Source organism: Ranitomeya variabilis, chromosome 3, assembly GCF_051348905.1.
Source record: "Ranitomeya variabilis isolate aRanVar5 chromosome 3, aRanVar5.hap1, whole genome shotgun sequence".
NCBI lineage: Eukaryota > Metazoa > Chordata > Amphibia > Anura > Dendrobatidae > Ranitomeya > Ranitomeya variabilis.
Window position 1 is genome coordinate 59,613,714 of NC_135234.1, and position 144,179 is coordinate 59,757,892.

General features: G+C 39.6%; 2 long non-coding RNA genes across 2 annotated transcripts; one reads left to right on the forward strand and one right to left on the reverse strand.

Moving 5' to 3' along the window:
• Positions 1–32,573: 32,573 nt before the first annotated feature.
• Positions 32,574–99,715, reverse strand: LOC143815148 (uncharacterized). Its single transcript, XR_013223691.1, has 3 exons — positions 99,641–99,715; positions 55,511–55,650; positions 32,574–32,731 (listed from the first exon to the last, which is right to left on the reverse strand). It is a non-coding gene; the product is annotated as an uncharacterized LOC143815148 (long non-coding RNA).
• Positions 99,716–113,186: 13,471 nt separating this feature from the next.
• Positions 113,187–136,566, forward strand: LOC143817941 (uncharacterized). Its single transcript, XR_013224219.1, has 3 exons — positions 113,187–113,207; positions 133,829–133,942; positions 136,502–136,566. It is a non-coding gene; the product is annotated as an uncharacterized LOC143817941 (long non-coding RNA).
• Positions 136,567–144,179: the final 7,613 nt, after the last annotated feature.

Sequence of the window (144,179 nt, forward strand, 5' to 3'; positions counted from 1 at the left end):
TACATTGTAGAGCAGAAACCATGGTGCATGATTACCAACCGTAATTGTCAGACTCTATTGACTTTCAGGTGGATTTTTCAGATTCTGTTGTGATGTCTGTTGGTTTGACAGCCAGGACAGTGTCACATATTGCTTTAGATTACTTGACGTCCAATTTGAGTCAACTGTTATGTGAATATTTTACATCAATGGTCCACTAACTGCAACTTAGGTCATTCGGACACATTTGTCCCAATTCATCAAGCAGTTTTTACCAGATTGCTTTTGTATGTTGCTAATTTTTTGGGTAGCAAAAGCTGTGAAAAAAAGTGAGACTTGACATTTTAATGCAAGTTCCTCCAATGTTTTGAAAAATGTGTGCAGCTTGGGGCAGAATAGGATATGCCCAAGTTCACCCCACAAATTCATCTTAATTTACACCACAAAAGTTGCGTAAAATACAACAGTAATGTACGCGGGCCTCTGACAGGCATACATTTCCAGCACTGACTCATGGGAATTGAAAGATGCTAGGCATGAGAACGAAGCCAGCTTACCCAAGATAAAGCTGTTATAGACATCGGCATGAAGGAAGATTCCACTTCCACTCAACCTGGCAACAGGTAGATCCAAGCAAGAAAGTCTTCTATAATTGTATTCCAGCAGAATTAAAAAGGTGATATCTTTTGAAGCATCAAAGATATAGTGGATTTTCTATGAATTTCAGACAACAACCCAGTCCTTTCTCATGGATAGAGAATGGGTCATTGTCTGAAATGCATAGGAAATTCATTATCTACATCTTGGATGTACCAGAGGATGTCACCACTTTAATTCTGTTGGAATAAAATTATTATTTTCATTGGTACCCACAGCTACAAGACTTTCTTACTTGGATCAATTGGAAGATGCACCAAATTAATTAAGGGGCACATGCCTCCTAATATTTTTAGCAAATCTTACTCTAGCACTCCCATCATAAAGACTGGTGTGCAAAACAACAGTCGTTATGAAACAGGCCAATAGAGTACAAAGACCACTCAATGGAAATTGAGCGCAATTCACTGATAGCATTTATGGTGAAAGTTCATAGGAAGCCCACCATCTTTTGCTTAATTTGACAGTATATATTAAAGGAGATTCTTATAGAGACCATTAATTTACAAGCAATGACATTGCTACTGATGCAGATTAAGACATATCTAAATAACAGAACACAACTGTTCATTTTGTAATCTGGTAAATATTTATATTTGATTATTTTTTGAAACTCATATAACTTTTTAATATTTTGTGTAAAACTTTTCCTAAAGACCATATATATATTGAACATGGGCTGTGTAAAATAAAATACAATGGATATATGTGAGGTTCTTTTCATCAATATATTATATTTCATGTTTCTCTGGGGAGCATCAGAGGGTGCACAGTTTGGACTATTGGCTCAGTCATGGCCCAAACCAGAGCGCCATGCAATACCACCAGGAAGCAAGAACTGTGACACAGCGCGGAAGGAAAAAATATGAGACAACTCCTTTAGAAGTCATGAAATTTTTCCTTACCTATCGTACAGAATATTTTCAATTTTGAGCGTTAGTTGTTATGATCTGTGTCAGAGACTTGATATTGTGGATATCCCCTCTAGAGTTGTACATAAATAGATTAGGAAAGGTTCATATCTCGAGAATTCCCAAAAGCATTGCGAGTAAAAGAAAATGTATGTCTATTTGTGTTTCTTAATCAACTTTAATATTCCCTTATCCATTGACATTTTTGTTTCATGCCTTATGTGCCGTCAGTGAGTGACAGGACGTGGATTCGCTGTAGTTTGATCTTGAATCTCAAGGTTTCTGCTGAAGCAGCGATTCTTTAAGTTTTAGGTGGAGTTTATATTATCAGCATGTGAAGCAATTTTCATCTGCAGTCCTGACATTTGTGCTAAGTAAGCTATCTGGAAAAGTTTCTGTTCCCTTCATTTTCAGAGATCATGCATTCACATTTTTAAACAGAAGGTCATGTAAAACAGTAAAAATGCTAATCATTGCTTGTTGGAGCGGGATTTACAGTGCAGTCAGTTATTCGGTAAACTAGAAGGGAATATATTGGTTTTGTGGAAAGGTTTGATGATGTTTAAAGGTCCATTAAACTTTAAAGCTATGAAGGAAGTACTGCTAATATTGCACACAACTTACATGGACTAATTGGAGAGAAAACCTATTGTTATGACAAACCTCATTTTCAAAAATATATCTTCATATACCCAGTTGACAATTTTGAGTTTCTAAAGATGATTCCTATTTTTAGGATTCAAATTTGAGAGTGGAGAGCTGTTGGAAAGAGTGGTTCTCTCCGGAGGACTTGTCCTGTCCTGCATTACTCTGATAACAAATTGATTTGAATGGACACTGAATAATGCTCGATTTCCCCTGTGGTGGTGGTGCTGCATGAAAATTGAGCTCTCCTTAGCGTCTGGTTTCTCCACAGATAACAGCTGATTACTGGACGTCTAAGCAGGAGAACACTTTCTGATCAGCTTACTGTCAAAAATCTTTTCTAACTAGTAGAAAGAGTTTAAAGCAGGGACCCACTTTTACAAATTTACTCAATTAATGTACAGCACTTTATAAGAGCTGATTTTTTTTCTTACATATGTACAATGAATGTATAATGGGACAGATCTAGAGGATATCTTGCTCCTTTTGTAAATGGCATTGCAGTCATTTGTCATAAGTAGAGATGGGCGGATTAGGCAAAGCTCAAATTTGCCTTTTCATGCAGATTATCAGAGTAAATTTGATTTAAAGTGAAGTTCTAGGACCTCTTAAGACTAGGGTTGAGCGACTTTAACTTTTTTAGGATCGAGTCAGGTTTTGCGAAACCCGACTTTTCACAAAGTCGAGTCGAGTCAAGTTGTCTGATTATCGCGCAAAGTCGGGGATCGACCGAAACCCAATGTAATTCAGTTGGGTTTAAAAAGTCTCTCTCTCTCTCTCTCTCTCTCCTCCGTGCACAGCAAAGGTTGTGTTGGACTGTGGAAATCGCTACATCCCAAACGGTAATATGACCGTTTTACGCCCTGTGACGTCGCAGAAAGCAAGCCGGAACCTGGCGCTGACCACACTCCTTCATTGGCTGAAAAATGGCTGGGAAAGCATCACATGAAACGCGACTTTGGCGCGAAGATCGCCGACTGCATGGCCGATCCCACAGTGGGATCGGGTCGGGTTTCGTGAAACCCGACTTTGCTGAAAGTCGACGATTTTTTAAAATGTCCGATCCGTTTTGCTCAACCCTACTCAAGACCCCATAGCATATGTAAAACAAAAAAACCCTCATACACAAGTTTCCACTCCTCCACATGGATTCAGTAGTCATTGATCGCAATTTTTCAGATCCATAAAGGACCATTGAAAGGTTAAAAAATAAAAAATTACTCATGCTCATCTTGCTGCTCAACTCTCTGCCCCCTCCACTTTTCCACATCCCTCATCTGGTCCTCAGTATATATTTTTATCTCTGTGATGAGTGCTGATGCCTCATAAGGTAGGACAGGACTTCCAGCTCTGATGAGGCTTGGGAGGATTCTGCACAAAAGTACGAAAGGTCATGACATGCTCCGTGACCTTGGGCGTATGTGCAGAGACAACCTGGCCCTCATCAGAGCAAAAAGTCCATGCCTAGCATAAGATGGGTGACAGTGAGGAGTGGAGTAACTGGAGAGGTGAATGGTAAGGTGAGTATAAGTATATACTTTTTTTTCACCTTCTAATAGCCTTTGTGGTTTCAGAAAAATGGTTACCATTTTGCTAAATTTATGTAAAAGCAAATTATAGAAAAATCGCCATGTTGGTAAATACTAATTTTTGTAATATTCATAGACAATCCCATTTCCCTCAAAATGTATGTGCTTCTCATGCTATACACAGCTCTACTTTCATGTTTGTTCTGACAAATGCAAGGAGCTTCTACCTACTGTCTGTTGACCCATAATGAAAGGGCTTGTGGTTCAATAGCTTAGTCACCCCATTTTTCAATCTCTTTATCAGTTATGATGGAGATGGGGCTGACCTACGTAGTGAACTGAGACTGAAATCCTGCCCCTTCTTCAAATTCTGACACAAATAAACAGAGAAGGCTTTCTGCTTGTGTCAGAATGGACATTGAGCTGCTGGTAACTCAGGAGGGGTTCTAAAATTGAATTATCAGCCTGGAAATAAAAAAGGGTTCTCAAAATTAAAGGGAAAGTGTCACCAGCAAAAACACTATTAACCTGTAGATATGTGCTTAATCTGCAAGTTAGTAGCGTTACACCTGCCCTCCACCTGCACGTCTCTGAATACCGGGAGGAAAAAATTAACTTTATTCTCCCTAGCAACATTCAGTTTCAGTCACAGGGCAGTGGCTACGCTAGTTCAGTCAACGCTCTGAGTATACAAAGCTGCACCCGTCGGCCTTGACTGACACTTGCTCTGACACTGTATTGGGTCCGGCTGTCAGTCAGGGAGCTGTTAACCTGCAGATTAAGCCCATATCTGCATGTTAATAGCATTTTTGTTGGTGACAGCTTCTGTTTAAGTTTTTAAAAGTTTGAAATACAATAAATTAGGCTTGCTTCCATCATATATCCCCCTATAGCACTCCCATCAAAGTTTTTATCCACTAATTATATTGCAATCACCATACTATATAGCACTGTGTACTTACAGTTGCTTACTTTGGCTTTCTACCCAACTAATTTTTCACTTTTCCATTAGGTCTATGACTAAAAAACAGACTAACTGAATCCTTTTATGTTCTATGTAGAAATAGGAGGTCAATTTTCCGTGCATGAGTCATCACTGCAAAAGTGGCAGGGGGAGGAGTGAGCAGCTGGGTCAGGAGGTGAAGAGGGGGATTATAAATGCAGGGAAATGAGACTTCCTGTTTCTACGTAGAGCAGAAAACGAGAATAATTTGCTGGGTAGAAAAGCAAAATTAGCAATGGTAAGCACACAGCACTATATAATGTAAAAATTGCAATTTACTAAGAGGATAACACTTTATGGGAGTGCTTCTTTAAGTTTTTAGCTAAACACAATACTCATCCACTGCAGATTAGTATTATTAATATAGCCATTGATTCATAACAGTGATGAATGTCCAACTGTTGATGTTTCAGTGTGTTCAGGGGGCCACTATGGCTTGAGGTCTAAAATACTATAGTCAAACGTTTAAACATTCTTTTAAATATTTGAAGTGTATTTGTTGACTTTTCTCTAATGATGCTTACTATGCTAACCTAAATAAAAATGTAATAAAAACAACCTTACTAACAAAATGATTCACCCTGCTATGTTTCAAGGTCTCCAATGCACATTTCTGATGTAGCATCCCTCCTCCATGTACACACAACAGATTTATTATTTATTAGACAATGATTAACTGCTGTAGCCTCCACACAAACATCCTTATTCGCGCTCCTATTAGCCTGTCAGTGATTCAAGTTATTTTGATATATTCATTTTCTAGTAAATCATCGCTGGTGACTTTTGCCTTACGAAATCCAATCAAATTCTTGGCATATATTCCCTCTTTCCAGAGTCATACATATAGAGTACAAGGTTAAATCAGTTTCTGCAACCTTACACACTGATTCACAGTAGAGGCAGTAATGTAACTGTAGTCAGGAAAATGGATTTCCTTACATGTATACTTTATTAACAGTGCTTGCCACTGTCTGATTTAAAGCTAGGGTAACCTCAAAGACATCGTTGCTGACATCCATCGGGGTAGGGTGTGAGCTTTATCAGTAGGCCAAAATACAGTTCCCCTTGTGTCCTTTTAGACTTTTCATAAATCACAAATCTTTATATTGTTGGAGCAGCCGACTCTGTGTGTCTACATTTCTAACTTTGTTCCCACTTTTATTTGAAGTCAGCGTGAAAATAATCCATTTAGACTCTAAATCCAAGTAGACTGTGAAAACTACAGAAGTACAGCAGATTTTTGTAAGATACGGGGGAATGCATGGTAATTGTAGTAGTTTCAATTCCATGATAAATCTACAGAAGGGAGAGAAAAAAAAATAAAAAATAAATATATATATATATATATATATATATATATATATATAATGATAAGTTGAAGAAAATATCCATTTTCCCATTGGCTTTTATTTTGCATAGGATATGCATTGTTCTCAAAGGGAATTGCTTAAAAAATTAGATGTCAAATAAATTCTGAATTAGTAGATAATTTAGGACTCTCATGTACTATACAAAGCAGAGTGAAGCTACAGAAAGAAACTCATGCCTGCACTAACAGCTCACAATTAGTGATGGGCAAACCCGAACAGTAAAGTTCGGGGTCCATACCGAACACCTACTGTCCGGACACAGACTTCTACAGGAAGTCTGTGTTACTGTTCGCGTTCGGCATCCCGAACATCGAGTGTTTCCCATTTTGTCATCTGCATGACAGTGCAGGAAAAACTACAGCTCTGATCGGCGGTAAGATTATTACTGCGGTCACAGCACCAGCAGCTGTCACTGGCGGTAAAAAGTTTGCCTCCGGTCACAGAGGCATCAGCTGATGTGAGTACTACTTCCATCAGGCTACGCCTGCTGTCACTGATAACAATGAGAGCAAGTTCCACTGTTAGGAGTATTCATCAGCTGGCACCTGTGCTATAAAGAAATAAAAAAATGACTTGTGGTATCTTCTATTATTGAAAATCAGCATGTCAGTTTTAACATGGCTGGTTGTCAAGAATAAAAGGGTCCCCATGCTGTTTTCTTTATTATTTAAATATATAATTTAAAAAAACAGTGTGGGTTCCCCTTCATGTTTGTCAACCAAAGCTTAAGCAGACAGCTTGGTGCTGGTACTCTCAGTGTAAGGACTGGCAGAACGCACCGAGTTAATATAGATGCTAAAATTGGTGCATTCGCAGCCTGGGGTCCACCGTACAGGAGAGAACCTGCTGCTAGTGGCGGCACTAAATGGCGGTATAAGTGTACTCAGTAACTTCACTGAGTCGCACTGCAAAGAATACGCTGTGCCCTGTTAGCATCACAGGGGAACACAACTAACTGCTGAGCTGATAGCAGTCAGTGGTCACACACACAGAGAAGCACACAAACACTCCTCTCCGGTGGAACAGGAATTCTAGTGGTTATTAGCCAGCCCTGAATACATTCATACAAACTCCTCACCGTAGGTGTCGGTATTCTAGGGTCTTATTTCAGCCAAACCCTATCCACATGCAGGCGCGACCACAAATAGCAAGCTCATAACATGAAGTGATACTAGCGCATGGCCATGCGGCCATGCAAACCTTTTATAGCTGCACTGGACCACACACCCCACAAAGATGGTTATGGGTAAGCCGCACCTCCATTTGACTTAGGATATCTTTACATGATTAAGTACCTGAGCACCTTGGTTAGTATTGTGACTCTATTGGATTTCCCATTCCTATTTGAGGGATATAGGATAGTATAGGACAACACTTTGCTGTATATTTGCCACAGTGCTCTTTTTTGTACTACATAGATGTTACTTTAATTGAGGTAGTGCAGCTTCCCATGACTCTGTTTATATCCGGGTTGTAGTTAGGTCCTCACACCTGAGCCTTTGTAGCTGTTTTGATCTTTTTTTGTATTTATGTATTTTCATGTCTGAAGTGCATCTAATCTATACTGTCTCATGTCGATTTGGATGATTTGGAGATCGGTCACATTAGTGACTGCTCTACCCACCAACAGGCACACACTGATATGAGCATAATCGCTCATGTCAGTATCTAGCACTGGGTTTCAGCATGTGTTAGCAGTAGGAAGCAATGGTGAGGACCATACTGGGAGTAAATTCAATGATTGTGTCTAAATAAAGGAAGGACAGAGTCTAATTAATTCAGCTGCCTGTATTGGAATTCCTTAGTAACCCAATTGAAAAAAATGTAAAATAAACAATACAAAGAAAGAACATGTAGCAAAGACTCACTGTTCATATGTATAGTTTTTGAAGCATCTTAATTGATTCATATTTCCAAAACAGCAAGGTGGTTAAAGAAATGACCTGCCATTCAGACAGCTTCTGCTTAAAAGCTATACACTAGTTTATACAATACAAGCAAATAAACCCACCAGTGCAAAGACGCCACAAAAAATGATCAAAAAGACACTTTGAAAGGTGCTTCAGGAAAAAAAAAAACATTGGTTGTTTGCTAAGTAAATGTAAATATAAGAACTCTGGTGCACATATCCTAATACTTTACAACTGCTGGAACAGCTTCTTTAGCGAAAGAGATCAGTAGGAGGAAGTAATTGACACAAGCAGCTGTTTAGTGCTCAGTATATCCATTTAAATCCTGGTAGCTGCATTGTCTCCTTAGTAAGAATAGTAGGGGTCACTTTCAGATGCCATTAGCTATAGAGAATAGTGGTGCAGATGGATTAGTATTAATGGTGAATGTTGACTAGAACTTCTAACAGGAGGGAAAATTAAGGTAACACAATTTACAGTATTTATATGTACAGTTGCAGATGTCATTTTGTTAAAGTATTAAAGCTAAGCTTTGTTCACACTGCACTCTTTATATACTTTGTGAAGTGCTTCTGAAATAAACGCCAGTATACAAATCATAGTATGGAGGTCTCACCTTGTGATTTGAACAATTTCAAAGAAGAGATTTTGTACTAATAGATTCAACACATACAGTATATGGCAGCTAACCATTAGGCTATTGTTTGATCACCAACCCTAATAAGCTGAATTGCATGCAATCAGCTGTATTTCTAAGAAGCTGCAATTAATTGACTGTTGTTGTCACTGGACAGTCCCTTTAACCCCTTCACGATATGCACCCCCCTTTGATGTGGGCTGTGGTGCTGAGCCCACATCTTTTCTGGCACATGTCAGCTGTTTTGAACAGCTGACATGTGCCTGGAACAGTCGCGGGTGGAATCACAATCCACCCGAAGCTGTTAACCGGTTAAATGCCGCTGTCAAACTCTGACAGCGGCAATTAACATGCACTTCTGGCAATTGCGCCAAAAATCCCACCCATCGATGACCCCTTCACATGATTGCGGGTCACCGATGGGCCGGCATAACCAGAGGTCGCCTGCAGACGGTCGCGCTCATAGCAAGTCAGCAATTCTGCTACATCCAGGCGATCTGATCATGGCCTATATGTAGCAGATCCGATCAGGTTATGGCAGCTTCTAGTCTCCCATGGAGACTATTAAAGCATGCCAAAAGTTAAAAAAAGGTTTTAAAAATATTTAAAAAATGAAAGAAATATAAAAGATCAAATCACTCCCCTTTCACCCCATTAAAAATAAGACAATAAAAAAATCAAACCTACACATATTTGGTATCACTGCATTTAGAATCACCTGATCTATCAATATAAAAAATAATTAAATCGAATGGCAAAATGAAAAAAAAAAGTAAAGACGACAGAATTACATTTTTTTGGTCGCCACTACATTGCATTAAAATGCAATAAAAGGTGATCAAAAGATCGTGTCTGCAACAAAATGGTATCTGTAAAAATGTAAGCTCAGCACGCAAAAAATAAGCCCTCACCTAACCCAAGACCATGAAAAATGGAGACACGACAGGTCTCGGAAAATGACGCAATTTTTTCGTAACAAAATTTGATTATTTTTTCACCAATTAAATAAAAAAGGACCTATACATATTTGGTGTCTATGAACTCTCAATGACCTCTAGGATCATAAGAGTGGGTCAGTTTTAGAATTTGGTGAACATGGTAAGAAAAATTCCAAAAAAGAGTTGTGGAATTTTGTGCACTTTTTTTGGAATTGCACCGCACTTGAAATTTTTTTCCTGTTTTTGAGTACACAATATGGTAAAACCAATCGTGTCATTTAAAAGTAAAAACAGGCCCTCACATGGCCTTATTGACAGAAAAATAAAAAGTTATGGCTCTGGGAAGAAGAGTACGAAAAACAGAAATGCAAAAATGAAAAAGGGCTCCATTATGAAGGGGTTAAGATGACATAATCACAGAATTACCTTCATTACATTAAAAGCAGAAATACTCTTATGGTTGGTTTTAAATATTGGAAAATTCAATGAATAATATTTATTGAACTGTATGCATTTCTTTTTGCATTGGAAATACAATTGGGAAACAATAACAGTATGTAATTGTATAAGCATTAGGGATGAGCGAATATACTCGTTACTCGAGATTTCTCGAGCATGCTCGGAGGTCCTCCGAGTATTTCTTAATGCTCAGAGATTTAGTTTTTCTTGTCGCAGTGATTCCTGCACTGGGTCTTGACACTATCCATAGTTTACAATCTTGGTGACAAGAATCGTGTAAAGTGGAGCACACAGGCTTCTAAGTTTGGCTATGATAAGAACTTCAGAGTGGTGGCACCTGGAGCTGTAGATAAGCCAGTATTGAGGAACATGCCTTTATTAATTTTGTCTTGGACCTGAATAATTTTTCTATATCTGGTCTAGGAATATGACATAGTAGAAGGCCCTTTAAACTGGCTATTGTCTAAACTGGGCAGAAAGATATCTTTATTAGTGGTGAGTGAACAGATAAAGTGTAATATGTAAATATGTTGGATTCCCTGCACCTGCAAGTCTCCTAGATGTTGGACAGGTGCAATACATGCAGTGACTCACTGATATTGAGGATAGAAAACTTGAGATGGCCACTCCTGAACCTTCACTTTGTTCTGCTGTAGATAATGACAGGTCAACTTGGCCTTGTATTTTAGATCATTGTCATGTTTAAATGTCCTAGTATGTCCCATGCGTAGCTTCCGGCCTAATGAGTGCAAATTTGCCTCCAGTATTTGCTGATAACCTGCTGCATTCATCTTTCCTTCAACTTTGACTAAGTTTTCGGTGCCTTTGCAGTTTACACATCCACAAAACATCAGCAATCCACCTCCATACTTTATAGTAGAAATGGTGTTCCTTTCATCATAGGCCTTGTTGACCTCTCTCCAAATGTAATGTTTATGATTGAGACCAAAAAGTTCAATTTTGGTCTCATCACTCCAAATTACCTTGTTCCAGAAGTTTAGAGACTTGTCTCTGTGCTGTTTTGCATATTGTAGACGAGATACTTTGTTGCATTTGCATAGTAATGGCTTTCTTCTGGTGACTCGACCATGCAGCCCATTTTTCTTCAAGTGCCTCCTCTTGAAACAGCCACACTGCTAGTTTTCAGAGCTCTGAATTTCAGCTGATGTTATTTGAGGTTTCTTTTGCATCCCAAACAATTTTCCTGGCAGTTGTGGATGACATTTTTGTTCATCTACCTGACTGTGGTTTTGTTTTTACAGAGCCCCTAATTTTCCATTTGTTAATCACAGTTTGAACACTGCTGACTGGCATTATCAATTCCTTGGATATCTTTTTGCATCCCTTTCCTGTTTCATACAGTTCAACTATCTTTTCCCATAGATCCGTTGACAATTCTTTTGCTTTCCCCATGGCTCACAATCCAGAAACGTCAGTGGCTGGATGAAAGATGCAAGAGTCTGTCTGGATCCCATAAACTCACTCAGATTTTATGCTCACACACTGATTACAAGCAAACAGGTCACAGGTGAGGATGTTACCTTTAGTAGCCATTCAAACCCATTTGTGTCAACTTCTGTGCATGTTATCAGCCAAAATCACCAGGGTATGTGAATTTTTGATCAGGGTCATTTGGATGTTTTGGGTTGTCATATGATTTAAAAAGAGAATACGTACACAGTAGTTTAACAATAAATGGCTTCACCCAGTTAAAAAGTTTTGGTGTTATCATTCATATTCTCTGAAAAAAGGCCAAGAAAGCAAAAATTCTGCTGGTGTGTGTAAACTTTTAAGCACAACTGTAGAGACCAGTTCAAGTGTATGTAATATGAAGCAGCCATCAACTCTGGTTTCCAGCTCCCTCCCTAGTAAGCTTATGTTTTTTTTTTACTGAAGATGGAATAAAGTTTTAGGAGATATGGTGAGCACTCTAATTTTTATGTAACATTTTGAAATGTGCTGTTTTTTTCAGAAAGATTAGTGCACCACTTTTTTTTTACATAGTGGCTTTGTACACAGGAATCACTTGATATAAGAGCATCCCCAGGATGCCGCAACGCTGGTATATTTTTTCTACTGTTGACTTTGAAAATATGACAGCGGAAGTTCCTGAAGAAGTAAACTTTGTCAGGCGTTATTTAGCAGTTCCAGTGATTTTCTCACTTATTATTTCATTTTCACATGCAGGATTTGGTTTTCAGAAGGAGTCGCTGCTTTACTTTCATGAATAACACTTGATATCCAAGTTTAGGAAGAATCTGCCTGTGCATGAATTGTTAAAACACCTGTTCCAAGCAATAACTGTTGGATATAAGGACAGAATAAGTAATGATAATTTACATTTTAATTAGCCTTTCAGAAGAGCTGGAAGTTCAAACACTGAAATTCATTTCATTAAAGCCTCAACTATAGTGAGCATTAATTCGAATAGCAATCATGGAGGTTACATGTAAGAAAACACCTCTGTAGTTACCGACACTGATGTTGTGTATACAGAACGGTGGTGATAATGCACCATTAACAGAAAGAACAAATAATAGAACAATTACTTACAAATCGAATTTGTTATGTACCGTTTTACTGAAAACAGAAGCCTTTTGTTTCGTGCAGTCACTCAATGCATTTTAATTTTAAGCCTGTGCAATATTACAATGCAGCCAGTGTTGAACAACCTGAGCTTCTCTAGATGTTGCTGCTCAATTCCCGTTCCCCAAAGTCTCTGCCAATCTGTCTGGCAGGCCATACTGAGTGATAAAGATTAATCTTATTGCGGCTGAAGGACCTTCCCATTTCTATGTGGGAGGTCAAGAAGCAGGGAAAGGCACAAGCTTAATCTTTGGAGCTCTTCAAAATTTTAAACAATGGCAGCTGGAATTGTGTCTAATCCCCCATAGGGAGAAAAAAAGAAGATTTATTTACAGAACGAAATATGGCTTCCACATTTTATTACGTCTTCTTTTTAATTAGTAGCTTGTGCAATTCTGATTTTAGTAGCTAATCTGTCACTACCTCTAAAATATTTGTGCTACCTACAGATCTGTACTTAGTTTTCCTCATGTGACATATGCCAAGATGTTCTCAAATAATGAACTTATAGGGGTTGTCCGCTATTCAGACAACATATTCTTAAATAATATATATTAAACATTATACTTATCAATGTAAAATAAAAATACCCTATACTCACCTCCTATATTGGCACTATTACAGCGAGTCAGAAATATCACATGAGCACTGCAGCCAATCAGAGGCCTCTGTTGGCTGGCAGTATTAAAACTCCACTGGACATCTAATGTTTGGTCAAAAAAAGTGAGAGCACAGCAGTCCAATAGCATCCGATGATTGGCTGCAGAGCTCACGTGGCATAACAATGTCATGTGAGCCTCAGGAGACCCGGTGCAAACATTGCTGGTATGGCACCAGTGCAGGACGTTAGTATTTGGGGGAATGTAGAATTTAATAAGGAGTTATCCAAGTAGTGGATAACCCGTTTAAGAAAACATAACTTTCTTAAGGTTGGTTTATGCTATATGTGTCTCTGTGGCCTGCTAATGGCTGTCATGTGCACTGTAGAATGTAGAGCATTTTGCTCGCATATACTGATATCTGCTGACCTTGTATTGTGAGAAAATGTAGTACTAAAAGGGGTTTCCCATGAACAAAGCAGATTTTAATAAATAGATCTTGGAATGCTAGTATGTTCCACTATTGGATATGTTGTAAAAATGTTCCTGTGCTGAGATAATCATATTAATGTGCCCCTGCTGTGTACTGTGTAGTAGCTGTGTATGACCTTGCAGAGCTGCTCTAGTTCATGGTCGGCACATATCACAGCTCCTCAGCAGGGGAAAGGGGGAAAGCATAAGTCAAATATGAAAAGTGATTATAGATTTATAACTGTTTGTTTTTTTCAATTATAGAGAAGCATCAGTTATTTCCAAACTGATCAGTATAACTTAAAGGAGTTAGTAGTTTAGACAGTCTTCTTTCGTTAGAAGAGGTCACTGATATTAAAGGGAATCTGAGAGCAGCATAATGTTGGAGCAGAATTTCTACTCATTTGACTTGTAAGCATATAACTGCTTGTTGGGTCATAGTCATGATGGGATGAGTAAAAAATGGGACAGTTTGAAGACAAGATTCCGAGGTCAATGTGACAGGAGAGGACTTCATTTGATGGACACATACAGACTAGGGGGCTCTATTTAGAGAATGTAGCATCAGGCGGATAGATCATTGCAAAGGAATGTATTAAGAGAAAATAGCCTATTGCTTAGATCAGGGTTTAATGCTAGATATATTTTATGAAGACATTTTTTGACAACAGTTTTGCATAATGTTTATATGTCTTTTTTTGCAATTTTTACACTGGCCACTAGGCATAATATTAGATTTTTAATTTCTGTTCTTCAAATGGACTTTAGTTAAGCATAAAAACTCAGACCCCATTTGTTTTTTTTAGATATTTTATCTGAGCATGTTCTTATATGGGCAAAGATCATTGGAAAGGAAGGAGGAGGTTATCTATGGCCATCACCTATTTTGAATGGTGGATCCTGTGATATCTATAGCATAGAGATGTATTATCAATTATCGTAAACTAGGGGAAAGAGATGAGTGACATCACCGCTTGTCCACGATGGATCCTATGTTATCTCCTTTGGTTAATATTGTTTATTTTCTTTGTTATGAGTTCTGTGATGATAATGAGAGTGATGAAAAGTCTTCTGTAGAAACAGAAAGCATAAATTTAGTATATGGTTGAGTGGCAATTGTGAAAATGTCGATATGTCTGATATTTGTAATATTAATAATATGGAAAATTGAAAAAAGTAAAAAAATAAATAAATTTAAAACACAAATGAATGAAACAGTATGTAATGTTCTGATGACATATTCCCTTTTGAGAAACAGTGATGTTATAACATTCATCTCAGATTTTTGTTGGGATAAATTCTTTAAGGATTTCTCTACTTTATAAGATCTCACAATGGACCGCTATAAATGGCAGGAGTCAGTTTACGGTTTATATAAATGAAGAGCACAGTAGATAAGAGCTTTCTTCTCATTTTCCATTCATTATAGTGCCTTGTAGGCTGTTATATTTTAATTCAATTGAAATGACAATTCTAAGTACGGCTTTTCCCATACACACAAGTCGAAATATTTATTTCCATCTTTTAAGACGGCGTGTCAAGGCTATAATATAATATGAGTCCTGTTGGTGCTGTGAGCATATTAACTTCACAAAAAGTGCTCCCAGTAGTGAGAGCTGATAAAGCGAAGTCAAAATGAATTTAATTACTAAAATGTATTTAGTTTAGCAAAACTATGACTGTGAATTGTGTCAAAAGTTTACCAGAAAGATGTAAAAAAAAAATCCACTCGGTAAATAGACCGAACATCTCTAAAGAAGCTGCTCGGGGGAACGCAGGGCCATGTATTTAAATTATATTGAGAGTTCTGCAGGGAGCAAAATAGAAAAGAAATGAGATTGCTTACAAGAGAATGCCGATGTGACTGGTGGAATGCTAGGGATTAACCTATGTGGGATCATTTACACATTTGCACCTCATTTGTTTTGTATTCTCAGCCGTTCTGATCCCATAGCAGCCATTGGAGGCTATAAACGCTCTTGAGTTCTACTAAAGGAGTAATTCCACTAAAAGGAAACAAAAGAAGCAGAATTCAGTCTTCCTTTTGGATATTTAATACATTTATTCAACAGTTCCTTAGTATCTATGTTTTTGATTATATCTGGTTGTAGAGATGAGCGGATCGTTTCACACCACCTCTTGTCCATGGTCCACATCAGTGCTCTTTGGCCACAGAGATACACTTCATGAACTTCCTGAGCCTCCAGGTTCTTTGGGGCTATGTTTAATTTCCTTGCCTGCCATGATGTCATCTGTGTGCTGTATGGTGGACAGGTGACATCTTGCCAGCCTAAAGTAAAGTGCTAGGAAACTTTAAAAAAAACTCAGGAAATTCAGCCAATGCCTATCGATGGTCAGAGAGCACTGATTGGTAGTCTCTATGTGGTAGTGTTATAGTTATAAACCAATATGTCCGTCATTACCATTCTGGTAACCTACCCACTGAAAGGGATAAAGCATTGCATAATTGATAAAAACAATTTCCTTTATGTGTCCTGGAAACTACATGAATTTTACACCTTATACTCATGACTATGTTATGTTTTATTTTTACAACCAACAAGAATTATGGTGTCATAATTAGTGTTGAGCATTCCAATACCGCAAGTATCGGGTATCGGCCGTATTTGCTGTATCGGAATTTCCGATACCGAGTTCCGATATTTTTGTGATATCGGAAATCAGAATCGGAAGTTCCCAGTGTATGGTTCCCAGGGTCTGGAGGAGAGGAGACTCTCCTTCAGGCCCTGGGATCCATATTCATGTAAAAAATAAAGAATTAAAATAAAAAATATGGATATACTCACCCGTCCGGCGGACCCTGGACCTTACCGATGTAACCGGCAGCCTCCGTTCCTAAGAATGAGGAGTTAAGGACCTGCGATGACGTCGCGGCTTGTGATTGGTCGCGTGAGCGGTCACATGAGTGGTCACGCGACCAATCACAAGCCACGATGTCATCGAAGGTCCTAAACTCCTCATTCTTAGGAACGGAGGCTGCCGGTTACATCGGTAAGGTCCTAGTCATAATATATTTCCCTGCAATTTCAGATGTCAGCACACAGATTTTTTTCAATTAAATTCTGTATGAATCCAACAGAAAGCTCTAGTGGCAAGCTCCATCAGACACAGTACTGCTCAGTTATTTTCCCTCATAAGAGGCCTACACAGAGACTTACTGGCACTGGCAATGCTCCATGGGAAAAACAGCAAATGGGAAAAATACTAATTTCTCACATCAGCCAAATCAGAGACTTCCAAAAGGATTGTTTATTCATTCTTTTTGAGGTGTTAGATGGGGTATTAGACAACACTAATAACAGATTCCTTTATGATGACTTAGGTATGCTACCACATCTAATGTGGCAGCACGGTGGCTCAGTCATTAGCACTGCAACCTTGCAGCACTGGAGTCCTGGGTTCTAATCCCACCTTGGACAACATCTGCAAGGAGTTTGTATTTTCTCCCCATGTTTGAGTGGTTTCCTCCCACATTTCAAAGACATACTGATAGGGAATTTAGATTGTGAGCCCCATCGGCGACAGTGATGATAATGTGTGCAAACTGTAAAGCGCTGCAGAATATGTTAGCGCTATATAAAAATAAAGATTATTTATTATTCTCAATATGGGGCCTGTGTGGGTTTTTTCTTTAGACGTATGCAAACAGAGATTTGGAATATACTGAGTGAATGAATCAAGCAAATATTAAAATTTGAAAAATAATTAAACAGTGAATAAACTTTAATGGGGTCATCAACTAATGGGGCCATCCACAGGGTGCCTTAGAAATAGAAAAACATGTACTCCCCCTGTTCTGATGCCCACATGCCAACAGACATGAAAGCCAGGATCCCAGCAGGGGATGCTGGCAGCAGAATCAGGTAGCTCCCAGTCTCCAATCCACCAGGAGATTATGGGGTTTTTTATATATTTTTTTGAGGCCTATTGGACCCAGTGATAACATTTTTTGGAGTAGTGGATACCATCTTTATTGTACATACAATTTTTGTCGTGAATACAGTAATTACACTAATCACTAGGGATAAGGCATATACCATTTTCAGAAATCAACTGTAAAGAGTTTCTTCAAGAAACTTTGAAATACTGTATGCCAATTTTGGTATTATCAAACTGTTTCCATTACTATGAGATTACACTCTATAAATTGACTCCACATCAGGGTACTGAGTTTTCATGAAGACACTTGAGTATGATAGTACCACTATCTGATTTCAAAAGGCTTTGTATATATCCAGTTAGCATGGTGACAATTTTAAATGTATCCTTAGGTTTCAACATTTTTAATAAAGTCTTTGAACTCACTGGAATTTCAAAAAAATACCTTTTTAGATGGAGTTTTTGGTTATTGTGCATTGCAGATGCTCTTATGAGTGTTTGGAGGGCTGAACAGGTGTTAACAATTAAAACAGTATTTCCAAATGAATCACCTCTAAGAACTTATTAGAGCTTTTTAAATCATAGGTGAATTCTTAATTGTCTCCCCTTCATTAACATTCTCATTTTCTATATTTTCAGCGAGAAAAGTAAATCATTTTTATTTATTTTTTAAATATAGTATGCAACATATTTTTCACAAGGCTGGTGACATGATTTTTTTAAAATACTCACTTGTTTCTTATATTTTAATATAATGATATCTTATTTTAATATTTACTGTAATTTCAATCTCCATTATTTTAGTTCCATTTTAATTTCAATGTAAAATCAACTTGAAGATAACCCAGACTGCATAATTACCAACATACTGTCCTGATGTTTTAATCTGGAGATTAGGGATGAGCGAACGTGCTTGGATAGCGTTTTATCCGAGCATGCTCGAGTGTTACCCAAGTATCTTGTAGCGCTCGTATATTACGTTCAAGTCCCCCTGGCTGCATAATTGGCGGATGTTAGACAGCCTCAACACTAACAGGTGGGGATTCACTAACAAACAAGCAATCCCCACATGGTTTGAGTCTGTCTGACAGCCGCAAATCATGTAGCTACAGGGAATTTAACATAATATACAAGCACTCCCAGATGCTCGGATAACACCAGAGCCTTCTCGGATAAGACGTTATCCAAGCACGTTTACCCATCACTACTGGAGATCTCTACTCATGTTTTGGTCTTGATACCATTAAAGATGCCCAATTGAGATAAGGGAATCTCGAGAAATGTATTTAAGGCAGAATCACTCAGTCTGAATTAAATGTGAAAAGACGTTTATTAATCTCTGGGTTCTTTCCAGACCCCAATGCATAATAAGCATTGGGGAGGGAAGGCATTAGAAATAATAAAATATATATCCATCTATTCAATGCCCTCGTACAGGTATGTGGGCCAAAATTTTGCTCCATTAGTGTGAATGGAATTCTGAAAATTTACTTATTTGGTAAAATTGAAGCAAATTCCATTACTTACTGATCAGTTTGCTCATTTTTAAGAGCTATTGGACGAACACTTGGGAAGTAAATGATCTCTGATGAAACAATAGGATTGAGTATTTAAATTAATATTTCAAATATTTCTTGCCTTGACATTATCTTTTGGCAGCCTGGGTAACTCCAAACAACAATCAGTTGACTTTTCACCAATCTTGATGGTGGTCATAAGAATAAAAAACAATAAAAGCTATCATTATTTGTTAGATTACCGCACATTTAGATTGCAGTGTCCTTTGACTATTACTTAGTCAGCAATCCAGTCCTGGGCACCATAACTAGTCATAGGAAAAGAAGAGTAACCAACTTATAATGGAGAACTATATTGAACACCAGAAAACTGTACTCTATCTCCTTTCACATTGCGTTTTTGCCCACATTTGTTGGTCCCATCATGGCTTAGATCCGAACTCCACTGCCAAACGGGATTCACGTGTATGCTTTGAGGGGCCATAGAGTATAATGGTGCCAACAAGTCAATGTGTGCTCTGATGTGAATAATTTTTAGGCATATACACCTACTGGAGGTGGATACTCAGATGCAGTCTGCTATGTCTGGGTGTTTGCTTCCAGTAGATATATGCGCTTTAAAATAATGCATATCAGAGCACGGTGGTGGGGGAGTTCAGAACTAAGCCCTGATTAGACGAATGAACATGGGCAAAAGCGCAATATGAAAGGAGCCTAAGGACTCATGCAGAGGACTGTAGATTCATTCCAAGTGCAATACGTCAAAACATTGGACAAAAATCGGATCATTACTATTCAAAGAGGCAGTGCACATGCACGATTTGCCTCGAATCGAATCAAAAGACACTCGCCTGTTCATTTACATGGGTCTATGGAAAACATCGTACTGCCAACGGATGACATCCGAGTTTCGTACAATTTTCATATCCAGACTGAATAGCGCAGATGGAGAAACTTTTTTTCTTCAAACTCTCCACATTCAAGAACAACAGGTCCCACTTTGATGAAACTCCGATTAGAGTCTTAATAAGAGTGTGATTCACATAACCAGACCATTTTTCTAGGATGGAGAACATAAAGTCATCAGCACCTGCCCTAATTATGGTAAAGCAGTGGACATTATCATCACTTTTTAGGAATTAAAGGTATGGGCTGAAAATAAAAAAGCAACAAAAATAAAAAATCTACATGAAACTGCCAGACCTTTGGTTCAGGCAATTTTTTTCAAACTGGACAGAAGATTTAATTATGTTCAAATAAAATTAGCTTAGAATCAAAGCTGCCACAAAAAGAAGTTTATAATGCTCTGATGTATTCCCAGACCCAAAAGCATAATAAATGGAGGTCTAGGAAGGGGTTAAACTGTTAAAAGATTTATTTCACCAGTACTAAGCTCACAGTTCACCTATCTGCCTGCAGTAGTTTGTCTCCAAGGCTTCAACTTTCTTTGGATTTTTTTTTAATTGTTCTTTTGGTCAGATCTTCTGGAAGTATCTAGCACACACATGGTTTCATGGAGTGTGAAGCCCAAAACATTATCTGCGCCCACCCCCCCCCCCCCCATACACTGACTGGTCGTCATGTTTCTAGATTTGTGCTAAGAAAATCGAGAAAAATACCAATAAATCCAAATGTTTCAATGAATGAATCTATTGCTCATCTGTACTCATAACTCTTTTACTAATATGTTTAAGATATAATAAATTTCCTACTTTACTCATCTTTTGATTGGTTACACACCTCAAACATTCATAAATGTATATTTTTTCCTTTTCTTTCTCATATTAGGAGGACAGTATATGATGATATGCACAGAATATCTTTATTGGATTACAATTGTTTGTATTTTACAGAAACAGACTTACTGTCTCTTTTTATAATGCAAATTCTTTCACATTTACCATAATTTGCCTCAGGTCATTGATTTTTTTCTGATTGAATTTGCAGTCCTGTATGTCGAAGACAATGACTCAGTATTTTATGCAAACATCTAGAGAAAAATGACATTATTTGGAACAATAATGTCTGCATTTAATGAATTATTTACCCTATTATTTCTCTTTTTCAATCAAAGAAAGGTCATCTACTGACCAAAGAGCTAAAGCTTGACTGTAAGATTCAATCTGTGTTTGGTGCCTGGGGTCCATAAGATTAACTGGGTCATTTACCAAAATATCATCATCTAGTTTCCTATCCCAGATGCCTGAAGCCATATTTAGCGTCCAACCAATTTGCTGTTAATATATAGTTCTATTGTGAAATACATTTCTTTGTTATAATAATGCAAAGGTTATACAAAACAAAGATCAGAATATTAAAGAAGTTGCATTATGTTATAATAACCTTTATTAATGCATGCCCATTTTACATAGATCTAAACATGCAGACATACAGGTGAGAGTATTTCCGAAAAATATGATAAAAAACAAGTGTCACTCACCATTCATTAAATCTTCCTTTTATTTTCATAAAATTAAAACATGAGTGGGAGGAAGTGGGTGTGTTATAGATGATGGCAATTTCGAGTGGTTGGGACCCAAAGAAGTGTTGTGATATATGAAACGATCATTGTCCATAATGCACCCCACTTTCTCCTGTTCAGGTTTTAATGTTACGAATATAAAAGGAAGATTTGATGGATGCGAGTGCCACTTGCTTTTTCTCATATTTTCCAGTTTTGATCACTCTGTCAAGTTTAGCACCACGTGTTGAAGTTATCTCAGTGTGTTTCCTATGCCTGAAAAACATAAGAATTTGTTATCCTTTCGATCAATAGGGAGAATATTTCATTGCCCTGCCACTAGTTTTCTGGCAAAATTTTTGTGCACAACATGGTAGAGAAAGTATTTTTAAAATAAACTAGTGGGACTCATGTTGACCACATCAGTATTGTATATGTGGATTTGGCTTTGCAAAAGGGCATGTCCAATTGCTGTCTTCCAAATTTATGATAATGCCCTGTTGATAATAAATTGTAGCTCATTGAAATGAATTGCTAGCTTAAACTTCATTTTCTGGCCCATGAATATGTGCGAAATGTGTTAAGAGATGCTCATTTAAGTTGCCCCTATGATTTGGATGCATGTTTCCACTTTATAGCAACATTTTTATCACATGAACAGACTCAATACATTTCCTATGCTGCGAATAGAATATTAATGCTTTAATGGAGTATTCTAGCATTGTCCATTTTTATTGGTGGTTATGACTTTGAGTGGAGTCCCAGGATGGATACTTGACCACAGTTCTATTGAAACTACTTCTAGTTACTCTAGAAATCGGTGCTGGCAACAGCAGTCAGACTCCACTGATGTAATATTTATGCCATATGGTTTTTTTAACAATAGTGTGTACCATTATTATTGAGGGTATCATGCTTTTATTGAAGAATTCAGGGGACAATCTTGAGATGTTTGTATTTTGAGGTACCCTGCTTAGGAGTCTATGGGTATAAGAAAGATCAAATGTAAATATTTTGAGGATAAGAAAATAAAATAAATTACCATTATTTGTGACATCTGTGACAATGCCTGTCTCCTGATCCAATCATTGGCCAATGCAGGGAGAAGCTTCAGTAGTATTGCTTTACTCCTGGGACTTTTAGCTCTGGCCAGTCTAGAAGCTTTGGGATTGAATGCTTGTTGTCTTTTTTCTGCTTTCAGCTCTAGTTGGGGCTGCTCACTACTTAAATACCCTAGAATCAGTTCCCACTGCCAGTTATAGCCTAACTAACTATGATGATGGGTTTATCGCATGTCTTTTGTCCTAGTGAATAGTCCTAATTTTGACTTTGGCTTGTTTTTAGACTTTTCTCCTGCCTGATGATTTTGTACCTACCCATTACTCCTGATTCTGCCCCAATTGCGTCATTATTATTCTTGTCAGCTTGTACCAACGAATAGCAGCTGGCTTGGTGGCCCCAGGCCAGTAGCAACTATGTAAGTCCAGATCCCTCTATGGGGATTAATGGGTGAAATCCAGGACAACCCCGGGGTCTGGTAAATAGAATGACAAGTGCCAAGACTGTTGACTGGTTGTCAACTTTAGAGCCATCAGGTGACAAAAAAGTGTCCGCTGACACATTGTCATCAGCTTTTTTCTGATATTGCAGCTCAACACTTTTCATTTGAAGGGAGAAGTATTACATCATTGGACATGTCCATTGGACAAAAATTGCACTATTTTAGGAAAAAATAAATATTCTTATTGTCTAATCATGGCTAGCCTCTTGAATTCAGGTAACAATTATATTTTCCATTTTACATATGGAGATTTTTACAAGACAAAGATTGAGCATTCCATATTTTTTAAATGTCATAATGGTACTATACTATATATCCTGTTAAAATGTTTCCTTTTATATTTTATAAATTATTTCACTATAGACAGATGATTTTCTTACAAGTGGCATTTTGGTTTTCAAATATTCTAGCGATAGAGAATTTATAGCTTGTGGAGAAAAGTTGAACTTGATGGACCTGTGTCTCTTTTCCATACTTTGTAACTATATGTAAATGATGTCTCCTAATTAATTATTTTAAATATTATTATTGTTATTATAATATTTGTATGAAACTTAAAATTAAGCCTTTTATATTAAGGAGTTAGACTGTCGTTTGTTTTAACACTGATTTTCATTCTGTGATTCACTAGATCTGCTGACCAAGAGCGAATGTCAAGACAATTTGTAGATGTTCGTTTTTACACCAGAGCGTGTTAAATGAAGGGTTTTTCTCCAATGTCATAATAGTTTAGATTTTACAGCTAAATGACTAACTTGGCTGGTTTGAAATAAAATCTACTACTTCAGGGAAGAAAATCGACTCTCTTCATGTCAGAGGCCTTCACTAAGTATCTCCAGTGGCAGCCATATTTTCTTGCTAATTAACAACCATTCAGTCTTAGTACATTGAAGGAGTATATGATTTAAGGGTATTGTCAATACAGACTGGGATTTATCAACTGATTTAAGCAGCTCTATTCTACATTTACCGAGGAAAGCTTAGAACTGCAACTCAATAATTCCACACTGTAGTGGCATGTAAGGCATTTCACATTTTAACTGTGACATATTGAGCGGTAAAACATCTTACAAAATAATGTTGTTTTTCTCAGTGTTATTTTCTATTTTGTTGTTTCTGAATTAAAAGGAAGCTCACATAATCAAATCTTATCACCTATTCAACGGATTGATCTGATTGTTGGAATGCCCATCTTACCATTCATATCTTCGTCCCCTCCACTCCTCACCATCACCAATCTGGCCATTGTTGCATCTTCTGATCACCACTACGAGCATTGAAATCTCCTTCACGGTAGTGCATATTTGCAAGGACAGGGCACATGTCATGATGTCACAATGTCGTGACCTTTCACACACTTGTGTATATCATTCCCGGGCCTCATCAGCATCAAAAGTCCTTTTTTTAATCTGTAAACATTTCCCAAACCTCAAGAATAATTTCATTAAATGAATCGCTTACTAGCTTGAGTCTTTTCTGTGCCACGCACTATTTAATTACTTGACTGAATATAACTATAGTCTTTGGAACTTTTATCCCAATTACCTAAACTTTTAAGTGGTCACTATTGTCCTGGAGCCATGTAGAAGGATTGATAAAAGCAGCATTAATGAGCATTTATGTGTTACCACAAATTAATGAGATGAGTGCAACATGCGTGGTGTATTTTTGGAAAAAAAAAGGAATAGGACACTCTATTTATGTAAAATATAGAAGTCAGTTGCAGAAGACTTTTCATAGTTGTAGTTGATTTCCTGCCTCCTCATCCACTCTGAATCACCATTTTTCATGAATCTGACAAATTCTGACAATTTGTTTCCCCGAGCTAATCAGATGTAGCACTTCCTTTGCTCTGTTTGCAGCCTCATACACGCATTCACCAAGGGATACTGAAGCTGCAACCCATCCCGTACTCAGGTTCCTGTCTTCTATTTTCGGGTTGCACACTAGAGTTTTTAAGAGGTTTACAAGCTTTTCCTATTACTTATTACTATTTATATCTAGTTTTTTAAGTCTCTTTTATAAGTCTGCAAGATTGAATGCATCTACAGGATGATGGGAGGTTACAAAGATGCTGTTGAAAATTTCTTAAATAATTAATACAAATATTTTTACAAATATTTATTATATATTTATAGTTTTGAATGCTTTATATATGCCAAATTACCAATATTTTAAGATCTGATTTTAATATATGAATTATCATTTTTAATAGTTTATTATTTTTTGTTTCTTTTAAATGTTAGATTTATATTAATCGCAATGTGTGTAAATATTCTGTGAAAAACAAATGTTTTGGAGTCAGGCTGTTGTGCTATATACTGGAAACTACTGGAAAAGAGGGAAGAAAAGGGAAAATCAATTTCAGTATTGGAAGGGATTTCAGTCTCATACAGAATCAAGTAATTAGTGATAAGTAGATGCATAAGTTCCTCTAAAGCTCTTTAACATTCATGAGATAGTGCTAAGTTCTTCAGTCTGAATGAAAGTTACCAAAAAACATTTGTCACCAGCCAATAAAATGTTCCTTGTGATGTGAATGACAATTAGAAAAGTTCTATGGTCACTTGGCAACGGGAATTAAAAGCATTTGCGCTATAGTGGAATTAGAGCTAATCAGTGTAAATATATTATTTGCTAAATTGACTGTTGATATAGTGGCTATGGAAATTAGGGAAGTTAACTGCTTTTGATCTTGTCACTTAGCTTTTAAAGTCTACCTCTAATGGCTTATTAATCTGCAACTTATTATGTATTGATTCTTGTGGGTATAATATCTACATTTCATTTTGGATAAACAACCTATGATTGATATTGTTTATGAGTTTTACATGAAATTAAATGATAAGAAAGCACAACCATAGGACCACAATTATTTTATACTGCAATATTACTTTTATATATTATGTCAGTCATATTCCTATTCATTTTTGGAAAGTGTAATTGTGTTTTGTAAAAAAGATTAATCACAACCATCTTGATAACCGAAGTTTTATAGTTGCATTTCCCACTTTTCACTTCTCTATTAGATAGATAATAGATAAAAAGAGATAAATAGATATGATAGATAAAAATTAAATATTAGTAAATATTAGATATAATATATTAATGTATACAGTATATATATATATATATATATTAGATGGATAGATATATACTGTAGCTAGATAAATAAATAGATATGAGAAAGCCTATTTGAAAAACAGACAAAGCATATATACTTATGTTTTTATGCAGAAGAAGCCCCTTTGGCTTATACTCTAGTGAAGGTCCCACTTACCATATTTTTCAAATGTACCTGCTGTGAGTGAGGAGGTGGGAGAGTAGCAGCGACAGAGCAGCGGGTTACAGGAGGCAGGAGCCAGCTGCTGCGGCTAACACCTGTGCCCACTGCTCTCCACATCCATGAATATTTACTTCTCTTTAATAGCGAACACACTGTTAGCCGAAGCAGTCAGCTTCCTGCAGCTGCTGGGTTATGAAGTGTATCCATTAGTTAAGGGAATGAATATTCACTGCTCTCCACTCCCATGGGTGCGGATAGTAGGGAATATCCATTCTCTTTAGTAGCGGGCACACGTGATCGCCTGGCCGCTGCAGTAAGCTAGCATCTGAGGTTACTGTGCCCACTATTAAAGATCAATGAATATTCATTGCTCCACACACCCATAGTCCCAGTGTGGTGAGCAGTTAGTTTTCCGGCAGCTGTCCTCTGCTTGTAAGCAGCACATGATGTCACTGCCATGCACTGCTTATAAGTATAAATCAGCTACTGGCATCAGAACAGGACACTGCGAGGGAGTACAGGAAAAGTAAATAAAATAGTTTATTTTTTTAATGTTTTTCTGATGGGGTGTCATGCATACCAGGATAGGGATGAGGAGGCCATGAATACCAGTGTAGGGATGAGGGGGCCATGCATACCAGGATGGGGATGAGGAGGCCATGCATACCAGGACAGGGATGAGGGGACCATGCATACCAGGATGGGGATGAGGAGACCATGCATACCAGGATAGGGATGGGGAGGCCATGAATACCAGGATAGGGATGAAGGGGCCATGCATGCCAGGATAGGGATGAGGAGGCCATGAATACCAGGATAGGGATGGGGAGGCCATGAATACCAGGATAGGGATGAGGAGGCCATGAATACCAGGATAGGGATGAAGGGGCCATGCATACCAGGATAGGGATGAAGGGGCCATGCATACCAGGATGGGGATGAGGAACCATGCATACCAGGATAGGGATGAGAGGGCCATGCATACCAGGATGGGGATGAGGAGGCCATGCATACCAGGATGGGGATGAGGAGGCCATGCATACCAGGCTTATACTCGAGTCAATAAGTTTTACCAGTTTTTGTGGTAAAATTAAGTGCTTCGGCTAATATTTGGGTCAGCTTATAATTGAGTATTTTCGGTATATGATGATATTACTTTAAAAGGAATGCACTATCAATAGCAAACATATCAACCAAGAAAATGCATAGTAACCAGTGTCTATGGCATTAGAATAAAATGATGATTTTTTAGTATTTTTTTTTAGTTTTTAAGGGCATATACAGTAGCAATGTTAGATTATAGTAATCTGACCACATAACTACCTACATAGTGTTCTGTGGTAATTATTAAATTATTTACAAATAGCAAAACCAGTATTAGTTCTAAAGTGCATACTGTGCCTTTAAATCTCAGCAGCAAGGGGTTATTATATTCCAAGGCTATACTGTATGCAGCACAAGTTTCATTAAAGCATAAAAAACTTCTAATCCCATCCTGTAAACCTCATATTAGCATAGTCTGTATAGCAAAAATAGAGGGAGCTAGCTTACCCTGTGCCTGTCCGAAAGCCCCTTGGGGTCTCCATTTATGCTATACAGACTATGCTAACTTGAGATTTACTGAATGGGATCTGAAGTTTCTTATGCTTTAATGAAATAAGTGCTGCATATAGCCTTGATATATATAATAACCCTTTGTGAATCTATTGCTGAGGTTTAAAGTCACGTGTGCCCTTTAGAACTAATACTGATTTTGCTTTTGTAAATAATTAATAATTACGCACAGAACACTATCTTGATAGTTCTGTGGTCAGATTACTATAATCTAACATTTATACCGTATGTGCCCTTAAAAACTATAAAAAATAAACTAAAAAATCATTGTTTTATTCTAATGCCATAGACACAGGCTATTATACATTTTCTTGGTTGATAGGTTTGCAATTGATAGTGCATTGCTTTAAGAGTCATATAAGTATTTTTTTCACATATGCTATGCATAAATGTTTTGACTAACTGTCTACAACAATTTTTACTTGCCACCCACTGCATGTCCCTGAGGTATTCTTGCTTTTGTATATATACTTTTTATAAATGTTGTTTCTCTGCTTTCAGGAAATCTAATAAAGGATCATTTTATTGAAATTGTGGCATAGTATTTGCACCATATTCTCCACCTCCTTGACCTTTTGCCATTGAATCGATTTTGTTATAATTATTGGAAAAATGAAATTTAGTTCTACATCTCGTTTTTGCAGCGTTTGTCACATACCGCTTTTAATCCTGACTTGGTAGCTAGGCGGTGCTGCACTAAATCCGTGAATGCTGCTGGGTGATGGCAGCATGCACCTGTTTAGATTTAAGAATGCTGGAACCAGTTTTACTTCTCATGTTCACTTATGTTTTGATGCAGTGGGCTTAAGATCTGATGTGCGCATTAGGTAGGGCTCCTCCCTATATAATTCACCAGTAGGCAGTGTCAAGCTGGTCAAGCTGCCAGTTAGTTCATTCAGCTTGCCTGGTCTACATCCGGTTTCTCGGCCCCTGTGTTGATGTTTTGATTTTTCTCTTTTCTGACAATCCACTTGCTTTCCACTTCTGACCTACTGGTAACAAGCTCATCTAATGACTTTTTTTACCGCCAGCTTTCTCCACCAACAGCAGCCTACTTCGTGGTCCAAACCTAGAGGCCCTTGTATAAGTCCAGATCCCTGTAAAAGGATTAAAGGGTGAAGAACAGGGAAACCCTTGGAAACTGGTAGACAGAGTTTTTAATGCTAACCCTGTTCATAAAAGCCATATTAAGAGCTGACAATCTACCATGAACAATGGACTTGTGACAGAGTCCTTCTCTAATTGTAAGATGCTTTATAGCTATAGGCAATTCCACCACTCAGTCAACCAGCAGGTTTTACTGCTCAAACTGCTAACACCTCTAGATAGAAGACATGTAAATTGATTAAGACATATTTTTGGGTAGGGTCTTAGCAACAGCCTTGATGAGAAGGTGACGTTTTAACCTGGCATTAACCCACTCCTATTATGTAAGAAGTCTCTAACACTGGAGTGCCATTGGCTCTACAGAAAGCACACCACAACCTCTCCTATCTATGATTCAATGAACTTAAAACAGAAGAGAGCAATTATGAAAACAGCTGAAAAACTCTCTTTAGAAAAGATAAGAACTACTACCTCCCAGCAAACATTTTGCTAATACCCCCAAATTCTTAGCCTGGGCTTCTGTAGTAGAAGCAGCTTGAACAGCTATTCTCAATCGGGTATTCAGTCCTTAGACTCCCGACAATACACTCGGTGTTTATGTCTACACCAAAGGTGGTGTCACGCTCTTGTTGAATCAGATTGCCCTATATCGTCTCCTCCAGATAATCAGACTGCAATAAATTATTCTTATTAATAACCGTTTTATATTCATTCATTGTCTGAGATGTCAATAAAAGTTGAATCAGAAAGATGGTCTGGAAAATGAAGACAAAAGTGCAAAGAGCAGACAAGAGTTCTACTATCTTTTCTGGGAAAAAGACATGACATTTTCATTTCTTTGCCATTGAGTGCTGATCCGAATGTCTGGTATTTTAAGCTACAATGCACTGCAGAGCTCATAAGAAAACATGAGACTAGCATACTAAATAATCTCCTCCACTGTAACAATCCAAAGGAATTTCAGATTGTTGGAAAGAAGAGAAGAGCGGAGTGAAAAGAGGCTCATTTTCTGAGGAGGGCTACACCACTGCCTCCTGATCTCTGTAATCCACTCCGACTCTTCTATAGTCTCTGAGGGATTAATAAAAGTGATTGTGATAATCAACTCGTATGATGAGGAGTCATGCAATAATGTAATAGTCACATAGACACATACTTTGACATACACTCATGCCCTGACACAGACACACTACAGGTATACACAATGAGATATACAGACATACACACCAAACACATACATGCCATGTACATTGTCACACAGGCACCGAAAAATGCACAATCACGCACTAATAAATGCGATGCAAGCCCTCTAATTGTTAATCTGATTGTTTCAGGGTGCAGAGAACATACTTCCATTAAAAAGGAAGAAATATCTCTATTGTGTACCACTCCTCTAATAATCACCAACCGTATGAATCAGTGTGAGCAATAAATTAGGCAGCACAAAGTGTTGTAGGTGGGTAATGTAGCAATGGGCCCCCTAAAGATGCAGATGGTGTAGATTTTGTCTGTCCCTGTGCACACTGCATATTGATTGATTGATTGATGCATATTAATAGCAGATTTATTATTTCAAATGCACCAGAATTCTGACAAAAATTGCCCAATAATTGGTGTCTATGCTGTGCATCTGATTTATTGCTTGTTTGAACTGTACAGTAACATCATTGCCCCTGTCCAATGGGAAAGTGAACTATTTTTTATATTCTAATAGTGCTAAGCTTAGAACAAAGAAAAGGTTATCTATCAATCTATCTATCTAATATCCATCTATCTTTCTCTCTATCTATCTATCTATCTATCTATCTATCTATCTATCTATCTATCTATCTATCTATCATCTATATATTATCTATCTATCTATCTATCTATCTATCTATCTATCTATCTATCTATCTATCATCTATCTTTTATCTATCTTCTATCTATCTATCTATCTATCTATCTATCTATCTATCTATTATCTATCCATCTATATATTATCTATCTATCTATTTCCTATCTATTATCTATCTTTTTTATTATCTATTTATCTCTGTATCTAATATCCATCTATCTATCTTTCTTTCTTTTTCTATCTATCTAAATAGAAAAAAATAGTGCAGCAATAGCAAAAGACAGAGGAGAGCAAAGCCTCTAAAGTATAAACCAATCCTCCAATACGATAAAAAATGGAGGCAGCACACCCGAAATACAAATTTATGAAAAATGTAATGGCTCATAGTGATGGAAATGTTTTGGTCCAATTGAAGACTTTCTCCATCCATCCATCAATCCAGTCTTCCATTAATCTATCTTTATGAGTGAGTGTCAAGTTTTTTTTTTGCATCTTACATTTATTAAGATGTACAAATAACAATAATAATAATATTATTGATAATAATAGTAATAATAATAAATATTATTATTATTATTATTATTACTATTATTATAAGGCACATTCAGTTTATTGAGAACAAGTTGTCTGTAAATTGAATTTACAAAACCTCCATGTATCATCTATCGTTTCATCTCTCTGTAATTTAGAATTAAACCTAATGACATTTTTTTAAAACATCTACAATCGTTTCCACTTCTGATGTCTAAACTTTTCTCTCTACATATTTGCTATTCGATATTATGTCCAAACGACATACATTTCTAAGTATGTGCCACAGTACATAAAATCCAGAGAAACCTATATAAAATCACTCCTTAGCAGGAGGTAGTAACCGTGATTTGCAGCACTGAGCCCTGTTATCTGCTCTATATCTACATTACAAGGCAGAGCCTGTAGCCAAAAGCTATTCATCCCACCAAAAATATTGGTATCGTAATATAAATTCTATTTTTTTTTTCATTTTTCGGTTCTTGTTCCTTGCCGTGTACAGCAGAAGACAAATGTGTATTTTGGAACCATTGTTCTGGCTTTTTTGCTCTTTTGTAAGCATCGGTCCAGGCCTAGAACATCATTTTCATTTATTATTGCCTGGTAAAGCAGCACAAGGAATAATATGTTTCCAATTACCTTGTGAGTATTGTGCTCTATTGCCGGTTGGTTCATTTTCTCAACCGCTCGTTGCCTAAAATTACTCCAGTATAATTAACATATCTGTGTTGTTTCGGTGCACGGACAAGTGAAGCATTTCTGCTTGTTGAAAACAGCACTCATAAAATCCTAAATAAACAATTAAAATGAAATATCCTACTTTCCGTCATCCCCACTTTTTTCTCCTGGGCTAATATTTTCTTGTGTAATTGCAGTGGACCTTTCTCATGTCGTTGCTCCAGCTGCAAATGTTTAACCAGCTGCCTTGATATGTGAATGGCAGTTTGGGCTGTTCATTCCCTTGTTCACAGGGATCTCTGGACGATGGCTGTCAGCACATTCTTACAGGTTGATGATGAAAGCATTTGTACCCTCGATGGTAATACCGAAGAGTGCGCACAGATGGCCGGGGGGTTGTGAAAATTTTATTTTTAGTAACAAATGTTCACGTAGCCAATTTACAAAGAAAAACTTTGGAGAAAATAGAGTTGAACTGAAACTTTCAGGTGAAGTTCAATCATTGAGTATTTTTTTCCATTTTCATTAGTCAGACTTTGTACATGCTGTAAAAAGAAAGAAAGCAATTTTGGGATAACTCATTTATGTAAAAATAGGTAAAATACACAACCAAGAAACCAGATAAAAGCATAAAGTAGCTGTATGGTTTTATAAAATATTTACAATGTACGGTATGATACAGGAAATATGTCAAAATCTTCAAAACGTTGTAGCCATTCAATGCAATCAGGTGAACAAACAAATGACAAATTTGTTGCTAGCCAAATGAATTCTTTTTAGAGTTGTATTTATTCATTTTAAGATTAAGGCAAATTAAATGGTTTGTGTCATCTCATTAAACTGGTAAAGTTTCAAAATGCTTGTAAAATCCAGCAATTTTGTATTTGACTTCTTATTAAAATTCTTATCATTTTCTTATTAAGATCCCCCTTTTCTCAAGAATGGAGGGATTTTTGATTCTATAATTCAAAGTTTGTTGCCAAACTTGCTGTACATATCATAGGTAGCCTGTTTCTTCGGCAAGGAACTTGTATATTTGCAAGTAGTTTACGCTGTGTTTAAGGTGGCCAATTGCTTGATTTTGGCCAACTTCAGTGCACCTTGTGCTCCTCCCCTACTAGAGAAACAAATCTGTCTCTGCAAGCAGCATCAGAAAGCACATGGTCCTGGCTAGACACTGCTGGTCCGAACTGTCAATCATCAGGATCGTGCCATGCTCTGGCAAGCAGAAGGCTGGGAGGCAGGAAAGTGGGGAGCTAGTGAAAAAAAATGAAAGAAAAACAACCTCTTTAAAAGGAACCTGTCACTACCAAAATCGAAGATGAGCTAAGCCCACCGTCATCAGGGGCTTATCTACAGCATTCTGTAATGCTGTAGATAAGCCCCCGATGTATCCTAAAAGATGAGAAAAAGAGGTTAAATAATTTGATAATCCCTCAATGTCTGTCCATTATTTCATCCTTCTTCTCTGCTAGATTTCTGAAACTTAACATGGACAAAACAGAATTCATCATCTTTCCCCCATCTCACGCAACCGTCCCAATGAACCTATCCATTACAGTAAATGGCTGCCCACTCTCCCCAGTCCCACAAGCTCGCTGCCTCGGGGTAATCCTTGATGCTGATCTCTCCTTCAAACCACATATCCAAGCCCTTTCCACTTCCTGCCGTCTTCAACTCAAAAATATTTCATGAATCCGTACATTCCTCAACCAAGAATCTGCAAAAACCCTAGTCCATGCCCTCATCATCTCTTGCCTTGACTACTGCAACCTCCTGCTCTGTGGCCTCCCCTCTAACACTCTTGCACCCCTCCAATCTATTCTAAACTCAGCTGCCCGACTAATCCACCTGTCCCCTCGCTATTCCCCAGCCTCTCCTCTCTGTCAATCCCTTCACTGGCTCCCCATTACCCAGAGACTCCACTACAAAACCCTAACCATGATGTACAAAGCCATCCACAACCTGTCTCCTCCATACATCTGTGACCTCGTCTCCCGGTACTTTCCTGCATGCAACCTCCGATCTTCACAAGATCTCCTTCTCTACTCCCCTCTTATCTCCTCTTCCCACAATCGTATACAAGATTTCTCTCGCGTATCACCCCTTCTCTGGAACCCTCTATCACAACACATCAGACTCTCGCCTACGATCGAAACCTTCAAAAAGAGCCTGAAGACCCACCTCTTCCGACAAGCCTACAACCTGCAGTAACCACCGATCGACCAAACCGCTGCATGACCAGCTCTATCCTCGCCTACTGTATTCTCACCCATCCCTTGTAGATTGTGAGCCTTCGTGGGCAGGATCCTCTCTCCTCCTGTACCAGTTAGGACTTGTAATGTTTAAGATTATTGTACTTGTTTTTATTATGTATACCCCTCCTCACATGTAAAGCGCCATGGAATAAATGGGGCTATAACAATTAATAATAATAATAATAATAATAATAATAATAATAATAAATAATAATAATACTCACCTGGGCGGGTGGTCAGATCCGATGGGCATCACGGTCCGGTCCGGGGCCTCCCATCTTCTTATGATGATATCCTCTTTTTGTCTTCATGCTGCAGTTCTGGTGCAGGCATACTTTGTCTGCCCTGCACACTGCAGTACTTTGCTCCGCCCTGAACATGGCAGACATAGTACGCCTGCGCCAGAGCTGCAGTGTGAATACAAGAAGAGGATGTTATTGTAAGAAGATGAAAGGTGCTGGACCAGACCGCGATGCCCATTGGACCGGACCGCAGCGGGACCGCCCCTGTGTGAGTATAATCTAACCTGTTTTTCTTATCTTTCAGGTTACATTGGGGGCTTATCTACAGCATTACAGAATGCTGTAGATAAGCCCCTGATGCCGGTGGGCTTAGCTCATCTTCGATTTTGGGGGTGACAGGTTTCCTTTAAAGTTACACTCTGATTATGGATTCTATGGTGTCAAGGCTACTGTATATACATGGTTGGTGAACTTTTGATTTACTGAAATGCATGTATTTTCTCAATAAGTTTTAATAAACTATTTTTGTTCTTTTTATTTTTTTTGCTTCCAAAGTTAACCAACATTGATTAGTTGTTTAGTGATCACTGAGAAGCTGGCAGAGACCAAGCAATTAAATTTCTGATGCTTTCGGCTGCAAACAGTCTTCTGTAAATGGCTATGTACTATGATAAATAAAAGTTGCAGAAGCTAAAAAAATAAATAATAGCAATTTTAGATAAAAATATTTTTTTATAATATCCCAAAATATGCCATGAGAAAGTGGAAATATGATTTATTGCATCATTTATATAAGTAGTAAATAAGGTCAATTTATTAATTTAAAAAAAACTGCAAACACATGTTTCTGTTCCTTTGCCAAAATATCCCAAATCATTCCAAGTGTACTACATACAATTTTGCTTTATATGATATGGTATCACTGTAACACACCAGCCAGTAAAGGACCAGGCAGGCATGGGCTCCTTGTGTTGCAGATTTTGTTAAATATATTTAACTTCAGTGCAGGATTCACAGCCACACTGCCTTATACTGCTGTGTAATGTTTCTTATGCTCATGCTTCTGTCTTTGAGGTATAGAGAACAAAGGCAGGGATGCTTGTCTTCTTACATATGTGGTATATAGAACACATCATAAAAGTTAGTCTAAACCAACCAAGACAGCTGAAAATTGGAGAAGGAACTTAGAGAAAGGACAACTGGTGAAAAATGCAGAATATAAGTAATATAAAGGGAATAAATAGTGATTTTCCTTATGTACACACATAATATCCTATTTTGAAAAGTTACCTGTAAAACACGTACATTTTAGGAACAGTGTGCCGATGTTTAAAAGCATAAACTTGGGTGCAAGTTGATTACACCTTATAATTGAAACTGATGTTACCTGTATGATCTCACTTTTAAGTTAGTCACTAAAGGGTAAAAAATAAAAAATAAATTACAAGTGTCTAACTGTGATTTTACCACAATGCGCATAATTCAGAGGCATTGTGGAAAAGGTCTGGCAGATTTCTTATCATAAATCCATCTTTCTAATTTGTCTTTGTGTTTCACTGTGCAACAACCTAGAATCACAGGGACATTGATCAGGCTTATTGACACCGATAAACACACACAATGGCATATGCTTAACACGCTCATAAAAATAAATATCTAAAAAACTGTTTACTTCTATTACAGTTATTGCCCTGATATTATCAGTGTAACATTGATTCCTAGCACACAAATCTATCAGAATGGCTGATAAAGAAAAAAATCAAGGTGTTGCAAAAGCCTAAATACCTCTGCCCAATTTAAATTCTGTGGCGAGACCCTTGAAAAGCTGTAGAGTTTGTCAATTTAGTAAATTCAACTGATCATGAATGAGTTGATGGGAAAAAAATGATGAAAAAAGGCAAAAAAACCACTGATTATAGAGTTGGGCAGACTGGTTTGTTGAACTACAGTCAACCAGAAGCCAGATATTACTAACCTGCCTGATGAACCAGGTCAGTAAAATCTGGTTGCTGCACAGGATGATTGCAAATCTCTTACCATCTGTGATCCTCAATGTGGCTTTTGATTAGCCGGGTTGGCACAACATCATCTATATGTCACGCCACAATGATGTCAATGATGAAATCAACCCCTGATAATTAAAGCCCCACTGAGGAATCCATAAGGTTACAAATTTGCAAGCCTCCAGGACAGCCACCAGAATCTACTGTGCTGGTCCCTCAAATCAATTCACCCAACTCTACAAAATTATTTATTATGTTTTGCTTACATAGCAAAGCCTATTGCACAGCACTTTACAGACATTATCATCACTGTCCCCATTGGGGTTCATAATCTAAGTTCTCTATCAATATGTCTGTAGAGTGTGGGAGACAACCCATGCAAACTCAGGGAGAACATACTAACTCCTTGCAGATGTTGTCCTTGGTTGGAATTGAACCTAGGACCCCAGTAAAGGAACAGTACTAACCACTGAGCCACTCTTCTGCCCTATTATTAAAGTACTAGTTTGATACTAGAACATTTTGAAAGATACCAATACTTTGGATTGCATTCATTTAGATGGAAAGAAAATGTCTGACATGTACTGTAAATATTGCCAGATAAGATTATGGAAGGAGACCACTAATGAGGAAGACTATAAAGAGATCTTAACTCTTGTTACTCAGATAAAAGAGACAGTTACCACATGTTCTGTTGCCTATGTTCTAAGATAGTTGAAGAGAATATCTGTTATAGAAAAATTCTCATCTAACACCTAAACTACAGTTAGGCAAAAGGAACATGTGAATGCCTGAAATCAAGTGAAAACGTGTTCTTTGATCTTATGACTTAAGTGATGTCCTGAATCAACAGTGTAAGAGGCCACGGGGCACAACAAATAGGTGAATGAACGCACGTGTTCATCTCTCTTTATGGCTGACATTTCTCTATCTCCTTACTATTTGTCAAGACCCTATCTTTTTTAAAATGAAGTTGGGAGTCACTTGAAATAACATGATAGGATATAGCTTAAATGAAAGAGTAAGACTGTGAATTGTATGTGTTCCATTTCTCACTAGTGATGTGAAGATCATTCGTTGTACTTTGATTTGTGTTTATCGCAACATTTCATATTTTCTAAATAGAAACAGCCTGCACTTTAACAAATCTACAATTAAAAAAACTACACAAAGAAGGAAAAAAAACTAAAAATATATATGTAAAACAAATTCTAGCAAAACTAAAGAACATCCATGGGTAATGTGTAATTACCCAAACCTCTTTATGTTGGTATAGTAGGGTTCCTGTAGGTACAGTATATGAGTTTTTACGTTCCACCAACTAATTAATTCTTTTTAAATTATCTATATCTTTCATGTTATTTACAATTGAGCAACCAAGGTTCCTTTCAGCGGCCATTCAACTCTGCTGATTAAAAGTTGTAGTATCAGGATTTTTCCACTTAAGGTACCTTCACACTAAGTGACTTTAGAACGATAACGATAGCGATCCGTGACGTTGCAGCATCTTGGATAGCGGTATCGTTGTGTTTGACACGCAGCAGCGATCAGGATCCCGCTGTGAGATCGCTGGTCGTTGCTGAAAGTCCAGAACTTTATTTCGTCGCTGGATCTCCCGCTGACATCGCTGAATTGGTGTGGGTGACACTGATCCAGCGATGTCTTCACTGGTAACCAGGGTAAACATTGGGTTACTAAGCGCAGGGCCGAGCTTAGTAACCTGATGTTTACCTTGGTTACCATTGTAAAAGTAAAAAAAAAAAACACATACTCACATTCCGGTGCCCGGCGTCCGCTTCCCTGCACTCCTCCTGCATCCTGTGTAAGTGCCGGCCATAAAGCAGAGCAGTGGCGTCATCGCTCTGCTCTGTGGGAGATGCCGGAGATGTTCGGCGCTGACACAGGATGCAGGAGGAGTGCAGGGAAGCGGACGCCGGGCACCAGAATGTGAGTATGTGGTTTTTTTTTTACTTTTACAATGGTAACCAGGGTAAACATCGGGTTACTAAGCGTGGCCCTGCGCTTAGTAACCCGATGTTTACCCTGGTTACCAGGGGACTTCAGCATCATTGGTCGCTGGAGAGCCGTCTGTGTGACAGCTCTCCAGCGACCACACAACGACTAAACAGCGACGCTGCAGCGATCGGCATCGTTGTCTGTATCGCTGCAGTGTCGCTTAGTGTGAAGGTACCTTTAGACACCAGTTCCAATTGTATTCACTTTAGACATGTTCATCAATGGTACTTTGTTATTGCCAAGTTGATGATTCTCTGTCTGTGTGTGGTCTTTGCTGAACATTGTGCATCAAGTCATTCTGCTATTGTGCAGTCATTCTATTCTCTTTCTTTCCCAGGTTTTGCATATCATAAATTCAAATTAGGCAATGTATCCAGGATGTTTTTCTCCAATTTCTTTTTTCAACTTGCAGTTTTGACAAACATTGGATATTTATAACTTAATTGGTGCACAAGCTCATGTGCAAATCCTATTTTAATGAGTTACTTTGCCTTCAAGAATAATGAAATTGCATTTATGGTTCAATAAGTGAGTCTGAGACATAACAAGGCTTGACAGTTTTTCATTTATTAATATTTAAATTTTGTCTTAATATCCCAAATGAAGCATCTGGTTAAAAAAAAAGTACTCATTAACCCTTGATCTGCTGTGGGGCTTGCGTCATAATTCTCAGCAATTAGTGTTAGTCCCCTACATTTGACAAGGGATTAGAAGAAAAGTGATAGGTCGCTTACTGTGTACTTTACGCTTTTTAAATACAGTACTTTAACATATGTGATGCAGCGGTAGCACCGTACGTAGTGAAATGGCAGTGACCAAGCAAGTTCAAACAAAATGTTCCTTTAATGTGTTACTTCACACAGTCCATTAGAAATACACAATACACGGCTTCTTCACCCAGGCCATTGGAAATACACAGTACACGGCTTCTTCACACAGTCCATTAGAAATATACAATACACGGCTTTAGGTTGCAGTCCCTAAACAGGCCAGACTTCCATTTGTCCAGTTTCCCTGGGCAACCACATGCCGGTACCAAGTCTCTTTACTCATGCCGTGCACCGCATGCTATCCTCTGGATTGCAGCCTGGTAAACATAAGACAGCCCGAGACGCAGGGTGTCAGTCTATTTGGTTCCTCTTGCCCCTGTGTTTCTTCACACAGAGTTCTACAGACAACGGCTCTGTCTGCTTCCAAGAACAACACAAACACATCTCCTCCTCTACTACAGGGCTTTTCATCAGTCACTGCTTCACCATTCTAATTACAGCTACATCTGTGTCTGCAGTACGCCCTCAAGGCCTCACTACACTTCCGTGCACATTCTGGAGAGCACAAACAGCGCCACCTAGCCATAACAGGGGTCACTGCCTCACACATATGACATCATTATTGTATCATCTGAAACATAGCAGAACTGTATTATTTCCCATTTGATCAATTCAACCATTAATGTTTCATTTTGCATATTTCAAGTTGCATGTACTGTACCTCTTAACCCTACGTCAGGCGCAATAGGCCTGACAGACACAGCTCACACATTTTTGACTCCCTCCCTCGTCAAAGTGGCAGGGGATCCTGCCCTTTCCAGTACCTTCCTATCTTTAGGTGATGCTTGAAACTCCCCTCCACTCAGTTCTACAGCCATCCTTGCATAGAGCAGGTGTGACCTCTGTGGCCTCCCAGGCTCATTGTGTCTGAAGGTTCTCACTTTCAAAGGTTTTTCATCACAATTGTTTATTTTGCTCGTTTCATGAATGAATAGTGCAAAGTTTGTGGATTTTTTTTATAGAAATAAGCATTTTTTTTTTACAAATAGGATGGTTTCCTTAGAAATGGCCTCTCAGGCAAATTATGCCCTAACATGTAATAACAATTTCTGATATGATAATACAATCTGCCAATCTTGCTTTTCTCACTACCATTGTGTTTCTTCTGCTAAATTTTTAATGTCTGAATCGATGTGAATATAACTCCAGTATCATCTAAGTGCCTTACAATTAAGTTTTTTCCTAACTTTAATATTTAGTAAAAGTTTTGTCCTGAAAACTGGAGGTTATTTGGCAGTAGTTGTGAAATTTGGGTACTTTTTGTTTTATTACATTTATGGCTCTTAAATGTTTGTTTTTTGCATTTGATTTTGTGTACACTCTTTTAATATATTCCTTTGAAGGTCACTGTTAGTTTCAGAGCCCAGAAATTGAGATAATTCGATATTATAGGTGGTTTTTCTAAACTGTGCTTGTCATGCACACTGCGCCTGAACTTGGGAGTGCCAGAGATGCGTCTGACCGAGGGTTAAATACTAGATCAGGGCTGTGGTGATTGAGACTATGGACATTAGTAGTTAAAAAATATTTAGTATTTGCCATTTTGCCATCAATAATAATGATAAGGTTGTGGTGTCTTGGAACAAAAAGAACCAAGAATACTTGCTATGTTATTCAGAGTAATGTTTTCCTTTGTTCATGTCCCTTATCTCCAAAACTAAGGGGGTTAATTCGTCATTTTTTTAATGAGCTATAGTTAAAAGGGTTTTGTCACAAACTACTCAGATTTTAATAAATAGATCTTTGAATAAAAACAAGTTTCACAATTGGATGTGATAAAAAATCATGTTGTGCTGAGATAATCTTACAAATGTGCCCCTGCTGTGTACTGTGTCATGGCTGTCTGACCGTGCAGGGACATGGTCTGATCACACCACAGCTCCTGGGAAGAGGGGGGAGCAAAAGAGTATACAGACATGACGGAATGGGATCTGAAATGATTCTTTTTGTGAGGTAAAACATTTCACTGCCTTTTTTAAGCAATGTTTTATCTAAGAGAAAGAATAAGTGATCATGTGGTGTCATGTCCTATATATCTCTTTGCTTCCTCCCCTGCCCAGGAGATGTGGTATGATCAGACCATGTTCCTGCACAATCAGAAACAGCCATTACACAGTACACAGCAGGGGCACATTTATAAGATTATCTCAGCACAGGAACATTTTTCTTAAGTACATCCAATTGTCTAAAAGATAACTTATTAAGTACATTAAAATCCAAAGGTAATATATAAATAAATTAAACACAAAAATGTAAAATCGGATAAGCCACCCAAGGGCTTACAAATAAACTCTGGATTATGGGAGGAAAATGCAAAAATAGTTACCCTATCATATTCCTAAGAGTAATGCCTGCCTAGAACCCAAGTATTTGATTTTAATATATTTAATAAAAGTTATATTTTAAATAGATCCTTTTTTCCTCTTTGTTTCAATTGGATGTACTGGCTACTACACTTTTTTTTAAGTTTGGCTATAGTTAAGGCAATACATTCCCTCTGTACATGTAGGTCATAGTTCTCATGTCTTTCACATGCTTGAAACTGATTCAGAATCTACGTGACATGAATCACTAGAGAGCACCAAAGATACTTTGTAACTAGTTATTTTCAGGTCATGAACCTTAAATGTGAAATGCTCCTTTACATTTTTTGCATCAAGTTTTTACGTTAGTAGTTGAATTCTGCAAAAAGCATATCTGCAAATTTAAAAGAAATAAATATATATATATATATATATATATATATATATATATATAGATCATCTGGATCAACATGTTAGGCTATAGTTTGAACTCAATGGATTTAAGCTAACCTTCAATCTTGAAAACTATGAATATACTATAGGTAATGCCGTAGCTTCTCTATAAGAAAGCAAACATAGTTCCCTTGAGTTATGCCACATATACTGTATTTTTTAAACTGTACGATACACTTTTTTCCTCAAAATTTGAAAGAAAATTGGGGGTGCATCTTGTAGTCAGAATATAGTTTATGGGGGGATCAGTGGTGGCAGTAGAGCAGGGTTGCCGCTGTAGGAAGCTAGTGGCGGTTGGAGTGGGACGTTGTTGTGGGCCCTGAGCTAGAAAGAGGGGGTGTCCCAGTGGTGAGAGGCAGGAGCGGAGTCCCCATTGTGCACATTAACCTCATGGTGGGTTTCAGGAAAATGATGCTGGTTGCCATCGAATGTGCAAATTGAGATCTTGCCCCAACTCCTGCTGTCGAATGACGTAACTATGGCCCTGCTCCACTTCCGACGACCCGACGGTAAACCGCATTTGGACTTTAAGATGCACCTGTGATCTCTGACATGCCAGCTACTGATGACAGGTTAAAATAATTTTTGTCCTGTTTACCACCTCTAAACTATTGTCCTGTGTGTCTTATAGTCTAAAAAAATATGGTACTTTTGAAATAATGTACAATTTGTGAACCTTTTCCATCTTGTGTAATGTGAGAAAGAATATCTAAATTTCTACATTGTCCATTTTGTTATCTAAAATAGTAAAATGTAATTGATTCTGTGAACAAAAGGAAACTAGTGTGAAAACTCTAATCACAAATGTAAATTACATGAGTAAAATCTAATTTAAGTTCGCAGAATCATTGATTAAAGCACAATATAGTGTGACGAACGCACCTGAGATTATAAGAAAAACAAATCATTTTCTTGAAACTGAAATGGCATTTATATACATTTACTAAATTCTGCCGTTTTATGACCTTCCACATAAACATTTCCTTTGTGCGCTTTAAACAATATCTTTATTTGTTGAAATTCTAAAAGTTGGCAGGAAGTAAAGGAGCTGATAAAAAGGAATAATGGTAAGGGAAAATAAAAGCAACAATAATTCCTAAACGTAACAATCATAATAAATCACAGCTTAGCGGGACTCTCACAATCTTTGTAAACTATAAAGCTTTGCAATTTTAGTAAAAATAAAAACTAAAAAAAATACAATAAACCGTTTCATAGTTTTCAATTGAACTTTTTTAAATTCTCTTGGAAACAAACAAATCCTAAAAGACAGATATCTATGTATAACAAGTAGAAATCTTTCATACATATGCAAAAGGTTATGTGTGGGTGATTGATATAACTGCTCAAACTAAAATATTACGCTGGATTATGTCAAAAAGATGCATTAGCCAGGTATTTACAAAACTCCTATGGAGTTCAGCTGTAGGAAGGAATAGAATAGAACTAATACGACCAAAAAAACAAGTTAAGCTCAATTATCTTTAAATAATGTATAGCTTGACTTGTCGTCTCGCTTTTGATGTGCACGGTCGTACAAATTTCTAATGGAATGAAACTGATATATAACAGTGGTGGTAATCCATCTTTACAGAGTGATCACCTGTTGTGTAAACAGAAAGTAGCCATGCATCCTTATGATGAGTGTGACTGGGGATTTTATAATACATTATCTATGGATTAATATATCACAGTGGTCCCCATCTTTTTCTAGCTTTCAAGCGGCTTTTTAAATGTGACAGGAGTCCCACTGAATGTTAAAAGGTGAAAATCTCTGAGATGTAACAACGTTATATAAATTTTACCAAAGTGATACGGCTTTGACTCTTGTATCCAGTTTCAGAAATGCCATGACATCCAATAGTAAATTAAGTTTCCACCCCTGAGGAGCCACATGCTATATCATGGGAGGAAGAAATCTAGGTTTTACAAACTACAGTACAACTACTGTACCAATTTTCATTAAAGATAAATGTATTTTTCATTTATTGCAAATGTATTCTCTTGCATGCATTTATATTTATTTATCATTTATATAGGTTTGCAATGAAAAAATGATTTTTTTCCATCTCTTAAGGTAAAAGGAAACTGATTCAATGCAAATAGAATTGGTATTAAGTTCTTAGGAATTTATTGAAGCTAGAAATTGCTTAAATTGGCCACCATCATTTTATACATTGTGGAAGATTGCTTTAGCAAGATAAAGCTCTCATTCTCAAAGGGGTGGCCTGGCAGGCTTCCACATGTTTTGCTGCTGTTACATATTACAGCACAGCCAATATTATTGCACAGCCGTATTATAGCACTGCCAATCAGGAGGGACTGAGATAGCCTGGTTAAAAACAGAAGGAGGAAATGCAGCGGCCAATTTGTGGTGAATCTGCATAGTACATGGACATCAGAACTCGCAGCCTTGCCATCGAGATAGTAAGATTAAGCCATAAGCACTGAATAAGCTCTACAGATAGTGTGTGACAGCACAGAAATGAAGAAGATTAGCGTGGTTCTAATAAAGCAGTTACTGCCAATTAACATCCATTTACCCATCGCCACATATATTGAGGTCATTTTGACATTTTATAAGCTGTGCTTGCATTAAAAAACTTGAAAGCAGTTGGATATAGTCCTAGTAGACCTGTCAGTGTTAGAAATGTTTATTCAAGCTGAGTAGAAACTTTACAATACTTTTAATTTGAGGCCAATTAATTTATTTTGAAAAAAAATTAAGGAAAACTGGAGAATTGAGGAGAATCACTCATCTCTAGCGAAGACGTATTACTAGGATATGCAATCCATTTCTGCTCACTGATTTTCACCTTAAAGACACCCCCCAGATCTTTTCCAATCCCGAGAATCAAGGGAAAGCAGCACTGATGTAGCAGTTGACATCCTTAACTGTTCTTCCTCTCCACTGTCTTTTTGGGGCTACTCCAGTCACATAATAATAATAATAGTAAAATATTAGTAATATGCTGTCATCTTATACAATTTTTTTATGCATTTAAAAATATAGGATTTTATGCATGTCAGATGGTTAACATTTTTTACACATGCATTAAACTGGAAGATCTCAAAACATTATATTTAACATTTCACTCTGACATTTTCTTTGCCCAGGTAATGCTATTATTTTTTAAATGTTAAAAGCTTTTCAAAATGTTAAAAATACATTTTAGAATTCAAGATTTTGGCAAAACATGAAATGGCATTGTCCATTTGTAATTACTGATCAATACGCGGAGAGTATATTGGGACTGCTGGGTGACTCTGCTTGTCTAACAGTAGTCATTGGTTAGGCGAGAGGCTGAATCTCTAAAAGAAGATGCAAAGCAAAATCTTTTTGATGAATGTAGTTTGTTGTGTCTCACAAGAGATGACAAGTTTTAACTCCTAAACAACCACTGATACGCCTTTTAATGGTGGCAGTTAAGAGTACTTATTCCTCAGTGTCGCTTTTTACTGGTGCTGAGAAAAAAGTGTATAGCACCCCCCAGAGCCTGAAAATCTCTGGGGTCTCAGATACCGGGGATAGCTGAGACACCAGAGAACATAATTCAGGTGAGTTTTTACCATCCCCTGTCACGTGATTGCCATTATTCACCAAATAATGTGATCACAAAAAAAGTCGTATTTTCAATTAATTTCTCTCTCCTCTGATATGATCTAGCATATCAGAGAAAAGAGAAATGGGGACCCCAGAGCCCACTCAGAGCCTCCACCATCCCTGGGCACTCCTGCTCTGCCCCTCAGCCCTCTACATCATCTTCCTGGAAGAAAATAGCGGGCGCATGCGCAGTGCGCCCGCCGAGATCTGCCGGTAGGTACTAGGCGACAATAGGTGATTTTTCCTATTTTTTTATTTTGATCACTGTGATAGACCCTATGACAGTGATCAAAATAAAATAAAATTATAAGTCAAAACCCCCTTTGTCACCCCTTAGTTAGATAAAAATAATTAAAAAAAATATTTTTTTTCCATTCTTTGCAGGGTTAGGATTAGGGTTGGGGTTAGAGCTGTGGTTAGGGTTGTGTTAGGGTTATTGTTAGGGTTGGGTTAGGGTTGTGTTGGGGTTAGGGCTGTGCTGGGGTTAGGGTTGTGGTTAGGGTTGGGGTTGAGGTTAGGGTTGTGTTGGGCTTAGAGGTTATGATTGTGTTGGGGTTAGGATTCTGTTGGGGTAGAGTTGTGTTAGGGTTTGGATTTATGATTGGGTTTAGGGTTGTGTTGGGGTTAGAGGTTAGGATTGTGTTGGGGTTAGAGTTGTGTTGGGGTTAGGGTTGTGTTAGGGTTTGGGTTTACGATTGGGTTTAGGGTTGTGTTGGGTCCAGTGTTGTGGTTAGGGTTAGGGTAGTAGTTATGGTTAGGGTTGGGATTAGGGTTAGAGGTGAGTTGGAATTAGGGTTGGAGTTAGGGCTGTGTTAGGGTTGGAGTTAAAATTGTTTTTTTTTTCAATGTATAGCCACACCAGGGGGTCAAATGCAATATCCTGTCTACCATCAATTCCAGCCAATTTTACGTTTAAAATGTCAAACGGTCGCTCCTTTCTGAGCCCTGCCATGAGCCTAAACAATGGTTTTCCTCCACATAAGAGGTATCCGTGTAACCAAGAGAAATTGCAAAACAAATTTTGGGGTCTATTTTCTCCTGTTACCCTTGTGAAAATAAATAAATAAATAAATAAATAAATAATAAAGTTTGGGTCTAAAGTACATTTTTGTGAAAAAAGTTAAATGTTAATTTTTCCTTCCACATTTCTTTATTTATCGTAAAATAATGGCATATCTTAGCAATATGCTGTCATCGTACAATTTTAATATGTATTTAAAAATATAGGATTTTATGCATGTCAAATGGCTAACATTTTTTATACATGCATTAAATTGAAAGATCTCAACACATTATATTTAACATTTCACGCTGAATGTTTCTTTGCCTAGGTAATGCTATTATTTTTCAAATGTTAAAAGCTTTTCAAAATGTTAAAAATACATTTCAGAATTCAAGATGTTGGTAAAACATGAAATGGCATTGTCCATTAGTAATTACTGATTAATACATTGAGAGTATATTGGGACTACAGGGTGACACTGCTTGTTTAACAGAAGTGATTGGTTAGGTGAGAGGCTGAATCTCTCAAAGAAGATGCAAAACAAAATATTTTTGATGAATGTTTAGGCACATCAGGGGGTCTCCAAACACTCCAAATTTTGGAGTCTATTTTCTCCTGTTACCCTTGTGCAAATAATCATGTTTGGGTCTAAAGTAATTTTTTTGTGAAAAAAGTTAAATGTTAATTTTTTCCTTCCACATATCTTTATTTCTCGTGAAGCACCTGGAGGGTTAATAAACTTCTTGAAGGGGATTTTGAGCACCTTGAGGGGTACAGTTTTTAGAATGATGTCACTTTTGGATATTTTCTTTCATATTGACCCCTCAAAGTCACTTCAAATGTTAAGTGGTCCCTAAAAAATGGTTTTGTAAATTTTGTTGGAAAAATGAGAAATCGCTGATCAACTTTTAACAGTTATAGCATCCTAACAAAAAAATATATTTCCAATATGTGCTGATGTAAATTTGACATGTGGGAAATGTGATTTATTAACTGTTTTGTGTGACATAATTCACTGATTTATGGGCACAAAAATGAAAAGTTTGAAAATCAGGGGGTTACCTGGTTGTGGTTAGTTTATAGTTTATAGTGAAATTATGCTTTTGCCTTGTTCAGATTCTGAATTTTGTCCCCAACAGTGCTCAATGGAGCCTTCAGTAATTTAGAAATTCTTTTGTAACCAATGCCATTAGTATGTTTTGCAACAATATGTTGTGAAGGTGTTGAGATAGCTCACTGGTTTTACCCATCATGGGATATATAAGACATGATTTGAACCAGATGATATTATTTTTCACTAAGTGGCAGGGTTGCTCTTTAATTATTGATAAATTTCTACTGGTATAATGATTTTCCATGGCTTTTTACACCTCTCTTCATGTGTTCAATACTATTTACCTGTGTCATTTCTCATTATTACACATAACTTAGATTATGGATATCTATGGTTTGATTTATATGCATGTGTGGATTGGATGGGTTGTTATCGACATCTCGTGAGAATTTCAAGTCTCTAGAACTATATATATATATATATATATATATATATATATATATATATATATATATATATGTATATATATATATATATATATATATACAGTACAGACCAAAAGTTTGGACACACCTTCTCATTTATTTATTATATTAACATTGAGCTATCAATGTTAATATAATCCAGGTTTCTGTGTGGATGATCTACTGCTTATTAGCTTAGGTTATATTGAGAAGCAAGCCACATAGTGCTGGATAGACATAGCTGTCTTTGACTTTGTACCTGACACTTTGCTGATATGTATTCTGAAAAAATTAATTGCTTTGCTTTGTATTGCTGTGCACTGGCCTTTTTAAAAAAGGACCATAACAGTATTTAGTGCCGTTTTTACACTGGCTGTCTTTAATTGTTCATGTAGGTAATCTCACATATTTGTATAATTGTCTTGAGTGTTATTTATCACTAATAAAGTATTATATCTAAACTTCTGATCCTGATTTTATATATTGTATATGGGAACATACATATGTTTTCCAAGTCCTATGATCTGAGGGATCAGTATAATAGGTTTTGTATTTTGCCACTTTTTATAGTGCTAAATTGGGAAGTTATTTCTTCTCTTTAGAGGTTTTATGGTTTTCTATGTTGGGGCACATATTGTATATAGGGAGGATGTGTGGGGGATCACATTGTGTATATATATATATATATATATATATATATATATATATATATATATATATATATATACAGTTCGGAGCAAAAGTTTGGACACACTTTCTCATTTATAGATTTTCCTGTATTTTCAAGACTATGAAAATTGAAAATTCACAACTGTGAATTGACGCATGTGGAATTATATACTTAACAAAAAAGTGTGAAACAAATGAAAATATGTTCTATATTCTAGTTTCTTCAAAGTAGCCACCTTTTGCTTTGATGACTGCTTTGCACACTCTTGGCATTCTCTTGATGAGCTTCAAGAGGTAGTCACCGGAAATGGTATTCCAACAATCTTGAAGGTGTTCCCAGAGATGCTTAGCATTTGTTGGCCCTTTTGCCTTCACTCTGCGGTCCAGCTCACCCCAAACCATCTCAATTGGGTTTATTGTCATGTTGAAAAATTACTGATGGTCCAACTAAATGCAAACCGGATGGAATAGCATGCCGCTGCAAGATGCTGTGGTAGCCATGCTGGTTCAGTATGCCTTCAATTTTGAATAACTCCCCAACATTGTCACCAGCAAAGCACCCCCACACCATCACACCTCCCCCTCCATGCTTCATGGTGGGAACCAGGCATGTTGAGTGCATCGTTCACCTTTTCTGCGTCGCACAAAGACACGGTGGTTGGAACCAAAGATCTCAAATTTGGACTCATCAGACCAAAGCACAGATTTCCACTGGTCTAATGTTCATTCCTTGTGTTCTTTAGCCCAAGAAAGTCTCTTCTGCTGTTTGCCTGTCCATAGCAGTGGTTTCCTAGCAGCTATTTTACCATGAAGGCCTGCTGCACAAAGTCTCCTCTTATCAGTTGTTGTAGAGATGTGTCTGCTGCTAGAACTCTGTGTGGCATTGACCTGGTCTCTAATCTGAGCTGCTGTTAACCTGCAATTTCTGAGGCTGGTGACTCGGATAAACTTATCCTCAGAAGCAGAGGTGACTCTTGATCTTCCTTTCCTGGGGCGGTCCTCATGTGAGCCAGTTTCTTTGTAGCGCTTGATGGTTTTTGCAACTGCACTTGGGGACACTTTCAAAGTTTTCCCAATTTTTCAGACTGACTGACCTTCATTTCTTAAAGTAATGATGGCCACTCATTTTTCTTTACTTATCTGCTTTTTTCTTGCCATAATACAAATTCTAACAGTCTATTCAGTAAGACTATCAGCTGTGTATCCACCAGACTTCTGCTCAACACAATTGATGATCCCAACCCCATTTATAAGGCAAGAAATCCCACTTATTAAACCTGACAGGGCACACCTGTGAAGTGAAAACAATTTCCAATGACTACCTCTTGAAGCTAATCATGAGAATGCCAAGAGTGTGCAAAGCAGTTATCAAAGCAAAAGGTGGCTACTTTGAAGAACATAGAATATAAGACATATTTTCAGTTGTTTCACACTTTTTGTTAAGTATAAAATTCCACATGTGTTAATTCATAGTTTTGATGCCTTCAGTGTGAATTTACAATTTTCATAGTCATGAAAATACAGAAGAATCTTTAAATGAGAAGTTGTGTCCAAACTTTTGGTCTATACTGTATGTATACACACATATACACAAATAATGTTTATATATATATATATATATATATATATATATATATATATATATATACAGCATATATATACACTGCTCAAAAAAGGGAACACTTAAACAACAGAATATAACTCCAAATAAATAAAACTTCTGTGAAATGAAACTGTCCACTTAGGAAGCAACATTGATTGACAATCAATTTCACATGCTGTTGTGCAAATGGAATAGACAACAGTGGGAAATTATTGGCAATTATCAAGACACCCTCAATAAAGGAGTGGTTCTGTAGGTGGGGACAACAGACCACATCTCAGTACCAATGCTTTCTGGCTGATGTTTTGGTCATTTTTGAATGTTGGTTGTTTTTTCACACTCGTGGTAGCATGAGACGAACTCCACAACCCATAGAACTGGCTCAGGTAGTGCAGCTCATCCAGGATGGCACATCGATGCAAGCTGTGGCAAGAAGGTTTGCTGTGTCTGTCAGCATAGTATCCAGAGGCTGGAGGTGCTACCAGGAGACAGGCCAGTACACTAGGAGACATGGAGGGGGCCGTAGGAGGGCAACAACCTGGCAGTATGATCGCTACCTCCGCATTTGTGCATGGAGGAACAGGAGGAGCACTGTCAGAGCCCTGCAAAATGACCTCCAGCAAGCCACAAATGTGCATGTGTCTGCACAAATGGTTAGAAACTGACTCTGTGAGGATGGTCTGAGTGCCCGATGTCCACAGATGGGGGTTGTGCTCACATCTCAACACCGTGCTGGACGCTTGGCATTTGCCACAGAACACCAGAATTGGCAAATTCGCCACTGGTGCCCTGTTCTCTTCACAGATGAAAGCAGGTTCACACTGAGCACATGTGACAGATGTAACAGAGTCTGGAGACGCCGTGGAGAGCGATCTGCTTCCGGCAACATCCTTTAGCATGATCAGTTTGGCAATGGGTCAGTAATGGTGTGAGGTGGCATTCCTTTGGAGGGCCGCACAGCCCTCCATGTGCTCGCCAGAGGTAGCCTGATTAGATACTGAGATGAGATCCTCAGAACCCTTGTGAGACCATATGCTGGTGCAGTTGGCCCTGAGTTCCTCCTGATGCAGAACAATGCCAGACCTCATGTGGCTGGAGTTTGTCAGCAGTTCCTGCAATATGAAGGCATTGAAGCTATGGACTGGCCCCCCATTCCCCAGACCAGAATCCGATTGAGCACATCTGGAACATCATGTCTCACTCCATCCACCAATTTCACATTGCACAACAGACTGTCCAGGAGTTGGTGGATGCTTTAGTCCAAGTCTGGGAGGAGATCCCTCAGGAGACTATCTGCTGCCTCATCAGGAGCATGCCCAGTTGTTGTCAGGGAGCTCATACAGGCACATGGAGGCCACACACAATACTGAGCATCTTTTCCTTGTCATGAGGCATTTCCATTGAAGTTGCATCAGCCTATAATTTGATTTTCCACTTTGATTTTGATTATCATTCCAAATCCAGACCGCCATGGGATATTTATTTTGATTTACATTGATAATTGTTATGTTTTATTGTTCTGAACACATTCCACTATGCAGTGAATAAAAATTTGCAACTGGAATATTTAATTCAGCCATATCTAGGATGTGGTATTTTAGTGTTCCCTTTATTTTTTTGAGCAGTATATATATATATATATATATATATATATATATATATATCAGAAACATAATAATTGAATACACTGCAGTACAGACATAAATAGCATAGTGCAAGAAAATAATATATGGCACTTAGTTAACATGTTTTTGATAAAAAAAATAAAAAAGCCATCCCACCAATTCACAGTGACTGGAATTGGGACAGTCTTATCTACAATATTAAAAACCTCATCCATTGTCAAGTGACAATATATATAGATATTGCAGCAAAGCCAGGTAGGACAGGTTAAATCCTTGCACTGAAGGTCTTACTTAGATGCACCTGACTGACTGTGACTAAGAACCAATAAGTGGGTTCATCTTGGGTCAGACTGCTAAATGAAGCATAGTAGAGAGAGTTGAAGCTGGTGAGTGACCTATTAAAATGTGAGCTGTAGCTGGGAAAGAGACAGGCCAGAGTTTTGCTCTAAATGTTAGGACCATACATCTTTTGTGTATATCGTTTGCTTCTGAGGAAAAAACACTGCGATCCATTCGGGTAAGCCCACACTGACATATATGTGCCTGCTGAATGAACTGTTCATTTGCTGTTATACTTTTGTGGCCATAAGAGGCTGTTTTAGTGTTGAATATATATATATATATATATATATATATATATATATATATATATATGTATATATATATATATATATATATATATACACTCACTGGCCACTTTATTAGGTACACCTGTCCAACTTCTTGTTAACACTTAATTTCTAATCAGCCAATCACATGGCGGCAACTCAGTGCATTTAGGCATGTAGACATGGTCAAGACAATCTCCTGCAGTTCAAACCGAGCATCAGTATGGGGAAGAAAGGTGATTTGAGTGCCTTTGAACGTGGCATGGTTGTTGGTGCCAGAAGGGCTGGTCTGAGTATTTCAGAAACTGCTGATCTACTGGGATTTTCACGCACAACCATCTCTAGTGTTTACAGAGAATGGTCCGAAAAAGAAAAAAAATCCAGTGAGCGGCAGTTCTGTGGGCGGAAATGCCTTGTTGATGCCAGAGGTCAGAGGAGAATGGGCAGACTGGTTCGAGCTGATAGAAAGGCAACAGTGCCTCAAATCGCCACCCGTTACAACCAAGGTAGGCCTAAGAGCATCTCTGAACGCACAGTGCGTCGAACTTTGAGGCAGATGGGCTACAGCAGCAGAAGACCACACCGGGTACCACTCCTTTCAGCTAAGAACAGGAAACTGAGGCTACAATTTGTACAAGCTCATCGAAATTGGACAGTAGAAGATTGGAAAAACGTTGCTTGGTCTGATGAGTCTCTATTTCTGCTGCGACATTCGGATGGTAGGGTCAGAATTTGGCGTAAACAACATGAAAGCATGGATCCATCCTGCCTTGTATGGAGCATCTTTGGGATGTGCAGCCGACAAATCTGCGGCAACTGTGTGATGCCATCATGTCAATATGGACCAAAATCTCTGAGGAATGCTTCCAGCACCTTGTTGAATCTACGCCACGAAGAATTGAGGCAGTTCTGAAGGCAAAAGGGGGTCCAACCCGTTACTAGCATGGTGTACCTAATAAAGTGGCCGGTGAGTGTATATATGTATATGTATATATATATATATATATATATATATATATATATATATATATATATATATGTATATATATATATATGTATATATATATATATGTATATATATATATATATATGTATATATATATATATGCATATATATATATATATATATATGTATATATATATATGTATATATATATATATATATATATATATATATATATACTGGTACATATGCATATATAGATATACACACACACACACACATATATATATATATATATATATATATATATATATATATATATATATATATATATTGCGTCTTCTTGTAATTAAAACACATTTTAATTTTTTTTAATCTTTTTCAGAAGTACATGAAGATTTGAGGTTTTTTTACATGACATTTTGTTTCTTTTTAGTGGTAGTAAGGTTTTGTTTTCCCCCATAGAAGCCAAGTGGCCAAAAACTGCATCGCAGAACCGTAACAATATTTGATAAAACGTGTGCGGTTTTGCCATGCAGTTACTGGCTACATGGCAAATGGACAGAGCCCACACGGTCAGCTCCAGAAGAAGAAACGGAAGCACCATAAATGAGCATGGCAAGAGGCAATGACGTAGAGGTGAAGCAAAACTTCAGTAAATTCATAATTTAGTTTTTTCGTTCCCAACTGAAGAATATCACCTTGAACAAAATGCATCTATGTATGATGACCAGCGCAATGATGAAATGATGCAATGCTTATAGCAGCCATGCTAAAGGAGAGCTTCTTCCCCTGCCTTAGTGTTATCCTGCTGCTGCAATTTCAATAATATGTCTATATTAGGGGTTTTGAAATGGCGAAAAGCGATCTGATAGACCAAACGCACTCCTGTGATTATGAATGTAATTCTCCTCTCTGTACAAGTCAAACCCCGCTGGTACTGGACACTTCAATTATTTGAAGAGTACTGTATATAATGCATGTCTTTTCCTTATCATAAATGGAAAGCATTATGTGTTCTTCTTATCCTTTTGTGTAATAATAGAATAGCCGCAAAGCAATCTTCTTAGGTTCTTGAACCACGGAGGGTGCTTTGTATATTCATAAAGGTACTGTTCTTATATATATTCCAACAAGTACTCTTAGTCTTATCATATACATAAAGCCCATGTCTGGCTTAGTTCCATCACGTATGTAAATAAGCACATTGATCTTATGATAGCATTTTTTCTCAACAATGACATAAAGTATAGAAATGTACAAAAAATGTAAGACATTGTATAGTTCCATTTACTGGGAAGGATGACTGTAGAATACCCCTTCGAGAGCTGTGGTGGCATTATGACACATCTTTACTTGAAAATGCTAAATACATATTTCAAGAACTGGAAAAAATGGGGCTTAACCCAAAAGTCATAATTATTAGCAATGATGAGCAAATTTATTTAAGTGTAATTAAATTCTCCTTGAACTGTTTTTTTAAATTTGTATTTTCAAAAATATTATTTTTTTGCAGTTTACTCCACTCTTTTCGCAAAGTATTGGCAATCTGGCCGCCATTTTGCTGGACCGTAGATGGCAATTTAAAAAGTAAAAAAAAGAATGCTCAACCTTTAGCTCACCTATCTTGCTATCCTTATTTTTACCTTCAACGTAAAGCATATTTTCCTCAGCCTTCTTCACTCTTTACTGCTTCTTCTTGTCTGAGTAGGTCTCTGATGACTATGGTACGCTGTGATATCATGGCGCACATTGCAAAGCCACAGAACGCATGCCAAGGAACACACTGAAAAACAATATAATTGGTATTCAGTATTCACACAATTTTACAAACATGAAAAATTGTTGTCAATTGTTGGCATTTTTAATACACAATCAATGCCGTAAAAACTAAACTCGAATTCATTAGAGGAATTGCATGTTTTTTAATATACAATATGTATAAAATTAATGCAGTTATTCAAAATTTCCACTCATTCCGCAAAAAAAAATGCAATTTCTCAATTTTTTTTTATTTTGCATGTTCAATATATGGCAACATTTATCTGTAAATATGTTTCTCTAGGTTAGTACGAAACATGCTTTTTTAATTTAAACTTTTTAAACATTTATACTGAATTTGTTAGTCCCCTTAAGGGACTTGAACCTGTGATCATCTGATTGCTTGTGCTATATAAGTCAATGCATCAGAAAAAAATTACTGACTTCTGTGAATATTAGCTAAAGGGCTCGTTCCCACTTTCGATGCACTTGCCCCAATGTTTCTCTATGGTACAGCTTACATCTGCAATTATTTTCATATGCCAATTCGGCATGCGAAAACAATCGCAGCATGCTTTGATTGAACCCGAGAATAGGATCACGCATGCATACAAGTCTATGGGTGCATGTGAAACATCGCATTGCACTTAGATTTCACAAGTGTGCAGTGTGATTCCTGCTGATGCCAGCAGAAGAGGAGTTGGAGAAATTAGTTTCTCCATCTCTTCCACAACTGTGCTCCGATCCTGTCATACGAGAGGATCTGAGCACAGAGCACTGACATTCGGCTCCAGCTCTTAGCAGAGCAGGGGCTGATTGTCATTAGCATATCGCATCAAATGTTATTCACTAGTAAGACCCTGGCCAAATGCTGGCACTCATAGTAGAACAGTGGTTTTTAGCAGATCCTTGGATGTTTTGGCTGCCCATCAACACTCTGTATTGAGCTGACTGCCGGTGCGTGATAATTGCCGCTGTCAGAGATTGACAATAGTTGCATAGAAAACTGAGGAGCAAACACAAACACAATTGGGTCTTAACTAGTGTTGAGCATTCCGATACCGCAAGTATCGGGTATCGGCCGATATTTGCTGTATCGGAAATCCGATACCGAGATCCGATACTTCTGTGGTATCGGGAATCGGTATCGGGATCGATATTAATGTGTAAAATAAAGAATAAAAATAAAAAATATTGATATACTCACCCTCTGACGCGCCCTGGTTGTAACCGCCAGCCTCCGTTCATAAGAATGAGCGCTTGAAAGTCCTTAGATGACGTCGCAGCCTGTGATTGGTCGCGGAGCGGTCACGTGACCGCAACGCGACCAATCACAAGCTGTGACGTAATCTAAGGACTTTCAAGTGCTTGAAAGACCTTAGATGACGTCACGGCTTGAGATTGGTCGCGTTGCAGTCACGTGACCTCTCCGTGACCAATCACAGGCCGCGACGTCATCTAAGGACTTTCAAGCGCTCATTCTTATGAACGGAGGCTGGCGGTTACAACCAGGGCACGTCAGAGGGTGAGTATATCAATATTTTTTATTTTTATTCTTTATTTTACACATTAATATGGATCCCAGGGCCTGAAGGGGAGTTTCCTCTCCTTCAGACCCTGGGAACCATCAGGATACCTTCCGATACTTGGTGTCCCATTGACTTGTATTGGTATCGGGTATCGGCATCGGCGATATCCGATACTTTTCGGGTATCGGCCGATACTATCCGATACCGATACTTTCAAGTATCGGACGGTATCGCTCAACACTAGTCTTAACTGGTAAAAATGGTGAGAAACCAATGGGGTGCCAACTCATCTAATGGGGTTGCAAAATAGCATCATGGACAACAACTTAAATCAGCTGCAGCTGAAAATGGGTCCATGGACAAAGGAAAGGATTCAATAAGTGGAGAAAAACTGCGGTGCTGAAAGATCCAGGATGTTGTCTTAATTCTTTAAAGGGAACCTCTCACCAGGTTTGGCTGATAGAAGTTACGGCCCCCCTTTCAGGGCTTATATACAGCATTCTATACTATTGTATATAAGCCTTGATCCAACCTGTAAGAGAAGAAAAATAACTTTCATTATACTCACCTGCGGGGTGGTCCGGTCCAATGGGTGTCGCTCTTCAGGATCCAATGCCTCCCATCTTCTTACAATCCCCATCCTCCCTCTTGCTTCATGTGGATGATGCATCCCTGCATCATCCACACAGGCTCCACTGAATCGTGCTCCTGTGCAGGCATACATATATGTCCTGTTGAGGGCAGAGCAAAGTACTGCAGTGCGTAGGCACATGCAGAGGCCAGAGAGGCCCAGTGCTTGCGTACTGCAAGATTTTGCTCTGCCCTCAACAGCATCTCCCACATGAAGCAAGCAGGAGGATGGCATCGCAAGAAGATAGGAAGTGCAGGACCAAGAAGAGTGACACCCCTTAGACAGGACCGCCCCGCAGGTGAGTATAATAAAAGTTATTTTTCTTCTCTTATAAGTCAGATCAGGGGCTTATATACAGCATTATAGAATGCTGTATATAAGCCCTGAAAGTGGGTGGCTGTAACTCATATTGAAAAACCTGTTGACTGGTTCACTTTAAAATTGTTTATTCTTAGCAGGTTTAGCAGTCAACACGTTTCAAGGTCATACAGGACCCGTTCTTCACAACAAAATCCTTATGACAATTTTAAAGAATAAAGCCAACACCCTGGATCTTTCAGCAGCACAGGTTTGACACCTATTTTCCTCCACTTGTTGAGAGATTGACAGTGGCCTTTATCATGTTTACAGCTCCGCCTTCTGCTGTTAGAAGCAGATGATGGCTGAATAATTCTGCTTTGAAAGATGTGGGCTTAGCGTGCGAGCCTACATCAAAGTCACGGACATGACATATCAAGTAATTGTATGTTATATGTTGGGAAGGGGTTAAGGGTCTAGTAGTGGTACAGCTCCTTTAAGGGTTAATAAGATGTGGAGATGTTGTTTGATTCAATTTTTAACATTATTAGGTAGGATAAGACATATGGACATTTGTAAGGCTTTTGTTTTGCCAATCTGTGAGCAGTTAGCTTTAAAATATGGCACGGTCCAACATGGCAAACTCTGTAAAGCTGACTCTTAAGCCTAATCGCTCCTCTTTTCAATGCCTTACAGAAATATTAGTAGTTATCACATAAGGTTTGGACTTTCCTTTATTAAAATGGCGCACATTATAAATTATATTATTTTTTCAGCGTACATCAGTTTTGGGTGCATGAGTCTCCTCTATGTATATAATATAAGCGTTGCTGCCGGTCGGAATAATTCTGCTTGACTGAAGCAGCATGAACTGTTTAATCTACACCTCAGATTTCACATTAATACAGAATTTGAAATGTTATCTGGAAATAATGTGATACTCTGTTTTACTCCTCTCCAAGTGAATCTGAAGAAACACTTTAGCTGATACTGTTGAGATTCATATATAATCTAATGATGTTCATTTGCACAGAAACTTCGGTGCACATTTTCATCCCCTTGGTACGCATGACTGGAAAATACTTCTGACAAGTTTAAAATGATTTGGTCAGTACTGATTAAGAGCTGCATATGTGAGGCTGTAAGAAGTCATGTTCCTACACACAGGAGTCCAGGGCCTCAAATACAATTTACCAATGTAACAAAGTTACTGATTATGTTTTTATTGGATCTTAGTTATTTAGCGCAATGTTTTGTGGTGGTGGTGTTGGGTAGTATGCCTTTTCTATTTCATCCTGATTAGATAGAGAAAATGATTTACGCTCACATGTACATGAAGGACAATAAAATGATTACTACTTATGTTCATCTACCACTACCTGCAAAAATGTAATTTATAATACAAACTGCTTATATCCGAAACTTGCATGGAACTGTCTCTGTTCTGCGTGAAATACAACTTAAAACCACCTTTTATTTAGGGTAGCTTAAAATAAAATGAGAGTGATGGCTAAATCTGCAAGAATAGAACTTTTTGTTTTGGTTGAAACTACCCTGAATAAAAAAATGTGGGTTTACGGATAGCGCCTTAGACAATTTTTTGTCTCTTTAACGTTATATCATTCTGGAGCCATCCGGTGTTCTTTAAGGAGGGGCAGCAGTCCCATACTGCTGTTGTGAATTTGGATTCTGGGCTCCCCCGGTGGCCGCTTGTGGAATTGGACTTGTCATCCGCTTTCCTGTTTCACCTGGTTCCATCAGTAGTGGGTGTCGCTATTTAAGCTCATTTCTCTGGTGGTTTCTTGCCGGTCAACAATGTTATCTGATGCCTCTCAGTGCTTGTTCCTGCTTCTAGACTACTACTAGATAAGTTGGACTTTTGTCCATGTTTTGTTTTGCCTATTTGTTCCAGTTCACAGCTGAAGTTTTGTTACTGTGTCTGGAAAGCTCTCGTTGATCAGGGATTGCTACTCTGGCGTTATGAGTTAATGCCAGAGTTTAAGGTAATCTCTGGATGGTGTTTTGTTAGTGTTTTTCTGCTGACCATGAAAGTATACTATCTGTCTTCTGCTATCTAGTAAGCGGACCTCAAATTTGCTAAGACTATTTTCCTGCTGCGTTTGTTGTTTCATCTGAACTCACCGTCATTATATGTGGGGGGCTACTGTCTTCTTTGGAATATTTCTCTAGAGGTGAGCCAGGTCTTATATTTCCCTCTGCTAGCTATTTAGGTCTTAGGCCAGAGCTGGGCATCTAGCGATAAATAGGAAATGCTACCTGGCTATTTCTAGTTGCGCGGCAGGCTTAGTTCATGGTCAGTATAGTTCCATCTTCCGAGAGCTTGTCCCTCTATAGGCTTGCTATGATCTCTGCCTGCAGAGATCCTGACAGTTTGACCGGCCGATAAAGTGTTAAAGACCCAGGTTGAGAAAGGAGAGTTATAAGAAGTCTGCTGGAATTTTTTTTTTTTTTTTTTTTTTTTTTCCTCCAGTCTGCCTTGCTGCAGTCTTTTTTCTCTCTCTCCTCCTAATCTCTGTATGGCTCTGTGTGCACCTGACAATAATGGATCTCCAGAGTGTAACTGCGGGTTTGAATAATCTCATCACGAAAGTACAAAATTTACAAGATTTTGTGGTACATGCTCCGGTATCTGAGCCGAGAATTCCTTTGCCGGAGTTCTTCACAGGGAATAGAGCTAGCTTCCAGAATTTCCGAAATAATTGTAAGCTTTATTTGTCCCTGAAGTCTCGTTCAGCTGGAGACCCTGCTCAGCAGGTTAGGATTGTGATTTCCTTGCTCAGGGGTGACCCTCAAGATTGGGCCTTCTCATTGCCAGCAGGGGATCCTGCGTTACGCGATGTGGATGCGTTTTTTCTGGCCTTGGGCTTGCTTTAGGAGGAACCTCATTTGGAACTTCAGGCAGAAAAAACTTTGATGGCACTATCTCAGGGGCAAGACGAAGCTGAAGTTTTCTGCCAAAAATTCCGTAAATGGTCTGTGCTTACTCAGTGGAATGAGTGCGCCTTGGCGGCAACTTTCAGAGAAGGTCTCTCTGATGCCGTTAAGGATGTTATGGTGGGGTTCCCTGTGCCTGCAGGTCTGAATGAGTCCATGACAATGGCTATTCAGATTGATAGGCGTCTGCGGGAGCGCAAACCGGTGCACCATCTGGCGGTGTCTATGGAAAAGACGCCAGAAAGTATGCAGTGTGATAGAATTCTGTCCAGGAGCGAGCGACAGAATTTTAGACGGAAGAATGGATTGTGTTTCTATTGTGGGGATTCTACTCATGTTATATCAGCATGCTCTAGGCGTACAAAGAAGCTTGATAAGTCTGTTTCCATTGGCACCATTCAGTCTAAGTTTATTTTGTCTGTAACCCTGATTTGCTCTTTGTCATCCATTGCCACGGACGCCTATGTTGACTCTGGCGCCGCTCTGAGTCTTATGGATTGGTCCTTTGCCAATCGTTGTGGTTTTGATTTAGAGCCTTTGGAGACTCTTATTCCTCTGAAGGGGATTGACTCCACCCCATTGGCTAATAATAAACCACAATACTGGACACAAGTAACCATGCGTATCAATCCGGATCACCAGGAGATTATTCGTTTCCTGGTGCTGTATAATTTACATGACGATTTGGTACTGGGATTGCCATGGTTGCAGTCTCACAACCCAGTCTTGGACTGGAGAGCAATGTCTGTGTTGAGCTGGGGATGTAAGGGTATTCATGGGGACTTACCTTTGGTTTCTATTTCGTCGTCCATTCCCTCTGAAGTCCCTGAGTTCCTCTCTGATTATCAAGATGTCTTTGACGAACCCAAGCTTGGGTCGTTACCTCCGCACCGTGAGTGCGATTGTGCCATAGATTTGATACCGGGTTGTAAATATCCCAAGGGTCGTTTGTTTAATCTGTCTGTGCCGGAACATGCTGCTATGCGGGAATATATAAAGGAGTCTTTGGAAAAGGGACATATTCGTCCATCTTCTTCTCCCTTGGGAGCTGGGTTTTTCTTTGTCTCAAAAAAAGACGGCTCTTTGAGACCATGTATTGATTATCGGCTTCTGAATAAGATCACTGTTAAGTATCAATACCCATTGCCATTGCTTACTGATTTGTTTGCTCGTATAGAGGGTGCTAAGTGGTTCTCTAAAATTGATCTTCGTGGGGCGTATAATTTGGTGCGGATCAGGCAGGGGGATGAGTGGAAGACCGCATTTAATACGCCCGAGGGCCACTTTGAGTATTTGGTCATGCCTTTCGGTCTTTCTAATGCCCCTTCAGTTTTCCAGTCTTTTATGCATGATATTTTCCGCGATTTTCTGGATAAATTTATGATAATATATCTGGATGATATTCTGATTTTTTCTGATGACTGGGACTCTCATGTCCAGCAGGTCAGGAGAGTTTTTCAGGTTCTGCGGTCTAATTCTTTATGTGTGAAGGGGTCTAAGTGCGTTTTTGGGGTCCAGAAAATTTCCTTTTTGGGGTATATTTTTTCTCCCTCTTCCATTGAGATGGATCCCGTCAAGGTGCAAGCTATTTGTGACTGGACTCAGCCCTCCTCTCTTAAGGGTCTTCAGAGATTTTTGGGCTTTGCCAACTTTTACCGCCGATTTATTGCTGGTTTTTCGGATGTCGTTAAACCACTGACTGATTTGACCAGACAAGGCGCTGATGTTGCTAATTGGTCCCCTCATGCTGTAGAGGCCTTTCAGGAGCTTAAGCGCCGTTTTGCCTCTGCCCCTGTGTTGCGTCAGCCTGATGTGAATCTGCCTTTTCAGGTTGAGGTTGACGCTTCGGAGATCGGAGCTGGGGCAGTGTTGTCGCAGAAAGGTTCCGACTGCTCCGTCATTAGGCCTTGTGCCTTCTTTTCTCGCAAATTTTCGCCCGCAGAGCGGAATTATGATGTTGGGAATCGGGAGCTTTTGGCCATGAAGTGGGCGTTTGAGGAGTGGCGCCATTGGCTCGAGGGGGCTAGGCATCAGGTGGTGGTATTGACTGACCACAAAAATTTGATTTATCTTGAGACTGCCAGACGCCTGAATCCTAGACAGGCGCGCTGGTCTTTGTTTTTTTCTCGCTTTAATTTTGTGGTGTCATACCTACCGGGTTCTAAGAATGTTAAGGCAGATGCCCTTTCTAGGAGTTTTGACCCGGACTCTCCTGGTAATTCTGAACCCACAGGTATCCTTAGGGAGGGAGTAATTTTGTCGGCCGTTTCTCCTGATCTGCGGCGGTCCTTGCAAGAGTTTCAGGCGGATAGACCGGATCGTTGTCCGCCTGATAGACTGTTTGTTCCGGATGATTGGACCAGCAGAGTCATCTCTGAGGTACATTCTTCTGCATTGGCAGGTCATCCCGGAATTTTTGGTACCAGGGATTTGGTGGCAAGATCCTTCTGGTGGCCTTCCCTGTCACGAGATGTGCGAGTCTTTGTGCAGTCATGTGACGTTTGTGCTCGGGCCAAGTCTTGTAGTTCTCGGGCTAGCGGACTGCTGTTGCCCTTGCCTATTCCTAAGAGGCCTTGGACACACATCTCGATGGATTTTATTTCAGATCTGCCTGTTTCCCAGAAGATGTCTGTCATCTGGGTGGTCTGTGACCGTTTCTCTAAAATGGTCCATTTGGTTCCTCTGCCCAAGTTGCCTTCTTCTTCTGAGTTGGTTCCTCTGTTTTTTCAGAATGTTGTCCGATTGCACGGTATTCCTGAGAATATTGTTTCTGACAGAGGTACCCAATTTGTGTCTAGATTTTGGCGGGCATTCTGTGCTAGGATGGGCATAGATTTGTCTTTTTCATCTGCTTTTCACCCTCAGACTAATGGCCAGACCGAGCGGACTAATCAGACCCTGGAGACATATCTGAGGTGTTTTGTCTCTGCTGACCAGGATGATTGGGTTGCTTTTTTGCCATTGGCAGAGTTCGCCCTCAATAATCGGGCCAGCTCTTCCACCTTGGTGTCCCCGTTTTTCTGTAATTCGGGGTTTCACCCTCGATTTTCCTCCGGTCAGGTGGAATCCTCGGATTGTCCTGGAGTGGATGCGGTGGTGGAGAGATTGCATCACATCTGGGGGCAGGTTATGGACAATTTGAAGTTGTCCCAGGAGAAGACTCAGCGTTTTGCCAACCGTCATCGTCGTGTTGGTTCTCGGCTTTGTGTTGGAGATTTGGTGTGGTTGTCTTCTCGTTTTGTCCCTATGAGGGTCTCTTCTCCTAAGTTTAAACCTCGGTTCATCGGCCCTTATAGAATATTGGAGATTCTTAATCCTGTTTCTTTCCGTTTGGACCTCCCTGCGTCCTTTTCCATTCATAACGTTTTTCATCGGTCGTTATTGCGCAGGTATGAGGTACCTGTGGTACCTTCAGTTGAGCCTCCTGCTCCGGTGTTGGTTGAGGGTGAGTTGGAGTACGTTGTGGAGAAAATTTTGGACTCTCGTGTTTCCAGACGGAGACTCCAGTATCTGGTCAACTGGAAGGGTTACGGCCAGGAGGATAATTCTTGGGTCAATGCATCTGATGTTCATGCTTCTGATCTTGTTCGTGCCTTCCATAGGGCTCATCCTGGTCGCCCTGGTGGATCTGGTGAGGGTTCGGTGCCCCCTCCTTGAGGGGGGGGTACTGTTGTGAATTTGGATTCTGGGCTCCCCCGGTGGCCGCTTGTGGAATTGGACTTGTCATCCGCTTTCCTGTTTCACCTGGTTCCATCAGTAGTGGGTGTCGCTATTTAAGCTCATTTCTCTGGTGGTTTCTTGCCGGTCAACAATGTTATCTGATGCCTCTCAGTGCTTGTTCCTGCTTCTAGACTACTACTAGATAAGTTGGACTTTTGTCCATGTTTTGTTTTGCCTATTTGTTCCAGTTCACAGCTGAAGTTTTGTTACTGTGTCTGGAAAGCTCTCGTTGATCAGGGATTGCTACTCTGGCGTTATGAGTTAATGCCAGAGTTTAAGGTAATCTCTGGATGGTGTTTTGTTAGTGTTTTTCTGCTGACCATGAAAGTATACTATCTGTCTTCTGCTATCTAGTAAGCGGACCTCAAATTTGCTAAGACTATTTTCCTGCTGCGTTTGTTGTTTCATCTGAACTCACCGTCATTATATGTGGGGGGCTACTGTCTTCTTTGGAATATTTCTCTAGAGGTGAGCCAGGTCTTATATTTCCCTCTGCTAGCTATTTAGGTCTTAGGCCAGAGCTGGGCATCTAGCGATAAATAGGAAATGCTACCTGGCTATTTCTAGTTGCGCGGCAGGCTTAGTTCATGGTCAGTATAGTTCCATCTTCCGAGAGCTTGTCCCTCTATAGGCTTGCTATGATCTCTGCCTGCAGAGATCATGACATACTGCTAAGCTTGCTTGCCTAGCTCACAAGGTGTGCAGTTTTCATTTATCTCATTAATATCCATATTTTACACCAACACCACACATCAGAGTGCCTAGATCTCTCCAATTGTATTTTTATTTTTTTGTCCTTACATGAAATGACAGGTAAAGGGAAACTATTGTTTTTATTCCTCTAGCGATATATTAACAGAGATGGGCAATTGTATTTTTTGGTCTCTGGTCCATCAGCCACATCAGTAGTTCCTGGCCACTGGACAGGACCTCTGAAAATCTCTTGCCTTGCAGGATATCCAGCACAGCTTTTTATTGGCCAATCTGGTGAGATGTCATCATTGCGGCTTTACAAACAGATGATGTTGCACCAGCTCTGCTAAGATAAAGCCTCACCGGGAATCCTTTACTGTGCTTGCCTCCCGTTCAGCAGCCAGAGACTACTGACTTACCCACTGGACCGAAGTTCCTAAAACTATTAATTTTTTTTTTCAATAAAATGTAGTGGAAAACTGAAAAAAATGCAAATGTGGTGAAATGGTGAAAAAATGTAATTCTTGTTTTTAGATTTTATTAATATCCTCCTTTTTTAACTATAATTTTGAGCAATGAAATATAGAAATGAACAGCTTAGCAGATTACTGACCTAGCAATATGGTTCTAGAAGATTACATAAATGTTAGATTTATACGGTATATATATATATATATATATATATATTTTTTTTTTATTTTTTTTTTTTTAACTTTTATTATTATTTTTTCTTCTCTTTAATTTCTGAAGAGAAATGATGCAATTTCTAAACAATTAACACATTTTTCTGCTGCAATTTCATGACAACTGTAACTTTTTTCCATCAATGGAGCTGTGTGTGGGCTTGTTTTTTGTGTAATCAGCTGTAGTTATTATTGGTATTATTCTGCATTTCTTCATTTCTTGGGAGATGTACATTGTCTAAAAGATTGGAAACTCTGGCATTCACATTTTTTTCAGCTTTGTCATTTATCGTACAGGTTAAATAATTTCATAACTTCATAAATTGGAAACACCAAAATGTATATATATTTTTTAAGTTCCTAATTACAAACTGGAATAAAGTGGAGGGGATTTAAATTGTCCTGCTTTTTCCATATTTATTTATGTATTATATTTATTTTAACCATACTGTATACTTATTTTTTAGTCCCCATAAAAATATTTGAATTTGCAACAGTTTGATCGCTTTTTCTACATCCTTCGATTTAACAGTATTTCAGTATGTAGTAAAAATGATGGCTTCCTATGACGCCAAGGCTGGATTTAATATTAGAAATAAGATAATGGCTCATTGTCGTTGAAGGGCTGATTGAAGTGGATACAAGTCACTATCAGCAACATCTGAATGGCTGGCAGGAGTAGAATCATAGAATTGTAGAGTTGGAAGGGACCTCCTGGGTCACCTGGTCCAACCCCCTGCTCAATGCAGGATTCAGAAATCATCCCAGACAGATGCCTGTCCAGCCTCTGTTTGTAGACTTCCATTGAAGGAGAACTCACTACCTCTCATGGCTGCCTGTTTGAGTAATTGGAGCTAGCTCTGGTTGCTGCTGTTATAGGCAGATACGGCACAAATGGCATCTGTCAAGTATAGAACAAATGGGTTAACTGTGCTGTGATACTTTTCCATTATTATTCATTTTTTATCCTTGAGTCTGCAGCAGTTGATACTCTGGGCTACACTAGTTCTTATGTATCACACAACCTTATCAGGTGAGTTGCTCCTCTCACCCTAGTTTTCAGTAGCAAAAGATAAGACCCCATTGCGCTCTTATTTCTCCTCCAGCCTTCTCTACACAAGTTTGCAGCAAGCTCAGAGACCCCATTCTGGTGTTTGCTGGGTTTCTAATAGAAGGACCCCCAGTGATCAATTCTATCGCTGATACATTTTGTTAATGTAAATACCCCTTTAAGTAGCCTTTATAAATTAAAAGAATAAGTATTCCTCAGTTTCCTAAATGTTTTGCTCTTTCCTTTGTTTGCATCCAATTGTTCTTATAAAAATTAAAAGAACATGGATATACAGGATTTTTGGTTGGACATAAGTTTAAGGGAACTTCTATATTTGTGAACAGTGTGTGATATAATCAGAGACTGAAAACTAAATAACCTTGATTGTTTTAGAACTGTGATATTTAATGTGCAGCCCGGTTCTAATATATCTCTGTTTCTTTGCTTCTAGGTGAGTAAATTCCTATATCGATTTGATTGACAAATACCTATATGTTATATTATTGATCAGCTTTGGTGAGTACTGGAGCATTATAATTTCTACTGTTACTTAGTTTCATTATTATGTTTATTGTCCACTGACTCAAGCTACAGTCCTTTGACTGAATGATTCAATACCGGAGATATTGAGGTATTCCAAGAATAGGAAATAACTTACTTGTTGGATTTTTGGATCCTGACATTCGAGCACTGAGTAGTCCCATCTTGAGTGGAGCCTCATATGCATGTGTTCAATCTTTGCTCCAGTCATTGCCTATTGCACTACTTTGGCTTTCCTTAGCATTCCCATAGACAATAGCTGGGAGGGAGGTTGAGTATGTGCTCCTTTGCGTCAATCAAGATGGTTATCTGCTCCAGAATTCTGCCCTCAATGGTCAAATTGAGCCAAAGGAAGTCATTTTGTAGAATTACAGACTAAGCTATACTCGACGCTTTAACCTCCTGTCGTTCCAGTGCAAAATGTTCGGGTGGTCTTCACCAAGTCTTGTTGCTAGTCATTTTGATAACTTAATTATATTTTGAATTATCCAAATTTATTTCAGTGGCTACCAAATTGATTCAATTTAATTTTTTCAGAGATTTATCTTACTATAAGTGGGAAGTAAGAGCCTTAAAAATGTTTTGTATAGTAGTTAGCCTGAATGACTTCTGAATATTTGACAACTTTGGCACAAGGGGGAGGGTGATACGTTGGACCTAGAATTTGGAAACTTTTTGAATTTCTACACAATGATTGACGAGACTGAATGAAAAGGACTATGAGCAAAAAACATATTGGCATCTCATCTTAGTTATCGTTAAATGGATAGCAAAGTATAGCAGCTGGTACAAGGCCCTAAAACCAAGCTTATCTCCATTTGCTAATAGCCAATAAAAAAGGAATTGAAATTAATAAAGGAAAGAGACTGTTTTGAGTAGAATATAAAATAATCCTAGGTGGTCATGGTGGAAAGATTTATTTTTCAGAGATATTTTTTTAAATACATTTTCTGATTACTTGTATCCTACCAGCAGCTAATCATTCAGCACAATGGAGAGAAATAGTTGGCTCCAAACATTCCAGTAAAATAGCAAGAATGGCTTTGGGCAGCCAATTCAGAAAATTGTGGACTGATTTGAATTGTAGTAATTGTCTCGTAGGCCGTAGCATTTATATTCATTATCATTTTTTAGGGACTGCTCACTGTCTGACGATGATCTCTGAGATATTATAGAACATCATGTCCCTGTTTGCTGAGCAATAACATAATATGTCAAAGAAAAATGCTAACAAATGCTAATAGTTAATATTTAATGGCCACCATGAGTTCAAGGTTGATAAAAGACACATGAAAGCAAAACTCTGTGTTCTCCAAGTGATTTATTGCACAGATGAAATATATGTACAAGGTGACTTTTCTTGCAGAATGTATAATCTTGTATCTTATCTCATTGGGTTGTTTGCCTAAAACCGTTTAGTCTCTTGTACATTTATTGAGTAGAATAATGATCAACAGAGTTTATTCAGAATTTACAGATACAGGATAAGAAGATTATGTCAATAGTTTAATGAGATTTCATTGAACAAATATATCCAAATATAAAGATTGGAATAGATCTATTCAGACTCTTTAAACCACATTGATTTGATATCTACTTTCTAATCGGTAAATCACAAATAATTCCATATTTCCTTCCCTCGATATAATTGACCCTCATTTTCCAATGTTATAATTGCCCAATTTATCAACACTATTTTGCTGCCACTCTATTCTCATGCTGCAGATGGTAAAAAACACCCAGATAGACATACTTATGAGCCCCTCTTTGCCTTGCTCCTCACTAAACGTATCTTGAGATATGATCAGCTTTACAAATATGATTTTTGTGATTCCCTGTTGGGAGATGTTTATGCTATATGTTTTTGTGTGTTATCACCCAGTAGTTGTGATGTGAATTTCAGTCTGTGAACAGTTTTTCTGGCAGTCACAATATTGTGTTTAATTAACTCTGGAAAAATGTAATCCTAACGCAAGTTCAAGAAAAGTTAGAGGTGGACAAGGATATAGGTGTCTGAAGGCTCATTTAGTGTCAGTCCTAATAGAGCAGTCAAGATTGAATCTGATCGTTTCACTTAGAATTAGTTACGAGTCATGACAGATGTACATTTTTTACAAGACTACTAAATAGACAATTTAGGGAATGAAAAGAAAAACACCAAGTGTTGATTTGAAATTAACCCTACTGTGAGATACGGTATCAGCAGAATATAATGGCATTGCATTACTTGAATACCCTATCAATTAAAAAAATAATATTTAATTTCTCAAGTGGTTGTGCTGTAATAAATGATGATGCTAATGGTGCATCAACACCAGTAGATAAATGGCATATGAGCATCCGTAGAAACCCTAGTTCTTGATTTTGTGCCAGTGTAAACATGCAGAACATTGCTAAATCTAAATAAGGGATGTGCTGCTAATAACATAATACTGTATATGGAATAGAAGAATTGTATTAGCTATCCTTTTGGCTAGAGATGAGTGGAATGATTCATGGAAGATCAAGTTCAAGTTGAGTTTCCTGAAATTTGTGGTTTCATGCAAATTCAAACATTTTGTTTGATTTTGAACTTTCAGGGATTAAGCTTTTATGGCCAGTGGGGTCCTCTCTTCTGTAGTGTGTAAGCTCTTATGGCCAGTGGGGTCCTATCTCCAGTAGATTTCAAGCTCTTATAACCAGATGGGTCTTATCTCCTGTAGAGCATAAACTCTTATAACCAATGTGCTCTTATCTCCTGTAGAGTGTAAGCTCTTCTGACGAGTGGGTTCCTATTTCCTGTAGAGTGTAAGCTTTATTGTCAGGTCAGTGATGTCCTCTCTCCTGTAGACTCTTACAGCTGTTGAGGCTGGAGTGGGGCCCGAGAAGTGCAGCTAATACTGAAGGCAATCTGGCTGGTTTCTCAGAGCCCGAGGCTCCAGGGGGTTCATGGCCAGACTGCCCTCATGTGCGGCAGCAGGAAGCGATCCCTGCAGCTCCACTGCCTACAGCAGGAAATGGCAGCAGAGTGGAGCTGCAGGGATGCATCCTCTGCTTCATGTCCAGTGCTTTTTTTGTCCTCCATGCACAGGTGTGCAGCTAGATAATGTCAGCAAGCAGCGCACCTGTGTCGAAGAGAAAGCTGCTGGCGATGATGATGCTGCAGTGGAACAGATGGAGAAGTGAGTGTTTTTTTATTGTTTTTTAAGCAATACTCTGGGGAGAGGACACTGAGAGGTTGTGGGAGAAAAAATGATGGGGCTGGTGGAGAGGACACTGATGTGTGGTGGGAGAGAGGACAGGTGTGGTGGGGAGAACAGTGATGAAGGTGGGGAGAAAAATGATGGGGCTGGTGGAGAGGACACTGAGGTGTGGTGGGGAGAAGAATGATGGGGAGGTGGAGAGGACACTGAGCTGTTATAGGGAGAAGAATGATGGGGCTGGTGGAGAGGACACTGAGGTGTGGGGGAAGAGGACAGGTGTGGTGGGGAGAACAATGATGAGGGTGGGGAAGAACAATGAAAAGGGTGGGGTAGAACAATGATGAGGGCTGGTGGAGAGTACACAGGTGTGGTGGTGAGAAGAATGATGCAGAGTTGGAGAGGACACTGAGGTGTGATAGGGAGAAGAATTATGGGGCTGGTTGAGAGGACACTGAGGTGTGGTGGGGAGAGGACAGGTGTGGTGGGGAGAGCAATGATGAGGATGGGGAAGAAGAATGAAAAGGGTGGGGTAGAACAATGATGAGTGCTGATGGAGAGGACACAGGTGTTGGTGAGAAGAATGATGGGGAGGTGGAGAGGACACTGAGGTGTGATAGGGAGAAGGAATAATGGGGCTGGAGGAGAGGACACGTGTTTTTGAGGAGAACAATGGTGAGGGCTGGGGGAGAGGACACAGGTGTGATGGTGAGAACAATGATGGGAGGTGAAGAGGATATTGAGGTGTGTGGGGCAAGTAGAGTGATGGGGCTGGTGGAAAGGACACAGGTGTGTGGTGAGAACAATAATGGGGTGGTGGAGAGGACAATGATGGGGGTTGGGTAGAAGAATAATTGGGAGGAGGAGAGGACAATGAATGGGGTGGGGGAGAGGACAATAATGGATGTGAGGGAGATGATAATGAAGGTGGTGGGAGAGAGGACAATAAGGGAGTGGGGAAAGTGGGATGGGAGTAAGAGGGGCTTGTAATGTACTTATGAATAGGGGGAGGAGGATGTTAGATATGGATGTAAAATAAATTAGGTTGTTGAGTAGGGTGCTAAGCTCCTGATAGCGTTCCCTCATCTTACAATTCATTATGACACTATCAGGGACTTAAAATTTATTGGTGAGTGGGGAGAAGTGATAAAGTGCATAGGGCACTTTATAATAAATTGAAAGATGGGAGAAGATACTATCAAGGACTTGCAATGAATTGGGAGTGGTGGAGGATGTTCCGTACCTAATATTGTCTTCATCCACCCCCAAATTCATTATGATGCAATCAAGTACTTATAATGAATGGTGGGGATACAGGACAGGGACTAAGGCTAGGTGAACACATTCAGAATGTGCAGGAGAAAATTCTGCTGCATATCCTAATGTGTTGGCAGGAAGAACGCTGCCCAAAATACATGCATTTTTTGCCATGGTTTTTACATGCTTTTGTTACATATTTTCCCCCACTCATTAGTACGGGTGAAATACGCTGCAAGAAATGACATTATGCAGATTTTAATCTGCTGCAAATCTGCAAGGAAAAAATAAGCAATATGTGCATGAGACTACAGGCAACTCATTCACTTCACTTGTACTGTAAAACCTTACATACTTTCCATGTGCACATAACCTTACAGTTAATTGGGGAGGGTCACAGACACTGAATGATTTATATTATTGGGCCATAGAGATTATAGTTAATGGGGGAACAATGCTGCTTATCACTTTATATTTTGAATAGAGCGTGGCTAATAGTATATTAATGGTGGGGTACATATCTGTACTCAGGGGCGCAGTACAGGGCAGACACATGTACGTATACAATGTATGTGACATTGATATTTTTATGGCTGCGTCAATCTTTGTGACAAGATAAGTCGTGGCTGAGAGATGATATTGACTAGTGATGAGTGAATATACTCGTTACTCGAGATTTCTCGAGCATGCTCGGGGGTCCTCCGAGTATTTTTTAGTGCTTGGAAATTTAGTTTTTATTGCCGCAGCTGAATGATTTACATCTCTTAGCCAGCATAAGTACATGTGGGGATTCCCTAGCAACCAGGCAACCCCCATATGTACTTATGCTGGCTAACAGATGTAAATCATTCAGCTGCCGCAAGAAAAACTAAATCTCCGAGCACTAAAAAATACTCGGAGGACACCCGAGCATGCTCGAGAAATCTCGAGTAACGAGTATATTCGCTCATCACTAATGTTGACATGAAGGTCTGGCCAAATGGAGAAGAAACAGCAAAAAGCGACTGTAATCAGATGTGACATCAGAGGTAAATTCATGGATGTAAATATTATTCCGCATCTTCACTGTGTGACGTGGAGTGATAATATTATCTGTAAAAGCCCTTAGGCTGCATTCTCACTTTTGTGTGAAAATCCGTGAGCTGATGTTTTTTTTTTATCAGGGGTCCGTGAGGGTCAGAGAATGTCCTGTTCTGATTTAATTTTGATTTGCCTTACGTGGATACAGAAATGTAGCCTTATTATGTATGGCACAGTCTCTTAGTATATAGTGTATTCACTTATCATGTATAGCACAGTCCCTTAGTATATAATGTACTTATTATCTATAAAGCCATACTTAGTTACATAGCTTCCTCTTTTATTATACCTAAAACCATCCCTTATTATGTACCATCTTCTCTAGTTATATATGGTGTCATCCCTTATTATATAGCTTTCTCTTCTGTTATGTACAGTGTTGTCCCTTACACAGTGTAGTCTTGTTATTTTTCTTAACAAGAGAAATATACATAATAAAGGAGACTATGTAAGATATATATATATATATATATATATATATATATATATATATATATATATATATATATATATATATACAGTATATCTATAGCTTTGTTGCCATAAAAAGGAGGGGGGCCCAGACACATTTCTTGCACAGGGACCCCAAGCAGTCAGTGTTTGCCCCTGGTGCCGTACAAATAGCATAAGCGCTTATTATTGATTACTAGGTTTAATGTTTCTTTATTCAGCCTCATGTTTTAAGATTTCAGTGTCCTTTGCTGAAGAAGGAGATGAAACACACATGAGCATAGAAATCGTGCATAGCTGTACACAATATGACAATGAAATATATTATTTCACTGTAAGGCTAAGGCATTACACTAATTATATTGTGGTGTAAATGGATAAAGAAGCCCAAAAATAACAGTGTATTGTCTACAAGAATGTTAATTATACTGGAACCTCAGAGGTCTTCAAATGTATTGTTGAGGCTTTTCATTCACACATATAATGTCGGCTCTTTGTCTTTTATCTTTGATTAGCAATTTTGCTTTAACTTTTTAAAACTTTTTATTTTATTTTAATCATACTGTTAAGTATCAAGAAATCAATGTCTGTTCTTGATTCTCACACAGATATCAAACATTATGATGGGGTTTGAAATCAGCAAATGTATATTGCTTGATATAAGGGGTCAATTACATCACTGTATTTTCCATGTGATTGCGCACCCGGATCAAGTTTATTCTATGGAGCCGCACACATGTTTTATTATTTAATCAGGCTGAATCGGAAAAAGGAAAGCATCACAGTATGTTGGAGTATGATATCATTATTGAATTGCACTAGGCCATGGAAGTCTATCAGTGTGTGGAAAACATTGGACTACACTCGGATGACATCTGAATGCAGTCTATCTGCTGAACACTGACACAATGGAGAAAATGGAGATATTCTGTTCTCAATCTTCTCCTAACAGTGTTCTCTCATCTGAGTCTATTGGATCACACTATGCTGACACACTAATCAAACTCAGAGTGTCATTTGTACAATCAGCTCAATTCTCTTGGATGAGAGAGTCTATGTCTGTCTGACTTTAGATTAAGTGTTCAAATGCTTGGGGGTGGGGACCATTACATATAAAAAAAAAGACAATAGGGCATATGATAAGGAGTTGCATGAGTGTAAATAATTTCTGTGAGATGAGGATTTTTTTTTACAATTTCTTCTTTACCTTTCAAGACACAACTTTTTTTTATTTCTCTGTCAAACTGAATCTATGTTGGCAGAAAAGCTTCATTTTTCTATCAACATAATCTTGTGATGTCTTGTTTTGTGTGGGATGAGTTGAAGTTTTAAATAACATTATTTATTATACTCTGTATAATACCAAAAAACAGAAAAAAATTGTAAGAAAAATTGGAATAAAAAATAAATAGCAATTCCACAGATTATTATGTGGGGGGGAGGGGTAGGGTTGTTAATATGACAATCATATTGTGGTAAAAATGATGCAACTAGATACAGGACAATACAGTTATTGTGATGCCAAATGCACATAGATTTTTTTGTTTTCACTATTTAAAACATAACTTGGAAAAATATTGTCTTTAGCTGTCATATTCTGAGAGACATAACATTTTTGTCCGTAGAGTTGTATAAGGGCTTGTTTTTTGGAGGATTGAGCTGTAGTTTTTATTGTTATCATTTTGGGTATCATATAACTTTTTAAACTTTTTTCATTCCATTTTCCAGGGAGGTGACTTGACCAAGAAAATAAAAATTATTCCATTTAAATATCTTTTTATTTCACACTCACAGGATAAACATTTTGATTTAGTGTATCTTTGCAGTCTATTGTATAATTACTGGTTTCTTGGGAACCCGAGCAACAGGCTTGGCTTCAAAAGTGTACTAGCATGGAAGACATGATCACTTTAGTAATACACTAGTTGCCGTGGCAAATCATCAGCATCCTGCCAATGGGCATCAAAAATTGCCACCAATTCCTGAGCCTTGTCAATATAGTAAAAGCACACACCCATCATAAATGTAATGTACTGTAGATGTTGATAAGGGGGCTAAAGAAAATTTCAGTTCTGATCAACTATTTTAGCAACTGTTGATTAATTTAACATTTAACCAATTTGCACAACTTTACCAACCTTGAACTTTTTTTTAGGCCTTCTTCACATGTACATTTTTTGTGTCCTCATAAGGCCCATTTTTTAAGGCACGCAAATATTGACACATGCACACCTATTGTATTTAATGGTAGTGCGCACATCAGGTTTTTGTCACACGGACCGTATGCCTGTTTGAAAAACCCGCAGACATGTCAGTATTTTATCGGCAGCATGGACAAAAATGCATGCCCCACATGTGCATACTTATGATACACGGATGGCATCCGTGTGTCATCATCATGACACGTATCAGTAACTGGGAACTAGGCAGCTCTCATAATTGTTCAGCGCAACCAGGAGACAATGATGGGAGTTGTGTTCAGCACCCGCTATGTCCCTCCCATATAAAATAAAGAATTTAAAAAAAATGGCATGGGCTCCCGCACAATTTTCATAACCAGCAGAAGGAAAGCCCATTGCTGGAAGCTGATGTTAATGATCTGGGAAAAGGTTGAAATATCCCAAAAAGATTCTCAGGCTATTAATAAAAGCTGTTTGCTTAGCCTTTCTTTGTGAATTTACAAGGGATCCCAAAAAATAATGAAGCAGGGTCCTCCTATAAATTCAAATTAGCAAAGGCTAAACAGATAACTGTGAGTTGAAATTATTTACCTGTGAAGGTGTCAGAGATATTACCCCCTTACCGGGCTGCCAAAACCGGCCCTCAGCTACCCCAGACATGGTGCATCAAAATTTGGCACTTAGTCTCCCTCTTCCCAATTGCCCTGCGTTGGTGGCAGGTGGGGTAATAAGTTGGGGTTGATGTCACCTTTGTATTGTCAGGTGACATAAAGGGGTTAGTAATGGAGAGGCATCTATAAAACGCCCCCATTACTAACCCCATAACAAGTATTGAAATAAACATGCGACAAGAATACAATCCTTTATTTGAAATAAAAGAAAACACCCTCTTTTACGCATTTATTTAAAAATAGAAAACACAGTTATACTCACCTTTACACCTAATCCATTGAAGCCCTGGTCACCTGTAAAAAATCAAAAATAATAAACATCCATATCCCTCACCTGTCCGTTGTGAAGATAATCTGTACTGTCCGAAGCCATAATTCATCTCTCTGACATCTGATTATCAACATGATGCAACCATTCATGCTGAAAAGCAGGACACAATGAGCTGCTGTGAGTGCAGTTCACTGTGATCAGTCGATGAACTGCGGTGACCTCAATGAGATCACTGTATGCACCATGAGAATTTTTTCATGGTGCTCATGGTGATCTCATTGAGGTCACTGCAATTCATCTTTCAGGCTCACAGTGAAGTCAGCATGGGAATGCACCTTCAGTGACCAGCGGTAACCTCTATGACATCACTACACCTCTCCTTATTGTGTCCTGGTTTTCAGCGTGGACGGTCACATCATGAAATCAGAGAAATTAATTAAGACTTGGGACAGTATGGATTATTACATGTGAGGGATATGGTTGTTTATTATTTTATTTTTTTACAATGGAAAAGGTTTCAATAGATTAGATGTAAAGTTGAGTATAAATGTGTTTTTTTATTTTTAAATAAATATGTAAAATGGAAGGATTTTAATCTTGTTGTGTGTTTATTTCAATACTTATAATGGGTTAATAATGAGGGCATCTTATAGACGTCTCTCCATTACTAACCCCTGGGCTTGATGTCACCTGACAATGCAAAGGTGACAGCAACCCCAACCTTAATTACCCCACTTACCGCCAATACAGAGCAAGTGGGAAGAGGGAGGCTAAGCCCCAGATTTGGTGCAACTTATGTATATGCCATTTCTGGGGAAGTTGATGTTGAAAGCCTGAGGGGGGCAATATCTCTGGCTCGTTCCCAGGCTATTAATATTTTCCAAATATATCAAAATAAATAGATAGTAAGAAACTTGGAAGATAGGGACCGAAACCCCCAAACATTTTTGCCTTAGTTTTTTACAGAAGATTTTTTTAATGTAAGTAATCATGCTGTAATGGTCTTGGAGTTATTGTTGTATTATAACTCCAGCATTCACAAGCATATGCAAACCACTACTTGTACAATGCCTTAATATGCAAGTACATGCATTTGTCACATGATTTATCCTGTAAAGATCAACTCCATCTCTGTATCTCAGCCAAGCAGGAAAGGATGCTCTTACAGCAATGATAGCACATTAGAAACTGAATGCTACCAAACCACGAGAAAGAATAATAAATGTAAACAAAAATAGATGAAGAAAAAATGCAAACCTTGGAAAAAGCTGACAATCCTTATATTCTTTTTTATTATATGAAAATATATATATGAACTAAACTACTGAAATAACCATTCATTTACAAAATAGTCTAAATATTCAACATATCTTCAGCAAATCATTTGTAGTAAAAATAAAATCTATATCATTGTCTGTCTGCTCAATTTTATTTTTTCAAGAAGAAGACAGTTTAATTGGGCCAAATTTGAAAAAGTCTGTCATCCTCCAGGCCCCATCTCTAGGCAAAGTTCATACTATCATAAATTAATTGGAAGGCTAATGGCTAATGTTTTTATTTCACTTATATACAGTTATAGCTAAGTTATAAATCACCATGACTTACAAGCTGATTGTCGTTTATAAAAAAATAAAAGAAGAGCAAATTGATCACATTTTGCATTCAGACAAGTCCAATCACTGTGCTTCCAATGTGTTATTCTAAGGCAGCCATTTCGCCAGAAGACACAACACTTGTTGACTATGAAGCTTTGATGATCTTCCTGTTACTGCAGTGGAAACACGTGTGGCTAGTCCCAGTAGTTCCTCCTGCCTTAGGCAAATAGATGAATAATTGTTCTTTCAATTCTGTTTGAAAGAAAAAAGAGAAGGGTTTGGCAGACAGGGAGAAAAACTAGAGATCTGTTGTGTCTAGGGTTCCCACTTAAAATTCAGGTAAATTCAATCAGAAAAGTTTGTGAAGTTGATAAATGTATCAAAAGCACAAAATACTACAGTATGTCATTTTTGGAAAATAAATTACATTACATCATTATTACTATTATTTATTGTTATAGCGCCATTTTTTCCATGGCGCTTTACATGTGAGGAGGGGTATACATAATAAAAACAAGTACAATAATCTTAAACAATACAAGTCATAACTGGTACAAGAGGAGAGAGGACCCTGCCTGTGAAGGCTCACAATCTACAAGGGATGGGTGAGAATACAGTAGGTGAGGATAGAGCTGGTCATGCAGCGGTTTGGATGATTGGTGGTTACTGCAAGGTGTAGGCTTGTCGGAAGAGGTGGGTCTTCAGGCTCTTTTTGAAGGTTTCGATGGTAGGCGAGAGTCTGATGTGTTGTGGTAGAGGGTTCCAGAGTAGGGGTGATACGCGAGAGAAATCTTGTATACGATTGTGGGAAGAGGAGATAAGAGGGGAGTAGAGAAGGAGATCTTGTGAGGGTCGGAGGTTGCGTGTAGGTAAGTACCGGGAGACGAGGTCACAGATGTATTGAGGAGACAGGTTGTGGATGGCTTTGTATGTCATGGTTAGGGTTTTGTACTGGAGTCTCTGGGCAATGGGGAGCCAGTGAAGGGATTGACCGAGGGGAGAGGCTGGGAAATAGCAAGGGGACAGGTGAATTAGTCGGGCAGCAGAGTTTAGAATAGATTGGAGGGGTGCGAGAGTGTTAGAGGGGAGGCCACAGAGACATAATCATCTTCATGACTCATGAACTAACCACAACTATGTATGCACTGTGTGAGCATTATTTCTGAGCAACAGTAATATGGTAAAAAGCACATAATGGCCAACACATGTTCTTGTCTGAAAAAGGATTTCAATTGACTTATATTGTACCAGTAGTGTAAAGCAGTAACAAAGGCAGTAACGTCACATGGGTAAGCTCCAAACTTATACATAGCTGTACCTTGGGTACTTGTTTAGTTGACAATTATTTCAATTGTAGTAATATACTATACTACTCACTCTACTAAACTTTAATTAATAATCCTCTAGCTAGACCCCATGGCTCCAGTCTCTTAACAAGCTATAGCAATTGTTTCTAAAGTTAGACTTTGGCTTTCTCAGCCCACACTTGCCAATACATAGCTCCAAATGTCTGACAGTCTCCCTCTCTATACACAACTACTTTTTTCCTTAGTACCAAACCTCAGTCCTATTAGTGCAGCTCCGTAAAGCACTCTCAGGGCTTGCAGACAATCTAATGATGTTGACTCTAGACTATGCTGCTCCACACCACTTCACCTCTGCCTTTAGCCTCTCCACCACACTATACATTGGCTTTAATATATAACTTAGCTATGCTGTATTTCTACACAGTAGCTGCAGAGATCAGAGAGGTGGGCATGTTCTTTCTTTTCTTCTTTCAGCTGCATGACATTGCCTGCTTATATTTGGTCAACTTCTAGCAGAGGAAGAAGGACATGCCCCTCAGAGACAAAGTCTGGTAGCACCTTGTCTAAATGTAACATAAATTAGTTACATTTTACAAGCTGATATGTCCATAATGGAGAGAAGAAATGAAAAAAATAAAAACTACATTTTACTTAACTTTGCAGCCACTATTGCATGATGTGGAAATAATTTTAACTTGCTCAAATTGCAAAAGGTCCTCTTTAAGAAAAGGTATTTGCAAGCAATAATTTTAAGACTAAGCTAAAGGCTCTTTACAAATTCCGTAATTTAGGGATATACTGTTGAAGGTTGTAAAAAGCTGAGGGGATCAAATTTAAGCGGCTAATTTAATTATTATCACAGTTGAAACATAAGAAGGATGAGAAGGCAGAAAAGTAGAGAAACAAATAATTAAATTTTTCAAAGATTGCTCATATTAATGTCATATTAATTATAATGTTTGTGAGATTTGGCTACAAAAAACCTGCTTTAAAAACTCTAGTGGCGTTTTCTCTAAAAAGTCTTAAGCAAAACCACCCTTTAAGAATATTATTTTCATCTAACCTATGTGACTGTTTTCTAAAATAAATTATTTTTATATGTATTAATATTTTCTTATTAAATGTATAATAAAATGACTGTTGATAAAAGAGTGAGCGACCCCAGATCCAGTAGCAAAACCTTTCAGAAGTAGCACTATTGTCAACTGAAAAAGATTGACTTTCTACAACCCTCCACGACTAATCTTGTAGTGAAAGAGTGAGATCTCACTTTCCTCTCAAGTCCAGCACTGCTCCCTTCTTTCTTACAGAACAGTCCCAATTTACAGCAGTTACTATTTAGTAAAAGGTTATAACCTCCTGCGGCAACACTTGGTTAGTGCAGGGCTATACCTCATAGGATCTTGCTTTTTCACTGTCAGAGCAGTCGTGGAGGTTTGTACTGTGCCTTTCTGTATGCCAGAATCTCACAGCCCAAAAGTTCACGCTTTACTAGAATTTAGTCCTTTTTGAGGGACATTATTTTTTTTTTACTGAAACATATTTAGAAAAGTCTCAATTCTTGGGTTGCCCTCTCTTTTGGAGACAGGTACTCTCCAAATTTCCAGCTAACCATGTGTGGCATTAGTTAAACTTGTTTTCCAACTTCAAGGGATTTCATATTACCGTAATTATAAAATAATCTACAATTGGGTAAGGAGTCTATAAATAGGGCAGAGCTGCGGACATAAATATATAAATATGGTAAATATATTATTGCCTAAGTTTGTGCATCCATTATGTTTTTTATTTGCCTTGTAGAAGCAGCCTAAAACCATCAGGATGTTATGGTGTGGAGAATAATTTAGTCATCTACTGTATTTATTTATATTCTTTAGAAAAGCAGTGGCATATTCCTTTCAATAATTTTTCAAGCGAGGTGGTCACTTTATCCAACTATAAAGACATTCCCTTTTTATTGTAACTGTTGAAAAAATTAATCACTAAATATGGTACAATTGTGCATAGTACTTATGAAGAGTTTCCTAATATACCATAAGTAAAACAAAGAAGCATGTTATCTTGATGCAGAAAAATCTAATTTGACTCCTAAGCTGACCTAATCGTTCTTGTTGTATTGAGTAAAGGCTCATTCAAAAGTTCTTGTAAATCTGTCTGAAATCAAACCTCAATGAACAGATTGACCGCCGGATTTGAACTCCCAATTCGAGCATCACAGCTTAATAGAAATATATGAAGTATTCACACTAGGGTCGGTAGAGCCATGACGAGTTTATGTTCGTCCAGTTGCCATGGACATTTGAATGAGCCCTTACAGTTTTCAACATCAAAATATTTTCCTGCACCTTTGTATGGCTAAAGAATGTTGCATTCAGTTAACCCTGCTGTTCTGTTAGGTCAAAAATGACCGTTTTTGAAATTCTATAATGTTATAAAAATTCAGCGTGTGATTCTGAGACTTGAGGCTCCCTGACTTTTCGTCATTAGGGGGGTACTCTCTGTGGGAATTTTTTTTTTTTTAATTTTTGTTTACTTTATTTGGTACAACACAAGTGTATGTGAAATCTAAACAGAACAGCAGGGTTAAGGACTACTGTCTATATACTCTAATTAAGACAGACAAAAATGGAGCATGTGCCAATCAATTAAATTCCTGTTTCAATCCCAGTGGAAATCAGAAATTTAAAGTGTCTTTCCATCCCTTTTTTTATTTATAAAAGAATTTCTCACTTGCCAATCCCTCGTCACTCTTTTATGACATTGTACAAGTTCCACTGTTCTCTTCTTTCATTGTCCCACCCATAGCTAACACACAAGCTAACCATAATCATAACAGAAGATGTATGAGAAGAAACTTTGGCGATAAATAGGCAGTAATGCTGAGTAAGCGTGGGTGAGTGGATCAGTTAGTTTATGCTTTTTATTAATTCGAACATTAATCGAACATTAAAAAGAGATGGAAAAACCCATTTAAATCTGTATTTTTAATGCTTTTTAGGGTAAATGCTCAACATTTTTCCATTGCTCGTTTATAAGTATTAACATCTTTGGCTGCTCCAAATGATAAGCAGTATGAGTGTCATTATCTTTCCCATAACTACGTCTTGTTAAATTGCATTTACTTTTGACACATTCTATCTTCCCTCCTTCCTGTTCACCTTCAAAATTCTTTTTTTTTTGCCCATTATTTGCATACCATATGGCCTGCACAATATGTGCTGAGTAGTTTGAATGTACCATTTTGTTTCATCTTTCAGGAACGTTACAGGAGCCAAGAAGATGACAAATGCAAATTTCTAACTAAATGTAATACTCTATGAGTTCACAATCTTCCTTCGTCCTTTTTCAGATTTTATTCTCCCAGTCCTGATAGAATTATTTCACTTGGCTTATGCTCAAAGTAATTACAAAATTCTAAAATAAAATGATTGTTCTGTAACTACGGGTAATGTAGAGCTATTATATACTGGGAGGATATAAAACAGTTACTTATTAAAAACAACAACTACAGCCCCAACAAAAATGTTTTTTTTTAATTGTGTAGAACATTTTTAATGTCATTTTATATATTTTTTTTGCATAAAATGAAAGCAAATGAATATAGTTATTTAATATTTTTAATTAAGAAAAAATACTTTGAAGACTTGATAAAATTTGGTGTGTAATCATTTTGGAGGATTCTCCTGCCAGCAGCAGATTTTTATACTGCATGAATAACGTGTACTAAACTTAAATAATGGATAGGTTTTATTAATCACTCCATGGCAATAAATCTTTTTTCAACTATGAAACTGCAAGTTCCATTTTAGCCCCGATTGTAGAAGAAAGGGGCTTTGTTTTGGGATATTGGTCCAATAATGCCCATCAGCTTTGGAGTACATATTTAATTCACCATCATTCAATTCACTCAATTTTTGGAAGAAATATTGGGGCACATAGGATAACAATATAAGGCATTTTCTTGAGGAACATCATCAAAAGTCCGCAAAAAGTTGCAGCATCTACTGAGGTGGACAACATTTCAAAAACTATTTCTGCAGCGTATGAATTGTCAATTTGTACGTTGGAAGAATAAAGTTTTCTTTTACATTTTCACCCTGGTCGATACTATCACTTCTTTCAGATTTAGAACCACATAGTGACTTGTCAAAGGAATAGAAATTATTGAGTTTACATTGTAAGGTTAAGTTCCCACAATGAGTTTTTGGTGAGTTTTGACACTGTGTTTTTGCTGCCAAAAGCTGCATAGTCTTTCGGTTCCAGTAAAGTGGATGGGATTTATAGACATCTCACACCCACTTTCCTTTTCTTACGCTGTGTAAACTTAGCTGTAGTTTAAAATCCAAAAGAAGTCAATTTCTTCTTACTCAGCGAATATGCTGCGTTTTATGTGCACATTTTTCCCACAGAATTGCATTAGATGCAGAAAATATGGAAGTAAATAATGCATATGAGTTTTTAGTAGATTTCTGCAGCAGAAAAATCTGACAATGCATGCAATACACACATGACTGCAGCAATAAATATTTTTCAATGCCTAATACCAGGAAGAATCAAAAAACAATACAGCTTTATTAAAACCATTTCATACCAAAAAGTGACTAAAAAATGCAGCGTCAAAAACACGATAAAAATGTATGTAAAAAAAATGCACTGAAAACCTAATTTACCTAATAGGTAAATGCTTCAGGAATACAATGCTTCAGGAAATCTGCACCATCAAAAACTCAACAAATATTCAACGTGGAAATGTAGCCTAAGGACTACGATTAGAGATGAATGGATCATTTTTAGAGGATGGAGTTCTAGTCAAAACTCCTAAAATTATAATTTTTACGCAATTTTGAACATTTTAAAATCCGGTTTAGTATTTGAAAGTAAAAAAAAAACTTGCCCAGCACCACTTCCCAAACTGCTGGAGCATCAGACAGCAGGTTAACAATATTTTGAATTGCTGTGCAGGATTCCCCACAATGTCCTTCTTACAAATTATCATACCTTGTACAATGATGGTCAGTAACTGGGCCATCGCAGATCAGTGGTTTCCAGTGGAGCACAGTTTGTATGGCAGAGTCATAGTCCACCTGCAGAGTCACTAGGTAAGTCTCTCTTTTCTATAGAGTGTAAGCTCTTCTGGTCAGCTGGGTCCTCTCTATCCTGTAGAGTGTAAGCTCTAATGGTCAGTGGGGTCCTTTCCTGTAGAGTGTAAGCTCTTCTAGTCAGTGGTGTACTCTCGATCTTGTAGAGTGTAGGCTCTTATAATCCTTGTGGTCTTCTCCTGTAGTGTAAGCTCTTATGATCAGCAGAGTTCTCCCTCTGTCCTGTAGAGTGTAAGCTCTTGTGGTCAGTGGGGTCCTCTCTCTCCTGTAGAGTGCACGCTCTTATGGTCAGCAGGGTCCTCCATCTGTCCTGTAGAGTGTAAGCTGTTATACTCAGCACTGTCCTTTCCTGTAGAGTGTAAGCTCTTATAGTCCTTTGGGTCCTTTCCTGTAAAGTTTAAGCTCTTATAGTCCTCGGGCTCCTTTCCTGTGGAGTGTAAGCACTTTCCTGTAGAATGTAAAGTCTTAAGCTCAGCGGGGTCCTCTCTCTCTCCTTTCCCCTACTTGTATTTTCTGAGCATTTCCAAGCTTTCCAGTATTGAAATTTGCACAGATGTATTTTTGTAGAAAATTTGGCAAGGTTATCAAATTCAAATTTCAAAAGATTTTCCCATATCTAACTACAACGTGCTTTTTGATGAGTTTTTGATGTTGCATATTTTCAGGAACGACACAGCACATAATAAGGAATATTCTATTTGCATCATGTAACTACACTATGAGTGTGAATCGAATTTTACTGTAAAATACATGTGATTTGGTGAATTTGAATCTAGGCAGATGCAGTCATCTCTAGTTTTCATCTATTGATTCAGGAAAATAGTAATAATTAATAAACCATCAGGTATCTTTTAAATGTCTGATATTCTTCACGGTTAACTTATAATCAGTTGTCAATCATCCATCATTCAATATATCCATAGCACAGTTAAAGCCAATAAGCCAGGCCCACTAGGCTGATATTGTATTTGAATAGGTGTTCGCTCTGTAATTTGAATGAGTGCTATCTACATCTGTTTCATCCATCAATGGAGGCAAACATTTAAAATAGAATAGAAATGAAATGAATGACAATATTTTCTTTTAGTTCGTTTTTTCTTCTCTCCTCTTAGGGGAAAAATATACAGAAGATAAATGAACAGCAAATACAACCATGTAAACAAATCCGAAGAGAGGATAGAGAGCATAAATCAGAATTAGAGCTCATTTGCTCGACCGTATTATGGCTCTGTACAAATGGCAAGAAATCTATGAAGCTGTACGGTTCCACCAAATGATTCTAATTTAATACCATTAGATAATGATGGCATGCTCACCCAGGTGCTGAATCAACAGTCTCCCCAATGTAGACCCCAAGTAGTAATATTTTTATTATGACAAAACAATATCTTCCCATACAATGGCACTTGGAGTGGCTTTTATAACTTGGAGCCAATGGTTATGAATTTGCCCCCATGCAGCCCCTGTGCACATGTGTCAAGCATGTGTTTAGCATGAAGGCTCGTAGAAGAGATTACAGAAAAATGTCCAAATTGAAACTTCTTTAGTTTGGCCTGAATTCATATGCTTGACTCATATACTGTAGAATTTATTTTATGTGAGTTAACTGTTCACTGATTGTTGTAAAAAAGACCCAGATATTTAGTATTCTTTTGGGTCTACTACCGAGCATATCTAAATACATGGTCAACCTAAACTGTTTAAAAAACAGTCAGATATGGTTCTCACCTTACCTCTCATCTGCCCCTGCCCCTGCCTCTGCACTGGTGGAATGTGAAAAGAGGACAGGACTTGGGTTGGGTGCCTTAGGGAGCAAGTAGACGAGCTCTGTAAGTTGGGTCAAGATGAGTTGTGAATATTTTGCTGAACTTGCACAAATCAGATTTCCAAATATTTGGATTTGATAAAATGTATGAGATTCTAAATTAATTCAATAAATTTAAAAACAGTTTACTTATCCATAACATATAACCATCTGCGTCTTTGGTCACATTAGTTTAGGTAGGATGTGATAACAAACCACTGAGGCCAATGAAATGCCCCTGCTTACTGACCCTCCCATATCTTCAGTAATAGCCAATATTAAAAAAAATAGAGAGTTTCTGAAAAGTTTCAAATTCATCACCTATTCAAATGTCATAGGTAATAACTTGAAGATCACCAAGGGTCTAACTAATAGGACCTCGACCAATCCTGGGCTTTGCAGGGCACCATATTAATGGAGTGGTGGCAAAGCATGTACACCACTACTCCTTACATTGTCTGTAGGAGTGCAGATCTAGGCTTTCTCTACCAGTGCCCTATTCGTGTTATCAGTTGAACTCTAAATAGTTAGAATTCCCACCATGGTCAGCAGACATTGACTTATTCTATGGGTATTTAATAACTTTCAAATTTAGCACTAACATTTTAGTTGCATTTTTAACAATCTATAGATACATAAACCAAAGAAGACCCCAAAATGAACTTATACCTTTTAGAAAGCAAAATAAGTAAACAGTAATAGTACATGTATATAACATAGGGTGCTTAGTAGTGACGAGCAAGTGTGCTCATTACTCGAGTTTTCCGAGCACGCTCGGGTGTTCAACGAGTATCTTGGGCATGCTCATAGATGATGTTTGAGTCCCCGCAGCTGCATGATTTGCGGCTGCTAGACAGCCTGAATACATGTGGGGATTCCCTAACAGGCAATCCCTGCATGTGTTCAGGTTGTCTTCAGCTGTGGGGACACAAACATAATCTACGAGCACACCCAAGATAATCGGAGACCACCCGAGCATGCTCGGAAAACTCGAGTAATGAGCACACTCGCTCATCACTAGTGCTTACTTAACACTATTTTGATCAAAAGAGAGTAAAAGCCATCCCAATTTCGACAATCAAGATTGTCCTATCTTGTCTTTAGTACTTAAACCTTTTCTTGTGTCAGCTGACCTCAATGTAAATAAGAGCAAAACAGGACTTTACAAACACCTGTCCATGGGAATCTATACAAATGGTCAAAAAGGGGGAGCCATGCCTTTTTGTACAAAGAACAAGAGAATATGGCAAAATGAAAGAAATGTGCCAATGCATAAGTTGGTATATGTTCAATATGTCCAATGTCTACATACATGTATAATCCTCCAATCTGCTCCATTGACCAATCCACAGCCAGATGGGTCCATGGCAGCACTCACTCTGTTGTAGATCCTGGATCCTGTGAGCATGCACGCGGCTTGTATTATTCCTTTCCAGATTCAATTACATTTTTTCTTGTAATTATTATTGATGGACCATTAACCTCATTCACTAGCAGTATACCTTTATCACAAGCAGCAAAATTAAGTTTCCTTTGCGCCCAACACTCATTCACTATTTTAACTTTTTATTTTGCAGCAGTATAAAGCATTTTGCTTATGTGAACCAAGCCAAAAACTCCACACTCCAATAATTTCAATACTTAATTTTGCTAAGACAGCTCATTTGTATGCTAATTTGCATTTCTTCAGACAATATATTAGCTGGTCTCATGACTGCTTTAGTTATTTTCCCATCCTCCACTGAATTGGTACAGGATGGTGTGAGCAGATTTTTTTTTTTTCTTTTCATCGGAACAGATTTGTCGAAGCATTTTTTTGGAGTTTATAATTTAGGTCCTGTGGGTTCTCCGATTCTTCTCCATCTTTCTTTACAACTTTGCTTACTTTGTTTCAGCATGTTCTGCACTCTTATTGATCCGGGGAGATTTTGCTGTCAATTATAAACTTGCACAAATGGAATTATTGTAATTAAAATTTACAATGTCTGAGCAGTTTGTAGCAGTGATATAAATGCTTAAAAGGAAACTTTTATTACTGTATGATTTTTTAATATGTAGTTTAAAGTGCAATAGATTCCCATTTGCTGTTTTTAATCAGCACTTACTTTTATCACTTGATTTCTTTATACAGGTCCTTCTCAAAAAATTAGCATATAGTGTTAAATTTCATTATTTACCATAATGTAATGATTACAATTAAACTTTCATATATTATAGATTCATTATCCACCAACTGAAATTTGTCAGGTCTTTTATTGTTTTAATACTGATGATTTTGGCCTACAACTCCTGATAACCCAAAAAACCTGTCTCAATAAATTAGCATATTTCAACCGTCCAATCAAATAAAAGTGTTTTTTAATAACAAACAAAAAAAACATCAAATAATAATGTTCAGTTGCACTCAATACTTGGTCGGGAATCCTTTGGCAGAAATGACTGCTTCAATGCGGCGTGGCATGGAGGCAATCAGCCTGTGACACTGCTGAGATGTTATGGAGGCCCAGGATGCTTCAATAGCGGCCTTAAGCTCATCCAGAGTGTTGGGTCTTGCGTCTCTCAACTTTCTCTTCACAATATCCCACAGATTCTCTATGGGGTTCAGGTCAGGAGAGTTGGCTGGCCAATTGAGCACAGTAATACCATGGTCAGTAAACCATTTACCAGTGGTTTTGGCACTGTGAGCAGGTGCCAGGAAGCATGAAGTGCTCCAAAATCTCCTGATAGCTAGCTGCATTGACCCTGCCCTTGATGAAACACAGTGGACCAACACCAGCAGCTGACATGGCACCCCACACCATCACTGACTGGGTACTTGACACTGGACTTCAGGCATTTTGGCATTTCCTTCTCCCCAGTCTTCCTCCAGACTCTGGCACCTTGATTTCCGAATGACATGCAAAATTTGCTTTCATCAGAAAAAAGTACTTGGGACCACTTAGCAACAGTCCAGTGCTGCTTCTCTGTAGCCCAGGTCAGGCGCTTCTGCCGCTGTTTATGGTTCAAAAGTGGCTTTACCTGGGGAATGCCGCACCTGTAGCCCATTTCCTGCACACGCCTGTGCACGGTGGCTCTGGATGTTTCCACACCAGACTCAGTCCACTGCTTCCTCAGGTTCCCCAAGGTCTGGAATCGGTCCTTCTCCACAATCTTCCTCAGGGTCCGGTCACCTCTTCTCGTTGTACAGCGTTTTCTGCCACATTGTTTCCTTCCAACAGACTTACCATTGAGGTGCCTTGATACAGCACTCTGGGAACAGCCTATTTGTTGAGAAATTTCTTTCTGGGTCTTACCCTCTTGCTTGAGGGTGTCAATGATGGCCTTCTTGACATCTGTCAGGTCGCTAGTCTTACCCATGATGGGGGTTTTGAGTAATGAACCAGGCAGGGAGTTTTTAAAAGCCTCAGGTATCTTTTGCATGTGTTTAGAGTTAATTAGTTGATTCAGAAGATTAGGGTAATACATTTTCTTGATATGCTAATTTATTGAGACAGGTTTTTTGGGTTTTCAGGAGTTGTAGGCCAAAATCATCAGTATTAAAACAATAAAAGACCTGACAAATTTCAGTTGGTGGATAATGAATCTATAATATATGAAAGTTTAATTGTAATCATTACATTATGGTAAATAATGAAATTTAACACTATATGCTAATTTTTTGAGAAGGACCTGTATAAACGTTTATTTTTTTTATTTAATTTCATCTTAAAAAATAAATTTAATAAAATAATTAAATTCAATTATCAATGTATAGATTTTTCTTTAATTACTTCTGTTTCTATGAAGGCAGCATGACAATTGGATTATTTTTGCAGCCCCCTCTGGTCTTTTTACCCATCTGTTGTAAGCTGCTACACTAATGACAATAAGTGAGTAGGGATATATAAATTGATAACTCGGCAGATTTTTCATTCAAGGCTCTAAAAAGTTAACCCTTATGGGAACTGTAATATTTGTCATATATTGAGTTAATTTAATTTTCAAAAGCTGGCTTGAGGATTTTTTTGTTACTAGTTGTAATAATAAAAATAGCAATGTCAATAAGGAGAATCTGTCAACATTTTTTTGTTACCTTATCAGAGAGCAGCACAATATAGGGACAGAGACCCTGATTCCAACAATGTATCACTTATTTTACTGGGTGCAGCAGTTGTGCTACAATCAGAGTTTTTAGATTAAGCATGTAGCAGAGCTTAGAAAGCTAACCCCGCCCACACCACAGCTTTCTATGTGCATTGACGGTGAGCTGCTTATCAGTGGTGTGGGCATGCTTGGCCCAGGGTACACATGTGTAGCTAGTCTCGAAGTGATAATCTTTTGCTGATAAAACATTCACTTTATTGAAGCAGCAGCACACAGCCTAATAAATGGCACATCGCTGAAATCAGTCTCGGTTCCCACCTCCTACTGCCCTCAAATATACAGATTTCTTTTAATATACTTAAAAGGAAGGTGCCGCATTTTATTTTTTGTATTAAAAATGATTGTTTATATAAACAATTATTTTTAATACAAGTTTATATTTTTTAACTTTAACATTTTTTTTATTATTAATTTTTGTTTCAGCCACTGGGCACCTCCATTTTGCTTTGCAGAAGTGTAAGTGTAGCTGCACGACACTTACACTCTGCAAATACGGCAGCCCTGGGCATAGACATCTGCAGTCGGCGGCCGACCCTATACTTTACATTGAGCTGCTCCCTGCTGTGATCTGGCCATGCCCCCTGAGCCGTCCACACCACAGCAGAGGCAGGAGATCACAGTGTGCTGTGAGCTCCAGTTTCTCAGTATAATCGCAGGAGCCCTGCAGTTATAGGAGGAGGAGGAAGAGACCAAGGATGGAGTGAGAAAGCAGTGGAGCAGTGAAGTAGGTATCTGTGGGGGAGGGGAGAGGCAATCTAATCCTATCCTTTGTGGTGCTGACTCTGAGCAGTTATCTCCTCCCATGTGTGTTACTGTGCTGAACTGTGTATCTAATCCTCTCCTGTGTGATACTGTCTGCTGAGCCATGCATCTAATCCTATCCTGTGTGATACTAACTGAGCTGTGTATCTAATCCTATCCTGTGTGATACTTTACTGAGCTGTGTATCTAATCCTCTCCTGTGTGATACTTTGGTGAGCTGTGTATCTACTCCTCTCCTGTGTGATACAGTCTGCTGAGCCATGCATCTAATCCTATCCTGTGTGATACTGACTGAGCTGTGTATCTAATCCTCTCCTGTGTGATACTTTGCTGAGCTGTGTATCTACTCCTCTCCTGTGTGATACTGTCTGCTGAGCCATGCATCTAATCCTATCCTGTGTGATACTAACTGAGCTGTGTATCTAATCCTCTCCTGTGTGATACTTTGCTGAGCTGTGTATCTACTCCTCTCCTGTGTGATACTGTCTGCTGAGCCATGCATCTAATCCTATCCTGTGTGATACTAACTGAGCTGTGTATCTAATCCTCTCCTGTGTGATACTTTGCTGAGCTGTGTATCTACTCCTCTCCTGTGTGATACTGTCTGCGGAGCCATGCATCTAATCCTATCCTGTGTGATACTAACTGAGCTGTGTATCTAATCCTATCCTGTGTGATGCTGTCTGCTGAGCCGTGTATCTAATCCTATTATGTGTGTTACTGTGCTGAGATGTGTATCTAATCCTCCCCTGTGTGATATTGACTGCTGAGCTGTGTTTCTAATGCTATCATTTGTGATACTGACGGCTGAGCCATGTATCTAATCCTATCCTGTGTGATACTGACTGAGCTGTATGTATATCTAATACTGTCCTGTGTGATACTGACTGCTGAGCTGTGTATCTAATCCTCTCCTATGCACTCCTCTCCCCCATTATGTGTGATCTATATCGCGGTATTATGTGAGATCTATATGGCGTCGTTATGTGAGAAGTATATGGTGGTATTATATGTGATCTATATGGCGGTATTATGTGAGAACACTGGTGGTATTATGTGAGATCTATATGGCGGTATTATGTGTGAAGTATATGTTGGTATTATATGTGAAGTATATGGCGGTATTGTGTGCTCTGTATTGCAGTATTATGTGTGCTCTGTATGGCGGTATTATGTGAGAACACTGGCGGTATTATGTGTGCTCTATATGGCGGTATTATGTGTACTCTATATGGCGGAATTATGCGTGCTCTATATGGCCATATTATGTGTGCTCTATATGGCGGTATTATGTGTGCTCTATATGGCGGTATTATGTGAGAACACTGGCGGTATTATGTGAGATCTCTATGGTGGTATTATGTTTGCTCAATGTGACGGTATTATGTGAGATCTATATGTCGGTATTATGTGAGAACACTATGGCGTCGTTATTTGCGATCTATATGATGGCATTATGTGAGAACTTTAGGACAGTATTATGTGTGATCTATATGGCGGTATTATGTGAGAACACTATGGCAGTATTATCTTCATAAAGGGGACCCATTCTAGGGTTGTTCTGGTTGAGCAGCTGCACACAGGTCTGGGGTAATAGAGGTAATAGAGGGAGCAGCATGACCTCCAGTTAGGTGCAGTCAGGGGAAGGCTGGTGAGGCAGCTGAAGAGAGCGGACTCATGTTTACCATTACTATATGGCTACATTTCCCCCCAGGCGTCACCCCGACTGCACCTGTCGTCTCGCTTTCACCACGACAGGATCTGAGGAGGGGAATGGGGTCTTTGCATGCAAAGTCTGGATCAGAACAGGCCATCAATCCACAGAAATGTTTCCTGGATTTCTGTGGAGCAGACAAGCAGTCGGTCTATCCATGTGTATAAAAGACAGCGCTCTATGTACAATCCCTGGCTGCTCCGTGCACCGAACATGGTGCCCCCATAGACCTGCACACTGCTCTCCTGAAATACTCTGTGCTACTGTCTCCCTGCTCCCTCCACCACATATCTCCCAGATTCCTTGCTGCCTGCCATCCTCGGTGACTGTCTACTTGTCAGTATAACTCTGCAGTCACCAACAAAATGGCTGCTCACTGGGTTCCTGAATATCATCCTCTCTTATCCCTTAGCAAACACCCAGAAGGGGAGACGAGGAGTGACATCACACCCATGTCTGCAGATTCTACCCATAATTACTGCAGTGCTGTAATGTGAGTTAGTTGTACACTAGGTTTTTGTCAAATTTCATTAGCTGCTCCCCCTAGTGTTTAAAAGTGGAAATGCCAAACCTTTTCAAATTATTTTTCATATTTTACTAAATTATAAACAAATGATAATATTTTTTAAGAAAATGTAAACATTAATTCTTTACATTTTTTCAATCGCTGGAAAAAAAAATGTTGATGGCACCTTCCCTTTAACTATCGCGCAATGTTTCATTACAATTTAAAACTAATACAAAAAACGTTAATATATGATAAAAATGCAGGTTCATAACTGTTTAGCAAGTAACCTACTGGGACAAAAATAATAGTCATGTACTTCCCTGTGGTTGCCTAACTTGAAGCTTGTGGGCCCCAATGGAAAATGTTCAAAAGAGTCCCCAAATATCATAGCTTTTTAATAGTAGTTGTCTTTTCATATGGTCGCAAAGAACCTTTTGGGCACCCTCTATGTCCCAGTTAACCCTCCATGGCCCAGGTGCCAATCAAGACAGTTCTGAGCCTACTCCTCGTCCATGCTCCTGCACAAATCTTTATGGTTAATGTTGATTCTCTGTTCCTACTGTTCCTATCTGAATTAGGCAGTACTATCACTATTGCTGAGTGCTATGTGTGCTGCTTGGCAGCAATCACCAGGGCTTTGATTCCTTTCTTTGCCTCTAATTATTTTTGCCAATTATTGCATATTTGTGATGCTACCCTTGTGTGCTTTTGTGGCCTGAAATTGTGTTCCTGCCTGTCTGTGTTCTTGACTGCTCTTCTGAGTAGCACAGGGGCGGATTAAGAGTAGCCAGTGACCTGGGCAGCTTAGAAGGCATGGGCCTACAAGGAGCTGAAAGTATCACAGGACATGTTGACATGATCCCCTTTCATAGATCATGTGATAGGTGAGTAACACACAGGTTCTCTGGTGCAATACGTGCTTGGAAAACGACAAAGCTAGCACAAATTTTTCCCTTATGTACAGCACTATGCATAACATAGCGCTATACAAAATAGAGCAGGGGTGGGAGACTAATTTTCCCAATGGGCCACATGACAGACGATGACTATTGTGGAGGTCGAACCAATAGGCTTAAATTAATTTTGTTCAATATTAATATAATATTAAAAAAATATTAATTGTAGGACTTAATATTAGAATATATAATATAATATAGCAGAATTAAAGGGATTCTGTCATCCCAAAAATCACATATGAGATAAGGCCACCGACATCAGGGGCTTATCTACAGCATTCTGGAATGCTGTAGATAAGCCTCGATGTAACCTGAAAGGTAAGAAAAACAGGTTATATTATACTCACCCAGGGGCGGTCCTGCTGCAGTCCGGTCCGAGGGGCGTCGCGGTCCGGGGCCTCCTATCTTCATATGACCTATGAAAAGGCCGAGAGAGGCCGGCGCCTGCGCACTGCAGTACTTTGCTCTGCCCTCAACAGGGCAGACAAAGTACGCCTGCGCAGGAGCCGCGGCAAGAAGACAAAAAGAGGACGTCATCAAATGAAGATGCGAGGTGCTGGACCCAGACCGCGATGCCCATCTGACCAGACTGCAGCGGGACCGCCCCTGGGTGAGTGTACTATAACCTGTTTTTCTTATCTTTCAGGATACATCAGGGGCTTATCTATAGCATTACAGAATGCTGTAGATAAGCCCCTGATGCCGGTGGCCTTATCTCGAATACAATTTTTGGGGTAACAGATTCCCTTTAAGCATGCTGACATCCCCCTATATAACCCAACACAGCCCCCTCAATCAACAACCCAAGCAATCAACCTACGGGGCCGTTATACATGAAAATTGTAATTTATTTAGTTAGTTTAAAAACGCAATACGTAAAGACATACATGCACACACATTTGCACAGAAAAAAACAGTGATATTCAAAAAAGGAGCAGAAATGAGGGGAGATGGAGACTTATTTTGCCCTTCACACTTCCCTTCTTGATAGTGGAGGTTGGCACCCTAAGTTGAAATGCTATGACTCCCCTGTTCTTCGTGGCCTGCCCCTATGTAGCCCTACCACTACTCTGACTGACCAGGCATGCTGTATAGGTCAAGAGATAACATGTGATAAACATATATAAATATATACTGTAGATACTAGTGGGCTGAGAGATGTCATCAATATTTTTCAACAATCTGACCAGTAAAAGAAAAAACCCTAACAAAGTCCAAAAAGAAACATATGTGATGTCCCTGTCAAACAAAGCGTAGCTCTTCAAACCATAAATGAACAATGAAGTGGCAGTGCAATTAAACCACAAAACATCCATATACCTCATAGTCACGTAGGTGAACTATCATATATATATATATATATAGGACTTAGAAAACATATGTATGTTCCCATATACAATATATAAAATCAGGATCAGAAGATTAGATATAATAATTTATTAGTGATAAATAACACTCAAGACATTTACACAAATATGTGAGATTCACTACATGAACAATTAAAGACAGCCAGAGTAAAAACGGCACTAAATCCTCTTATGGTCCTATTTAAAAGGGCCAGTGCACAGCAATACAAAGCAAAGCAATGAATTTGTTCAGAATATACAGTACATCAGCATATAGTAGCAAAGTGTCAGGTACAAAGTCAAAAGACAGCTATATCTATCCAGCACTATGTGGCTTGTTTCTCAATATAACCTAAGCTAATAAGCAGTAGATCATCCACACAGAAACCTGGATTATATTAACATTGGAGCTCACATACTAAAGTTAGTATCTGAGGCCATAGTTGCTGTATAAAGAGCACAAAGATGCTGCAGCACCCTGTTAAGCTGCACCTCGATGCGCGTTTCACCTGCTTGGCTTCGTCAGGAGGCGTCATACGTACATACAGTATGAGCACCCACACACAGCCCCCTAAATACAGTATGAATCCACAAACAGTCTCCTACATACAGTATGTGCCCCCACATAGCTACCTATATATAGTATAAGACCCGCGTAGCTCCCTATATACAGTATGAGCCCCCATATAGCTACCTAGATACAGTATGAGCACTCACACAACTCCCTATATACTGTATTAGCCCCACATAGCTCCCTATACACAGTATGAGCCCCCTTATAGCATCCTACGTATAGAATGAGCCCCATAAAGCCTCCTATTTACAATATGAGCCTGTACATAGCTCCCTAGATACAGTATAATCCCACACATAGCTCATTATACATAGAAGGAATCCCCATATAGCCCCCTACAAATAGTATGAGCCACATATAGCCTCCTATTTGCAGTATGAGCCCATACATAGCTCCCTAGATATAGTATGAACTTTTATATTGCCTTCTATATACTCTATGAGCCTGCACATAGTTCCCTACATACAGTATGAGCCACCATATAGCCTATTTACAGTATGAGACTGCACATAGGTCCTTATGTACAGTATCAGCCCTCATATAGCCTCATATACACAGTTTGAGACCGTACATAGCTCCCTAGATACAGTATGAAACCCCATATAGCCTACTATATACAGTATGGAGTGTGACTAATGTTTTTTAAGGACTAATATGCATGTATATATACAGTATGAGTCTTTGTATAGCCTCCTGTATACAGTGTGAGCCCCATATTGCTCCAATATATAGTATGAGCCCCCATATAGTATCTTATATACAGCATGAGCCCTCATAAAGCCTCCTACATACAGATTGAGCCCATATATTGCTCCCTAGATACAGTGTGAGCCCGCATACAACCTCCTATATATAGTATCAGCACAATCTAGCCTCCTATCTATATATATAATTGTCTAAGGGTTTTTCCGTCTGTCTGTCTGTCTGTCCCGTTTATTCATTCTCTGATTGGTCGAGGCCGCCTGGGCCTCGACCAATCAGCGACGGGCATAGCATGGCGACGATGATGTCATAATGGAAATCCCGCATCTCTGATTGGTCGAGGCCGCCAGGCCTCGACCAATCAGCGACGGGCACAGTATCGACGTAGATGTCATAATGGTTGCCATGGCGACGATGATGTCAAAAAGGTTGCCTCGACCAATCAGCGACGGGCACAGTCGGAATCATCGTTGTCCATATACTACGGGGACATGCATATTCTAGAATACCCGATGCATTAGAATCGGGCCACAATCTAGCGACGGGCACAGCATGGCGACGATGATGTCATAAAGGTTGCCTCGACCAATCAGCGACGGGCACAGTCTGCCGCGAATTCGCCTCGACCAATCAGCAATGGGCACAGTATCGACGTAGATGTCATAATGGTTGCCATGGCGACGATGATGTCATAAAGGTTGCCTCGACCAATCAGCGACGGGCACAGTCTGCCGCGAATTCTGGAATCATCATTGTCCATATACTACGGGGACATGCATATTCTAGAATACCCAATGCGTTAGAATCGGGCCACAGTCTAGTATATCATATGAGCCCACATATAGCTCCCTATATACAGTATGAGCCCCCATATAGCCTCCTATATACATTATGAGCCCACACATAGCTCTCTAGATACAGTATGAGCCCCAATAGTGCCTCATATGGACAGTATGAACCCGCACATAGCTCCCTAGATATAGTATGATCACACACATTGCTTCTTATATACAGTATCAGCCATCATATAGCTTCCTATATACAGTATGAGCACCCATATAGCCTACTATACACAGTATAAGCCCACACATAGCTCCCATTACACTGTATGAGTTCTTATATAGTCTCCTACATATAGTACTGGCCCCATAGAGCCTCCTATATACAGTATGAGCCCTTATATAGCCTCCTATATACAGTATGAACACCCAAATAGCCTTCTCTATACAGTATGAGCCCCATTTAGTGTCCTATATACAGTATGAGCCCCATGTGGCCTCATATGTACAGTATGAACCTTTATATAGCCTCGTATATACAGTATGAGCCACCACATTGCCTTCTATATACAGTATGAGTCTTTCTATAGCCTCCTCTATACAATGTGAGCCCCACATTGCTATCAATATACAGTATGATCCCCCATATAGCCTCCGATATACAGTATGAGCCTGCACATAGCCTCCTATATACAGAGCGAGCCCTCACATCCCATAACACAAACTAATAATAAAAAAAACACATACAGACATACTTTTCTCTCTTACCCCTGGTGCTCTGCTCCTGTCCCCGAGGCTCCACTTCTACTGGCCAGTGAGTACATGCTAGTGTGAGGACATCATTGTGCAGGCACCAGCTGATGGCGTCATCACACTGTCACATCACAGAAGAGGTGATGGGAGCCCTCTTGGAGCTGTGCCGCCATTCGGCCTCGGGTCCCAGGAGGTAGCCTAGATTGCCCTCATTATACTGTGCCTATGCATTAACTCCTCAGTGCCCTACTGATTTAGTTTCTTTGGTACCAACCTGGAATTTTATGTTGAATCCTGCAGCTTGCTCCATGAGCCTGAAGCCAGTGGTCCTTGCAGAAAATGCAAAATGCCTGTATAAAGGTTAAAGACCATAATGCTCCTGAATCCTGCTAACGTCCCTGTGCCAAGACTAATCGTGGATGTTCATTTTGAGCTATTGCATTTTTACAAAAACAGTGTTAAATGATCAAAATATAATGATATGATTTTTATATTACATTTGTTCACCCGGTAAAGAACGCGACGTTCTATACATGTGCTATATTCATGCGTTTTAGTTATATATAGTACAATTGTGTTTCCAATGCTTACAACACAGACGCAAATGTTCCTCACTTTGCCTTAAGGACCTTTTGTGTTCGTTATCAGACAGAAGATTTCCGTGTGCGTTGTTATTGTTGCCAATGTTTACAGGCATAGCAGCCTCTTAATTTCCCTGCAGATATTTTCCAAACAGTGTTTCCTCTCTAGTGAACATTTATAAGACTTTTTACATCTCCGACTTACCATCCAGAGACACATGCTGATTTCTGTTTCCAAAAACAAGTCTACTTTGTCCAGAAGTTTCCACCCCCCTCCACGTCTTTCTATGAATACCTCACCTTCACTGTACATTCTCTTCTCTCAACAGATTCTCTCCCCCTGCTGGGAGGCGCTTTGTAAAATCTGCTTCTCCTGTTCACGGAAGCAGCACACTTATCTGTCATTTTACTATCATACAAACACAGATGTTACAATGACAGCCAATTCCTTGTAAGCAACGAAAAAACAGCACATTTCCACCAAATTGAAATTTGTAAGAAGGATTATTGATAAATAAAAAAAATTTGTATTGTCTTATTTTTTCTTTCAACTTAATTAAAGAATAACTAAACTGTTATAAATTGCTTAATATTTTATCCTTTATAACTTTTATCCTAAGTCATATTGCACGACTCGTTAGAGGGTTGATTGTGGCTAGTAGGATCGCTACTTCCAACAGGTGGCGCTATAGAGTTAAGTCCTCTTTTTCTCAGAAGAGGCAATTTGCATATTTAATTTCCCAGAGGAGCATTGTACGGCAAATAAGCCTCCTTACCTTGACAAGCCAGAGATGGTATGTCACTCTCCATAAGGAGAAACGATACCCCTTAGACCCCAGTCCAGAGCCTCTCACCTAGCCAAATCAGTTCTCATGCTTCGCACTGACGAGGGCCAACAGCCCGAAACACCCGAGTCTGCGAATTGAGATACTGATTTGGCTTTTATCCTAAGTCATATTGCACGACTCGTTAGAGGGTTGATTGTGACTAGTAGGATCGCTACTTCCAACAGGTGGCGCTATAGAGTTAAGTCCTCTTTTTCTCAGAAGAGGCAATTTGCATATTTAATATTTTACAGGCACTTTACTTGCCTGCTGACTGGTAGTGGTGGTGAGGGGGAGTCTGGGTCCTGAGTCCCCCACTGGATTGCTCAAACAATGGGGAAAAAGTGTGAAGGTTGGGTTTCAGAAGTTCGCAGAATGGAGGCTTTTTATTGTATCTGTACTACATTCCGTGTGCTCAGGAGTTAAGGGTTTCTGCCTCCAGAGCTGCACATTTCTTTGCTGTCTTTTGAGAGATCACTGGGGCTCTCAGGACACAGATCTTCACCGATCTGCAAAAATGTGCCTGCAAAATATATTTATATATAAAAAAGAGACACATACTCAGCAAAAAAAGGAATATGTATCTATTTAACCCAGGGCCAGCGTCAGCACCCGGCGCACCTGGGCAAGTGCCGGGGCCCTGGCGAGACAGGGGGCCCCACTCATGCTGTCTGGGATACAGCCACTACAGCAGAAGCTCCACTGATAATCATAATCAGTGAAGATTCCGATGTAGAGACTGGTTGAGGACCTGTAGTGACATCACGATCATGTGACCTGCCATGTGACCGTGATGTCACCACAGGCCATGTATTCATAGGCCAGTGCACAGTCCTCCTGTCCTCCTGCACGGAGCTTCTGAGGGGATGGAGAGCTAAGAATCGGGCCGGCACCTACATACCTGAGCTGTGATGTGAGGTACCATAAGTCGTGCAGCACCCTTTGTGTGTGCTGCTCCTGTGATGATAGCTCCTGTCAGCTCCTCCTGCTCTTGTCGGCAGTCCCAGCAGAGGAGAGGGCTGGGAGGTGTCTGCTGGGACAGTACAGCTGGGAGCAGGAGGGCTGCATCTGATACTGTGGAACATCTCATTCCCTACAGCATAAAGCAGTGTATGTGAGGTGTGTGTATATTGTGTGGCATGTGTAATGTGTGCTGTCTGTGAGCTATGTGTATGTGTTTATATGAATCACATGTATCAAATGAGCATTTGTTGTGCAGCATGTGTCTGCCATGTATGTATGTGTTGTGTGTGCCATGTATGTATGTGTCATGTGTGCCATGTATGTATGTGTGTGTGCCATGTATGTATGTGTGTGTGCCATGTATGTATGTGTCGTGTGTGCCATGTATGTATGTGTATGCCATGTATGTATGTGTGTGCCATGTATGTATGTGTGTGCCATGTATGTATGTGTGTGCCAAGTATGTATGTGTGTGTGCCATGTATGTATGTGTCGTGTGTGCCATGTATGTATGTGTATGCCATGTATTTATGTGTGTGCCATGTATGTATATATGTGTGTGTGCCATGTATGTATGTGTCGTGTGTGCCATGTATGTATGTGTCGTGTGTGCCATGTATGTATGTGTGTGCCATGTATGTACAGTATGTGTGTGTGCCATGTATGTATGCATGTGTGTGTGCCATGTATGTATGTGTCATGTGTGCCATGTATGTATGTGTCGTGTGTGCCATGTATGTATGTGTGTGCCATGTATGTATGTGTGTGCCATGTATGTATGTGTGTGCCATGTATGTATGTGTGTGCCATGTATGTATGTGTCGTGTGTGCCATGTATGTATGTGTTGTGTGTGCCATGTATGTATGTGTGTGCCATGTATGTATGTGTGTGCCATGTATGTATGTGTGTGTGCCATGTATGTGTCGTGTGTTCCATGTATGTATGTGTGTGCCATGTATGTATGTGTCGTGTGTGCCATGTATGTATGTGTTGTGTGTGCCATGTATGTATGTGTGTGCCATGTATGTATGTGTGTGCCATGTATGTATGTGTGTGTGCCATGTATGTGTCATGTGTTCCATGTATGTATGTGTGTGTGCCATGTATATGTGTCGTGTGTTCCATGTATGTATGTGTCGTGTGTTCCATGTATGTATGTGTCGTGTGTGCCATGTATGTATGTGTATGCCATGTATGTATGTATGTGTGTACCATGTATGTATGTGTGTGTGAAATGTATGTATGTGTGTGCCATGTATGTATGTGTGTGTGCCATGTACATATGTGTGTGTGCCATGTACATGTGTGTTCCATATACGTATGTTCCATGTACTGTATGTACGTGTGTGCCATGTACATGTACTGTATGTATGTACCATGTATATGTGTGTACCATGTATGTGTGTGGGATATGTACATGTACTGTATGTATGTGTGTGTGCCGTGTATATGTACTGTATGTATTTGTGTGCCATGTACGTGTGTGTGTCATGTACATGTACTGTATGCATACATTTTTGCACATGTCACTTATTGGGGTCAGTCATCAGCAGTACAAATCGACAGTGAATTCAAAACAATGGGACAACGAATACTGATGTGTTGTGATGCTGCAGCCTGCAACCCACTTTGCCCTTTTACAAATGTTCTATGTTAATACTTTCTAATGTTTACTTTAAGGCTGTGTGCACACATTCAGGATTTTTTGCTTTTTTTCCTCTTTTTTTCTCTATAAAAACGCAAAAAAACACATACATTAAGCATCCTATTATTAGAATGCAATCTGCAATTTTTGTGCACATGCTGCGTATTTTTTCCGTGGCGGAATCGCATTCTGGAAAAAAACACAGCATGTTCATTCTTTGTGCGGAATCGCAGGGATTCCACACACATAGGAATGCATTGATCCGCTTGCTTTCCCCATGTGGCTATGCCCACCATGCAGGAAGTAAGCGGATCATGTGCGGTTGGTACCCAGGGTGGAGGAGAGGAGACTTTCCTCCAGGCCCTGGGAACCATATAATTGTTAGAAAAAAATAATTAAAATAAAAAATCATGATATTCTCACCTTCCGGCGTCCCCGACAGCCTTCCCGCTCCTCGCGATGCTTCCATTCCCAATAATGCATTGCGAAAATGACCTGTGATGACGTCGGTCTCGCGAGACTTCTACTTCATCTGGGGTCATTGTTGCAATGCATTATTGGGACCGGAGCATCGCGAGGAGCAGGAAGGCTGTCGGGGATAGGCAGCATCAATAGTAAAAAGTTGGTCACACTTGTCAAACAATGTTTGACAAGTGTGACCAACCTGTCAATCAGTTTTCCAAGCAATGCTACAGATCGCTTGTAAAACGCTAGCATTCCGCAAGCTAATTAAGCTTGTAAAACGCTAGTATTTAGTGGGAAAACGCATGCCAATTCCGCATGCGATATACCTGCAGCAGGAGTTGCGGAATTGCCGTGGAAAAAAGTTTTCCACAAAAATTGGCATATAAGGGGTTGACTTATATAAAGCCCCTCTGCTGTATGGTATTGTAGAATTTACAATAGCTATCACTCATTTAAGAAGTGAATTCTGGCATTGGACTGTACCTATATTTCTCTGCTGTATCTGTGATTCATGAATTTTGGTATGTGTTAAAGGGGGGGCCCAGTGAGACTTTTTCACCCGGGGCCCTCAAAAACCTGGAGCCGGCCCTGATTTAACCCTTTCATGACCAGACATTTTTTCCATTTTTATGTTTGTGTTTTTCTCCTCTTCTAAGAACCATAATCTAATAAGCTTTGGATTCAAGTTTAAATTAGGACAAGGAGGGTTAGTGACCGATGTAAACCTTCTGTGCTGGGAGCGCTGATACCTCATGCAACAGCTCAAACTGTTTTTTTTGCTCAGCCACACTCAAGTGGCACAAATATCAACTTGGTAGACCGCTATTGTTAGACAAATGTAAGGATAGTAACACAGGTAGTTGACTGAAAATAAGTGCAGGTCTGCCAGTCTGGGAGCTTTACTGCTACATGCTAAACACATGAAAGAGACCCAACTTGGAGTTCAAACATTTAAAAAAATAAATGCCACACACCAGAGTAGAAACAGTATAATGGACTGCTGACACCCATTCCGCAACAGGCACCTCACCAGAAGGTGTCCCAACTTGGAGTCTCCACATTTCAAATAATTATTGTCAAACACCACTAAAGTGTCATCAATTTTCCAGAGTAGGAATAGTAAAATGGGTCTCTGACACCCCTTCCACTATAGGCAACCCACCAGATGGAGACCAAACTTGGAGTTAGATTAGGAAATGTGGCTTACTGCCTGCACCACACTATTAGCACAAATGATTTAGATTAGCAAATGTAACCCCCTGCCTGCACCACACTATTAGCACAAATGATTTAGATTAGCAAATGTAACCCCCTGCCTGCACCACAATATTAGCACAAATGAGTTAAGTTAGGAAATGTGGCCCCCTGCCTGCACCACAATATTATCACAAACGAGTTAGATTAGGAAATGTGGCCTCCTGACTGCACCACATTATTGGAACAACAATTTAGATTGGGAAATGTAGCTTCTTGCCTGCACCACAGTATTAGCACAAACAATTTAGATTGGGAAATGTGGCCATCTGCCTGCACCACGGTATCAGCACAAATGATTTAGATTAGGAAATGGGCCTATTGCCTGTACCACATTATTAGCACAAACAAGTTCGATGTTGGAAGGTCAATTTCAAAGAATGCCCTAACTACCTGAACTAGCTGACAATATACCGCCTGTCTATCTTTCTGACTACTTGAAGAAGCAGGAGCAGCTTTTTTGCACTTTTACACCGTAAAATGGTTCCAGCAAAACAACATGTCTGCTTTTTATAAAGAGAGGAACATGTGACTTTGGCAGCCAATGACAGAAGCTCTTGTGTCTGGACATTCTGGATGGTTTCTGCACCCTGATTGGCTGCCAGAATCTCCACACATTAAATTAATTAATTAAAGAAAGAAAAGAATAACAGTCCGCCACTCCTCTTAACTCTCCAACCCACTCTCCTCATCAAACATGATCACATTGCTCATCATACCTAACCACTATCCTAACCAAAGTCCTAACAAAAGCCTTAGTGGAAATGTGATCATTTACCGAACTGTGACTAAATTTTGCTGACTTTGAGGGAAAATGCTCAGGAATGTGTATCAGATACATTTGTACCGAATTGTGTTGCTATTTTCAGAGACAAGTAATGCTCTCAATTTTTGGAATATGGATCTGCATGAGGAATTATTTTTTGCACCCTTATCTAATGTTTTTACTGATACCATTTTGGGGTAGATACATTGTTCTGACCACCTCTTTGCATTTTATTGCCTTTTATTGCAATGTCGCTGTTACAAAAAACCCATAATTCTTGTGTATTAATTATTTTTCACTGCATTTACTGATCCAATTAATTTACTTTATATTTTAATAGATCAGACTTTTTCAAACACACAGATACCAAGTTTGTGGATTTTTTTAATTTATTTAATTTTTAATGGTGCAAAAAGGGTTGAGTTAAACTTTTGTGTTTTCTTTATTTTTTTTTCACTTTTACCGTTATTTAACAGTCCCCTTAGGGAACTTAAAACTGCGATACATATAGCAGCATGGCTACATAAAGCAAAACTCATTATCTCCTATGAACACCAGTCACAGGCTGGCTTTCACAAATGGATTGTACTGACAGGCAGATGGGTCATCAGCAGACCCTCAGCTGTCATGGTAAACCATCGGCGCCTTGTGATCAAAAGCAGGGACATGACATATGACGTTCATTCACATGTGTTTGATTTTCTAATTTCAGATTTATTTTGCATTTATTTTTTCTGCAGTACATGATGATGACAGCTTCCATCTTGCTCAAGTTGTCATTAAACAGGATGTTAACCCCTTCACCCCGAAGCCTGTTTTCACCTTAATGACCAGGCCAATTTTTACAGTTCTGACCATTGTCACTTTATGAGGTCTTAACTCTAGAATGCGTCAATGGATCCCGGTTGTTAGGACTGGCGGAACGCACCAAATAATAAAAAGGTAGTAATAATGTGCATTAACAGCGAGAGGTCCACCATGCAGAGATGGAACCTGCTGCTAAGTAATGGCAGAACAAGATAGCGGATGAACGCTTGTGCACACGTGGGTTAAACTTCACCTGTGTGAATGGAAGCGAACTCTGTTGCTTCACAGAGTCGCTAAAGGTACGCTGTGCCCTGTTAGCAGTCACAGGGTGCAGCCATAGACGCTAGTGGGATCCCTATGATTCACCCCCACTATACTGGTGATTGAACTCGCTTTGACCCTCGGTAGATTTTGAGCCCACGCCTGGGGACGCCCTGAGTCAGATGCTGAGTCCAACCAGGAATTTTCACCCTACACTGACCGGTGGTATAAACGCTACTGTGCCACCTAGATATGGCACTGATGGTTAGCTGCACTCACCATAATACCCAAACAACAACCAAGGGGATGGGAATCATTGAGGAGCTTTCACCAGTCTCAAACACACAGCACACACACACCTAATCAGGTTTATACTAGCACATAGTTTAGCTGCAATGCAAACCTTTTATAGATGCAGCCTTCCGGGACCTTCCCAGTGGTCCAATCAGAGCCACTACAGGACCTGAGCATGTGACCTCAGGCCTCCAATAAGAGGTCATCCCACTGGCATGCTCATTAGATGAAAAGCAGTCCCTGGAATGTCTGCTCGCCGCTGATCAATGTTGGTTACAATGGCTGAACCTGGGATGGCAGCAGTAACCAGATGCACAGTATCATTTTGAGCCAGACACTGGGACCAACATCTCTGCTGAGCAGGCTCCTCTGTGGCTGAGGAAGAATGGGAGACCGCAGAGGACATGGTTCGAGATCCCCCCTGCACAGCGGCGGGAACTCGACACCTAACATTACCCTCTCTCCTAGGAGCAATCCACCAGATAGTACCTTCTTCCCCATACCACCGCATGGGCACAGGGACACGTGGATGCTGGCTGTAGTTAAGGAGGAATGGGGTGCAAGTGTGCATCAGTGGAAACCCTCATTCTCTCTTTGGTGGCCCAGATGGCATCCTGTGTGCTGTCACAAATGTCACGTGCCTCCACCGCCAGCCACAACACGGGCATGGGCACAGGGACACGTGGATGCTGGCTGTAGTTAAGGAGGAATAGGGTCTGCCCAGTTGAGTCAGCTACGGCGTTGTTCAGTGCAAACTCCACCCACGGTAGCAAGGATGCCCAGTCATTCTGCCTGGCCGAAACAAAATGTCACAAGTATGTGACCAGGGTCTGGTTGGCCCTCTCTACCAACCCATTCATCTTGGGATGATACGCTGAAGAGAGATTCAGCTCAATGCTGAGTAGACGACAGAGCTCTCTCTAGAACCGAGACACAAACTGGGGACCCCGGTCACTGACAATTTTGTCTGGCATACCAGGTAGGTGGAAAACATGCTTAATAAATAACTCTGCCAAGGCCCGTGCAGAAGTTACCTGCGGAAGAGGCACCAAGTGCACCATTTTGGAAAAATGGTCGGTGACTACCCAGATAACGGTGCAGCTGCGATACTTGGGTAAGCCTACCACAAAGTCCATCCCAAACATTTCCCAGGGCCTGTCTGCCACCCACAGGGGGTAAAGTAGCCCAGCAGGCCATTGCTGAGGAGACCGATTTTTGGCATAGGAGACACACGCCCAAATATAGTCTCCGATGCCACAGGCCATATGCGGCCACCAGTACGCCCTTGTCAGAAGCTCAAATGTCCACTTGGTCCCAAAATATCAACTCACCCTGGACGAGTGAGCCCAAGAGAGAACCTCCAGTCACAAATTAGGTGGTACAAAGGTCTTGCCGAGAGGCACAGACTCTAGCGAGACTGGGTCCACAGTTTTCAGTCTCTCTGAAGGTACAATTAGCCGAGGCTCCTCCTCCTCCTACTCTGATGACTCAACGGAGCGGGAGAGAGTGTTGGCATGAATGTTCTTCTCCCCGAACAGAAAGTGGAGGGTGAAGTAGAACCGGGAGAAGAACAATGACCATCTAGCCTGGTGAGAATTTAGCCACTCAGCAGTTTACAGGTAAACCAAATTTTTGTGGTCGGTGTACACATGGAAGGGAAAAGGAGCTCCCACCAGGAGGTGTCTCCACTCCGAAAAGGCCAACTTTATGGCTAGCAACTTCCTTTCCCCGATGGCATAGTTCCTCTCCGCTGGTGAGAAGATCTTAGAGAAGAAGAAGCAATGATGCTTCCGACCTTGAGCATCCTTTAGGAAGAGGACTTCTCCAGAACCGATGGATGAGGCATCCACCTCCATAGGTGGGAGAGTGCAGGGAGCCCTCTCCCTGCGCGATTGTTCTCTATGCTGCTGTCCGTACTGACAGCGGCATCAGAGGGGTTAATTGCCGACGATCGGTGCCAGCACCACTCGTGGGCATTACTGCGGGGTGTCAGCTGTCACATACAGCTGACAGCCGTGCCTGATTGCCACAAGATCATAGCACCGTACTAGTACTGCTGCTTGCAGGAACACACATCCAGCAGAGCAGTACTAGTTTGGAGCTTGTCGGGAAGGGGTTAAGATTTGTTCTTCAGAAACCACATGATTACTGGAAATGATAATAAAGATGTGATTTTTATGGAAACATCTTCAATGTATGCCATGTGATCTGTGTAGAGGTCATACTGCCGGAGAAAAAGAGCTATGACCATCACCTTTTGTCAATGGTGTCATTCTGTGTTATTTGCCTCTAGATTTGTTATAGGGGTGATATCTGTCATTGGAATCCTGTCTTTGATGATATCAGATGACTATTGAGAAACAATCTCTATAGAACAAGAAGCATCAGTTTATTATAAGGTCAATGCAAAATTTCAGTTCAACCTGATTTATTACACAGTAAAGCCTTTTCATGGCATTGCACACATGGCCTCCAGATGGAGGCTAGAATTATGTTTGTAGTGGAGATCTATTCTTTGGCGAGTCCCATATTTGTCATGGCTACAATGGTAGAAGGAAATTTTTCTAGAGAGCATGAGGTCAATGCTATAAAGAGGTCTTCATGAGAGAATGTCACACTGGTCAAACTCCCGGTATTATAGTGTGGGGTGGCATGATGTACGGTAGCCAGCCACCTCTAGTCCCCATTCCAAATACGCTAACAGCTCATCATTACATTAAGTTGGTGGTGGAACCAGTGGTACTGCCATTTTTACAAAGTGTCCAAAGCTGCTTTTCAACACAGCAACAACCAGTTCACATGTTGGTCATGCTACTGTGAGCAGCCTGCTTGGCCTAAATGTGCTACCATGGCCTAAATATGGAGCTGGGGAGGAGAGTGGAGAGCAGGATAAACATACAACTGCTGTTTCGTGCTTATTACACTTCAACGGGTCATAAGTTATTCACGTGAATCATTCTTCCATAAACCGAGGAGCAGCCGTGTTTCTTCATGCCAACATAGGAGTCGTGCCTATACCATCTCCACCAGGTGGTTGTAGCCAGCAGTTCCCCACTCTCTCTCCGCAGGGTATCACCTTATTGTGCACTCTCTTTTCCTCTCTAAATTTCTTCATCATAATTACAAGTTAAACATTAATTTTTTTCAGCATATGGTGAATATTTTTCCAAATACTTTACTTTAGTCATCTCATAACCGTACCTGCATTTATGATTATTATAGTTTATATCAGAGTTTTGTATCTTGGTGGAGCTTTAATGATTGGTGCACCATTTGTTGGGGGTCGAGTTCCCACACCTGCACAGGGGGAATCTCGGGCGATCTCCGCTGTGGTCTCCCATTCTTCTCCTGCCGCAGTGGAGTCTGCTCAGCGGAGACATCGGTCCCAGCGTCTCGCTCAGTCTGACTCTGTGCAAAGGGTTACTGCTGCTTTTCCAGCTTCTGCCATTGAAGCCAGTGCTGGGCAGCGGCGAGCGGACGCTTTTGGGACTAAGTCCTGCTTTTTTCCTTCTGAGCATGCCCAGGGTAAGATCTCTCAGTGGAGATCGAGGGTCACATGCTTGGATACTGCAGCAAAGCCCATTGGTTCTCCAGGAAGGTCCTGAAGGTGCACAGGCTTTGTGGCAGCCTCTCATTGGTCCTTCTAGGAAGGTCTTGTACTTGCTGCAACTATAAAAGGCTCGCATAGCCGCATGGCCATGCGCTAGTATCAATCCAAATATGTGCTTTGCGCCAGTGTGGTTATGTATGAATGGATTCAGGGACCCGGCTGAAATAAGCCCCTAGAATACCGGCACCTCCGGTGAGGAGATTGTATGCATGTATTCAGGGACCTGGCTGAAATGAGCCCCTACAATTCCGGCACCTCCGGTGAGGAGATTGCATGTGTGCATAACCACTGACTGCTATCAGTCCGGCAGTAAGCTTGTGCTCCTGTGAGGCTAACAGGGCGCAGTGCTTTCCTCTCACGGCTACTCTGTGAAGTAACGGAGCTAGTCTATACCGCCAAACAGTGCCACCATTCACTAGCAGCAGGTTCCTCCTGCACGGTGGACCCCGGGCTGCGAACGCACCATTTATAATAAACATCTATATTTACTCGGTGCGTTCCGCTAGCCGTGGCACCATTAGATTTTATGTTTTAGGTATATTTTAGGTATCAGGACTGAAAATAATCTAAAGGTAAAACATTTTTTGAAAGATGCTGAACACTTGTGTAACTATAATTAGTTACATTTTTGTCCCAGCTTTTTTTTTCCAATATGAAATTAATCACTGCCATGAATGTCCAAATTTTTCTCATCGTTCAGTAGGTATATTTTCATTTCATTGACATTTGAATCACTCATATGGTGCTATTTGTATGGGAAGGATTATAATTAAATATGAATGTAAAGGCCAAATATTGCTATTTGGATTGTACTGAAGCCTGAGTCAGTCTAATTCATCGATACAGTACACATTGGAGTTCTTTGTTTAATCTCTCATGTAGATGTCAATATAGACTAAGTTAATGGTCGAGTACACACATGATAAGATTACTGACCAATGTTTGCACTTGCAATAAAGTACAAAATAATATTTAAAGTGTCATTCAAACATCATGTGATGGACACATTGGTGGTCATTACCGTCAGTTAGGATTATTTTGATTTTATCAAGCCTAGAACCAAAAGACTGTCACAATTTAAAGCTCGTTAGATCCAATGAAAATTCTGGCCCCCAAATATCATGTCTTTAAAGGAATCTGTCAGCAGGTTTTGCTACCTCATCTGATAGCAGCATAAATTAGAAAAAAGAGACCCTGATTCCAGTGATTTATCACTTAGTTTACTGGGTGCAGCAGTTGTGACACAATCAGAGTTTTTAGATGTGGCATGTAGCAGAGCTCAGAAACCTAATCCCGCCCACTCCACTGCTTTATATGTACATTGTATATTGACAGTGAGCTGATTATCAGAGGACAGGACGTGGTCGCTCTAGAAGTCATGTGAGACATTGCCCAGCAGTGATATTATCCTTGTGATAAAACCTTCATTGTAAGTAAACAAAAGCACAAAGCCTGATAAGTGACACATCCCTGAATTCAGAGGTTTGACCCCGACATTATGCTGGCAGATTACATAGCAAAATTGTGCTGACAGTTTCCCTTTAATAGCATTGGTCTTTTTATATGGGCAAAGGAGACTTTTTGTCTTCTTAGGGTCAGTCGTGATTTTAACTCCTGTTTCCAGCATTTTTTGTCCCTGACCAATCGGACCATTTATTTCCTAGGAGTAATCAATAACTATCCCTGTTGCATTGTAAGCAGATATCTTGAATACTGTAAGGAACTGACACAGAAAGTTAATTGTTAAACGGTAACAACCGATCTTTGCTGAAGCAATCAAGTCATTGTTTCGTAAAACTTTATTGTTAGGATGCTGTAACTCATTTTTGTTTTTAGTCCAGTATTAAACATAAGTTCATTGTACATTCTTTTTTTTCCACAACTAATAATAATAATAATTCTAAAAATAATAAAATAAAACTTTGGGGTTCAAATTCTCATTTGACTTTGCAAACAAAAAAAACAGAAGTTTCTTCAAATTTATAGTTTAAAATATTAAATAAATTGGTATTCTCTTTGGACACTGTAATTAATGTTCTTGTTCTATTTCAGTTATTTGTGAAGGAATAGCATTCCATACAAACAATGGAGATCTAGATAACCGGTTGATGCTAACATAGAAACAGAAATATGAAATTTATCTCCATAGCAACAGAATCATGTCATGCAGTTTTAGAAGCAGTAATTAATATTTTGAAGTGACAACTGGCATTAACTGTTTGCAGCATTGTACTTACATGTACTGTAAGTTTCCAAACAAATATTTCCAGTGAAAATTTTATGAATCTCATGTTATAGTTTCCTGTTAATGCCAGAAGCGTAACTGGAAAGTCTTTGCCTCAAATATAAAATTCCTAGCATGGTCTCCTCCTACAATATATGTGCCTTTCCTTACCTGTATCCTATGATTATGGCTCAAAATCACATTGTCCAAATATTTGACGAAGCAGAGATGGTATGGTGCACTTTGTTTTTTTATGCATGTTTCTATATTCTAAAATGTTGCTGATCTTTTTTTTTAAAGAAACACTCCCATAAAAGCTTTTATCCTCTTAATCTATTGCAATCATCATATTATACAGCACCGTGTACTCACAATTGCTCATTTTGCCTTTCTACCCAGCTAATGCTTCTCATTTCTCTTCTCTACATAGAAACAGGAAGTCTCTTTTCCGTGCATGAGTCATCCCCCTCTTCAGTCAGCTGCTTCCTCTACCTCCTCCCACTGGACTTTTGCAGTGATGACTCATGCAGGGAAAAGAGACTTCCTGTTTCTACATAGAGCTTAGAACAATTCAGCTAGTCTTTTTTTAATAATGTGATGTCATAGACGAAATGGAAAAGAACAGAATTAACTGGGTAGAAAGGCAAAATGAGCAATTGTAAGTACACAATGCTATATAATTCGATGAATGCAATATATTTTTAGGATAAACACTTTGATGGGAGGAGTGCTTCTTTAATATGTATGTGTTTTTATGGTGGATTGGTTGTCTATCACCCAATTACTGAAAGAATCCAAAAGTTTGATACCTTGATTGTAAACAGTGACATCCATCAACAGCCATTGACAAATATTGTTTCTCTGAAATCCAGTTACATGGGTAAAATATTCCATCATTAAGCATTCATCGCAGCCTCCATTACATATGTGTTGAAAATGTCATGGCATAAATAATATATGGAGGGCATAATACAATGTGAACTTGTCAAAAGCAATGTATTGCATTCTTCATGGCAATAACTGGGGAAACTCAAATCAAAATTGCACATGTTGAAATAGTTACCTGTTTTGTACACTTTTAACAAAAATAGGAAATTCTAATATTCCTCAGTTTACAGCAGCCTTTCAGATACAAATTTAGACAGACATAGATAGGTAGGTAGATAGATAGATAGATAGATAGATATTTGAAGGATATCAAATGAACTAAATGTAAAAAGAAAATAGGATTTGCCATTGTGCAAATTTTAGCAATTCCTTTAGCTGAAATCCAGCAAATTGGTGGTTGACCAACTCATATCTTGCTGAATACTGTTGAGGGCCAAAAAACAGTAGGTACGGAAAGTATTCAGACCCCTTTAAACTTTTCACTCTTTGCTTCATTGCAGCCATTTGGTAAATTCAAAAAAGTTCAATTTTTGTCACATTCATGTACATTTTGCACCACATCTTGACTGAAAAAAGACAAATGTAGACATTTTTGTAGTACTCGAGGTTCCTAAGAACACAGTGGCCTCCATAATCCTTAAATGGAAGATGTTTGGGACACCAGAAGTCTTCCTAGACCTGGCCGTCCAGCCAAACTGAGCAATTGTGGGAAAAGAGCCTTGGTGAGAGAGGTAAAGAAGAACCCCAAGATCACTGTAGCTGAGCTCCAGAGATGCAGTAAGGAGATGGGAGAAAGTTCTACAAAATGAACTATCACTGCAGCCCTCCACCAGTCAGGCCTTTATGGCAGAGTGGCCCGACGGAAGCCTCTCCTCAGTGCAAGACATATGAAAGCACGCATAGAGTTTGCTAAAAAACACATGAAGGACTCCCAGACTATGAGAAATAAGATTCTCTGGTCTGATGAGACGAACATAGATCTTTTTGGTGATAATTCTAAGCAGTATGTGTGGAGAAAACAAGGCACTGCTCATCACCTGCCCAATACAATCCCAACAGTGAAACATGATGGTGGCAGCATCATGCTATGGGGGTGTTTTTCAGCTACAGGGACAGGACTACTGGTTGTCATTGAAGGAAACATAATTGCAGTCAAGTACAGAGATATCCAGGATGAAAACCTCTTCTAGAGTGCTCTGGACCTCAGACTTGGCCAAAGGTTCACCTTCCAACAAGACAATGACCCTAAGCACACAGCTAAAATAACAAGGGAGTGGCTTCAGAACAACTCTGTGGCAGTTCTTGACTGGCCCAGCCAGAGCCCTGACCTAAAGCCAATTGAGCATTTCTGGAGAGACATGAAAATGGATGTCCACCAACGTTCACCATCCAACATGACGGAACTGGAGAGGCTCTGCAAGGAAGAATAGCAGAGGATCCCCAAATCCAGATGTGAAAAACTTGTTGCATCATTCCCAAGAAGACTCATGGCTGTAATAGCTCAAAAGGGTGCTTCTACTCAATACTGAGTAAAGGGTTTGAATACTTATGACCATGGGATATTTCAGTTTTTCTTTATTATTAATTTGCAAAAATAAATACATTTCATTTTTTTTCAAGATGGGGTTCAGAGTGTACATTATTGTGAAAAAAATGAACTTTTTAGAATTTAGCAAATAGCTCCAATGAAACAAAGAGTGACAAATGTATAGGGGTCAGGGTGGGCACTCCGAGGACATTATCTACCATATAATCCTCTAATTCTGTCTGTTTGTCTGTAATGGAAATCCCGCGTCACTGATTGGTCGCACCAGCCGCCCGCGACCAATCAGCAACATGTGCAGTCCGCAACAAGTTCTGTCAGTCACAGTGTGATGTAGTTCAGTCATGTTTACTGGACAAGTTCTGTCAGTCACAGTGCCATGTAGTTCAATCACGTTTACTGAACAAGTTCTGTCAGTCACAGTGCCATGTAGTTCAGTCACATTTACTGAACAAGTTCTGTCAGTCACAGTGCCACATAGTTCAGTTATGTCTACTGAATAAGTTCTGTCAGTCACAGTGCCACGTAGTTCAGTCATGTTTACTGACCAAGTTCTGACAGTCACAGTGTGATGTAGTTCAGTCACGTTTACTGGGCAAGTTCTGTCAGTCACAGTGCCACATAGTTCAATCACGTTTACTGGACAAGTTCTGTCAGTCACAGTGCCACATAGTTCACTCACGTTTACTGAACAAGTTCTGTCAGTCACAGTGCCATGAAGTTCTGTCACGTTTACTGAACAAGTTCTGTCAGTCACAGTGCCATGTAGTTCAAGAAAAAAAAAAGGAGAAGCCAGCACTGCTTATGGTCCGAACACAATACAAATGGTGCACATGCACCTACTGAATTCTAACTGTAGTTCAAATATGAGACATTTAGCAAATAATTGATCAATTTTTTGAGCTACCCCGCCACTTCACGGCAATCTCATAATGGGGCAGTCCTACGCTACGTATTTTATTAACATTGTGCCATTACAGCCGCCTAGATGTATAAAAAAAGCATAAAAAGAAAGACACCATTACTTTACTATGACATGCAAGCTGTACCTGGAGCATTTTCAGAATCACTCCCTTGGTGCCAGGAAGGACAAGCGTAGGTGAAGGCCGAACAGGTCCTATACAGACATATCAGATCTGGCTTCCACACCTCCAAACCAGCACCAAGGTTAAAGGGTGAGACAGGCTCAGACACAGCTGCAAAATTAACTAGAGCCTGAGGCAGGGCAGGGCTGCTGTGTGTGTGAACAGCAGCCTATCAATCACAGAGAACACAGAAAGAATGGCGTACGTAACCCAGCGTGCACGGCAACAGTGGTGGTCAGCCACTTACCAATGTAAAAGAAAAAAAAAAAGGAGAAGCCAGCACTGCTTATGGTCTGAACGCAATACAAATGGTGCACATGCACCTACTGAATTCTAACTGTAGTTCAAATATGAGACATTTAGCAAATAATTGATCAATTTTTTGAGCTACCCCGCCACTTCACGGCAATCTCATAATGGGGCAGTCCTACGCTACGTATTTTATTAACATTGTGCCATTACGGCCTCCTAGATGTATAAAAAAAGCATAAAAAGAAAGGCACCATTACTTTACTATGACATGCAAGCTGTACCTGGAGCATTTTCAGAATCACTCCCTTGGTGCCAGGAAGGACAAGCGTAGGTGAAGGCCGATCAGGTCCTATACGGACATATCAGATCTGGCTTCCACACCTTCAAACCAGCACCAAGGTTAAAGGGTGAGACAGGCTCAGACACAGCTGCAAAATTAACTAGAGCCTGAGGCAGGGCAGGGCTGCTGTGTGTGTGAACAGCAGCCTATCAATCACAGAGAACACCGAAAGAATGGCGTACGTAACCCAGCATGCGCGGCAACAGTGGTGGTCAGCCACTTACCAATGTAAAAGAAAAAAAAAAGGAGAAGCCAGCACTGCTTATGGTACGAACACAATACAAATGGTGCACATGCACCTACTGAATTCTAACTGTAGTTCAAATATGAGACATTTATCAAATAATTGATCAATTTTTTGAGCTACCCCGCCACTTCACGGCAATCTCATAATGGGGCAGTCCTACGCTACGTATTTTATTAACATTGTGCCATTACGGCCTCCTAGATGTATGAAAAAAGCATAAAAAGAAAGGCACCATTACTTTACTATGACATGCAAGCTGTACCTGGAGCATATGCACCTTATGTATTGTGTCCTGACCTTAAGCAGTGCTGACTTCTCCCTTTTTTTTGTCTTTACATTGGTAAGTGGCTGACCACCACTGTTGCCGCCCATGCTGGGTTAGGTACGCCTTTCTTTCTGTGTTCATTGTGATTGATAGGCTGCTGTTCACACACACACAGCAGCCCTGCCCTGCCTCAGGCTCCAGTTAATTGTGCACCTGTGTCTCTGCCTGTTTCACTCTTTAACTTTGGTGCTGGTTTGGAAGTGTGGAAGCCAGATCTGAAATGTCCGCACAGGACCTGATCGGCTTTTACCTGCGCTTGCCTTTCGCGGCACCAAGGGAGTGATTCTGAAATGCTCCAGGTACAGTTTGCATTTTTGGTAATGTTATTTAATGTGGTCTTTCCTTTTTTTTTCTCTCACTCTTTATTAGTGTTGAGCGATACCGTCCGATACTTGAAAGTATAGGTATCGGATAGTATCGGCCGATACCCGAAAAGTATCGGATATCGCCGATACCGATACCCGATACCAATACAAGTCAATGGGACACCAAGTATCTGAAGGTATCCTGATGGTTCCCAGGGTCTGAAGGAGAGGAAACTCTCCTTCAGGCCCTGGGATCCATATTACTGTGTAAAATAAAGAATTAAAATAAAAAATATTGATATACTCACCTCTCCGGAGGCCCCTGGACATCACCGCTGGTAACCGGCAGCCTTCTTTGTTTAAAATGAGCGCGTTTAGGGCCTTCCATGACGTCACGGCTTCTGATTGGTCGCGTGCCGCTCATGTGACTGCCACGCGACCAATCACAAGCTGCGACGTCATTCTCAGGTCCTAAATTCCTAGAATGAGGAGTTTAGGGCCTGAGAATGACGTCACGGCTTGTGATTGGTCGCGTGGCGGTCACATGAGCGGCACGCGACCAATCAGAAGCCGTGACGTCATGGAAGGCCCTAAACGCGCTCATTTTAAGCAAAGAATGCTGCCGGTTACCAGCGGTGATGTCCAGGGGCCTCCGGAGAGGTGAGTATATCAATATTTTTTATTTTAATTCTTTATTTTACACAGTAATATGGATTCGATACCGATTCCCGATACCACAAAAGTATCGGATCTCGGTATCGGAATTCCGATACCGCAAGTATCAGCCGATACCCGATACTTGCGGTATCGGAATGCTCAACACTACTCTTTATACATTTAGGAGGCCGTAATGGCATAATGTAAATAAAATACGTAGAATAGGACTGCCCCATTATGAGAATGCCGTGAAGTGGCGGGGTAGCTCAAAGAATTGATCAATTGTTTGCTAAATGTCTCATATTTGAAATACAGATATAATTCAGTATGTGCATATGCACCTTATGTATTGTGTCCTGACCTTAAGCAGTGCTGGCTTCTCCCTTTTTTTTTGTCTTTACATTGGTAAGTGGCTGACCACGACTGTTGCCGCGCACGCTGGGTTAGGTACGCCTTTCTTTCTGTGTTCATTGTGATTGATAGGCTGCTGTTCACACACACAGCAGCCCTGCCCTGCCTCAGGCTCCAGTTAATTGTGCACCTGTGTCTCTGCCTGTTTCACTCTTTAACTTTGGTGCTGGTTTGGAAGTGTGGAAGCCAGATCTGAAATGTCCGCACAGGACCTGATCGGCTTTTACCTGCGCTTGCCTTTCGCGGCACCAAGGGAGTGATTCTGAAATGCTCCAGGTACAGTTTGCATTTTTGGTAATGTTATTTAATGTGGTCTTTCCTTTTTTTTTTTTTTCTCTCACTCTTTATACATTTAGGAGGCCGTAATGGCACAATGTAAATAAAATACGTAGAGTATTACTGCCCCATTATGAGAATGCCGTGAAGTGGCGGGGTAGCTCAAAGAATTGATCAATTGTTTGCTAAATGTCTCATATTTGAAATACAGATAGAATTCAGTATGTGCATATGCACCTTATGTATTGTGTCCTGACAGTAAGCAGTGCTGGCTTCTCCATTTTTTTTGCCATGTAGTTCAGTCACATTTACTGAACAAGTTCTGTCAGTCACAGTACCACATAGCTCAGTTATGTCTACTGAATAAGTTCTGTCAGTCACAGTGCCACATAGTTCAGTCACGTCTACTGAAAAAGTTTTGTCATTCACAGTGCCACAAAGTTCAGTTATGTCTACTGAATAAGTTCTGTCAGTCACAGTGCCACGTAGTTAAGTCATGTTTACTGAACAAGTTCTGTCAGTCACAGTGTGATGTAGTTCAGTCATGTTTACTGGACAAGTTCTGTTAGTCACAGTGCCACATAGTTCACTCACATTTACTGAACAAGTTCTGTCAGTCACAGTGCCATGTAGTTCAGTCACATTTACTTCACAGGTTTTGTCAGTCACAGTGCCACAAAGTTCAGTTATGTCTACTGAATAAGTTCTGTCAGTCACAGTGCCACGTAGTTCACTCACGTTTACTGAACAAGTTCTGTCAGTCACAGTGCCACATAGTTCACTCACGTTTACTGAACAAGTTCTGTCAGTCACAGTGTGATGTAGTTCAGTCACATTTACTGGACAAGTTCTGTCAGTCACAGTGCCACGTAGTTCAGTCACGTTTACTGAATATTCTTAAATCTTCATAAGTAAACTACATACATATTCTAGAATACCTGATGTGTTAGAATCGGGCCACCATCTAGTTTGTTATTAAATGGGAACATTAATAATTTTCATAGGGGCACCCGACTCAGAAAGAATGTCATCTGTAAGTTACTATAAACATATTATACTCATCTAAGCCATCACCTGTCCCAATTCTGCAGTTCCCTGCCAGTCCTTAGCTGACATGTCATGATGTTGCATATGAGCCTTAGTCAGCACCGTAGAATCTAAAAAGCAAGGACTGAAGAGAAGAAGGCCCAAGACAGATGGAGAGAGTTAGCGGAATACTGGGTGGGGAGCCGGCACAGAGGGACAGGCGTGTGGCTGAGGTGAATGTATAATTTCTTACTTTTAGAGGCCATTGTTCATAGTGCTCTGAGGTTTTGAGAGATCTCAGAACAGAATTAATTAAAAAATGGCAATTTGATTCCGTTTACAAAATTTTGAAGGAAATCAAATTTCCCTGCAAGCTTCAAGCAAATCTCTCAAATTTGAATTTCAGCAAATTCGCTCATCTTTAATAAATGGATATGAGAAGAATAGATACAGGTTTTTTTTTTCTGTGACATCAGTTTTTGTCTCTTTTGTAAATTGAATGCAAACAAATATACAAAAGTACAAAAATATATAAAGAGTTATTGCTTCCGATACATGACACATACCAGGTGTATAGCACACACAGTGACTGTAATAATACCCAATTATCTAAAGTAATTTCCTCCTGGTATTATGCAGCCAAGATAATTGCCGCCTCTGAAACCCATTTTAGTCTTTGCCTTGTTAGGTTCTAGGAACATTTACACCAACTATGGACTCGCAGGGAACCAAAATAGTCCCATGTCTGTGTTTGTTAAAATCGATGTTTGCGGTACACTTTAGCACTTTGATTTTTCTTTTATATTAGAAGAGAAAGATGTATTCACTTGCTCAGAGAATCCAGTGGAGTGTAGGCCTGCCCGCCCCTGTCAAATTGATAGAGTGAAGATGTTGAACTAGATAATGGAAACTTTCTATTCAGTAAGGGTTGGAATAAAGAAACCGTTTCTAGTCATTCATCAGCATTGATTGCCTTACTACTTGAGGCTTAGATCAGGACTTACTCTTTACGAAGAGAGAATAAAACCAGCATGTGATCCACTGCAGAAAATGTGGTTAGGCAAAGCTTATCATTTTGTGCTAAAAGTAATCACAGCAATGTTTAACAACTTAGGATCTTACTCAATGAATCGCATGTGGATTGCTACATTGCTACTTTATTCTAGCACCATCATTCCTAAAATAAGAAGAGAGTTTGGAAAAAGCTTTTTTTTTTTGCAGTCTGTTATCTAGATTGTCTGCAAATGAGCTTACAACTGATCAGTCCTTTTCTCATTTTTTACATAGTTACATAAATTAAAAAAAGACAAAGGTCCATCAAGCTCACCCTTTCTCCACACTGTCTATCGCTAGAACCCACCATGCCATTTTTTGTGAGAAGTGCATCCAGCCCTCCCAAAAAACCTGTTATAGTTTCCATCATTGCTACCTCTTGTGGTCCTGCATTCTACAGTTTGACTGCTCTAACTGTAAAGAACCCTTTCCTATTAAGAAGCTAGAGTTACCATTCATCCACATGTAATATATGTCCCCTGGCCATTTGTAAGGTCTTTGGAACAAATAAATCATGTGCCAGTCCTTTATTTTGATCACACTTGTATGTGTGCGTAAAAATGAGATCCCCTCTGAGGCGTCTTTTTTTTAAGCTAAACAAGCACAACTTTCCCAACCTCTCATCATATGAAAGGTTCCATCCCTTGTAATAGTCTAGCTGCCACCTTTGAACAGCCTCTAACGTCTGAATATCATTTTTAAAATGTGAAGCTCCAAACTGTATTCCATATTCTGGAGGTGGCCTAACAAGTGATTTATAAAGGGTTAACAATTGTTGGGATCACTGGATTCTATTTTTCTTTTTATACTCCTTAAAATTTTGTATGCTTTTGCAGCTGCTGCTTGACATTGAGTGCTGCTGCTCAGCCTACTTGTATCCAGATTACCTAAGTCCTTCTGATCTGTAGTCCCAAGTATACTTCCATGTAGCATATATACAGAGATATGATTACTCCAGCCGCGGTGCAATACTCTGCATTTATTATAATTACACTTCATCTGCCCATGTAGATTCTAATCTAGATCGTTCTGTAATAATATACAATCTAAGCTCATTTTATATCACTGTACATAGTCTGTTTCATCAGCAAAGACTAACACTTTACCCTCAATCCCATTTTTAAGGTCATTAATAAGGAGGATAAAAAGAATTGGTCCTAAAACCGATCCTTATGGTCACCACTACTAAATGAATCCCATTTTGAGAATGTAGCATTTTTTTTCCATCTGCTTATAGTGCTCCCTAGTCAATGCTGCTGTTGCTTCAGTATAAGGCTGTTATATGGTGCAGTATCACGTGCATTTGCAAAGTCCAGAAAAATCACATCAGCTGCTCGGCCCATATCCAGATTTATAATTATCTTCTCATCGAAACCCAGCTCGTAGATTAGACACGACTTATCTTTCACGAATCAATGCTGGTTTTCAGTTATTACATTATTCTCTGCAATATATTTCTGCAGGTCATCTCTTTTAAAGACCTCAAACCAAACCACTGATGTCAGACTTACCGGACCATTGTTGTAGTTGCCTGGATCCACGTTCTTCCTTTGTTGTCTTTAGGTCTTAGAATTTTGTTATACATATTGATTTTTACAGCCGTTTGGTGGTTTCTAGCCAAAATAAGAAATCATTGAGTCTAACTTTTATTAAGTTGTTTTTAGAAATAGCTTTTTTTTTTTTAAAGAAACATTGCTGTCGTTTTGATACAGCATTCTTAGACAAAGCCAGAAATTGATTCAGCATGAAGCAGCAGTACCATGCTGCAATTTATATTTCTCATTCCTTTTAAATCCACTTGTAACCTTGAAGCAAAAAAACAGCACCAAAAAATGTAGTTGTATTTTTTCCATAAGTGAAAAAAATGCATTTCAATGTTATGTTAAAAAATGTTTTAAATGCTACAGATCTTAAACTATTTTTATGTAATGCTTTTAATAATGCAATTTAGACTGTAAAGCAAAGCATCTGAAAAATACTTAAAACAACATAAATTGCTGGAAAATGTGGCAAAAAATGTCTAAAAAAGAACAGAAGCACTGAGAGTGAACTTATATTTATACTCTGATTACTCGAGCTATATTTAACAGAAACATTAGGTTTCAATTAAAGGATCACTCCAGGTAAAAGTGATGCACTGTATTATATCCAGTGCAGGATGACATACTTCTGGATTCAAACCCTTGATTCTGTGTTCTCTGGTTGGCGTTGCTTTCCGCTGAGTCACAACAGATACACATTACCTTTGGGTGTTTAAGTTCTGTTATCATTGTTTCTGTCAGTTTTGGGTATCAGGTGTTTTTCATTTATGCTGTTTGTCTGTCCTATCACCTTTCGGGTGCACCTTTACATACGCTCCCCTGATGGTGTTTCCTGTTAGTGATAGACTTTATTGGTTTAATTCACTTTACTATAGTTTGTGTTGGTTGCAGTAAATTTGTGTATTTTCCCTGTATTTCTTAGGGAACTGCTATTCTAGCATTATTAGGAGCTGCTAAGGAATTTAGAGTAAGTCGCCAACAAGTAGGGGTGCCATTGAGTTATCTTAGCGTGCTAACCTCTACATTCAGGCAGGGACAAACCAGGGTCAGGGAAGGTTTTTTTAGCTTGTCTGAATAGGGACACGTCATGTTCAGGTATTTGTCTTCCTTAGGCTACTTTCACACATCCGTTTTTCGCCATCAGGAGCAATCCGGCAAATTGTGAAAAAAACGGATCCGACAAATGATGCCGCTGGATCTGTTTTTTCCCATAGACATGTATTAGCGCCATATTGCGCCTGATGGCCTTCTGTTTTGTCCATTTTTTGCCGGATGCAGCAAAAATTGCCGGACCAGCGGAAGGAGAAAATGTACAGAGGAACATTTTTTTGTTCCGGCGATAAACCTGATGGCGCCGGAATCGTCGATATCCTACTTTTCTTACAATGGACGCCTATGGGCGCCGGATGCGCCACATGACGATATCCGGTGCCGGAGTCTGGTCTCCAAACTGCACATGCCCTGTTCTCTTTCTCTCTCTCTCTCTTCTCTCGTGAGACCGCTACACCATCACAGGTCATTGCCGCAAGGCATTACTGGGAACGTAAGCTTGTGGGAGCATCACAAGTTGCGGGAAGGCTGCCGGGGCCGCTGGAAGGTGAGAATATCATGATTTTTAATTTTTTAAATTATTTTTAACATTATATCTTTATCCCAGATCCGGAAGAAAACCTGAATCGGCGCATAAGTTTTTACACTAATTATGCCGGATCCAGCAATCCGTCCCACCGCCAGATTATGCCTGACTGCTTGGGACGGATGTGTGAAAGTAGCCTTATCTGTATGTTACTGTTATGAATGTGCTTTGGCAGTCATAATACAGGACACGATGAAATACAGCATTACATGGTTCTAATTTCTTTTGTGTTTTTTTATCTCTATGTCATGCAAACTCCATCAGACCCCACACTAAGTGTAGCATAGCTTATCAGTTTTGTCCAGTTATTTCTTTAAAAATCCAGCCATAAAGCTAAACTGAAATTTAGATTCCAAAGTCTTAAAACTTGCCTATGATTTACCATTACCATGGCTTTATAAAATATTGCGCAGTCTCATGGAATATGACCGTGTCATGTAAAGCAATTTGTTAATTTTGATGTGCCAGTAATGAAAATGTAGCATTGAAGGCATATGGAAACCATGCAAAAAGTGCCAATACTTGGAAGAAGCTATCCATTTACATGGATACATCCGCAATGCACTTTCTACCTGATTTGCATATGATTTCTACACTAAACTTCTCATGACATTGGATCTCTTCAGAATTTTTTTTTTTTTTTTGGGGGGGTGGACAAACGCCTTCCACAACAACCGGCATTTCTACTGATATGTCTGCTTTACTTTTAGCCTCCATGATAAGCAAAGCTGGAGTGGAATTTTTTTTGCAGTATTGAATTAAGTAATCAATTGTGCAATTCCCTTCAATTGAGAAAAAGGTATCATTAGTAACATATAACAGCACATTGAATGCCAGGAGAACAACCTTTATGCATCCATCAGGCAAGAAGAACCCTTTAGATTTGTTAGGCATTTACGCCTTAAGCTTTCAGAAGAGGACATTGATCCGGACACTGTAAATACAGCGAAAATAGACCCTTAGCCAAGTCTACATGATATCTGGGACAAATTTGAACAGAAAGAATCACAAGTATCCTGCTTATGTCATTTGTTACCCTGCATTATCCTGTCTTTTCCACATCAGTCTAAAAAAATCGTCATTCACTCTTTTACCTGACTGTAGTTGAATAAAACTAAAAATGCAAGCCTTAAATTAAATGGGATTCACTCATCAAGACAAAACCCTGTCAATGTCCTTTATTAGAATATGGAAACTTTTGACATCCTTTTAAACACAACAGAGAGCCTTTTTTGAATGAGACACTTCCAACCATTTCATTCAGTGAGCACCATGCTTGGAACTATTTTCCCCAGTGGTGGCCATTGCAAGTTCAGCCAAAAAAGTTACAAGTTCAGCCAAAATTTTCACATTCAGATGATCATGAAATTGCTTTTTTCTTTTTGAATTAGTCCAATAACACTAACCAACAATGGTGCCGGGATAAAGATAAATTAATTGCAATTTTCACATCAGAATTTAAAACAGAAACATATGGAATCTAGGAGACTTTATTCACCACTGAAATACAGCAGGGCATATCTATTAAAGCAAACTTAGGTTAGAGAGCCTTGAAAAATGGAAAACGTGTCAAAGTGGTTTATGCTTATTATATGTTTTAAATCTAATTTTAAGACTAGTCTAGTCTATCTATTCTAAGATTACACCATCTTGTTGTTGGCTTAAGACCCCCATACAAGTTAGACCAATGTTGGCAAAATTAACCAATATCAACAAGTTTAGCTGATGATTTAATATGTATGAGGATGCCGGCAGAATGATGGTCGGGGGAGATGTGGCTCAGACATGTCTGACTTCAGATTGATGATCACATTGCTCTCCTAGAGATAAGCCTCTGTGTGACTGGTCAGTTAGCAGAATTGTCAAAGTGAACACAGGAGCACTCAATCGAATAAGCACTCATGTCTATGGGAATGCTAATGAGTAGGGTGGAGCGAATGTGTTCGGAATTGGTCTCCGAATCTGAATTTACCATATTCATGCTATGTTGGTACCTTATTTGTGCTGAATTTATGTTTGATGATCAGTTCTGAACATGTTTGTTCATTTCTACCCCCGTTGACTCCAATGACGTTTGGCTGTGTTCGGAAAATATTGCAAAAACAATATTTTCCGCCTATCGTAATCGGAACCAAATTTTTAAAAATTCACTCAACTCTACTAATGAGTCTGCTGAGATGGCTGTTGAAGAAATGTTCAGCCTTCATCCCTAATGTGTGTAGCCAGCTTTACTGTGTGCCAGAAATGTGCCCCATAATTTTGGTGCATTTTTTTCTTGCATTGTGTGGCATGTTATTAAGCCTTGCTTTTTAAGCAAACCGCACCTATTTCCAGCGAGACCACACCACCTAGTAGGACAAGTTCTAAAAAGCATCTAAAACATATCACAGTTATAATGCAAGTCATGAAAAACAGTTTTTGGTGCAAATTATTAGTGATGAGTGAGTATACTTGTTGCTTGGGATATCCTGAGCATGCTTGGGTGATCTCCAAGTATTTGTAACTGCTCGGAGATTTAGCTTTTGTTGCAGCAGCTGCATGATTTATGACTGCTACCCAGCCTGAGTACATGTGGGGGTTGCCAGGTTGCTAGGGAATCCTCACATGTATTCAGCCTGTCGGCAACGAAAACTAAATCTCCGAGCAGTCACAAATACTCAAGCGAGCTGGGGAAAACCCCGAGCAACGAGTATACTCGCTCATCACTAGGGTTGAGCGACCTTTAGATTTTTAGGGTCGAGTCAGGTTTTGTGAAACCCGACTGTCCTAAAAGTCGAGTCGAGTGAAATCGGCCGACCATAGTGAAAAGTCGGGTTTCGGCCGAAACACGAAACACAGTGAAGATATTATTATATTTTTTTTTTTCTCTCTCTCTCTCTCTCTCTCTCTCTCCCCCTCCGTCCCAGAACAGAAAATTTCGATTTGCACATTCCAAATCGCTACTGCGCACAAGCGATGACATGACGCTAGGCGTTCACTCCCCTAACACCTATGTCATCACTCTGCCCACGCTCATTCATTGGCTGAAAAAATGGCGCTAATCGCGTCATATGGAACGCGACTTTGGCGCCAAGATCGCGTACCGCATGGCCGACCCCCACAGGGATCGGGTCAGGTTTCATGAGACGCCGACTTTGCCAAAAGTCGGCGACTTTTGAAAATGAACGACCCGTTGCGCTCAACCCTACTCATCACTACAAATTATGCCAAAAAGTCCATCACTTTTAGCTTGTTAAATATGCCCCTGTGTCCTAATAAAAGACGGAGCACAGCTGTGTCATTATTTTGTCAAAGTGAATTCCTGACAGAAATGGCAGCAAGTCATCTCAATACTAATCAAATATGAAACCCTAACATTGAAGATTCTGAAAATATCTGTATGTCAAGTAATCAAGTCTGAATCTTAATGACCCTGAGCACCAGATCTGACAAATGATCTATTAACTCATCCCATCTGTGTTCATGAAAGAAACACTTTTCCCTCCTGTCAAATCTTACAGTGAGGAAGAAAACAGAAATTTCTATTTGTTACACCCTCTGTTATTTTTTTCTTGCTGAACCACCCAATGAGTTGCCATATCTGTCCTTGATGATCTATAGTTTGCACTAATACTTTGCATCTGGTTATGTAGTTTTTTACCTTCCCTAGCTAAAGTTATGTAATTTTATTAAATGAAAGCTGATGTAATAATTGTAGTAATTGTCACATACAGGTTTTACATATCTTATTTATGCAGACTGATAAATCTTGACAGAGTATGAAGCGCACACTGTCATGATTCTCCAGCTTTCCCTTTTAAAGGAGTGTCATCTTACTAAGATCCGACTCTCAGACATGAGAGAATTATAACACAGGTGAGGAGAAGATGGAGAACTTAGTTTCTCCATCTTCTCCATTGTCTCTGTGAGAGTACATCGGACTGCACTCGGATTACTAATCTTTTTACTACCAGTCACGACTGCTGGTTCATTCTGTCATCTGACAGCGGTAATGACGTTACTGCCATGCAGATCACAATGTTGCAAAAATTGTATGTTTGGCCCCCAATTATTTTGAATGGGTTTTGGGTTTGGGTACCATCCTGGTACCCAAACCAAATTCTTTTACATTTTCGGCCAAACCTGCCAGGCCCGAACATCCATCAATGCCCATGACTAATAAACATCCATCTCCTTAGGCCTCTTCAATACAGGTCATCTTTTTCAGCTCAATTAGGCTTCTGCAGCATGACTTGCAATAACATCAGAGGCCTGGTTGAGACCAAAGCCATGGCCTGGAGTGAAAAGGTCAAAAAGGATGTGTGAGATAAGAGAAAAGGAGAAGAAAAGGCACAGAAAACCTGACCGCACACTGCAATGTCAGCTGGAGAGTTGAGTGGTGAAGTGAATTTGATAATTATTTTAACCATTTTCTTGGACCTCAATGATTTCGTAAAATGGTGTTCCACCATTGTTGCAGAATTTGGGCAGAGCATTTTTCAAAAAATGCGTTTTCAGCAGAATACACATTTTTGTAAAATTTGACGTGGATTAAATTCACCTTGAATAAATTAATTCATCTCTTGGAATGTGATAATTATAAAAAAAAGAGCTGCCAAAAATGTTTTGTTCTAATGCCCCAAAATTGGAAGGTTCAAAAAGGGTTAAACATTAGTCTTCCTTTTTAAATAAAGACAAAATAAAAACTATGTCACAAGTAACCTTCAAATACATTATCTCTAAGCTGAGTTAATGGTTTCAGATGGTTACTAGAGACCTTTTGGGAAAAAACAAGCAGACGAGGATTAGTTTACTTATAATTAGCTTCTTCGTTGTTCTTGAATCCAAATAAAATATTTGATACAGTAAAGTAAACATTCTGAAGGAGAGTTGGTTTTAGAATACTAATGAATGTCTTTACAGAGGGAACACAATCATGTAAAGGTGCATGCAAGATCCACATGTCTTGTTAGACTGAGAACGAATTACCAGAGAACAGTTTGCTAATGATTTGCACTTGCCATGCTCTTTTGTTTGGCACTTGCAATCCTTTGATTTTCTAGAAAATAGGCTCAAATGATACTTTGTTCATTATTTGATTTCTTGTTTCTGAGAAAATCTAGTTTCATTGGTATTTTTGTATATTTCTAAATCTCTTCCAGCTTTCATTGGGGCTTGTAATTTGTACAATAAGTTAAGGATTCTGTATTGATTACTAAAGGATATTGGAAAGGGTCTAGCGCTCTTGTTACCCTTGCTTGTATGAAATGAAAATGGTCCTGACATTCACTGAATCGCCAGGATCCATTAAATTTTGCTCAGGTTTTTCTATTTCTCTGGAGACCTATTGCACTTTCTGCTCTTAAAAGCAAATACCGCTTGGTATTTTAGTTCATTAGCATGCTGTGGATTTTTTGGCATGAAACTGGCACTTTGAATTCTCGTAAAGGGGTTACTACTTGGGACTCTATTTTTGTTAGAAAGGTATCCTGATGATAATCTGGTCACTGAGTGTGCAGTGACTTCTAGCAATGAGCTCTAATCTGTCTTGGAATTTGGCAGCAAGTGTTGAATTCCCAGGCAGTGCCAACACAGGTCAATGGAAGAGTGGCACAGTTCTAGTTTAAATTATTGAACAATCAATATAATACTGGTCGGAAGTTCATATAGGAAGACAGACACTCTTCGTGGCTGATGCTTGTTCTAGTTAAAGGGGATATCTGAGACTTTGCAAAAAAAAATAAAAGTGTATCTAAGCACTAAGAGGCAGGTAATTGCAACTTACCTGCCAGTTGTGCATGTCACTGTTCTCTGGCACAGGGCAGTCACAGACCGCTCCTGCTGGGGATTCAGAAGTTTCTGCTGACATCACGTCTACAGAGTAAAAGCTTGTTTTCTGGTCCGCTTTATCGACAGGGTAGAATTTTCGAGGTCATTCTGATTGACAACCGGATCCCCGCTGCCTAACTGGAGGTGCCTGCTGTCAATAGTAGCTGAATTCCTGGCAGGAGCAGTCTGTGACTGCTCTGTCCCGGGGAAGAATGGTGCCTCGCACAAGTTGCAATTAACTGCTTGATAGTGCTGAGATATATTTTTTGTTTTTTGCAACTTCCCGGATAGCGCCTTTAATAAATGAGGATCTTAAACAATGAAGTCCCCTATATAAACGAAAAATGTTTAAAAGGAGATGTTTTAAAAATATGTTATCTCAGCCAGAAAAATAACCTCAGTTGTCTTTCATCTACTTTGCTTTGGGAATTTTCTACAGGTGTACCCATGCTTACCATTCCTCTTAGTTAAAGGAAACCTGTCATGTAGGATAATACTATTATAATGCAGATATGGGGTTAATCCCCACTGCCAGGAGGAAGTGAACTCTATTCCCTCCAGGAGCATTAGGCTTCTGTGTGGTGCTGGCACAGTTTCAGTCACCACTTTGTGTATAAAGCGCGGTAGCTGTAACCATGCCCCCCCAACATTGATTGACAGTCAACTGTAATGCTGAGCTGCTGTCAGTCAGTGCTGGGGGCACAGTTACAGCTATATGCAGAGCAATGACTGAAATCATGCCAACGTCACCCCCGTGATTGGAAGCTGAATGCAGACAGGGATAAAATTAATTTCCTCCCTGCAGTGCGGCTCTCAGTGCAGGCGCCGCACGGTGTCAGAACAGAGATGCATGTTAATAGGGTAATTTTCCATGACTGGTTCCCTTTAAACATTCCAAATTAAGTGGCCCAAGAGTACTAGCTTTGAAAAAATAGCATGTTTTCGGGTACTCTATGAGGAGCTGTTTATGCCTATATCTGGCCACCCATTGCTTGTGATGTGAGTTGCAGTCTGCTGAGAGATTTGCTAGTTTGTTGTGATTATACTTTAGACAGTAATATTAGTCCTTAATGGATATGGACATCTTTGACAAGAACCACAATTATTACTTATGTTAGTGGTTTTAGTCTGCCATCTTCATTTGTTAATTTATTTTGAAGCACCCTAATATGAACTTTTCAGCCTGAAGCTAGATTCAGATTTTTACTTGTGGGAGTTTCACTCACAGTAATAAAGGCTGGATGTGAGATCTATGTATATCCAGGGTGTTGCAGTGTTCATTAGTAGTGTTGAGCATTCCGATGCTGCAAGTATCGGGTATCGGCCGATACTTGCTGTATCGGAATTCCGATACCGGGATTCCGATACTCTTGTGGTATCGGGTATCGGGTATCGGAACAACATTAATGTTAAAATGTGTAAAATAGAGAATTAAAATAAAAAATATCGCTATACTCACCTGTCCGACGCAGCCGGGACCTCAGCGCAGGAACCGGCAGCGTTGTTTGTTTAAAATTCCCGCTTTTACATGGTTACGCGAAGTCCCGGCTTGTGATTGGTCAGGGCGGCCATGTTGCCGGGCCGCGGACCAATCACAGCAAGCCGTGACGAAAATACGTCACGGCTTGCTGTGATTGGTCCGCGTCCCGGCAACATGGCCGCCATTAACCAATCACAAGCCGTGACGTCACGGGAGGCTGGAAACGCGCTCATTTTAAAAAGGGCGCGTGTCCAGCCTCCCGTGACGTCACGGCTTGTGATTGGTTGCGTCGCGGTCAACCAATCACAAGCCGGGAGGCTGGACACGCGCCCATTTCAAAATGAGCGCGTCCAGCCTCCCGGCTTGTGATTGGTTGATCGCGGCGCAACCAATCACAAGCCGTGACGTCACGGGAGGCTGGACACGCGCCCATTTCAAAATGAGCGCGTCCAGCCTCCCGGCTTGTGATTGGTTGATCGCGGCGCAACCAATCACAAGCCGTGACGTCACGGGAGGCTGGACACGCGCCCATTTCAAAATGAGCGCGTCCAGCCTCCCGGCTTGTGATTGGTTGATCGCGGCGCAACCAATCACAAGCCGTGACGTCACGGGAGGCTGGACACGCGCCCATTTCAAAATGAGCGCGTCCAGCCTCCCGGCTTGTGATTGGTTGATCGCGGCGCAACCAATCACAAGCCGTGACGTCACGGGAGGCTGGACACGCGCCCATTTCAAAATGAGCGCGTCCAGCCTCCCGGCTTGTGATTGGTTGATCGCGGCGCAACCAATCACAAGCCGTGACGTCACGGGAGGCTGGACACGCGCCCATTTTAAAATGAGCGCGTGTCCAGCCTCCCGTGACGTCCCGGCTTGTGATTGGTCAGGGCGGCCATATTGCCGGGACGCGGACCAATCACAGCAAGCCGTGACGTAATTTCGTCACGGCTTGCTGTGATTGGTCCGCGTCCCGGCAACATGGCCGACCTGACCAATCACAAGCCGGGAATTCACGTAACCAAGTAATAGCGCGATTTTTAAACAAACAACGCTGCCGGTTCCCTCGCTGAAGTCCCGGCTGCGTCGGACAGGTGAGTATAGCGATATTTTTTATTTTAATTCTTTCTTTTACACATTTATATGGTTCCCAGGGCCTGAAGGAGAGTTTCCTCTCCTTCAGACCCTGGGAACCATCAGGGATACCGTCCGATACTTGAGTCCCATTGACTTGTATTGGTATCGGGTATCGGTATCGGATTGGATTCCGATACTGTGACGGTATCGGCCGATACTTTCCGATACCGATACTTTCAAGTATCGGACGGTATCGCTCAACACTATTCATTAGCTCATTTATCAGATTGTATTCTGTAAAACAATAACACTGGCGCTCACCCTGGAACTGGCAATCTTCAGCTGCTGGAATCAACCAGGGTAGTGCCCCTCTGTATATCAACGTACACCTGTTAAACCAATAGATACCGCGCTTGAGGATGCGAAAAAGGAAAAACACGACGGAATACTTAGGGAACAAATGGTCCAAGGAGATCCCACGTGGATTCCAAGATCCTCCTAAAAACAGTAGCAAGGGATAAATCTGCCAACAAAACCCTTAGACTAGCCACATAGTATGTGTGACTGCAGATTTCACTCAGGTGCCGATCCCCATCAGCTTACCTCTTAATAGATGGATGTAGCTGTGTGTGGGACCGTGCTGGATACCTGTTCACCTGCCCGGTGTACGCACCCGGGGCTGCGGCACCGTACATGTTGGATGGCAGAGTGTAGTGTTAGTCCAGGGAAGCTCCGGCCGGTAGCGTTCCCTGGATACCGCGTGGAACAAAAAAGATGGCCGATAGGCTCCTCGTACTAGTGACGTCACCTGCAGTATGGAGCGTTATAGCTACGCCAACCTATATGTAGCTAAGTGGGAGGAGTCCAAAATCTTTGTAGCTGGAAAACTCCATGAAAATCTGGTACTTTGGCGTAGATTTATTGATGATGTTTTGTTTATTTGGGAAGTATCACAACACGACCTTGAAGTGCTTGTATCTAGTCTATATATAAATGAATATGGTCTTGAGTTCACCCCAACTATCCATTCTGACGAGATAACTTTGTGTCCATTGTACAATTCAACTTTAAAATTGGATTTAAATGGGTTGTTCACCATTTTGCCTTTTTTTTGCTTGAATGCATTTATTTTGGCTACAATCAATGTATTTATTGTTTTTTTTATAAAATATTATACACTAATTTCATATATTCTGTGTTGCCCTAGCTATTGTTGGCTGCAAAATGAGTTAAATGAGGAAATATCAGTGAGTCCGTTCTGACGGACCAACAAAACAGTTTGTAAATGTTTTATCGTTCTTATACTGAGTTCCTCTCACATGATTTTGCCCATAGACAGCATCAAAGTTGAATGTGCAGGGAAAGAAAGAACTTTTAAAAGAAAACAATATGTAAAAAAGAAAAAAGTGTGATCACCCATAGAAAAGGCCCAAGAATGGAAACCGGCAGGTGAAACAATAGGAGGAATGGATTCCAGCATCAGGATCTTCAGTTAAAGAGTTTTTATTAGATAAGCATTAAAATCACAACCCCTGTATAGGGATATCTAGCTATCGTGTTTCAGACAAGTGTCTTTAATAATTATTATTATCATTTATTTATATAGCACCATTAATTCCATGGTGCTGTACGTGAGAAGGGGTTACATCAAAATACAAATATCACTTACAGTAAACAAACTAACAATGACAGACTGGTACAGACGGGAGAGGGCCCTGCCCTTGCCCTTTAATTATTGCCATTGATTAAATACATGATTGCAGTAATTAAAGACTTAAGTTTGAAAGGTGTTTGCTAGATGTCCCTACACAAGGAATATCATAGGGAAACATAATAAGAAGTGGGTAGAATCAAAAAAGTTTTGTATATGTTCCAAAATGCATGGATATCGCTAAAAATATATAGCAGTGGCGTCAGTAAATATACATATTATAAGTGGATTTATAATTAGATTATGCAGACACCCCACCAGGTGTCATAAAATAGACATACCATATGAAAGGGAATAGCACCAAATCAGAGCTCCCCAAGACTCCAACGCATGTTTTGCCATGTGGCTTTCTCACCATCTGGGGTGCTCTGATTTCTATGCAGATCATTCACTAGGTCTCGGATTTTTGCTCACTGCTCTTGTGATCATTTTGACCCCATGGCTTGAGATCTTGCGTGGAGCCCCAGATCGAAGGAGATTATCAGTGGTCAAGTATGGCTTCCATTTTCTTATTATTGCTCCCACAGTTGATTTCATCATGCCTATTACAGATTCAGTCTTCCCAGCCTGGTGCAGGGCTACAATTTTGTTTCTGGTGTCCTTTGACAGCTCTTTGGTCTTCACCATAGTGGAGTTTGGAGTCAGACTGTTTGAGGGTGTGCACAGGAGTCTTTTTATACTGATAACAAGTTCAAACAGGCACCATTACTACAGGTAATGAGTGGATGACAGAGGAGCCTCTTAAAGAAGAAGTTACAGGTCTGTGAGAGCCAGAAATCTTGCATGTTTTTAGGCAACGAAATACATATTTTCCACCATAATTTGCTAAATAAATCTTACCAAATCAGACAAGGTGATTTTCTGAATTTGTTTTCTCATTTTGACTCTCATAGTTGTGATCTACCTATGATGTCAATTACAGGCCTCTCATCTTTTTAAGTGGGAGAACTTACACAATTGGTGGCTGACTAAATACTTTTTTCCCCATTGTATGTCTATCCTATGATATCTGGAGTGCCTGTATAATCTAATTATCATTCCACTTAGTTCTTTTTATAATATGTATATATTTACTAATGCCGCTTCTATATTATTTTACCTACAGCCATGTATTTCTGGGATTCGTACAAACTTTTTTTGTTATACCCACTTCCTATTATGATTCCCTGTGATATCCACTATGCATGATCTGTCCTCTCTGCGTGTTGTATTGCTCCATTTTTAATGATTTTGTCAGATGAATTAATAAAGACATGTTTTATAGAACATCATTTCAGATGTTCTGTTAATTCACATCTGTGAGTAGGATTATTGTTATCATACCAGTGAATATTTACTTTCCTTGAGATATATTTATCTACATTTAAAAAGGTTCTCTCCTTTTTTTTCCTCCTTTGGTGTAATCTCTACACTAGAATCCATTCCTTCACCTCATATTGTAAATATAAGTATAAAAAGATACCCAGAGGTGGAAAACCCTTTAACTTATGATGTTTGCTTGACTTGCTCTGCACTTTTCATGTGGACTGTCAAAAGTGGTGAAAAAATTAGATTTGGAAGCCACCCATAAAGCATGTTTAAAATAAAATGATGCGTATGAGGAAAGAGAACGTTTGGCATTCTACAAAATAATTATGACCTTTGCAGTAAAGCTTTATCCCATATTAGATAATAACCCCTGATATAATGATTTAATGTACAGATATAAAGCTAGATGGGTTAGTAAGTCACAATGTAGTTTAGTTGTATTGGTCCTTAAGAATGATCCATTTGGCAGAGACTGCAAGAGACTTTAATGAAGCAATGGGAGAATTCTTTATAACATATCAATCTGCAGAAACATTTAAGATACTTTCTTCTATGTGAGTCTGGAATAAGAATGGATGGAGCAGATGTATTAAAATAGAAGCTGGGATCATATAGATATATCACATGTATCATAAAGCTCCACCAACTGACCGAGTTTTACATTAGATGCTTCATTATACATGATGGTTATCTACTTTATTAATATGCTTTCAATTACAGATGAACACTTTGTATTCAAATTGAACAGTGTCTAATGGTTCTTTTCTAGTGATTCCTCTGGGTAATCAACAATTTTATTACTTTAATATTGCTACAGTTACCATTTACTGGGAAATAGAAAAGAGCAAAAAGCAATTCTGGATCAATGATTTGACTCTGTAGGTCACCCTTAAGGAAGTGAAATGAGTAAGCCCCTTTAATGAAATTTCCTGTCTTTTACCGGGTTATATGAGAGGCAGGCATTAACATTTACACATCATTTTTTTCAGGCTCCCAGATCTTTCCAGATTCTTTGTATGATGCTTGGAATGTATCACCGAAGAGACTAAAAGTAGTTAAAGGGCATTTTATAATTTAATTTAAGGTTGCAAATGCATAATGTAGTTTCTCTGCTTTATTCATTATTCCCCGTGGTTTTAGAGCTCATAGTATTATATTTAACTCTCCTTGTATAAGTAAATTTTAAGTTTGGCTGCTGTCGTTTAGCTTCAACAAAACTTTTTATTATCATTTGATTGTACATGTACAGTTGTGGAAAAGAAAGGTTAGATAGACATGTGGAGATAAGGTCATAGCTACAGTGTGGGGATCGTAGAGCATTCACCTTACTTTTTTTTACGGTCAATGGGAGCATCATTTGGTCAATTTGCTTCATAAAACAAAAAGGTTTTCCACAACAGACATGTAGCACCAGAGAGCTGATTTTTTTGGAACTCACCACTGGGGCCCACACCAATTAGAAGCTGCCCATCAACAATGATGTGAAGAGAACTTTAAATAGAGCAGTGTCACACAATCGAAAGACAATGGGAATTACATATGTAGCTGGTGTGTTTGGTAGAGATTAGAGATGAGTGAATAAGTGCCAGTAGTGCCGTAAGTGAGATCACCGGAGCTGTCAGCTGATGAACTCCGGTGAACTTTCTCACCGCAGCTCAGTGCTATACACTCTCAAAGCCATCAAGGTCATCGTGGGACATTATGGATTATTATCTTCTCAGTTGACAGGTGAAGAATATTGTAGTATATTATTTTATTTTTCTTACAGAAGACATTGGCTTCAGTGGATTAGGCATCCGGTGAGTATGGTTTAATTTAGATTCAATAAAGGAGTCGGTGTCATTATTTCAATCAAAGGACTTTAGTCTGGGTGTGTGTGTTTTTAATAATATTTCTTATAGACGCCTCTCCATTACTAACCTGTGGGCTTGATGTCACCTGACAATGCAAAGGTGACATAAACCCCCAACCATTACACCACTTGCCACCGCTATGGAGCACAGGGGAAGAGTAAAGCTAAGTGCTAGATATGGCGGATCTTATAGTTGCGCTTTTTCTGGGGTGGCTGAGAGCTGATGTTTTTAGTCTGGGAGGGGTCCAATATCCATGGCCCCTTCCTAGGATATTAATATCAGCCCGCAGCTGTCTGCCTAATCTTTGCCAGTTAGATTTTATAAGTCAACCCTATGTCAATTTTTTTGGGGGTCCCCCATTTTAAAAGTCAGTAAAGGCTAAGTATACAGCTGTGAGCTGATATAAACAGCCTGCGAAGCTCCATGAGTATTACCCCCTTCCCATGCTATAAACATATGCCCCAGCCATCGGCTTTCCCTCTGCAAATATGGAAGATGTCTCCTCTGTATTGTCAGGTGACATCAAGCCCAAAGGTTAGTAATGGAGAGGAGTCTATAAGACGCACCCATTATAATCCCATAGTCATATTGTATAAAAACCACACACCCAGAATAAAGTTCTCTAATTGATAGAATGACACAGACTAATTTAATAAATCTTAATTAAACCTTACTTAATGCATCGCCCATTCCAGTGATGATATTGTCTCCTGCAAGAGAATTAAAATAAAAAACAACAATATTCCTCACTATTTTGCAAAGAAGATAATAATCCATTTGTCCTGTGATAGGTCTAGCTCTGCTACATCTACAGTAGATGACAGGCTGCATGGTTTCATGATGCAACCATGCAGCCTGTCATCCAGCAGAGATACTGAGCAGCACATACTACCGCTGCCCAGTGTCTTACGGTGTACTCCTATAACCTGTCTGATGTCACCACGAGTGTGAGAAAGTTTTCACACTAGCTGTGCCATTAGAATGGTCCTGGGAGTTCACAGCCAATAAACTCACTTCACCTATCTAATGTCAGTGCGAGCATGGTGGAAAAATTTGTAACTGTGCTCGTGCTTACATCAGATAGGTGAAGTGAGTTCATTGGCTGTGAACTCCCAGGACCATTCTGATGGCACTGCAAGCATGATAACTTTCTCATGCTCGTGGTGCTGTCAGAAAGGTTATAGGAGTTCACCGCAAGACACTGGGCAGTGGTAGCAGATGCTGCTCAGTGTCTCTGCTTGGTGACAGGCTGTATGTTCTCAATATGACTATGGGGTTAGTAATGGTGGTGTCTTATAGACTCCATGGCCCCTTCCTAGGCTGATAATATCAGTCCGCAGCTGTCTGCCTAGCCGTTGCTGGTTATTAATTATAGGAGGACCATAAATAATTTTTGTAGTGGTTCCCCATTTTAGTAGCCAATAAAGGCTAAGTATACATCTGCGAGCTAATATTAATAGCCTGGGAAGCTCCACGGGTATCTCCCCCTTCCCAGGCTATAAACATCTGCCCTCAGCCATCAGCATTTCCTTTTGCTATTTAAGAAAATTATGTGGGAGCCCATGCCATTTTTTTCAGAAAAATAATCTTTTAATAATTAAATACATGTACAGTTAGCTGCACATGCCCTGTACTAATTGTATATGTCACTGACATCTATATATATCTATCTATTCTATGTGTACATACTGTATGTTATCCATCTATTCTATCCTGTTGGGTCCTGCTGTGATTTTACTGTATGTGGCTGCTGAATTGACAGCTTTTTATCTATCTATCTATCTATCTATCTATCTATCTATCTATCTATCTATCTAGCTATGTTAAAATACTTTTGTGGCAATGCAATTGATTTCCTGCACTTTTACCAAATTTTACCGATTCCTGCTGTGATTTTACTGTATGCAGCGAATTAATTGCCAGCTTTTCTTCAATCTATCTATCTATCTATCTATCTATCTATCTATCTATCTATCTATCTATCTATCTATCATTTAAAAAAATGGAGGTAGCACACCATTCAGGGTCCAAGTTAGAAATGCTTAATTTAATAGCCCATCACGGCTATCTATCTATCTATCTATCTATCTATCTATCTATCTATCTATCTATCTATCTATCTATCTATCTATCTATCTGTGTGTCGCTGACATCTATATATCTATCTATTCTATCTGTATATACACTGTATGTTATCCATCTATTCTATCCTGTTGGGTCCTGCTGTGATTTTACTGTACGCGGCTGCTGAATTGACGGCTTTTTATGTATGTAACTATCTATCTATCTATCATCTACTTTAAAATACTTTAGTGGCAACGCAATTATTTTCCTGCACTTTTACTGAATTTTATCGACTTTTCCTGATTTTAAGAAAGATGCTCACGTTTCCAATCATGAATCTGAATGTGCCATATTCGTGCCGAATTTAGGTTTGGCAATCGTTGTCCGAACATACTCAATCATCTCTTGTAGAGATGAGCGAGTTAGGCAAATTTTAAATTTGTCTATTTGCGTGTTTTTTCCCTGACAACTTAATTCCCAGAGAAGTTATTCTATGCAAATTTAAAGCACTGTTATGACTTGGGGTTTCACCAATCCCCAGAGCATAGTAAACATAATATGTCAAAAAATAGAAAACATTGTTATTTTCACCTCATTACCGACTTCTCTGGCTCTTTCACTACTCACTGTTACCCGACAAACAAGAGAACAGCACCATTCCATTATGCACACCACATACATGAATATGTAAGTAACAATAAACCATATATGGAAAAAAGAGGTTTTTATTGGCACACCACACAATTTAAAACAAATTTAAAACCACCAAAGAACACCTTGCCCATATCCAGTGTTTGTACATATTAACACCTATACATATGAAGTATAATAATATATAATGCCTAAAAACCTACCTCTATACCTACTGGCTCATGGGGCTAGCAACAGCATGCTCAATAGCCTACCTAAATGGCAACATAACTCTTATATAGATCCCAAAAAAACATAAAAATGGCAAGGGGTGAATCATATAGCAAATAAGAGCATTAAGAGTCCCAGGAGACCATAAGGCTGGATTACCTAAAGTGCAAAATGCACAAACCAGGAGGACCCCAGGCAAAGAAGCTAAATGGACCAGGGCCAATGCAGCCCCATGCATATCGCCCTCACTGATAGGGCTTCATCAGGGGTGATGTCGGCGTGCACCTTGTCCCCTTGTTTAAATAGAAAATGTGTAATGTGTACTCACTGTTCCCCATCTGGTCCTCCTTACAAGCTCAGTCCGGCATTGGCAGTGATAAAGTCCCTTGGCCTTAGTCACTAGGCTGAAGCTTCCAGGATTCTCATGCTCAATGGGGTTCTATGAACCCACAAATGTCACAGCATATGTGGGTTTCCTCGGCCTCCATGTTTGTGAGTGCATGTGCAAAACCCTCTTGGGTCCAGTGACTGAGGCCCAGGAATTTTAACATTGCTGACTCACATCCAAAGACATCACAAAGGCCCGACAGATGGGAGTGAATAGTAATAGTGGGTTCAAATAAGGGAGAATAAGGTTTTTAACATTTTGATGGCCTTTTATTGGTAATAAAAATGGCAGCAAATTTTTTAAAAATTCAATTCGAATTTCTAGTGTCTGGAGTCTCAGCTTAGTGAATAAACTGAGTACATGAGGGACAATGAAACCTTATGTGGCAGCAGAGGTCTGGGATAAGCTAGGTATCATTATGACCACAAATAGGCTGCAGATATTGTGGAGTAACTAAAACCTAACAAGGAGCAGAGACAGCAAGCGTTAGCTAAGGCCTAAAAGCTGTTACTTTATGGTAAAATAAAGGAGACCTGCTGAAGCCACTGATGAATTTTGTGAATGAATTATCAGGAGGAAAATGATTAACAAGTGTAGAAATAGGATTGGTTGTCTTAGGCCTGATTTATGGCCACTAGAGTTCAGAGTAGAGAAAAGACAAAATGTGATGGGATTAAAAGTAGAAGGGATATGTCTCTATGTGACCAGTACTTGCTGTTATCCTTCAAATAACGAACAGTGAAAGTGGTAAAAACAGAGCTTATAGTTGCTGTCAAGTTGAACTTTTGCAGATAAATAAGTGAAATTCTTAAAGATGCGGTATCCCAATCAAGGACAATGGACTGTTTTAAAAATGGACCTGGATTCATGCAACAATTTATACATTGTTGATTGACAAGAGAATGATAGAAATGGGCTGTGACATAAAAGTTCCGAGAGTTTCCAGGGTGCTCTTCCGAAAATGACTAGTGCAAACCTGAAAATCATCACTAAGTTGGGATGATGTAGTACTAAGAAAAATATTAGATCCATTGTGGCAAGATGTTTTGTACAAAAACCATAAGCCATCTTGAAGAACAACTTGACAAACTGGACTCAACCAAAACGGTGTAATATTACTATGATGTACCTTTTATTTTTCTGCTGTTTTCCCAATCTATAGACTTTAACCATTACACTTGTCTAACACTTAAAGTGTCATACAACTGTGTCTCATTATGAGAAAAATACATATTCTTAAAGGCCCCCTTTCAAAACTTGATGAAAAGTTTGCTTCTTCTGCACTTTTCATGCTTTACTTTTTTATTCCAGAGACTGCAGTCCAATAAATTATACTGGCCTTAAATTATCCTGAACTTTAAAGAGAAAAAATATTTTACCAAGTTCATTAGTTCTTTTCTTTTAAATTCTTTATGTTGGCACTAAAATATCGACCCATGCTTTTGTATTCCACTTGATAAACCTTTGTAAACTTGAACAATTCTCTAGCCCATTCCCTGCCAGGCAGACCTGTAATGCATTGCTAAGCCATACATTATTGTCCCCTTTGGCAGTGAGCTGGGTAAAAGCAGCGCATATGTAGCAACAATGTGAAATAAATTAATGGTCTTCACCATAAACAAAGAACTGTTCATTTGTTTACAAGAGCAATCAAATCTATTGCTTACCGCAGCACATAAAATAAAAACCTTCCAATATAACATAAGATGGTATTCTCAGGCACTTTACTCACAAACTACTAATGTGTAAAAGCCATCACTATAGGCATAGTCCTGAGAGATGCAACTTATTAAAGAGGTTATCCAGGACACTTTTTAATCTTTTTTCTTCTACCTGCTTCTTTTGCTTGGCGGCACTAATCTCTGGCTGGCTCAGAGCAGTCATGGATTGCTCCTGCCACCGCCATATGTCAAGTGGGAAGAGTCCGGCAAAGCCCCAGAATTGGCACATCTAATAGATGTGCATTTTCTGGATGGCTATGGGCTGCTTCTTTTAGGCTGGTGAGGGCAATATCCATGGACCCTTACCAGACTGAGAATATCAGTCCCACAGCTGTCTGTTTTAGCTTGGCTGGTTATCAAAAATGGTGGGGACCCCACGCTGTGTTTTTAAATTATTTAATAAATTATTTATAAATTTAAGGGTATGTGCACACGATGCAGATTTAGTGCAGAATTGGTGCAGAACTGCAGCAGATTTTTCTGCTGCAGAACTACACTGTGATGTACAGTACAATGTAAATCAATGTGAAAAAAAAAAGCCAGGGGCGTAACTACCACGGTCGCAGGGGTCGCAATTGCGACGGGGCCCGCAGTGCTTAGGGGCCCGCCCAGTCCAGAAGACTGGGCGGGCCCCTAAGAACTCTGAGCTACAAAATGGGCCCTTTAAATAAATCTTCTTTACAGGCCCTGGTGCGCGTGCACTCTCTCAGTGCATGCGCGATCACGGGTAGGACTGCACTTGTCCCGCAGCAGAACCCCTCCACCGCAGAGAGCCGCACACCACAACTATGGCTGCAGCTGCTCTGTGCGCACAGGACCTGTGATGAGGTCACAGGAGGGGAGGAGTCAGAATCACATGATCAAGGGCTTCCGTGTAGTGCAGGACAGTAGTGCAGTGCTGGTTGTCATCGTGCTGGAGGAGGGTAAGCTTTTGTGTGAGGTCAGGAGGGGTTTGTGTGGATGTAGCAGAGCAGTGTGTGTATGAGGTGTACAGAGCGGAGCCGTGTGTGTATGAGGTGTACAGAGCGGAGCCATGTGTGTATGAGGTGTACAAGGCGGAGCTGGGTGTGTATGAGGTGTACAGAGTGGAGCCGGGTGTGTACGAGGTGTACGGAGCGGAGCTGGGTGTGTATGCAGTGTATGGAGCGGAGCCGTGTGTGTATAAGGTGTATGGTGCGGAGCCGGGTGTGTACGAGGTGTACGGACCAGAGCCGCGTGTGTACAAGGTGTACGGAGCGGAGCCGTGTGTGTACGAGGTGTACGGAGCGGAGCCGTGTGTGGACAAGGTGTACGGAGCGGAGCCGTGTGTGTACGAGGTGTACGAAGCTGAACCGTGTGTGTATGAGTTATATGGAGCGGAGCCGTGTTTATGAGGTGTACGGAGTGGAGCCGGGTGTGTATGAGGTATACGGAGCAGAGCCGTATGTGTACGAGGTGTACGGAGCGGAGCCGGGTGTGTATGAGGTGTACGGAGTGGAGCCGGGTGTGTTCGAGGTGTACGGAGTGGAGCTGGGTGTGTACGAGGTGTACGGAGCGGAGCTAGGTGTGTATGAGGTGTACGGAGCGGAGCCGTGTGTGTATGAGGTATATGGAGTGGAGCTGGGTGTGTACGATGTGTACGGTCCGGAGCCGCGTGTGTATGAGGTGTACGGACCGGAGCCGTGTGTGCAAGGTGTACGGAGCATAGCCGTGTGTGTGTGAGCTGTACGGAGCGGAGCCATGTGTGTATGAGGTGCACGGAGCGGAGCCGTGTGTACAAGGTGTACGGAGCGGAGCCGGG